Source organism: Panicum virgatum, chromosome 6N (genome assembly GCF_016808335.1).
Source record: "Panicum virgatum strain AP13 chromosome 6N, P.virgatum_v5, whole genome shotgun sequence".
Lineage (NCBI taxonomy): Eukaryota > Viridiplantae > Streptophyta > Magnoliopsida > Poales > Poaceae > Panicum > Panicum virgatum.
The window spans coordinates 33256841-33398519 of record NC_053150.1 but is presented as its reverse complement, the minus strand read 5'-3'; the positions used below and the strand labels follow the sequence as shown (position 1 = coordinate 33398519).

At 48.7% G+C, this 141679-nt stretch overlaps 8 protein-coding genes and 1 pseudogene across 18 annotated transcripts in view; 5 read left to right on the top strand and 4 right to left on the bottom strand.

Moving 5' to 3' along the window:
• LOC120679244 (cytochrome B5-like protein) overlaps positions 1-2216 on the top strand; it is a 2859-nt gene extending 643 nt beyond the window's left edge. The window contains exons 2-6 of one of the 2 annotated variants that reach the window (XM_039960794.1): positions 196-329; positions 406-440; positions 577-654; positions 768-859; positions 1818-2216. In XM_039960794.1, coding sequence (XP_039816728.1) covers positions 248-329; positions 406-440; positions 577-654; positions 768-859; positions 1818-1887 — 357 coding nt within the window. In that variant the 5' untranslated portion in view covers positions 196-247 and the 3' untranslated portion in view covers positions 1888-2216. The remainder of the gene's footprint in view (positions 1-195; positions 330-405; positions 441-576; positions 655-767; positions 860-1817) is intronic. The other variant, XM_039960795.1, reaches the window with a different exon arrangement.
• Positions 2217-2379: 163 nt separating this feature from the next.
• On the bottom strand, positions 2380-3800 carry LOC120679243 (transcription factor WRKY19-like). The gene has a single exon (XM_039960793.1). It carries the CDS (start codon positions 3652-3654, stop codon positions 2650-2652), a length of 1005 nt encoding a protein of 334 aa, XP_039816727.1. The 5' UTR covers positions 3655-3800; the 3' UTR covers positions 2380-2649.
• Positions 3801-27060: 23260 nt separating this feature from the next.
• LOC120677416 (serine/arginine-rich splicing factor SR45a-like) lies at positions 27061-32450 on the bottom strand. 8 transcript variants are annotated; one of them, XR_005676322.1, is made up of 9 exons: positions 32266-32450; positions 31428-31491; positions 30473-30495; positions 30160-30375; positions 29913-30015; positions 29644-29793; positions 28543-29103; positions 28253-28307; positions 27061-27631 (listed from the first exon to the last, which is right to left on the bottom strand). XR_005676322.1 is itself a non-coding variant. In XM_039958574.1 (8 exons), exons 1-8 carry the CDS (start codon positions 32433-32435, stop codon positions 27321-27323), a joined length of 1092 nt encoding a protein of 363 aa, XP_039814508.1. In that variant the 5' UTR covers positions 32436-32450; the 3' UTR covers positions 27078-27320. The 8 variants fall into 8 exon arrangements, 3 of the variants coding, with proteins under 3 accessions (XP_039814508.1, XP_039814509.1, XP_039814510.1); XR_005676320.1 differs by having other exon boundaries at positions 28543-29057; XR_005676321.1 differs by having other exon boundaries at positions 28253-29103.
• Positions 32451-47798: 15348 nt separating this feature from the next.
• LOC120678083 lies at positions 47799-49855 on the top strand. Its single transcript, XM_039959241.1, has 3 exons — positions 47799-48134; positions 48222-49007; positions 49670-49855. The coding sequence occupies exons 1-3, from the start codon at positions 47799-47801 to the stop codon at positions 49853-49855; spliced, it is 1308 nt and encodes a 435-aa protein (XP_039815175.1).
• Positions 49856-62740: 12885 nt separating this feature from the next.
• On the top strand, positions 62741-63250 carry LOC120678879. The gene has a single exon (XM_039960307.1). The coding sequence runs from the start codon at positions 62816-62818 to the stop codon at positions 63080-63082; it is 267 nt and encodes an 88-aa protein (XP_039816241.1). The 5' UTR covers positions 62741-62815; the 3' UTR covers positions 63083-63250.
• On the bottom strand, positions 63228-67772 carry LOC120678878 (probable E3 ubiquitin ligase SUD1). 3 transcript variants are annotated; one of them, XM_039960304.1, is made up of 8 exons: positions 67529-67772; positions 66586-66823; positions 65715-65800; positions 65207-65341; positions 64842-64988; positions 64294-64417; positions 63857-64146; positions 63228-63700 (listed from the first exon to the last, which is right to left on the bottom strand). In XM_039960304.1, exons 2-8 carry the CDS (start codon positions 66791-66793, stop codon positions 63608-63610), a joined length of 1083 nt encoding a protein of 360 aa, XP_039816238.1. In that variant the 5' UTR covers positions 66794-66823; positions 67529-67772; the 3' UTR covers positions 63228-63607. The 3 variants fall into 3 exon arrangements, with proteins under 3 accessions (XP_039816238.1, XP_039816239.1, XP_039816240.1); XM_039960305.1 differs by lacking the exon at positions 65207-65341 and having other exon boundaries at positions 67529-67771; XM_039960306.1 differs by lacking the exons at positions 66586-66823; positions 67529-67772 and adding an exon at positions 66080-66568.
• A 31153-nt stretch (positions 67773-98925) lies between these two features.
• Positions 98926-110072, top strand: LOC120680190 (double-stranded RNA-binding protein 4-like). Its single transcript, XM_039961800.1, has 6 exons — positions 98926-99115; positions 101336-101598; positions 107362-107572; positions 107663-107797; positions 107904-108103; positions 109775-110072. Exons 1-5 carry the CDS (start codon positions 99025-99027, stop codon positions 108080-108082), a joined length of 879 nt encoding a protein of 292 aa, XP_039817734.1. The 5' UTR covers positions 98926-99024; the 3' UTR covers positions 108083-108103; positions 109775-110072.
• A 2220-nt stretch (positions 110073-112292) lies between these two features.
• Positions 112293-115012, bottom strand: LOC120679638 (probable transmembrane ascorbate ferrireductase 2). Its single transcript, XM_039961275.1, has 4 exons — positions 114726-115012; positions 113940-113988; positions 113075-113274; positions 112293-112944 (listed from the first exon to the last, which is right to left on the bottom strand). The coding sequence occupies exons 1-4, from the start codon at positions 114876-114878 to the stop codon at positions 112639-112641; spliced, it is 708 nt and encodes a 235-aa protein (XP_039817209.1). The 5' UTR covers positions 114879-115012; the 3' UTR covers positions 112293-112638.
• Positions 115013-116989: 1977 nt separating this feature from the next.
• LOC120678082 lies at positions 116990-117421 on the top strand (annotated as a pseudogene).
• The last annotated feature ends 24258 nt before the right edge of the window (positions 117422-141679 follow it).

The following is a 141679-nucleotide window of genomic DNA, read 5'->3' as shown; positions in this document are numbered from 1 at the left end:
TCAATGCAATTTATGGAATTGCCGGTTCATTGTGCTGCTTGCTGGCATTGGCATCTTGCGTTATTCTTTTGCTGTTTTTCAACAAGGATGTTACATTAGCTATCATCATTACTAACTGATGAAAGTCCAGACCTAATTTTTCGTCAATCTGCATTAGTCCTTTTGGCCCTGATTTCAGTTGAATTTTTTTTTCAGTATAGCACATTACTTTTGTGGCTGTAAAGTTCCGTAATTCCGGAGGACCAAGATGGAGGTTATTATCATCATCTCACTTGTCATTCTTTTGGCACTAGGAGCTCTCTTTGTGATCCCGAAGTCCCAAAACAAAGGTACAGGATGCAGCGTTAATTGCTTGTGATTGTAGCAGGTTGACTTTGTTAGATCTGATTAACTTTTGGATTGCAGGTAAATCAAAGGGAACTGATTCAGGAGATGGAACGGTAAGCTGTTCATATTTCATTTTTTTGTTGGCTAGTTTTTTAGCCTACAGATACATGTTACAATGCATCCCCCCCCCTCCAGATCTGCAGTATAATACTCATAATATTTTTCAAAGTTTGAAGATATGCATTTCAGGCATCTAAGAGTTATACAAAGGAAGAGATCTCTAAACATAACACAAGGAAGGATTGTTGGATCATCGTCAAAGACAAGGTTGTATAAACGCAGTGTCCACCTCAGTTTGTCCCTATTCAATGCCCTATACTTGAAAATAAGAAGGTTCACATATTTCACTCTTCTAAATTTGTGTTTGGTCATTGAACCAGGTCTATGATGTCACTCCTTATGTGGAGGAACATCCAGGTGGAGATGCCATTCTAAATAATGCTGGTGGTGATTCCACAGAAGGCTTTTTTGGGTTTGTAACTTCTTAATTCCTTGCTATACTTCATACGATGTTTTTCAGTGGTTCAGTGCCTTCCATGGGTTTTTCTTCGATAATTAGAAATAGTTATTTTTATAGTGCATCCAGATTTTTACATGGTGTGCCTTTTACTAACGAGATTGTTCATGTAGGATTTTTACTAGCTTGAGCTATGGCCTCAAAATATTTGCCATCTTAAAATTGTGTTAATATAATGGACCAAAGTAATGAGGACCTAAGATTTTTAATTTTAGTTCTGTCTTACTACGGGTGTGTTTGGTTGGGCTTTTGGCTGTGGCTTTTGCCTCCAAAAGCCAAACATTCTAAAGGAAAAATGAAGAATATACAATGAAAGTACTGCTGTCCTACTAGGCACACATGGCCAGGAATTTTATTTCCTATGTTGCCTATCCAGTAATTGTTACTGCTAGTATCTTCTAAAGTAATGCTATTTCGCAATGAACTCCATGTTTTGCCTGATGCACATGTACTCTTCGAGCCACAAAATTCTCAGATGCTCTGTTATGTGCTCCCCTAGGAAATTAGCAAGCTTTCTCATGTTTTGGTTTCTATGTACTCTAGAGTAGAATTCAGGTTAAATTAGACCAGACCAACGAATCGGCTCAAATATGTTTGTGTTTTGAAAACTCCCGCTGAGGTGTCCAGATTATATTGTGCTGTATTTGCTTCTGCAAATCAGCAAATGAGGTACTTTGGTTTTTCGCAAACCTACCATGGTCCACCACTAACTGCAAAATAAATCTGGAACTGAAATGATGATATTGATGATGCATGTCTTTCTTATCTTGTCTTTTTTTTTCATGAACTGGAATACACCATAAATATGCCTTCCCCGATGTCACTTTCATGCTTCTTCTTGAATGAAATCAATATCTGGTTCTTTGCTGCTTTCGTCCTCGGTTCCATGACATTCTTCTATCTTGACTTGCAGACCCCAGCACGGCACTAGAGTCTTCGATATTATTGAGGATTTCTGTATCGGACAGTTGAAGGCTTCATGATATTAAGGGTAGATTGTATTGATTTCATGGAATTTTCCTGGAATCAGTTTATGAGAAGCTATATATATGGTAGCCATGTTTTCAGCCTTGTCAAGGTCAGGTGTGATATGTCGGAGTCAAACTGTTCTGCACTTGTGATCAGGGCTACCCTCAGCTTTGCGATGTAACCTCATTCTTGTGCTGGAACCATGTCAGCGTCACCCTAGAATTGCTTGTTGTGTTTGTACGTTTAAGTTCTTAAACAGGGATTCTGAAACGATTGCAATTGTTTAGGTTAATCAGAAACCAATTCGTAAGTGTTTTGGTTAATCAGATCCCATTTCTCGTAACTGTTTTGGTTAATCGGAACCTATTTCCTGTGATCGTATCTGGAATCAGAAGGGATGATAAGTTGGGAACGTTGCAAGTTTGATTTCACTTGGTCGCAGTTGAACAAGTTTTCAGATTTGACGTGCTCAGAGGATTTTGTGTTTGTACAAGCTACAGAGTGAGTTCATATCAAGAGATGGTAATTTTGGGGATTGAGAAGAACATTCTGATTCCTTTTCTCTTGCTGGCTGAAATCAACAAAATCCAACCCAACAAGTGGCGGATAGTAAAAACAAAACAGAAGGGAATGAAACCAAAAAGAAAAAGATTTGCTATTCAGATACTCTAAAGCTCTGCTGCTTTTCTGCTACTGCACAGTTGTCAGGAGGAGGAGGCTCCTCTGTTCTTCCCTCCTGTCATGGAGACATGGACAGGGCTCTAGTCTTGTTCTCCTCATGGATAGAAGAGGCTCGGCATTGCGCCGCCCATGTCGAAGCTCTGATCGAACACGAAGCACTCGAGCGGCATGAGGTCGCTGTCCAGCGCCGGCAGGCCCTGTAGGTCGGACACGGCGGCGCACGCCGAGACCACCTCCTGGAGGTCGCCGTGGGAGCCCCAGTCCGCGTACCCGGGCATGGGGCACGGCGACACGCCCTGCGCGCAGCCGTTGGAGTCGGAGCCGACGGGCGAGGCCAGCGACCACGGCGACGACGCGCCCCGCGCCGGGCAGGTGTCGGGTGTCATCGGCGGGAGCGCCGCGGCGGCGGCGATCGCGGCGGCGGCGATCGCGGCGTCCGTGGTCACCGTGAGGCGGGCGGCGAGGCCCTGCAGCGCGGCCTGCGCGTGCGGGTTGTGCGGCGCCCTCCTGGTGGTGGGCGCGGCGGAGGGCCGGCAGGTGTGATCGCCGTGGTAGACGACGTCGAAGAGGTTGGGGTCGTCGTCGGTGCGCTGCACCTGCTTGGTGGCCGGGCAGTTCTGCGAGTTGCGGTGGGTGCAGCGGTAGTAGGCCCGCGGGTGCTTGGCGCCGAGGATGTCCTTCTGGCCGTACTTGCGCCAGCTGTGTCCGTCGTCGGCGGGGCCCTCGGCGCCGGCGCCGGCCGCGCTGACGCGCACCTGCTGGCTGGTCCAGCGCGCCGTGGCCTTGCGCTTCTTGTTGCTGGCCCGGAGGAACGGCTGGTGCTGGTCGGACCCGGAGTCGCTCAGGGGGCTGGGCGCGCCGGACAGCGGTTGCTGCTGCAGCTGCTGGGCGGCGGCGGCGAGGTCCGGGGAGCAGCGGGCCATCCCGATGGAGCGGTCGGTGAGCGCGACGATCTGGTGGATGAGTTGGCGGCAGAGGTCGACGGACGCGGCGTCCGCGGGCGCGCGCAGCTGCAGCTCCAGCCGGTGCACCAGGTCCTGCACGCGGACCAGCTCCGAGACCAGGCGCGCCCGCCCGCCGCTCTCCCCGCCCTCCGCCATTGCTTCTGCCGCTGCAAGAGCAAGAACCGAGGCTCGGTCGGTCGTCGGCGCCGGAGGGCAAACCGTTGCCGCTGGAACCGCGGAGTGTGAGCTTGCTGGCGATCGGGTCGGGGATCGGGAATCGCTTGACGATGAGGAACCGGTGGTGAGAGGAGTGGAGGGAAGCGGGGCTTCTTATAGTGAGGTGAGGGAGGGGGGAAGCGCGTCGCAGTGCAGAGAAAGGGAGGAATGGAATTTCAAGTGAAGTGAGGCGAGGCGAGGCGACGAGGAGAAGGCGATGATTTCTTTGACCGGCCCGGATCGGGGAGACCGCCCCGTGATTGGCTGCCGCCGTGCCGGGTCGGGTCCTGCTTCGCGCCATCCCCATCCATCCGGTCTAGAGAGGGTTCTTTCTTCTAGTATCATGGTTTTGCTGTTTTCTCTGTTGTATGCTCTGTTCCTTCTCTCTTGACAAGGAACATCACACTCTCGTGTTTGAATTTGAATTGTTTCGCACATTTGATTTTCAAGTTTGAACACGGGGCGGGACGGCGGGCCACTCTCACGTGCATCCATGTTCTATACTTCTTTAGTGAACACTAAACACTACCTTGTCACTGTCCTTTTCAAGCCCATCATATAAAAACTGAGTCGCCAACAACAAGTGGATCATGTTAAGAGAACAAGTGCTACTTGTGATTGCCAAGCAAGTGGAGGACTCAGAGCAAAAGAGAACAATGAGAGGAAACTTTAACATGGGGTTGCAGAAGTTTTGCCTGCTGCCTATGTTGATGCTTCGAAGTCCTACTTCTTCGCCCACTTTCAAGAGGAAAAAAGCTCATCATGTTAATTCAAGGGTGTTTAAACCGTGTTTCCTAGGTGCCATTAGTCACTTCCTTTAGATTAAGGGGTGCATATGGAATATAAAAACTTGTAAACAATAGCAATTCAACTATCCTTTTTCGCTCCATGATTTGTTCTAAATGAATGTCATTGACTGAATGTCATAAACATCTCCTTTTGACTTATTTGTTCTTCTCTATCAGGTGAAGTTACATCCAAATTAATCTTTTCGCTATTCAACCTTAGTACCTAGTGCATTACTGAAGAACCTAAGTACATTCACCGGATACCTTTAATTGTGGATCGCTGGATGATCTGGACTGACGAACAGCTCGCATTGTCATGCAAACACCTAAAATGACTCCTGTTAAGCTTACTCTCCCCATCTTTGTTAATGCACTGTATGTATCTTGAATAAAAACGCCAAACTCTGAAACATGACTGAGTGTACACAATACAATCAACTATCTAATCCATTATCGTAGGCCGTAAAAGTAGACACCGGCTAAACCTCGAAACCTGGAGTTGAACAACCACTAATGACTAATAACTTAGAAATCATTCTAATCTATAGGTTGTTGGAGTGTCTTCCTTCGTTAAGCAGCTGCAGCAGCTTCTTGCTTCTAGGATGCAACTCATTGGCCCGTATTCCGTACTCTTCCACTTGTTTTCTCTTTTTTTTAAACAATTCGTGGCCGCTGAAACTCCTCCTTAATGTAAACCCTAAAAGTAGACACAGGAGCTACAGCTGCTTCTTGCTTCTAGAATGTATTTGGCCCGTACTCTTCCTCATCCTCTTCCTCTTCTTTTCTTTTTCTACAATTCCTAACTGCTGCAAGTCCTCCTTAATCAGGAAAGCGACATGTCTTGCTGAAGCATCCTCTCCGTTTGGGAAACAGCCAGGCGATGTTTAGACGATAATCCTCAGTCCAACCCTTCACTTTGGCGGTTTGACTCGAGTTTGCTAGTGTTGTTTGACCGTTGAACCAACCGGCCCCGTCCCGGGTCGGGTTCAACAATGTTGGATCCGCTACCGCTACCAGGCGGACACGCCGCGCCACCACCACAACACAACCAGCAGAATCTTGGACCCGTTCCACGGTCTTTGCTAATCCCTCCCTCTCTCTCTCTCTCACTCATCCGGGCAGGCAGACAATGCAAGGCTGCAGCTGCAAGCCAAGTGAGGGTTCAAAGTCAAAATCCTGACCGGTTCAAACCTCCCCAACTTGCCCTAAATGCCCTCTTCTTTTCCTGCCTCCCTCTATCAGAAAGTACACTCGTATTACTATAAATTTCCTTTTGGATTTCTTTCTTTATTTGGCTTTTTTTGTTTTGTTTTTTTTTTCTGTTGTGCTGCTGCTGGGGGTTCACTATAGGACGTCAGGGTGCCATCTTTGGCTGCAGCTGCAGGCAGTGTTTGGTTGGTTGGTGAGAGTGAGAGCAGCAGGTACCACAGCGGTCTAATTCTGGTCCAATTTGTTGTGACTTGAGTTGTTATGGTGGAGATTAAATTTCACTTTGGTGCACTTTGGGTCTTAGTTTGACCACTTTTTGTTTTGCCACAAGACACAAGTGGTTCTCTACCATGCATGATTCCTAGTACTAGCTGTCGGTAGGTTTGTGTTCTCTCACTCTACACTTCTTTGGTATACATTTGTTGCGAAATTCAGAGGTCCACAACCTTAGGTTTATGAATTCGCCAACTCAAGCGTAAGGTTCTGCGAAATGTGGCCAAATTTACACAGTGCTCGTGTTTTCAAGAGTTTAATACATTAAAATTTAAATGATCCAGTGCAATAAAATTGTTTGACACGTCTATGAGACTACGCAACTTCACCTTTTTTGCGGGGAACTTTTTTTCTGGTGTTTTTGGCAGCCATGTATGTGTGTGGATTCTACCCTGTCAAAAAGAAGCACATAGAAAAAAGCCTAATAAAGTGATTCTATATATCAAGAGAGTAGGGCCTGGGATTGACAGTGAGAGTGAGATGATTGTTGCTAAATATTATAGTGAAGTGCTGACTGCTGAGGGATGGTCAGAGTTTGGGAGTGGAGAAATCAGACAAGAAATACGTGGAAGCTTGACCGGCGACCGGCCGACGTGTACACGAGGAATCTTCAAGCCTCTTTGCGCGTCGTTGGAATAAACAAAAACACAAGGGCACAAGCGTGCCCATGTGACGTCACTAGGACAGAGCCTAACGACGTCACTGAGAGAGGGGGCTCCGCGTTGGTAGTTAAGCACCGCTTTGTTTGTTCAAAGGTCAATCATCGCTAACTTAATTAGAAAAGGCCTTCACAACGATTATCACTTTTGTTTTTATCTTAAAAATGTTTGTCATTAACCTACTGTTCCGAGGTGAAGGGCAAACCTATACAACCACAAATTGCAATTGTCGTGGTGCTGCAAACCACAGCCGGGTGGCGGAAGGCACCCGCCCTAGCCCAGAGGGTGTGTACTCAGGGGGTAGCTAGTCTTAGATCGATCTCACTCAAGAACACGAGGAACACAGCAGGATTTAGAGTGGTTCGGGCCGCCGGAGCGTAATACCCTACGTCCACTGTGTGTTGTATTGCCTTCCCACGAGAGTGAGAAGGTTGCGAGAGCTTGAGTTAGTCTGGATTGTCCTGTGCATAGCGAGCGCCTCCCTTTTATATCTCAAGGGGGCGCGTACACAGCCGTTGGATCCCCGACAGGTGGGTCCAACGATGCAGTATAAAATAACGTACTGTTCATACATTATGGCGTTGCAGGCAAAGGAGATCTCTCTCTTGGATTCCCTCGCCTGCTCCCGGAGCCCTCCGTCCATCATGTCTTGGCGCTGTCTTGTCGAGACGGAGCCTGACGTAGCTAGTAGCATCGCCTGCCACGTAGCTGAACGGCTGTGTAGGGAGCGGCGTAGGTGGCATGATGGAAAAGTGCCGTGCCGTCGTATCCATTTAACGCGGCAGACGGGCTCTGCGCGGGCGCGGCTCAGGCGGCTGCACTGTGCTCCTTGGTAATACGCGGCGCACAGCGGGGCCTGACAAAAGGCTGTCTCGCGTACCGCGGCGGCAGAGCACGCCTTGTCCATCGCATTAAATGCGGTAGGTGGGCGAGTCTTCCTGCGGAAGACTCGCGCACGATCCCACGTCTCCGGGACACGTGGCGGCTCCGGACCCCTGCACGGTGAGGGGAGTCCGGACGGGCGCAGGAGGTCCCGGACCCCTCTGGGGGTCCGAGGCCTTGGCGGTCAGCTCGGAGCTTCCCTTCCTTAGAGACACGTGGCGTCACCGGACCCATCCTCAGGCGGGGAACGGTCCGGGGCCGTTGGCCTGGTGAGGGAAAAGCCTGGCCTGTGGGGCCTGGCTACTCCGTCTTTCCCGCGCAGCTACGGATAACTACGCGGGTCCTGCCTTGCTGCAGTAAGAGTGGGTATCCCTGTTACAGGGTACCGACAGTGGCCCCCGGGCCCACCTTGGGGGAGGTACGAACCCACAGGTGGGGCCACTTCTGCGATTTGGCTCTATATAGCTTGAAGCTCCTTTCCGCAGGGGTCTTGACCGGCTTTGACCACCCATTGGGTTGGTTGCTGCCTCATCACATCGCAACGGCTTACTGACTCACGATCCCCACACATAATAGTGGTTCACCTAGTCATGCGCGCAACGCTCGGCATTGTTGCGGCCGGAGTAAACGGAATATTTACCACCGGCGCAGTTCCCGAAAAGCTCGGCCACGCCTGCGATTAATGCGCGCACGTCAGCTCAGCTTCCGCCTCGCTTCACGCACGCGAGCGGCGGTTCGGATCCCGCCTTTTCACACCTCTGTTGGTTACCCGCTCTCCCTGACAGGTGGGCCTGGGCCCCCTTGCCATGGAATGGGCGGTTAACACTAGGTGCGGACGTCGCTTGGGTTTCAGCGACGGTTCCGGGGCGCGCTGGTTGAGTCAGGCTTTATAATGGGGTGTACCGCATTCCGCGGTTACTTTCCCGCATTCGTCTTCTCCCTTCCAACCTTTGCGCCCCTTTGCCTTCGAGCTCCCTTTTCCCTTTGTTCCCTCGCGCCGGCTGCCTCTCATCTCCACTGAGCAATGGCATCCCTTGTTCACCCTCGCCGATACCAGACCGAGGGAGAGTTGAACACAGTGCACCGTCTGCTGGGATGGAGCGCTCAGGAGACCGGCTGGGGGGTGCGAGCAGGCTCGGTTCCCCTTGGCAACCTCCGCACCGGGGAGTTTGTGCTATTCATCTCGCACATCTCCACTGGCGTGGGACTGCCGATTTCTTCGTTCCTGCTGCTGCTGCTGGAAGACTTCGGCCTCCAACTTCAGCATCTGACGCCGCACTCCCTCCTCCTGACGTCCATCTTCGTGCACCTATGCGAGATGTTCGTGGGAGTTCGGCCCTGCGTCATCCTCTTCCGCTACTTCTTCATTCTGGTGAGATCCGGAAGGAGCAAGGACGAGGTGGGAGGGTACTACTTCCAGGTGAGGAGTGACTTGGCGACTCCTTACATTCCCGGCCTGGCTGGCGGGAAGTGGGAGGAGTGGCGCAGGGATTGGGTGATCGCCACCACCGAAGCCAACGAGCGCCTCACCCTGCCGACCGAGGGGCCCGCCTCCGACAAGGCATCCTGGAGGGCCAAGCCGTCGCTGCAGCCGGAGTTCGACTCCGTGCTAGACAAGATCAGGTCGCTGGCAGAGAGCGGCCTCACCTCGTGGCACGTGCTCGGAGACTTCGTGAAGCGCCGGATCGCTCCCCTGAAGCAGCGGCCACGTGCAGCGTGGAACTTCACCGGTCTCAACGACTGCAGCAGGACCCAACGCGGAGAGGGGAGCGACCTAACACAGGAGGCCTTGGAGGTTCTGGTGCGGAACGTGACGGGGGACGCCTTCATCCCGGAGAACCTGATCCTCCCGCAGGGCATAGTCCCCCTCTGCGAGGACTCCGCGAGGGTGGCGGTGCTGGCAACCCTGCCGATTCTGGACGACGGGGGACTGGCCCCACGCCAGACCGGAGGCGACGCAAACCGCGGGCTCCGGATCCCTGGTGCATCCGGGGATCAGGCCACGCTGAGCGCTGCGGGATCTGGCGCCACCACGAAGGGGAAGCAGGCCGCGGCTAGCAGCGCGGCCACAGCCGGCTCCAGCCGGGCACAAGGCAGCTCCGGTGCATCGTCGGTCGACGGAGGCCGGCGCAGGCTACTCCGGGGCGACGAGACCCTGGTCTCGGAGCCCGCCGCGAAGCGCCAGAGGTCTTCTGAGGGCGCGGGCCAGGGTAGCTCCCGGGCTGCCGGCCCCCACGCATCCTCTGGGGCGACTGCACCACCACCATCGCCGCCGCGGAATTCCTCCCGCCGGCAGCAACAGCAGCCGCAGCAGCAGCAGCAGCCGCAAGAGCAGCGGCAGCAGACGCGCGGGCGGCAGCAGCAGCAACAGGTGCGACCCCAGGTTGCGCCCGTGCCGCAGCCACGGGGACAGCAGCAGCAAGAGCAAGCCCAGGTTGCGCCTGCATTGCAGCTGCAGGGGCAGCAGCAGCAACAGCAGCAATCGCAAGAGAAGAGGCCGGTGCTCCGGGGACGCTGGGTACCCGGTACTTCTGGGTTAGTGTCATCCTGCTCTCTTCCCTTGCGCCGGTGCTCTGTTTGTTTTTTCTTTTAAAAGGCTTCCCTACTTTGTTGCCAGGACTCCCCGCCCCAGCGGTTCTTCTACCATCGCTGGCACATCGGCAGGTGCCCAGGCGGCGGCGGCCTTGGCGTCGACAGCGACGGCGACAGCAGGTACGGGACCCTCAGGTACGGCGACCTGTGCTAGCCCCATGGAGCATGACGTGATGCTAACTGGCGTGTCATTTTTAGACTCTGCTGCGCTCAACGCGGCGGCGGTGACGGTGGCGCCGGTGCTGGGTGCAGCCGCGCCCGACACGGCGTCGGTGGAAACGCCGACACTGAACGCAGCCGCACCCGACACAACGGCGGTGGAAACGCCGGCGCTGGGTGCTGCCACGCCCGATGTCGCGGCGGCTGAAATGCCGGCTCAGGGCGCAGCCGCACCTGACACGGCAGCAGCAGGAGCGCCGGAGCTGGGCACGGCCGCGTCCACCACGGTGGCAGCGGGGGCGCCGGAGCTGGGCCCGGCCGCGCCCGACACGGCAGCTGCAGGGGCACCGGAGCTGGGCACGGCCGCGTCCACCACGGCGGCAGCGGGGGCGCCGGAGTTCGGCCCGGCCGTGCCCGACACGGCAGCTGCAGGGGCGCCGGAGCTGGGCACGGCCGCGTCCACCACGGCGGCAGCGGGGGCGCCGGAGACAGTTGCCGCAGCGGAAGCCCCCACCTCCAGCTCCGGTCCTGTTGCAGAGGAGGAGTTGGAGGTGGTCTTTGGCAGGCGGCTCCTGCAGCTCCAACCCCCGGAGGAGGATGCGGCTCCCCTTCCTCAGGTGCTGTTGCAGGTTCGGCGGTCGATCGAGGAGGCAACCTCCTCCGCCGAGGCGGCCTTCCGGCGGGAGTGGTCTGCACTGGAGAGCGAGCGCCAGCGTCTCTCTGACTGGCACACCCGCCTGGAAGCGCACACGAAGGCAGAAGCCTCCCGTGCTGCGGAAGCTCGGTCGAAGCTCAAGTCGGACCAAGAGGCCTACCGAGCCAGCCTTAAGAAGGTGTTTGACCGAGAGCTCGCAGTGTCGAACCGGGAGAAATCCTTGGCGCAGCGGGAGCAGGACTTCACCCTGGAGGTTGTTGGATTCGCTGCTCAGCGGTCCGACCTCGAGGCTCACCTCGCAGTTCAACAGTCCGAGCTGGAGACTCGCAGTGAGGACCTCGAGTTCCGGAGGCAGGAGCTCGACGTCTTCTCTGCGACTCTGCAGGGATGGCGCGAGCAACTGCAGGAGAGAGCCAGCCAGCTGGCTGCCGACAAGGCGGATCTGGAGGAGGGCCGGAAGTCCCTCGCCAAGCGGGAGGCCCACGCCACCGGCATAGAGAAGGAACTCGGACGCCAGCGAGACTCGCTCAAGAAGCAGAAGGCATTGGTGGAGCAGAGGGAGGCCAAGCTCGAGGAGAGGTCCCGCGAGCTCGAGGAGAGGTCCCGCGAGGTGGAGGTGGCCAAAGCGACCCTGGACACCCGGGTGCAAGAGGCGGTCCAGAAGCACCAGGAAGACCAGCGCGCTGGAGCCCAGCGGATCGCTGACTGGGCGGCCGAAGCGAGCCTCGCACTGGTGCCATTTGGAATGAGCCCAATCCAGGTGGCGGAGCCGCCAGCTTCGATAGCTGACGCCCTCCCAGTGTTGAGCTCTGCTTCGGATAGGCTCCAGCGCCTGGGGCCGGTCCTTACTGGACAGCTCGAAACCGAGGGCCGCGAGCTGATCCGGATGGTGGCGGAGCACATCCTGACCTGCCTCCGGAGCCACGACCCGGCCATCTCGCTGGCGCCCGTGGTCGATGGCCCTGTAGCGGAGACGGAGGCCGCCGCTCCGGACAGCGTGCGGGAGGTCGTTGACTTCGTCGCCGCCTACTTCAAGCGAGAGCCTGCGGACCTTTAGGCTGGGGATTGTATCTTTTTTCCTTTTGCATTATGTAACAAACATTGTATTAGTTGAAAGTTTTTGAAATAGAAGAAACTTCAACTTAGCTGTTTGTCGGTTGTTGATTTGCGGTATGCGGCACCCCGGCGCCCTGGCCCCCTGGCGGATAGGTTCAGTTGTTTGGACCTGTCTGCCACGTGAGCCGTAGAAGATACTCCGGACCTCCTTGGGCATAGGTGTCACATAGTTTGTAAGACGAGCAAGCGTCTTGTTCCCTGCGTAGCATACAGAACTACAGAGAGAAGAATCAAATTTGCTTATATGGTAGCAATGATACTGCAACTTAGCTGTTTGGCGCATGCAGAATCCATTCATGGTGTCTGGGACAAAGTGGATGCTCGGGCCCCCTGGGAGATAGACTCAGTTGTTTTGAGTCTGTCTACCATTGAAACTGGACCTTGGTCTGCATGAAGGCTTTGAAGCGGATGCTAGGACCCCCTGGTAGGTAGGCTCAATGGTTTGAGGCTGGCTACCACCCTGGAGGAGGCTTAACCTGTATACCACTTCAAATTCACAGCTTAGTAGCAGGCCCGCGGGACTCATCCCTGACCAGTGCCAGGCTGGTACAGGGTCCGGGGCTCAAGATGCGCAGGTCCAGGTTGGTCAGTGCTTGTTACAGAGTGGTGGAGTGCGTAGGCTTAGGGTCGGAACCAGGCTAAGGCGCTACGCAGGGCTCCGGACCATTCCAGGAAACAGCACGATCTTTCCGGACCCGGCTTCACCGTCCCAGACCCTTCGCAGCAGTGGGTGAGGTCACTTTGCTGTGCTCGATCCTTTGAGATATAGTGCTGGACATGCCGTGTTGGATTTAGGAAGCCAGCTCTTGAGCTGGGACGAGGTCCGGGCCCCTAATTACCCGGCTCCAGGTACTAGAGCACTTGTTACAGGGTGGTGGAGTGTGCAGGCTTTTGGGTACGGAACTAGCTAAGCGGCTACACTGGGCTCCGGACCACCCCAGGAAACAAGTACCCGCTCCCCAGAGTAGGTCCCTAGGGATCCGGACCCCACTCCAGCAGCAAGAGGGTCCGGATCTGTACGGCAGTCCAGCAGCTCAATGCAGATCTTAGTTGCAGCAACAAGAGTAGAGGTCCCCGCGGGGTTAGATAAAAACTTGAGAATCGGCATGCGAATTTAAATTTTGACACAAAGACAGAACTGGGAGAAATTATTTCCTTTGCAATCTTTGATGTACATGGCTTGCACGATGGATGTCAGAGGCCGGGTTTATGAGGTCGGACCTCTACCGCTCTGAGCCGCGCGTTAGCCGACGGTGCGATGGATGCCAGAGGTCGGGTTTACGAGGGTGGCCCTCAACCGCTCTGGGCCGCACGCTGACTCTATCTTATTACAAAGGAAAAGTTTATTTCCCTGCTCTGCCTAGGTGTAAAACTTACGCAGATGCTCTATGTTCCATGGGTTGGGCAGCGGCACCCCATCTTCACGGGAATTTGGTCCGGATCGGACGGTTGGACCTTAGGAGCCTTTGCAGGCGCCTTGGGTTGCGAGGTGGACGGATCTTCCTCGGAGCGTGCAGCCTCTATCGCCAGAGTATGCAGTCTCTCAACTGCAGCGACGGCAGCGGTGCGGTCGCCCTGCACGGTGAGGACTCCGGCAGGGGAAGGCATCTTCAAGACCAAATACCCATAGTGGGCAATGGCCATGAAGCGGTAGAGTGCCGGTCGGCCAATGATGGCGTTGAACGGGAGGTTTACCTCCGCAACATCGAACATGACGCTCTCTGTGCGGAAGTTCTCCTCGGTCCCGAACGTGACCGGCAATGTGATGCTCCCCAGAGGGAACACCGGGTGTGGGCCCACTCCGGAGAATGGGCGAGAGGGAGTCAGCTTGGACTCTGGGATCTGCAGCTGCTTAAACGCTGCATAACTGATGACGTTGAGGCCAGCCCCACCGTCAATCAGCACGTGGTAGAGCCTCACGTTGGATATGACAGGAGCGGTGACTAAAGGTAGCACACCAGCTCCGGCCATATTCTCCGGGCAGTCGGATGGCCCGAAAGAGATGGTGGTGTTCATCCACCTCTGGTGCGGCGCCGCCCTCGGGACCCCCGGCTTCACCGAAAGGACCTCCCGGCGAAGGGTCTTCACGTCCCGCCGGGAGATGAGCTCCCAGCTCCCGCCATACATTACGTACAGCTTCTTGCGGCGGTCGCCATTGTCGGAATCGGAGTCGTCGTCGTGATAGACGCCCTTCAGCTCTCGAGCGGGGGATTGGTACCCCAGCTCCTTCTCCCCGGCCGCGGCCCTGCTGTCAGAGGCCTTCTCCTTGCCGGCCCGCTGGCGAGGAGGGGGTGGGCCATCCTTAGAGGACTGCTCACGCCGCCCACTGACCCGCTTCGCGAGTTTTTGGATCTCGCGGCAGTCAGCGGCGCTGTGGCGAGCGGTGGGATGCACTGGTCATGAACCTCCGCTTCCACCTTGCGGGCGAGGGCATTTGCCGTGTGCATTCTGGCCCCCAGCCGCTGCCGCCGCAGCTGGCGCCGCTGCTGGCGCTGCCGCTGCAACGACTGGTCCGCCAGAATGCGGCTCCCCGCGACCCCGGTTCTTCTTCTTCTTCTTCTTCTTCTTGCCACCGCCCGGAGCGGTAGCACTGGAGCCACCATCCTTGGTGTCCCCGTCTTGGGGGGCTGAGTGCCATGCACAGCCCTCAGCAGCCCTGGCACACTTGTCTGCCAGGGAGAAAAGCGTAGTGACGCTTTTCACCTCGTGCGTCGCCAGCTTCTCAAGCATCTTCTCATCACGTACCCCCTGGCGGAAAGCAGTAATAATAGATGCATCTGAGATACGAGGAATGGTCCCCCGTACCTTGGTGAAGCGCGAGATGAAGGCCCGAAGCGTTTCCCTGGGTTTTTGCCTCACGGCGTGAAGGTGTGCCTCCACACCATGCTGCTGGTAGGCGCTGGCGAAGTTCGCTGTGAACCTCGCACAGAGCTCTTCCCAGGACTGGATCGTCCCAGGTGTGAGATTCATGAGCCAGGTCCGGGCTGGCCCAGACAAGGCTACATGAAAGTAGCTTGCCATTACCGCGCCGTTACCACCAGCCGCTGTGATGGCGGTAACATACACCTGCAGGAATTCTGACGGGTTAGTAGTACCGTCGTACTTTTCCGGCAGGTGGGGGCGGAACTTGGGTGGCCACGCCACGGCGCGGAGGTGCTCCGCAAGTGCAGCACAGCCCACCCCGGCCACCGGTGCGCCTAACTGAATTCGGGCGTTCACCGGAGGCCTGGGTGCCGCCGCGTTCAGATCAACATTGAGGTTGCGTCCCTCAATGTTGAGACGGCGCTCTCGCGCCCTCTCGACAGCGATGCGGGCATCCTCCCCCGCGCGCCGGCGGTTGAGCTCCGCCCGCAAGTCTTCTGTTCGTGCACCCCTCAAGGTAGGGGAGCGCACAGATGCCGACGCACCGCCCTGACGCTGGTGGTAAGGTACCACCGCGTTGCCAGGCGGAGGTCGTTGCCCAGTCTTTGCAGAACTGGGGGAGGCCTGAACCAGGTGGAGGAGACGGTCGACGTCGTCCCGCCACTGCTTCAGGGCGTCTGGCGCGGCTGCCTCAGCCGGGGGGTTGCGAAGCAACTCCCTAGCCGCTGCCAGCGCTCCGCCGCTCGCAGCCTGTGAGGGGGCCCTTGATGGGCGTCCTGACTCTTGCCGGCGAGCGGCGCGCGCCGCCGCCAGTAGTGGCTGCTCCATAGGCACAGTTGCCCCTGGAGCAGGTACGCGAGAGGCATGGGGCGTGGAGGATGCCACACCCTCTGTCATCTCCACGTCGTCCACGCGAACCATGGGGACGAAGAAAAGATGAACTGCGACCAGCTGCTCCCCCTACCTGGCGCGCCAAATGTCGTGGTGCTGCAAACCACAGCCGGGTGGCGGAAGGCACCCGCCCTAGCCCAGAGGGTGTGTACTCAGGGGGTAGCTAGTCTTAGATCGATCTCACTCAAGAACACGAGGAACACAGCAGGATTTAGAGTGGTTCGGGCCGCCGGAGCGTAATACCCTACGTCCACTGTGTGTTGTATTGCCTTCCCACGAGAGTGAGAAGGTTGCGAGAGCTTGAGTTAGTCTGGATTGTCCTGTGCATAGCGAGCGCCTCCCTTTTATATCTCAAGGGGGCGCGTACACAGCCGTTGGATCCCCGACAGGTGGGTCCAACGATGCAGTATAAAATAACGTACTGTTCATACATTATGGCGTTGCAGGCAAAGGAGATCTCTCTCTTGGATTCCCTCGCCTGCTCCCGGAGCCCTCCGTCCATCATGTCTTGGCGCTGTCTTGTCGAGACGGAGCCTGACGTAGCTAGTAGCATCGCCTGCCACGTAGCTGAACGGCTGTGTAGGGAGCGGCGTAGGTGGCATGATGGAAAAGTGCCGTGCCGTCGTATCCATTTAACGCGGCAGACGGGCTCTGCGCGGGCGCGGCTCAGGCGGCTGCACTGTGCTCCTTGGTAATACGCGGCGCACAGCGGGGCCTGACAAAAGGCTGTCTCGCGTACCGCGGCGGCAGAGCACGCCTTGTCCATCGCATTAAATGCGGTAGGTGGGCGAGTCTTCCTGCGGAAGACTCGCGCACGATCCCACGTCTCCGGGACACGTGGCGGCTCCGGACCCCTGCACGGTGAGGGGAGTCCGGACGGGCGCAGGAGGTCCCGGACCCCTCTGGGGGTCCGAGGCCTTGGCGGTCAGCTCGGAGCTTCCCTTCCTTAGAGACACGTGGCGTCACCGGACCCATCCTCAGGCTGGGAACGGTCCGGGGCCGTTGGCCTGGTGAGGGAAAAGCCTGGCCTGTGGGGCCTGGCTACTCCGTCTTTCCCGCGCAGCTACGGATAACTACGCGGGTCCTGCCTTGCTGCAGTAAGAGTGGGTATCCCTGTTACAGGGTACCGACAGCAATAAAAGTATTTTTTTTGCGGGTAGTAAAAGTATTTTTCAGAGGAAGGTATTATTGTGGGTAGTAAAAAATACAACCACAAGAAATGTGTGTGTGTTTCCCTTTTCCTCTGTCTTGCGCACAATGGCTTTCTTGCTTTTGAAATAAAGCTAGCTACATTGGGATAATTGGAAGAAAAGGAGTCAAAAGTGGCTCACCTTCACCATGGAACTATTATTGTCACTGCTTTCCCTGGCTCACGCTAGCGGGCAGAGACAAAGATTTCCTTGCCAACTAATTTCGAAAAGTGCCTTTTGTTATCTTATTAATAAGCATCGCATTATGTTTCCCCTCGTGCAACGGATTGGCTCTTTCGCAGCTTTTTCTATATTTTTTCTATATATGGTTTAGTTAGTTTGCACACAATTCCGAAGCACACGTGACATTATATTCTTTTTTTTTTCTTCGAGCTACCTCTATTGTTTGAGCTGCTGCTGTTGCAACGTCAGTGTAGTGGCAAGCTACTACAGCCCACAGATGCTGAAATGCATCAGTTCGACCGTGCAAAACCTCTTTATTTAGCTCTGACTATTTGTACATATATAAACAGTAATCTACTGCATATGGTTCAAAACTAGCTATTATATACACGTACTCAACTTGTTCATCGCGTGCTGAGTATTGATTCGATCTCTGGATCAGGATCTCAGTGGCTGTGACTTTCAAGTTGCAAAAACCAAGTGGCCAAAAGACTGCTCCTCGTATTTGATGTAGACTAGGCCCGATCTTCCAAGAGGTAGGGTAGATTCGATTGGTGGAATACGTGACGTTGGCGATCCGGCTTCTAATCAGACATGAATTCGAAGCCTGCAACCGTTACACCACCGCTCCGTTGGTTATCAACCAAGCACAACTTGATTGACCTCGCCAAGAAGGTTTTTCCTGCAAGCGAATCGAAGAACACAAGCAAGAAATGATAAACACGCAATCTGAAATTGCAGATGTGTATGAAGCGAAAATCAAAGTAGGGGTTCAAGAACTCGATTCCAAAGGACTAATCGACACAGTGGAGTAGATCAAGAACGGGGCCCTGGATCACTGTAAAAGGACTTGTCACCACAGTTACAACGAATCAATCTTAGTTTCACAAGGAAAACTAGAACTAAACAAAACCCAAGTCTAAGCGGCGGCTACCGAGTTTATGGAAGAACCAGGGCGACCTAGGGTTGGGGGCAACGGGGGGGGGGGGGGGCAACCACAACATGGGCTGAAGGCCCAACACGATACACGGGCCATTGGCCCAAAAGAGGTGGTGCAGTAACTTTCCAGATTCTGGACGTCAACTTGTTTTGTGAATTACCATTGACTCCGAATAGCTATGGACCTGAATTTGGTGGCGTTGGAAAGGTTATGAAATTATCTTTCCAACCATATAAATATCTCCTCAAACGAACTCCATAAATGACAGTGGCGTCTTTTTTGGTGCAGACTGCTTCTGGAATCTGAGAAGAAAACGAAGTCCAAGTTGTAGACGAGTCGGACTTCAACGTGTACGTATCCGATGCAGCGATGTCCTCATCATCCTCCCCTTCTTGAATTGGAGTCGTCCTCGACTCCATCCCATTATCAATCTCCTGCAAAAGATTAGTGACAGCAGGATGCATGGTGCAAGACATAGGAGCATTTGAAAAAGATTTATATCGACAAAGCATAATATAGCAAGGTGCATCATGATTATCACAAAGCTCAGCAGCAGCAGATGTAGTAGCAATATAAACTCCTTCTTTCAATTTAATTCCATTTGTTTTAGCATCAGAAGATTCATTATTAATAATTTCAGCAAGCTCTTTAAAATATATCCTAATATCAGCCGGCGATAAAGGAAGCAAAGTAATTTTTTTGTCCTTATGCATGAGAGTATAAGTATTAGTTCTACCATGGTGTGCAGCATCAGTATCAAATTTCCATGATCATCCTAACAATAATGATTATGATTGCATAGGTTCAACATCAAAATCAGCATAGTCACGATAAAAATCAACAGAAAAATGTATGCGTGCTGATTTAGTTACCTTAGTCTTACCACAATTATTGAACCATTCTAGGTAGTAGGGGTGAGGGATAGAACGAGTGGTCAAGCCAAACTTCTTGACCAAATCTGAACTCACCAAGTTGCTGCAACTTCCGCTATCAATTATGGTGAGAACACGACAATCCTGAACAATGAGAAACATGTGGAACAAATTCTTGCATTGGAGGTTCTCCTCATCCTCATGTTCGGCTTTAGAAGTCAACACACGCTGCACAAGAAGACTAGAAAAATCCGCCGTTGCAGCTATGGAATCAATTGCCTCACCCTCATCTTCCTCCGAATCTGCAACAATGTTAGCTGCAAAAATCAAATCATCCTCAACATCACTAGCACTTACATATCCATTACCATCAGGTGCAGCGATGAAAGCACAAGCACTTGGACAATCCTTCATGACATGTCTCATTCCCTTGCAGCGGTGGCACACGATGTTTGCAGATCTACTCGAAGAACCCTTTTCCAAAATAGTATGCTTCTTGTGTTATTGGGTCTGCACAGTAGACACGTTACTTACCTCAGAAGCGGGCGCAGAAGCTGGTGGTGTTGCTGGTGGCTTAGCAACTGGCACCTTGGGCTTCTCAACGTCGGAATGCTGCTGAAACGATCTCCCAGTGTTGGACCTGAAAGAAAGTTAGTCTTGGCGGCGTCCCTGTACTTCTCGTTCTGCCTCAAGAGCAAGATGATACAATTGGGCAAAACGAGTCCATTCTTTATAATCGAGAATATTTTGGATAGCACAATTTAAACTACCAAATAATCTAGCACTAGTTTCCTCATCATCCTCACGAATACCACAACGTGCTAGACCAATAAGCAATTCCTGATAATATTCCTCTACTCCCTTATCACTTTGTTTTAAAGTTTGCAATTTTAAACGTAAATCACGTTGGTAATAAGGAGGAACAAAACGAGACTTCATGCGCTGTTTTAAAAAAGACCAAGTTTGAGGCACGGCAGCAGCATTACCAGTATTGCAAAGATCATTCCATCAAAACAGAGCAAAGCTAGTAAATTTACTAGTAGCAAGTCTAACTCTGCGCTCAGAAAGAACTAAATGAGAATTAAATTTTTATTCAACAGCAAGTTCCCAATCTAAATAAGCCTCAGGATCAGCAGTGCCAGCAAAAGGAATCATGGTAAATTTGGCTTTAGCAAAAGGATCATTATTACCACGATTTTGATTAACTCCCATACCTTGACGATTACGCCGAAGACGGTCCGCATCATGAGCATCAGCATCAAGGTCGGCATCCTCATCCTCGTCGTCAGCATCCTCATAAGGTTGGCGTCGGTGTCGCCGTGGATGGGGACGTTGTTCAACATGTTCAACCCGGGTGACCAGGCCGTTGATAGTGTGCATCAGCTCATCAAACTTCCCGTCGATGTAGGTGCGCTGGTCATCAACAAGTTTATGCAGTTCATTCTTTGACACACACTCGTTGAAGTCCGTAGGTGACTCTCCTCTTGTCCCTAACATGGTTAGCAGATAGCAAAAGACAACACCAAAATATTATCCCTATCAACTAAAAGGTATAGGGTGGTGGTGACAGTGGAGTGCAAAATCTCAAACGGCTTACCACCGTCTTGCAAGTGTTCTTACCAAAACCAAACAGGATGGTACAATCTGTTGTCGAGCTGGGTGTAACAATTGCAAGATGAACATGTGCTGATCAGAAGACTGTGTATCTTGGACAGGCACAATATGGTAGCAAGGGATTAGCAATAAATGCAACAGAATAGCAAAGTTCAATAAGTATCCAAGGCACAAGTCACAATTGTTGGCTAAGATATGTCCCTAGCCGTAGCACAACAAGTTAGAACAAAGAACGATGGATAAAGCTCAAAGAACAAACAAAACAGCACTTGCGCGATTGTTTTTATTCTTTTTGCCAATTTCCCTCCAGCACTAGTAGGAATCAAGATTTCTTATTTTCTCAACTATTTTTTATATTTTTCTCTGAACAAGGATCACATGAGATGGAACCACAAAATTTTCACCTTAAACAGAGGTGGGATGTGGCATACACAAAATTAGGAAGGTTTCCTGAAAATCTGAAAACAACTTCGGAGGCTCAAAACTCTATGTTTGTGAATTTTTTTTGGAATTTCTGAGATCGGCCCCAAATGGCAAAGCGATTTTATCGTGTGTGCAGAATTTCGTCACCTTCCTACTATAAAAAATTGAGCCAAAACGGAGCACCGAGCGAAAAGTTATGCCCGTTTTACCGAAGGTAACTCAAGTTATGGTTTTTATTCTTCACAACTTAGCAGTTTGGGTGACGGCAACTAGGGCAAAGCTTCCCTATTCTCCGTCACAGAACCACGGCTGAGCAAAGCTTCTCAGCAAGCGAACAACCTAGGGCAAAGCGTCCTTGGTGTATGCAGCAAGGGTATTGCCAGATGAAATCAAGAAGGGTTGCGATGTAAGGCGAAAACACAAGGCGGCTTGCAACCTATCTAGGGCATACGCGGTGAGAGTTCACACAAGGCGCCGCGAGGGCAAGTCAAGTAGCGTGAGGGCTCGACTTGTTGGTTGGGTAAAGGTGGATGGGACGGCGGCGGAAACAAAAACAGCGACGGGCGGAGGGCGGTTGACTACGACTAAGAACACACTAAACCAACAACAAGACTCGACCACGGACACGAACTCAACTAAGCGAAACTGAAACAAAAATTGTAGAGGCTAAAATAGGTTATAAGACAGCGGAAAGTGTAAATTTTTTTGGGTTTTTTGTGAACTCTAGGTAAAGGAACAAGATGAATCTAAAGGGGAACGCGAAATTATACCTCACAGTAAATCTGAATCCTGATACCACTTGATGTAGACTAGGCCCGATCTTCCGAGAGGTAGGGTAGATTCGACTGGTGGAGTACGTGACGTTGGCGATCCGGCTTCTAATCAGATACTAATTCGAAGCCTGCAACCATTACACCACCGCTCCGTTGGTTATCAACCAAGCACAACTTGATTGATCTCGCTGAAAGCTTCTAGGCCCCTAATTCGAGTTTTGGTAATTAATGACAATGGCTTGTGGATTAACGACTTCATTTGAGATAATGAGTATAGGTTGATCCACGGATGAAAGGGATTTGATTGTGAATGTATGGAGTTTTGGAGATGATGTGCAAAGCTCGGGCTCAAGGCAAAGGTATCAAATATGACTTTTTCAATTTTACCGGTCACAAGGCGTTTAGTGGATGAAAAGTGACCGAATTTATTGGATAGATAGCTGTACTATCAAGAGGGATCGTGTACTCGTGCTTGACGGGTCTTTAGTGCCATTTTTCTCAAAATGTCTAGATGCATGCATGAGGGCTAACGACGTTTTGAAAAAGTTTGAAAAAGATCAAGTTTGGGAGCTTACTGACTAAGTGCGGACGGTCCGCTCAAGGGGCGCGGACAGTCCGCAGTACATTTGAAAATTTTACCAGAGACGATGTTATCTCTGGTGTGGGCCGAAAGATGAAGGGCGGACGGTCTGCCCATGGGGAGCGGACGGTCCGCCCCTCTAACTCAATTTGTACCAGAGAGGGTGTTTCTCTGGTTGGGCTGTTGATCTAGGTGGCGGACGGTCCGCCCCTGGGGCGCGGACGGTCCGCCGGATATTTGACAAATTGTACCAAAGACATTGTGGTCTCTGGTGGATTTCAAGGATGAACGACGGACGGTCCGCCCCTGGGGCGCGGACGGTCCGCCGGCTAATTTCAAAGTTGTACCAGAGACGATGTTCGTCTCTGGTGGTGTGGAACATATAACCACGAACGGTCCGCCCCTGGGGCGCGGACGGTCCGCCAGGGCTGTAACGGCTAGTTCTGACACACAATGATTGCAATCTGACTTACTGGTTTATAACGGCGGACAGTCCGGTTTTTGAACCGCAGACGGTCCGCGATTTCGCAGAAAAGAGTGTAACGGCTAGTTTTTGAGGGGATGGCTATATATACCCAATGCCCGGCCATTGGGAGTCTCGCTTGGCCATTTGGACTGCATACTTGACTCTTTAGATCTAAGCCACCTCTCTCTCACACACACTTGCTTAGAGATTGTATTCTTGAGAGTGTGAGAGCATCCTAGTGCATTGCATCAAGAGTTTGAGATTTGTGGCACTAGAGAAACTTCAGGCAAGCATCATCGACTTGTTACTCTTGGGAGTTGCCACTCCCTAGACGGCTTGGAGAAGAGGATTTTGTGGAGCTCCTCCAAGGAGATTGTTGAGGAGCCCCGATTTCGGTTGTGAGAGGTCTTGTGCTCACCTCACCGGAGCGGTGAAGAGCAACTCTAGTGGAATCGAGGTGTGGAGTGGTTCCTTGATTCAAGCCGGCTCAAGATCAAGAGGTTCTTGATAGAGGAGTGGTTGATTCTTGGAATCCACCTCAACGTGGATTAGGGGTGACCGGCAAGTCATCGACACCACGGGATAAAATCTTGTGTCAAACTCGGTTATTCCTTTGCTAATTTTATTTCTTGTATTTACTTTTGAGCATCTTACTTTGCTAGAGTTTGAATTGTATCTTGTCACCCTTGGTTGCAAACCCAAACTAGAGTTAGTAGTAGCATGACATAGGGCTCTCGTTTGTTACTAATTAAATTTCTCTAGTGTTTGTGGTTTTAGTTTTTAAACCGCCTATTCACCCCACCTCTAGTCAATGTTCTTGATCCTACCCTCGCCAAGAAGGCTTTTTCCTGCAAGCGAATCGAAGAACACAAGCAAGAAAGGATAAACACGCAATCTGAAATTGCAGATGTTTATGAAGCGAAAATCAAAGTAGGGGTTCAAGAACTCGATTCTAAAGGGCTAATCGACACAGTGGAGGAGATCAAGAACGGGGGCCTGGATCACTGTAAAAGGACTTGTCGTCACAGTTACAACGAATCAATCTCAGTTTCACAAGGAAAACTAGAGCTAAACAAAACCCAAGTCTAAGCGGCGGCGGCTACTGAGTTTATGAAAGAACCAGGGCGACCTAGAGTTGGGGGCGAATAGGGGGGCCCACAACATGGGCTGAAGGCCCAACACGATACACGGGCAATTGGCCCAAAAGAGGTAGCGCAGCACCTTTCCAGATTCTGGATGTCGACTTGTTTCATGAATTGCCGTTGACTCCGAATAGTTATGGACCTGAATCTGGTGGCGTTGGAAAGGTTATGAAATTATCTTTCCAACCATATAAAGATCTCCTCAAACGGGCTCCATATGTGTCCGTGGCATCGTTTTTGGTGCAGACTGTTTCTGAAATCCGAGAAGGAAACGAAGTCCAAGTTGTAGACGAGTCGAACTTCAACGTGTACGTATCCGATGCAGCGATGTCCTGATCAGTATTAGAACAGAATTTTCACTAATCGCTGCTTATCCTTGTAGTATGACCTCCAATCTTTGTAACAAATTACATGAGCTAGCCTTGCTCAGTCACTCAATATGACGATTTTCTTCTGGAGTTTCATAAACTTCAAAAATTATTATGTCTATTTATCTACCCTCTGGTTGATCTATGTATAAGGCTATATATCGCCTTAAAATCATATTCATCATTTTCCACACAGGATCTACCAGGACTATTTTCCCATCCCATGCCCTAGTCCATTTTTGTTTCCTATTGCTTTTTTACTAACCTCTTTTATTTTTTCACCTTTCGATCAAACATTACTGACTTCATACGAATTCCTGCCGCAGCACGTGGGATCTTATCTTGGCTGTACCTCTGCAAGTGAAGAAGGGACACCGCAAACACGCACCAAACTTGCCCTTTCCCCTATAGCAGGGACACCAGCAACTTGGCAATCCAGTCATCCTGTGGGTGCTTGCAAGCAATGCAGGTGGCCGAGCACACGTGCGTAAGCTTGTTGCTGAGTGCTGACCGATTTGATTATTTCCTCTGGTTGCTCTAAAATTCTCGCAAGATAAGAAGCTTCTCCTCAACAATCCGCAAGGTTTTGGTCCTGGTTTCTGCGACGACAACTGGTTTTGGTTTCGTATACTACTATTTGGATGAGTGGCTTTCAAATTTTAAACAATAAAATATTCAAAGTATTTGGATCCCCTCTAGCATAGCATCTAGCTAGCAAGTGTTTTTTTTGAACTAACTGCACAGCCTGTGCACTGTTTCTATTAATATAGAAGGAGACAAAAGACCATTTTTAAGCTCTGGAGGCTTCAAAATGGGTAAAAAAAAAACTGGAAAAGGAGAAAACTTTACAAAACTCAATTCTCACAAAAGGCTAGAAGAGCTGCTAAGTGTTTAGCCTCTGCTAATCCCCACGAGCGTGCTTGTTCTTTGATCTACCTTGCAAACGTTCTTCCATTTCGCTCCTTCCAAACTTCCCAGTTGACCAACAAAGTAGCAAGTGTTATATGCTAAAACAAAAATAAAAGCAACCCCAATAAATGGGAATTTCTTATGAACATTGTTTATGACAAGGGAGAAGCAAAACCCTTTCAGGATTGCACCACCACACCAGTCGGTTAGCAGGCGCCGCAATCTGCGCCTTCCCCTTCCTCCCAACCCGGCGAAAGAAAGGAGCCGAGGGGCGACGCCGCCGCCGCCACCGTTTGCGGCCCCCGTTCCCTCGCCTCCGGCCTCGCTGCCGGTGGTGACGAGGAGTGGGGGTCCGTCTCTTCAACAGGTCGCCTGTCTTCATAGGGTCTTAGTTGAGTCCACCTAGGTCTAGGGTTTGCTCGCCGTCGATGTTCGGCGGCGGAGTTAGGTTTTGCCGGAGGAGTGTGGCTCCTCTGCGGCTTGTTTTCCCTGGCGACGCCGGCGATGTGGAAGCGACGGTGGCGCAGCGGAATAATTTCTCCCAGCCTCTTCCGTTCTCCGATGGCGATCTACTCCGACGTCAACGGAGAGGCTGGGGAGACCTGTCCAGGAGTCGAGGGCCAGCGCATCGTCGTCTTCATCAGGTGATGATGTTGTTGACCCTGTTAATCTCGAGGAAAATGATCTTTGGTGAAAATCTGAGCTTTGCTCGGGTTGCCGGCGGTGGAATCGAAGGATGCGTCGTGGGTACGGGAGTTTGCTGATGCGCCTGAGAGGCAGTGTACTCGGCTGATTCGCTTAGAAGTAAGCCCTCCTCTGCAGCCTCCACCTTGTGGAGATTGGCTCTGGTGCCCGACGACGATTGGGAAGCGGCTTCGGCGGCAGTGACGAACGGATCTCTGAAGGCTTCGAGGAAGATGAACAGGAGCTTTGGACTTCTTTGTAATTTTCCTTTTCTTTGGGATTCTGTTTGTGAAAAGGCCGGTGTAATGCGCTAAGATCAATACTTTTTCCTTCTAAAAAAACCTTTCAGGATTTGACCTGATTATGCGTTGTTTATTCCCCAATCTAACCTCTAGTTTGTCCTGTTGCTGGCGATGTGATCTCAGTTGACCCGGTTTCAGAAAGAAAAAAAAAATGAAACTGGACAGCAGGTACGCGCGAAGTAGCCGGAAAGATAAGGCTGGAGATGCGTGTTAGCAACATTTAACTTCAACGAAACCAAAAGTCAGAGCGCTGCATGCATGCGAAATGGCGACCTCAGTACGTACGGACGTGTCAAGTTGTCAAGGGAGTTTGACATTGCTTTGGTGGTTTCTGTTCCGTGGTTTTCAAAGGCACCACGGCTGGAAGTGGCATTGTATTATGGAGGAGCTTGAGTACAATTCAGGGTACAACCATGCCCATTTGACTCCGGAGAAATTCGCCGAATTGGACCGGAAATTCAATGGTAACTCAGGCACCAGCTCGGCAGTTTTTGTTCCAGATTAGGACACGGTATAGTGCTGCATGTCCATCTTCGCTTGCCTATTAGAGGAGACTAAGAACAAATAGCTATCATCACAGAAAAAGCATAATGATTTGGAGTGCGTGCAACATACAGCTTGTGCACTGGACAAAAGGACCTGAAATTAACATATTACCATCTCCATTTCGAAGTGTAACACAATGGACATCCAATGGAAGTAGTTAAGCAGCAACGCAAGTAGCTTGTGAGCCGCACGGTGAAACACCGACTTTTGGGCCAGGGCCAGGGCCTAAGCGCCAGCCACCAGGCAGCGCGTGAATCTTTGCGCTCAGTACACAACATGACGATCTTAAGCAAACTTTGAAGAATATCTTAGGAATTCTGGAGTGTTCGCACCCGCACCCCGACCATATAACAGTATTATCTGATCCAAAAGATACCATGGTAACAGGAAAAAACAAACAAACCAACACAGAAACACTGCTACAACAAACCAACAGTCTGACACTGACCACCTTAAAGATCACAAGTTCAATTGTTCACGCAGTCACGGCTAGCCTGAAGAGAAGTTTCATCACAAGGTAAGTGCTTTCTAGTCTGCCTTATGGTTCCCATTGCCAACCGGTGACCTGGATCGATCTCCACGCCTTCTTGAGTCCCTTGAGCGTGAGCGCTCCCTCCTGCGATCCCTTGAGCGAGACCGGTCCCTTCGGCGGTCCCTTGAGCGAGACCGGTCCCTTCGGTCCCTTGAGCGAGACCTATCCCTTCGGCGATCCCTTGAGCGAGACCGCTCCCTCCGATCCCTTGAGCGAGACCGCTCCCTTTTACGGTCCCTCGAACGGGATCGCTCCCGTCTGCGAGAACGGTATGGTGATGGGCTCCTAGAGCGCCTTTGAGAACCTCCTGCAATGTAAAAATATTATTAAAGATACAGCTACAATGCAAGAATTAGTTGCAATCTATTACGTTTTTCATTGCTAATATTTGAGCACATTAATGTCTGGAATTCTGGATCACACTAATTCGTTGACACAAGCCTGTGAAAGATCTACACAACCAGATTGGAAAATGACTACATTCATGGAGAAGTTTTCCATGGCTAGGTATAGGATTTGACTCAAGGAGAATAACCTAGAGCCTAGAGATCAACTCTGAAGCTTTGGTCTTGTGGAGTTATGGCAGCTAAAAACTAGTGAGATAAAAAATAGCCCCAATTATAATAACAGGTCATAGGAAATACCATGCTCCAATGAGATCTGTGATTTACTTCAAAGCATCACTGAAATAAAAATATATGAATAAACAAGCAGATAGCCTATGTGGGACAAAATATTTAGGAAGATGAATTTTTCTTTACAATTAATGAATAAAGCATTGCATATTTAACAACTGCAAAATAAATATATGCGAGTCCATTCAACTCACTCTATGCAAGCTGGACAAGCAAGTCAAACGATGATCAATACAGAAAGCATCAGAGTCACATCATGCACAGGCACAAAAGTAACCAATTTCTGTTCATACCTCTTCGACCACAGTATTTTCCAGGAGTAGGGGTCCTTTCTCGAGTCCTTTTAGCCTGAATGGACATCACGAACATGTGTTACCTTCCATAATGAAACAAGCAGTGAACTTCAAGTACGCCAAACAATTTGTGAAGTGAAATACTCAATATATTAACATAAAATAGACTGGTTAAAGGAATAGATAAAGAAACTAAGAGTTATGGCCCTTTGCTGAAAAACAGATAGTGATGGATCATTAAGCTTGTCATGTCTCGGTCAGAATTCTTTTTATGCAAGTAGATGAATTACTTTACGTAGCTCAACCAAAGATGACACTTTTTTGCACTTTCCCGTGGTGGGTGTAGTCTTTCTCCAAGGAAGAGCCAGATTATGCCTCTTGTGACCTCCATTAAATCAGGATCATGTTGTGGACGAAGATAGCATCGATGCAGGCTAGCTCGGCAGTTGGTGTCATGACATGGCAGCAGCATGCATCATGTAATCTCAGTTGATGTAGACAAACCATGGAGCCTGTTGGATCATGCGGCGACGTTGATGATGGCAGTTGTGGTCGTGGTGGCGGATGCAGTGGCGGTGGCGATCGTGGAGGTGGCAATCGTGCTGGCGGTGATGCTGGCACAATGCACAACAAAACTCCAAGGTAGCTCTATGGTGGCAGCCCTCGCGTTGATGTAGTGGGTATGCAATGTCGGTGAGGAAGGTGTAGACGACAAGCGGTGAAGATGAGCTCTGGGGTTGGTGATAAGCACCACCACATCAGCTGCACATCCCTTGGCGACAACCCTGGTCGAAGACAGCACAGCCTGAACCAACCAGGTTGACGTCGAGGCAGCCCAGCACCATGTTAAACTGGAAGGTCATGAAGTCAGCACGAGAGGAGTTAAGACCCCAGTTGAGGATCCAGACATGAGGTTTTCCCCATTCACCACACTAGGACTGCAGATCACATCACAAATGACTCCCTTTCAATTTACTCTGGCACATTTCACCTGAGCAGAATTTCACAGCTCGACTGTCCCAGAATATACTCTCCCATCACAGGGAAAGAGCATATTTGCAGTCCTCTACCCATAAACATACCTCATCTCAAGAACCCTTCACCAAAGTTCTTAAATTAAATCATAGTATGCATTGAATTAAATTAATCGAGCATACTTTTAAATGCATACATTGTGTATTCAATTATTTATGTTACTAAGACAGCCATGATTTCAGGACCAAAGGGGAAAGGGGGAAGGAGAGAATACAAGACCACACAAAAACCTTGTTTGACTTAACAGCTAGCTTTATCTTATTTTAACTGTACTAATGATTTCAGAATAACATGATAAAACTAGCACTATTCAACAGAAATAAATATTGTATTAATAATTTCGGTTGATATCTAACCTTCTCTACAGTGACCAGACGACCTTCAAGTACAGTGCGGTGCAGGTACTTGATGCAGCGTCTTGCATCTTCAACAGTATCCATGGTCACAAAGGCAAAGCCACGGGATTCTTTTGTGCGAGGATCAAGAACAACATGACAGTTTTTAACCTGCATTCAAAGATCAAACTAATTATTTAGATACCAAAGTGGTTGCCACAAGATTAACCAATAATCAGATATAGATAAGAACCATAATAAAAACACAACTAATAAATTTGAGAACATACCTTTCCTTCTTTACTAAAAAACTTCTCAAGATCATCTTCAGTTACACGAGCAGACAATCCAGTCACATAAAGGTTATTCCCTGGATTTCTATCATCTTCGCTCCTGTGCGCGATAAAGAACCAAACATCAGTACCGCACCATTGCCCATAGATTCGTGTAGAGTGACAAATCAAAACTAAAAACAAGCCACTAGAACCAATATGAAATAATATTTGATAAACTGTCATGAACAAGTGATATGCTTGCCTGGATCGACTCCTATCCCTTGACCTGGACCTCGATCTACCACGTCTCCTAGGAGGAGGTGACCTTGAGGTGCTCCGTCGCTTAGGACTTCTTGGACGTGGAGACCTTGAGTTACTCTTTGGAGGAGGCGACCTTGAAGGGCTGCGTCTCTTTGGAGGAGGCGAGCTTGAAGTTCCATTTCTATCTGCAGGAGGTGTAATAGACCGTGCAGTGTATCTAAAAGCGAAATTTCAAAAAACAGGACACAAGATGATAAGAAGTATATCTTAAAAAAATAAGATTATAAGAACTCTACCGTTTAGGGAATACTAACCTCACTTCCTTCGTTTGTGACATCTAATAAGAAAACACAAGAGAGGGTAAAGTGTCAGATAAAAAGCCAACAACTTATAGACTGATGAAATATATAAACACTTATGTAGGAAGAAAAATGAAAATTTCATAATTAAGCATAAGATAAGTAACACTGGAACTGAAGTAAATACACATGTGACAACATCTGGGCATATGGCAAGGAAGTAAATGGAACCTTACACCTTTTAACTGCTATACATTTAAGCAATGCAACATGAAAAGATGCACGATCTTAATAATAACAAAAGTTGGAAGGTAAAAAAAAAAGTTGAAATGATGGCAAAAGCATGATAAAAATGCATCTTCACCTAGTAATTATGCACATAAACGATAGATAACCTACCTGAACCATAGTATAGTTGTCCAATAGGTACACTTTTGAACTTACATTGCCAAATACTTATATTTCATACTTTAGTTTTTACCAAGCAACAATTCATAGTTTTATAGAAAAATCAGTGGGTGGTTCGAGGAAACTTCAATCACAGATGAGGAACCACATTGTGCAATGAGGTCATGAATTATCAAGCTGCCAGAATGTAACTGTAAGAAGTCACAGGAATGCACATAAAAGTATCATATAGATCTCATCTAAGTCCATTCTAATTACTTGCAGAACATGAAACCATTATTAACATCTTAATAAAATTAATTCATTCACCACCTTGCTGAAGCACTCACTAATTTGTCTAGAAAAGGCAAAATAAAATCAAGGAACGATGACAACGATGCCAGAACATACATGACAGCATAGTAGCATAATTCAGTCACCCTAGCTCAAGTGATTAACAAAGTTAAGCAAAAAAGTGCTCTAAAGTAAATGTTCTGAAATTCAAGAAGAACCTAGCTTTCAAAGCCTAAATCATAAACATAGTGTTTTGTAAGCACGATATAAGGTGGTAAGTACTAAGTACCTTGACAAATGAAACTGTGAACCGGAGTGCAGGGCGAAGAATGGGGGAACCAACAAATGGTGGTCTGCCTGAAAGAAACAGTATAAATGAGCATAATAATAAGGGTCCTAATAATAAATAATAAAGTAGTAAACAAACCATCAGGAATCAAAAAGTTCAAAGTACTATATGTAAGGCTTCCATCCCTTTTAGTTCAGCAGTTTATGTCGATCAGCTGTTTCACAGTGCCAATTTTGCGTTCTTTAGTTGCTTTACAGTGGCTCGCAAGGGTAGATTTGCTGATGCACAAGTTAAATTAGAAGAATCGGGAAAAAATAGTACTCCAAAACTGCAAGCAAATAAATGAATTTCCAATTCTGATGCCAATTCCCTGTTCACATGCCGCATGGCCTTCAGACTTATCTTAACTAACTAACAAACAAACAACGATCAGAATCGAGCAACCCGTCAACCACGGTAGCAGCCCTACCAGATCTGGCTCGAGGTAGGGACCAGGAGTCAGCCACGACTCCCCTTTCCGGAACTCCACTAAACAACGGAAAAAAATCGAAATTGCGCAGCGAGAAGCACCCCTAAAAAAAATCGAATCGGACATAATTCTAAACTCGTTCTAGGGGGGCTGCGCTTGCTTCCCCAAGCCAGCCGCGTCCCAGATCTGGCGCCGCAAGCCGCGGCAGCCGGCGCGCATGCGCGGACTAGCTCGAAATCTAGCTCAACGCAACGACACCGAGCAGATCTACTACGAAGTGGGTTCGCGAGGAAAATGGTAGATCCGTGCGGACGCGAAGCCCTAGGAGGACGAGGAGGGGAGGGGAATGGCAAGGGGAGAAGGCAGCACCTGGGGGCTTGGAGAGGCAGCCGCCGTCGCCGCCCCTGGCGAGAGGGAGGCGGAGCGAGCGCTGTCGCCGTCTGCGAGGAGGAGCACGGGAGATGGATGAGCCGCCGGTCGGAACGAAAAATCGCCTGGGCGAGGCAGCCGCTTGTTTGCGGCGTTGAACGGGCCGCCATGGGCCGGGAATCTGCCTAGCCCGGGCTCATCGAAGCGCACGCAATTGGGCCGAGATGGGTTCCAAGCCCGTGATGTTGGGCCCGAATTCAGTCCATTCATAACTTCATACCGCCCATCTGTTTTGAAGTTGGAAAAAAAAATCTAATTTACTCCCTTCAAGTATAGCCAAAGTCTAAATGACCTCCTAAATTATAATTTGGTTCAATTTACTCCCTAAATTATGCGATTTAGTCCATTTTACCTCTATAAAAAATTTATCTTTTTTGTTTCCCCATACACAAGTTGAATTTTAATTTCAAATTTTGCAGAGCAACAGTGGACATCACAATACATATTAAAAATTTTTATTATAATTTTTCAGTATTATTTTTCATATAATTTTGTACTTCAATGGTTAATTTATTATTAAATACCCTAACCTACCAAAATAATGATACAAAATTATGATGTATTTCTAAAATGTGTTATGATGTGTACTATCGTCTTGTAAAATTTCAACTTAAAATTCCACATATGCATGAAGAAATAAAAAATACAAATTGTATTAGAACCAAAGGACATAGTTTGAGGTGTAAAATTAACAAACAATAGTTTATGGGGTTATCCAAACTTTTGCTATAGTTCAGAAGAGTAACTTAGACTTTTTCCTTTTACGTTTAAACCTCATGCAGGTAAATGTCGTCATAATGATGCTTGAAAAAATTCTAAAATATGTTGGATGTGTCATACATGCCACTAAAAAGTTGGATGGGTCATATATGCCATCGCGTGATTTTTTTGTGACATACATGCCAATTTGGACGGGAAGAGGTCTAACAGACACTAATGGAGAGAGAGAAAGACTGGTTTGCCCTTCTGGTTCCTGGTTGGAGAGGATTCGATGTCTCCCCCCTCGTGTCTCTTTCCCCGTGTCATTTCTTTTTTTACTCCCACATCGTCTTCGGCCAGTCCTTCGCGCGGGGCGGCGCGCGGGGCTGGCCGGCCGCGGCTGGCATGGACGGCGGCGGGTGCGGACGGCAGCGGCCGCGGCGGGCATGGCCTTCCCCGGCGGCAAGCATGGCGTTCGCGTTGGGCATGGACGGTGGCAGGCATGGCCTTCCACGATGGCGGCCACGCGCGGGGCCATGGCGTAGGCGGCGAAGCGCGGCGCAGCCCTCCTCTGCTCCGCCGGCGCGGGGGGCGTGGCGGGCACGGCGAGCAAGCGAGCCAGCGAGCGGCGGCGCGGAGGGCAGAGTGGCACGGCGAGCAGGTTGAAACAGAGGAAACAGAGGTCCCTGGACAGAGGAAATAGAGGAGGGCGGCGCTTGCCGGCCGGATTCCAGCGAGGGGGCTTGCCGGCGGCGTGGGCTAGGGTGGGGGAAAGGCGGAGGAGGCCGAGGTGCACCCATTGGTATACTTGGTACGCGGGGAGATGGTCCGAGGCGGTGGCTCCACGAGCTCCGGCGGCCGGCGGTGGTGGCTAGGCGGCGGCGGCGCTCCGGCGGTCATTTGCGGCGGGGAAGGGGTCGGTGAGCTTCCTGGAGGCGAGGTGAAGCCGGCTGCGGGGTTGATTTGGTTCGGGGTGGGGCAGAGGAAGGGGCTCGACCAGAGCAGGGGCAGCGCCATGCAGGCGGCGGCGACGGCTTCTGTTCCGGCGAAATTGGCAGGGCGGGCGGTCGGGGTGCTTCACCGGGATGAGGCGAAGCTAGTGGCATGGCTTGCTCGGGCGGAGGAGGGTCGGGGAAAGGTGCTCTGCGGCGAGCTCGGCGTGGAGGTGCGGCGGCGCAGCGCGCGTGGCTTACAGGCGGCCGGCGGCGCAGGCGTGCGGCGACGGCATTCTCGCGCGAGTAGGGAAGGCACGGTGTGGTCTGGGCGGCAGCGGTGCGGCTCGTGGCCACGACGACCATGGCGGCGCACGCGCAAGCGAGATGCGTGAGAGAGGGCCTCCTCTGCTCCTCTGTTGAGGAGAGGCTCTCCTCAGCTCTTGTTTCCAAAAAAAACTCATGTGAACTATACACCCAGGGGCACAATGGTCATTTGAATTGGTGGGTCCCACCTGTAAGTCCTCTAACTCAGTTAAGATCTAACGGAATATGGATGGAATGGCACACATGTCAAAATAAGTTCGCGCGATGCCATAGATGACCCATCCAACTTTTTAGTGGCATGTATGTGGCGGAACCGCCCAATTTATCCCGGTTTAAGAGCGCCTGATTACCCTATCGAGGATAATCTAGCTAACGCTCTTAAAACGGAACAAATCTGGTAGTCCATCGGGTTTCACCCGATTCAACCACCAACAACCATGTCTCAGATACACGTACAGAATCATTTTGCTTTGGAGCATCAGATATTACACACAGACGTTAATGGTATATCAGAAAATCAGATGAGATTTATTATACAATAAGCACAACCCTTAATGCAAACCAGTACTACATAGTTTCAAAATGTAGATTCTACCGTCGTAGGGTTGGATAACATGCAGGCCTAATCTCACAAGAGTTTATAAAACATCCGGAGCTATATGGACTCAACATACACTCCGGGTCTTGGTGCTTCCCTCCTCTTTGGTTCTTCCGGCGGCACTGTTAAAACAATTAAAGCACAAACACTGAGTACGAAGGTACTCAGCAAGACTGACCCAACTATACCAGTATAACTATATAAAGAATTAAGGAGCATGCAAGGTTGTATTTGGTGGACTGGCTCATTTTTCGAACATTTGGACTCCCAAACAGTGACCATACCTAATTAAGGACTTACATAAAGACACTAGTTCAATAATAACTCTAATATACAGGCACCAAGATACTTCTAGGTTCACAAGAAACAACTTTTATACTGGTTGCATCGTAATTAGTTACGATGTTTAAGCGAGATCAAGCGGCATTCATGTCCGAGAATTGCGGCGATTCGAATCGATTTTACACCCTGCAGGGGATACCGAATCACACGTCACGTACAAGTTTCGCGTAAACCGCACGTGGCAACCTTTCACGAGGAAGATACTAAACCCTGAACCAAGCATACCAACACCCGGGTTCGCACCCCCGTGAAGGACCCCCCGTCTGGCCTGATCTCAACACGGGTTTCAAGCTATGACCCCGCCACCAATTCCACATCGAGTGGGGTACAACTGGGTTCAAGTATTTAGGCCAACCAAGCTACCGGGCTTACTGGTTCCATATGCCAGCATATGACCGGTAGGTTCCGCTCTCTCTATGGTCAAACATACCATAGTTATTTATTCTTTCTTTGGAAGTGAGTACCGAGTCAGAACTCCTTTTTTGCTCTGTACTCAACGACCACCATATCCGACATTAACCACTGCCTTGTTGTACCAAGTGAACCTTTGTGTAATATTTGAACCCTTTAGTTGCTTTTAGTGTAGGTTTCTTTTAGACACTTGGTTCAACTAAAATAGTTGGGAAGGTGGCAAAGATGTCCTTAAGTCAAGGATGTTGAACATGCATCAATTGGGTTTCAAGCATCTCCTAGACTTAAGCATTTAAATGCAGTACATAAATAATAATATAAATTAATTGAAATTAGTATGCGTAGATGCTCCGGTGCTTGCCTTGCTCCGATTCGGAAGGTGAAGGTTCAACTTTGAAGTTCTTGTATGAGCTTTATTCTGATTAACTTCCTTTCTCCTCTTCTGAAGCCTCAGGCAACGAGTTGACGAACTCGGCTCGGACGACCTCGATCGAATTCTGATCGCGATGATATGCAGTGTTAGCGCATGAATGCTAGGCATTTGGAAGAATTGAACTACAACTTTATACCCTTATAAAGTTGTAATCCAACACCTAACACATACTTATAAACCAGTGGCGGACCTAGGACGGGAACTTAGGGTATGCCGCGTCAAAAGTTCAACATTCAATTCGGTATTCGATACAATCTAAAAAAACAGTACACAACAAAAAAAATTCACGAGCAATTCGGTATATAAGCAATTAGATTCGGTACTTAAAATTGCATACACTTGATTACAATATAAATAGTAGGAGCACATTAAATCTTAAAATTGCATAAAATAAGTTTACACACCTACAATAGCTCAAAGAGATTACCTTATTTCTTTTTATTAGGCCTACGCTTTCTAAAGCTCATGAAAGTATTAATTATATCATTTTTATCTACTTGAAAGAAGATATCTCGCTCGATGAATGTGTGTAGACAATCATTCCAAAGACTATCTCCCATCTTATTTCTCAGCTTAGTTTTCACAAAAGTCAATGCAGAGAAAACCCTTTCAACACTTGCCGTTACCACCGGTAGAAACAACACCAATTTGAAAAGATTATAGACCATGTCATAAAATAGAATACATCAATAATCTACTTTCTGGCCGCGAGGATGGTCGCCGGCCGGCACTGGCCGGTGCCGGTGGCAGGCCAGCAGCTCACAGCTGACGGCATGGCGAACTGATCGAGTTGGGGTCTTTGGGCCTCGGGGCCTCGGGGGTGACTGGCGACTGGCACGGCGAGCCGGCGTCTAGCCCTCCAGCGACCTGCGTGGCTGTGCTGCTGGGCGACGCCGAGCGGAGGAGAGCCATGGGCGAACGGGCGGTCGCGGAGGCGGCGCGTGATGGCGTGAGGGAGTCGGAGTCCGCGTCTCTCTTTTTTTTCTTTTCCGCTGCGTGCCTCTGCTTGCTGGGGCTGGGAAGGAGCAGGCCGATTGCATGCTCTTGTGTGGGCCGGGTGGGCCACTTAGGGTATGCCACGGCATACCCTGGCCACCCTTTGGGTCTGCCAGTGTTAAAAACTCTTACCACAATTTAATCCTAATTAATCAAGCCTAAACAAATTTTTAACAATCATTTAAGATTAACTTGAATTATTCTATATTAAGAAAATCCTAATTTCCTATTTATTATTATTCCTATTATTTTCTAACCATGGGTTAAGTGTTATTCATATTTTATTATTACATGGAATAAGAAATTAATTATTTATTTAAATCCCTTATGAATAAGGAAAATAAATAAATATTAATCCATAATATTAACCTATGGATTTTATATTTTTAATGCGTAAAGAAAAATCATACAAACCTAATAAAATTGGTTTCACTAATTTAGGATTCATCTACAATTTATAGCATATAAAACAAGTTAATACAAATAATTAAAATCTAAACTAGGTTTATTTGCACAAAACCCCCTAGACTTCTCTCTCCTTCCCACCTAAGCCCCTCTCTTCTTCTTTTCTTTCACTTAGCCCCTTACTCTTTCTTTTCTTTCTCTCTTAGGTCCTCTCCTCTGCTCTGCTTCTAAGCGCGCACGGCAGGGGGAGCGGCCGCCCCGGCGGCCGGAGGCCAGTCCGGGCGCGCGCCCCAGAAACTCCTATGCCCTGCGCCCCTGGACCCCCAAGAACCCCTCTCTCTCCTAGCCTGTAGCCGCGCCGCCATGGCCGGCACCGAGCCAGAGCTCGGGCGGCGGTGGCCGGCCACACCCGGCCTGCACCGGCCAGATTCCGGGGCCAAGGAGCATCGCCTCTACCCCCTAAAGCTCTCCCCGTCGCCAAACAGGCCCTGGAGGCGCCGGAGAACAGGGCCCCGCGGAGTCCCCGGAGGCCGCGCCATGGCCGCGGCGGCGAGCTCGCGTTCCGGCGAGAACACGCCCGGAATCGGCCAACAAACGATTGCTACACCATCTAAGACCTTTAGACCACCTCCTAGACAAACCAAGCACCACTCAGAACCCCGGGACTTAGGGCTCACCGGCGACCTAGCTCCTCTGCTCTATGGCGACCAGAACGGGGAAGATGATGGCGGGCCGGCGGCGGTGGTCGACGGCAAGGACTAGGAACTGTCAGAATCGATCAAGGGGAAGCTGATGATACTGCGTATGCGAGGAATCGAACTGGGAGCGAGCGAGGACGACGGATTTTGGCAAGAACAGGGAGGGAGCGTGAGGGGAGCTGAACTGCCTGTGGATGACGATGAAACACTATTAATGCAGTCTTATTCAAATTCTTACCGCCTCCCTTGAGTGCCACCTCATGTTTGATTGATTGCTGCTGGCACGAGCTCGAATCGACGCGTGGCCGGTTCAATTTCTTGCTGCCAGATTCATTGAACTGGGTGAACCCGAGCTCTGTTCTGTCTCTGCTCCTCCCTTGCTCTTCTGAACCCAAATGAAAACCCCATGTTCAGGTCCCTAATTCTCCAAATTTTCGTGTTGTGCACCTTCCTTGATTCGAGCTCTAACTTGCTCAGAAAGCGCTCTGAACATTGCTGTTCCCATTTGCTAAAATCTGAATATATCTGAAACAACTTCCTTTCAGCATGAACCCTGAATTTCGAGCCTCTTTTTCTCCTAATTACATTAGTAAACTTCGAAATATCCCAATATAAAACTTGTATAGGGTACATTCCTCAACATTTCTCTCCATATGCACTTCTCCTGATTCGGCCTTAATCATACTCAAAATCGACCCTGAACATCACTGTAAACATCAAATTCAGCCTTAACTTTGCTGAACCTGATTCTTGTAGTGCACTTTTCTCCAAATTTTCCCACTTAACATTGAAATATCCCAAAACAAAAGTTGTATTCCTAACATTAGGATACATTTTTCCTTTCAGTCATCTCCTCAAATTTTGCCTCTATGGTAGTCAAAAATAGCCCTGCAAATGGCTGGTTTAAACGAGTTTCAGAATTTTCAGCAAAAACATTCCACTTAGCTCTTTTTGCATTCAAATTTAAATTGCTTCTTGCCATTTTACATATATCCAAATAGTATAAATGTGAATCCTATACATCTAAGTTTCCACTTTGGTACTTGTCGCACAAAATTATTGCATGCGATGTCGTTTTATTCACCTCTAAACTTGGCCACTCACCACTATTTTCAGACTTGCAGAATCTCTGTTTTTGCTGAATTGTTGTTTCCTTCAAACTTGGAAGCTTTCAAACATGATCAAAACACCATTTAAACTTCCCAAACTTAGCACCATTGCAAAGTTGATACTTTGCACTATCTTTTTCATGCCAAACCAAGGTTGACTTAGTCAGCAAATGTCAAGTTATTGACTAGTAAACATGGTTACTTGGCCATTTTCGTCATTTCCTGCAATTAAGTCAATCCTCACTCTTTTTCTTTGAATTTGAATTTCAAACCTATAGTTTGACTTCTTGTCGACATAATCTGCTGTTTGACACTCTTCAGAGAGTTTGACCTGCCAACTTTTCAAACATGGATGAATTTTGACCAAATTTGATTAAGTTTCACTTTCCTTCATTCTTTTCCTTTGTTTCTCTTGTCTCTTCTCCTTTTTATTCTTTTAACCCTATTCACTTAGGGTTAATCTATGCTCTTAAAAATGTGGGCTGTTACAATGTATGGCACACCCAACTTTCTTAATGGTATGTATGTCAAAGACTCTTGTTTGCGGCGTTGAACGGGCCGCCATGGGCCGGGAATCTGCCTAGCCCGAGCTCATCGAAGCGCACGCAATTGGGCCGCGATGGGTTCCAAGCCCGTGATGTTGGGCCCGAATTCAGTCCATTCATAACTTCATACCGCCCATCTATTTTGAAGTTGGAAAAAAAATCTAATTTACTCCCTTCAAGTATAGCCAAAGTCTAAATGACCTCTTAAATTATAATTTGGTTCAATTTACTCCCTAAATTATGCGATTTAATCCATTTTACCTCTATAAAAAATTTATCTTTTTTGTTTCTCCATACACAAGTTGAATTTTAATTTCAAATTTTGCAGAGCAATAGTGGACATCACAATACATATTAAAAATTTTTATTATAATTTTTAGTATTATTTTTCATATAATTTTGTACTTCAATGGTTAATTTATTATTAAATACCCTAACCTACCAAAATAATGATACAAAATTATGATGTATTTCTAAAATGTGTTATGATGTGTACTATCGTCTTGTAAAAGTTCAACTTAAAATTCCACATATGCATGAAGAAATAAAAAAGACAAATTGTATTAGAACCAAAGGGCAAAGTTTGAGGTGTAAAATTAACCAAACGATAGTTTATGAGGTTATCCAAACTTTCGCTATAGTTCAGAAGAGTAACTTAGACTTTTTCCTTTTAAGTTTAAACCTCATGCAGGTAAATGCCGTCATAATGATGCTTGAAAAAATTCTAAAAAATGTTTAGTGACTAACTTTTGAATTTCATGCATTTTCATGTCTAGAATCTCGTCAGATGTTTCGGACATATATAAAAACAGCCTTGAAAAGAATCTAATATGTTTTCCCACATATGTATAATCATTGTTCACCTAAACAGTAGACGCTAAACGGTCGGTGTGGGTCTGTGTAGTGTAAATTGTGCACACGACATGTATACGATATTACACGGATTTCACGTTTTTTACCATATTGATAAAAAGTAGTTATAATAACTTGTATATATGTATAAAATTAGCTAGAAATAATTTAAATAACAAGATGAAAATAGGCAATTTCAACTGAGAGTGACTATTGAGATGTTTTGTATGCACCTTGCACGAATTAAAATTGAATCCTTAAACAAGGCCTACAAAAGACATGCTCTATCTCCTAAATAGCAGCCTACTCACCCTAAACGCTATGTTGCTCACCCATTAGAATGTTTTTCCCGTTTCGTGTAGCCTGTTTCGACCATATACACACCATGCAGCCCGTGTAACGTGTAATGTACCGTTTAGGGCCTAAACTACACAAGTACACAATGTGTACTATTTACACGGCATGTACACGGCCATGTAGCCTGTGTAGGCGAACACTGGCTATAATGTCATACATCAACCAACAAATTTAATTTTACAATGTAGATTGTACGAGGAGAAACAAAAAAAGCTTTATCAGGGGTGAGTAGACATATTTGAATAGTTTGGGAGTTAATAAATGGATCAGAATATTGTAAAGGGTTAAGTAGATAGACCAGAATAGAATAGCTTTTTTTTACTCCAAAAGTATGAACTTAAACCAGTGCAATGCTAAATAAAAGCACATCTTTTCCATGGCTAAATATAAACGGTTTTGATAGTCCGATGGTCAAGAATGCCCAGTATTAGAGTTGGATGGTCAAAATTGAACTCGGGTGATAGTTGGATAGTAAAAAAAAGAACTTTTTCCTTTAATTTATACATGTGTGTCTTTATGAAAAATGAGTTCATGCACATATGTTTATCAATAAAAAAAACTTTCATGAATTTTGGAAGTGATTTGAAGGTCACTTTGGTTGACAAAAAGGGCAAAATCCATGGGTGAGTTAAAGCTAAGTAACAAAATCCACAAAAGTGTCAAATAAGGAATAAAAGTTCAACCGTGTTGAATAGTATCAGATAAAGAAGCCTCCGCTTAACTAGTGACAAATAGAGAATTTTTTCTTTTATCTTTATGCAGTAGTAATCAATGTTGATTATTTTTGCCTACTTATGACAATTTGCATAACAAAGTTATTTTCATGTGTTTTGATTAAAAAACATAAAATGGTACCCAAAAGCCAAGTTTCAGCTTGCCAACTTGAAGGGCTACTCCAAGCCATGCATGTGGAGCAATGGGGCATGGTCAAGGGTCTAGATGGCTTTGGTATGATTAGACTTGCCCCGTTTGAAGTCTATTTGAGCCCATCATGACTTAAGTATTACCCATGGTCAAGAAAGTAGGATTTACAGATATCACACAGCGATTCATTGAATTAATGTCAGTTTAGGAAACATGGAGGCTACTAATGTATTGATTTGAGCTCAAAGTTAATTCATGGATGTGTTATAGACGGGCCATCTAGAAGTCATGGAATACATTTTAGAAGGATTCTGAACCAAATTTGGAGAAGAATTAAAGCAATAGACGTGGAAATTTGTGCAAGGCCTAGCGGCAAAAGGAAGAACACAATCTGTCTTGTCCTCCCTTGTTTGCTCTGGCATTGGAAAACTGATAAGGAACCATCATATCCACCATATCCAATTCTGACTAGTTTCTGATACAAAGTCTCCATCACGAATTTAGGTTTACACGAAACTAGATATTATATGAATGTAATAAAAACCACATCACTGTCTGATAGAGGTTGAATTAGATAGCAGAAAAAACTAATGCCATAAACATGACTACACATGGTGAAATGTAAATAACGACAACTAGAGAACTAGAAACATGGAACCCTACATAGGAGTTCATGTAGTCCTTTATTTGTTACCCACATCATCTCATCAAATGTAACTCAGAATACGGGGCACGTCAACAGCACTGAGATGCTTAATGATATACTCCTTCGCCCCTGCATCCAAGCACCTACATACAAAAGGTGTGCACAATATAAAGTGAATACATATAGTAATAATTGTCTATCTGATGCAATGACTCGATAGTTCTAATCTTCACTCACTTTTTCATCCTTTCAGGGATGTTGTCAGAGGACATGATCACCACAGGAATGTGCTTCAGCTTAGGTGATTCCTTGAGTGAATTAAACAAATTTTGTTAATAAATAATGTTTTCCAATATTTAGAGATGTTAGGTACAAAATTCAACATAACATATGTCAATGAAACTATATGTGGCACAATGAAAACAAAAAGTTTTTTTTAATTTATGAAAGAACTCTACCTTAACCTCCATTAGAAGATCATACCCAATCATATCAGGCATACAATAATCAGTCAGAATCAACTTCACATCATGTTCCTACATAGAATGATTATGTCGAACATGTCAAAAAGTTCATAACCAAATAAACTAATTAAGTAAGTGCATCTGTGTCAATATCATTCACAAAAACTATATAAAACTATTGATATACCATATTTAGAAACTCCAAGGCTTGCTTTGGGCCCTCCTTAATAGTCACTGCAATATAATAATATTTGTAGCGATAATAAGAATTATTGAACATTGAAACACTTATTTTGTGAACATAAAGAAGACTAGAGACACTGAAATAGCTTGACATTATACCTATTATAAATTTTAAAATTTCCTATTTATTCTATATTTAAAGCCAAATCATGTTACAGTAAGAAAATATCAACCACAACATTACAGAAGTACATCAATGCTAGTATAGAATCGTAAATCCCTACTATGTACTACTTTTATCCAATTTCAAGAAGTGTGAAAAAATAAACAATAAAACCTGATAAGCAATATAACTAAAAGACTAATTGTAGAATGGAGTAGAAAGATTCATAATAGTCATATTGCACCTTGAATGTTACTACCCTTAAGGACCCGGGATGCCACAAGACGATCAAGAAATGTATCGTCAACTACAAGAACATGAGGGGCATCGGTGGCCATGGTACTCTCTACACAACTTCAGCTTTCCTCCTTTGGGCGAAGAGATTGCAAACCTTTGATATAAGACTGTTTATACTGCAATGTTGTTGACGGAACAAACCGAGAATGGGGCTGTTTATATAGTCATTCGCGGCTGTACTAGCTCTATCTCTAAGATAGATATAGTTACTTGCAGCTTTACCGTCTATATCCTTAAGATATATAATCGAGCTTGAGGCTATATTGGTGCTATCTTTTAAGATAGAGATGAGTTTGTAGCTATGATGATGATATGATTAAGATATATAATCAATTTGCAGGTAAACTTATATCCTCACAGTAGAGAAAAGACATAAATATTAGTGAGAATTTAATGATCAATACATATCTTGCTACACGACAAGTTAGCATATCCTTAAGATGTATAATGTATCTCGAATGGACCCTAGCCATATTTTGCCAGCGCATAGAAGTAATTTGTTGTTACTATGTTAAGCAATAGTAATTTTTTCATCTTAAGGTAGGCGTGGTAAGTAAATCTTGGACCTAGAATTTGAAGGGTTGTAATGGTCTTATGATCCCCTTGACAAAGTTGAGGCCCCATGATTTGAGCCTCTAGATTCCTATTTTGATAATATTAGGGTGTGTTTAGATTCAAAAAATTTACACCCAAAAACGTCACATCGAATATTTGGGCAAATGCATGGAGTATTAAATAAAATCTATTTACAAAACATTTTGTACGGATGGATGGTCAATCGCGAGATGAATCTAATGAGCCTACTTAATCCATGATTTGCATCAGTGATTCTATGGATTAATTGGGCTCGTTAGATTCATCTCGCAATTTACAACTCATCCGTGCAAAAAGTTTTGCAAATAGATTTTATTTAAAACTCCTAAATAGCAAGATTCCCTTCCAAAAGATTTTTGCCAAAAGATCTAAACACACTCTTAACACTTGAATTTTTCATGGAAAACAATGAATGCATTAAGCTAACAAAACTGTTACATGGTCCATTGTGAAGTTGTGCTAAATCATTGGCAACTATGGTAATAGTTCATTCCCATTTTTATAAGCATGGCCACACAACTAAACGAATGCTAGTGCACACACAAATGAGAATCCTAAAAACTATCATTCATAGCACATCATGTCGGGCTTGGAGTTTTTATCTAGTCAAAACATACTATGTATAAAAACTGTGTGAAAATCAATTGTGTATTAGTTTTCAAACTGTGAATGAATTATGAAAGATGATCAGTGCCATAAAAAATTCAAAGTGACATGGACTTGATTGAATCTGTGTTTTGGGGCATCTTATATATAAGTGTCTCTACTCTTAAGAACTTGTCAAAGTGTGAACATGTCCTCTATTTTTATAGTTTTTTATTTAAATTTTCCAGCAATCTTTCATATAAGCTTTTTCCTAAATTGAAATGGTAGTAAATAAAAGGAGATCATTTTGATGAGTTCGCACGGATGTATTGTATGACTAACTAATTCCACAAAAATCAAGAGTGCTAATTATGTGTAGCTGAACTAGAAAGAGGGGAAAGATGCTCCAACATCACCCGACTAGGCATATAGAATGGGCAAAAAAATAATGACATTCAAAAACATTTCAACAAAACATACAACTCGGGCTTGTATTTGAGCTATTACATGATTTGGTTTCAAATATGTGAATCTTATGATTTTGTATTAAGGTTCATAACTAGGGTCGTAGTTAAGCGACGATTTGAGAATAAGGTGTACCATTGGGTCACCCAAATTAGGAAATATAAATTAAATTGTAGCATGTACAGGGACAAGATTAGTAGGAAGATTGGCTATAGTTGGGGAATTGTGTTTGTGAAAGTGTATGTTGGCCGCTTGTGTTTTGGTGGTTGAATAGCATAAAGAACTAAAGGACTAATGAGTTTCTTGAGTTTTGGATTGTATGTTATTGTAAATTACAAAGTCAAGATCATGTCATCTAAAGCTTGTAGAAGCAAAGAGATGAGAAGCAAACATTGATGATGTCAGACACGGGGCAGCGGGACTGCTTATAGGCTAAACACCGATAGGGTGAGCAAAAAAAAAACAAGGATGAATTGTAAGTGTATGGTATCATTGGTTGTTTCCTTGAATAATCAAAGAAAAGTGAAAATTGCAAGAAGATTGAACAAGTTTATTACAACATCGAGAGAAATATTGTTGTGGGTTTTCTGTCTACGCAGCCGAAGAACTAGCATTAGGGGTTCCCGTACAATAATCACGAGCTAGTTCTTTCCCATTGTCATCACCAAGTCGCATACTCACATGGATAAGTAAACCTTGTTGTAAGTCTTTGCGACTCCTCAAACCTACTACAAAACGCATCTACAAACTGCTTAGGAGAGTCGTCTGCAAAACTTACATTGCTCGGGCCAGAAGTAGATGTAGTAGTAGTAGATGGGTTCGGCGGCGTGAACGAAGGCATGACGAACTTCTCTTTCTCGATGACGCCTTGCCGAGTCTTCCCATAATAGGCAAGCAATCTTCTTGTGGCCTCCTGCTCCTTCTTGAACTGGGCCTCGAATTGCTTGCGGCTCTCCTCAGTTATGTCCTCATATTTGACTTCAATGGGAGTTGACTCTACCTTGGAGGGGATCCCCTTGTCATCGGCCATAGCTGTCGATGGATGGTTATCTGTACCCAGCGGAGTCACCAAAAAGTATGTTGACGCAGAATTAGTCAACAAACAAGCGCTAGAACGCGTGGATCGCAAACGATCTGATCACCAGCGAAGAACCCCAGCGACCAGTCAGACCGGTAGCGCCAACCGGTCAGACCGTTCGGACGCAGAGAACGCCGCGAAACCTAAAACCGCGAGCTCGGGAGGGACCCCATCGGAGATTGCAGATCTAGTGTTGTCTTGAAGTCGGCAGGCCATCCAAGACGCCCTTGAACGCCGTAGAGACGAGCAAAGAACAACACGATGTTGGAAAAGCTAGGGTTTGAGGAAAATAATTGATTGATTGATTCAATTGGGTAGAAGAACCTCAATCGGCCGTGGCCTTTATATTTATATGCCGGGGAGACGTACCCCTTCCAAATCGGGTTACAAAAGGACTTTAAATTACAGACATAATTCCACTCGGATTATACAGACCCAGACCGGTCGGCCTCGGCAATTGCCAACTTTGGCTGCCAACACCAGTGAAATCGGGTCCACCTAAGAGCATGGACAAAAGATCATTTTGACATGTTTGTTAGCTAAAACTACCAGAATATGGTTAGCAATGGCACGAAAGAAATTAAAATTTATGAACAATGGCATTTACAAGATATGAGTTTTTTAGATGGTAGGTCAGGGAAAAGTTTTAGTGAATGGCATACAGCAAATTTGTCCTATCATTTTTAACTGTTTAGTAAACAAAAACATGTATTTTGTATCAACTACTAGATATGGCCCCTTGGACAAGGATAAATGGATGATTCATCACTTTTGACAGTTTAGTTCGGCATCCTACAACTTTATGATATTATCTCGGTGCGGGCTATACATGCTGCTCATGATGCAGGCCTAGATAAGTTTTGCACGATTGTAAATTTGCCCCGCTTTGAACCATTTAGAAATTTGCAACTAAAAAATTACAGAAATACCATCATAATTTTATTGAAGTGGAATTCTAGCAAAATATCTGTGGCGATTTTGCAAATGCCCTATGATTTTATTTCATTATAATAGCCTTAAGAGAGAGAGAGAGAGTCAAGAGAGATTGTAACGGGCTAAGCGAAAGTGTAATGGCAACAACGTTTCAAATAGAGGCTTACGGCTCCAATGTGATAGGGGAGGCGATGCCGTTGCTAACCGCCTCCGCACGGCATGCGACGCCACGCGCCCCGCGCACGACGCGGCCACCGCATGAGCGCATGCAGCATAGGACTCGTCCGCCGCTAGCTGCACGCGCGCATCGCTCGCGCATGACCGGGAACGCCGGCATGCCTGTGCTCAGTGTACACTCACGATGTATTTAAAGTCCAAGAGAGATCAATGAAAGTTTTGCGGTTGTTCTCTCCATCTCTATCCCTTCTTTCATGGTATCAGCTTACGAACAATCCTCCCTGGAAATTCCGTTCGTGCCCACCTCATCTCCCGCAGCCATGGCCTCCCCTCGCCACTCCTCTTCCTCCTCGGACGACGCCGGCGATGTCGCCCTCCCACCGGCTCCAGCGGCCGTCGTCCAGCAGATCAACATCCGCTCCCACATCCCCATCACCCTCGGCCTCAAGGAGTCCAATTACAGCCAATGGCGCTGCTACTTCGACTCCGTTCTCGGGAAGTTCGGCCTCGCACCCCACGTCTTCTCGCCGCCGCCCCTCGACGAGCACGACGCCGAATGGATCCTCAATGACCACAGCGTGGTCAATTGGCTCCAGACCACGGTGCACACCGAGGTGTTCAACCTCATCTACCAGCCGCGCGCATCTGCGTTCACCGTCTGGAACTCCATCGAGGGCTTGTTCCGCGACAATGAGATGCACCGCGCCGTCCTCGTCGAAGCCGAACTCCGTTCCCTGTAGCAGGGCGACCTGAGCATCGACGACTACTGTGGCCAACTCAAGCACCTCGCCGACATCCTCCGCGACCTTGGTCACCCCGTCTCCGAGCCGAGCCAAGTGCTCAATCTTCTGCGCGGGCTGAATCCGCGCTATCGCCATCTCAAGCCCATCGTCACGTCCAAGTCGCCGCCGCACACCTTCGCTTCCGCCCGTTCCTTCCTCCTCCTAGAGGAGCTCTGCGACAAGCACGACGACAAGGTCGCGTCGGGCCAGGCGTACGCTGCCGGCCACGGGACATCCTCCAACAACTCCACCAACACCGGGAATGGCGGCAACTCTCGCAACCGATCCCAGCGGGACAAGCATCGCGGCGCCAACAACTCCGGCTCCAACTCCGGCGGCGCCCAGGGCACGCGCAATGCCGGCGCGTCCGGTGGCCAACCCCAGAGCGGCTCTCCACAGCCCTTGCCTTGGGCCGCTGGCTACAACCCCTGGACTGGGCTGGTCCAGGCATGGCCCATGCCATTTCGCACACCCGGTGCTGGCGTCCTCGGGCTGCGCCCGCCGTTCCAGCCCCAACAGGCAATGACGGCGCAACACCAGCTCCAGCTGCCCGCCCCGACTGTGCCGCCTTCCTCAGCCTGGGATCAGCAGGCCGTGCTCTCTGCGCTCTCATCGGTCGGGGGTCCTCAGCAGCAGCCTCCAAGCTCCGGCGATTGGTTCCTCGACACCGGCTCCACCACACACATGTCCAAAAATCCCAGTATCCTCTCTTCCTCCTCCCCCGTTTCATCCTCCTCTTACATCACGGTTGGAAACGGTGCTAGGCTGCCGGTCACCCACTCAGCCTGCACCTCCATTCCTACCTCCAGTACCCCCTTACTTCTCAACAATGTTCTTGTCTCTCCTCATCTAGTAAAGAACTTGATCTCCGTTCGTCAACTTACACGTGATAACAATGTTTCAATTGAATTTGATCCTAACGGTTTTTCAGTCAAGGATCTTCCCACCTGAACGGTGACCCTCTGATGTGAAAGCTCCGGCAACCTCTACCCGCTCCGACTGCCGCCACAGATCGCTCTCAGTTCGTCCTGCACTCGTGATCTCTGGCATCAGCGCCTCGGACATCCCGGCCGGCAAACCCTATCTACTTTGCTTCAGTCTTTTGATTTCCAGTGTAATAAAGACACCTCCCACACTTGCTCTTCTTGTCAGATGGGCAAACATGTTAGGTTACCATTTGCTACCAGTGAATCTATAACATATTTTCCTTTCCAAATTGTTCATGCGGATGTTTGGACCTCTCCTGTGTTCAGCTTCTTGGGCTATAAGTACTATCTTGCTCTCCTTGACGATTTCACCCACTACATTTGGATCTTCCCATGCGCCACAAATCAGAAACCCTGCCAATCCTGCGAAATTTTCATGCTTATGTGGGTACCCAGTTTGGTTTGCGAATGCTTGCTTTGCAGACTGATAATGGCAGGGAGTTCGACACCATCGCGCTGCGAACGCTGCTTGCCGACCATGGCGTGCTGTTTAGGCTCTCCTGCCCGTACACATCTCAGCAGAACGGGAAGGCCGAGCGGATCCTCTGCACTCTGAACGACTGCGCTCGTACGCTCCTCGTTCACAGCGGTGCCGACTACACGTTCTAGGCCGAGGTGCTCTCCACGACCACGCACCTCATCAACCGCCGGCCGTGTCGTGCCACCGGCTCCACGATGCCGTTCGACCTCCTCTTCGGCATTCCTCCCAGCTACGACGAGCTTCGGGTGTTCGGTGCGTTGTGCTTCCCCAACACTACCGCGACGACGTCCCACAAGCTCCAGCCTAGATCCACGCCGTGCGTCTTCATCGGCTACCCGCCAGATCACCGCGGCTACCGGTGCTTCGATCTCACGACGCGCCGCGTGCTCACCTCACGACACGTTGTCTTCGACGAGAGTCAGTTCCCCTTCCGGCAGCGCCAACCGCATCCCACGCACATGCCCATGCATACGCCTCCAGTCGACGACACCGTTCCTGTCCTCCCTCAGCCATTTAGCTCGCCGCCACCACCGCAAGCCTCACCCACAGCATCTCCTGCCTCGCCCACGAGTCCACCCATGTCAACAACATCCCCCTCACCTGACCCTGTACCGCGCACGTCTGCTACACCCACTGGCCATCGCATGCTCACACTCGCCAAAGCCGGCATACACAAACCCAACCCCAAATATGCCCTCTCAGCTACAACCCAAACTGTCTCACCCGTGCCGTCGTCAGTTCGTGTCGTTCTTGAGGACCCCAACTGGCATGGTGCAATGCAAGCCGAGTTCGACGCCCTACTGCGCAATGGCACCTGGTCCCTCGTCGACCAACCTCCGGGAGCACGCGTCATCACCGGCAAATGGATGTTCAAGCACAAGCTGCGCTCCGACGGCACGCTGGAGCGCTACAAGGCGAGGTGGGTTGTTCGCGGGTTCAACCAACGGCCCAGCATAGACTTCTGGGAAACGTTCACGCCGGTCGTCAAGCCCGCCACCATCCGCTCAGTGCTTGCCGTCGTTGCTTCCAAGCAATGGCCCGCGCACCAACTTGACGTCTCCAATGAGTTTCTCCAAGGCGACCTCAAGGAACGCGTGTACTGCCAACAGCCCACGGGATTCGCTGATTCCGCATGCCCAACCGCTGTGTGTGAACTTCAACGATCCCTCTACGGCCTCCGGCAAGCTCCTCGCGTGTGGTTCACGCGCTTCACGGAGTTTGTCCAGACGATCGGCTTTCATCAGGCCCGCTCGGACTCGTCGTTGTTCATCATCTCCTCTCCTACAGGGATGGCGTATCTCCTACTGTACGTCGACGACATGATCCTCTCGGCATCGTCCACGAGTCTTCTCCAGCAAATCATCACCCACCTCAAGTCCGAGTTCGCCGTCAAGGACATGGGCGCCCTTTCCTACTTCCTGGGCATCGACGTCCATCGCTCCTCCGACGGCTTCTTCCTCTCGCAGGCCAGCTACGGCCATGACCTCCTCAAGCGAGCTGGCATGGCCAACTGTAAACCAGTGGCTATGCCCTGCGACACCAAGGCGAAGGCATCGACACAGGACGGCACGCCAGTCACCGATCCCAGCTTCTACCGCAGCATGGCCGGCGCCCTACAATATCTCACACTCACAAGGCCCGACATCGCCCTCGCCGTGCAACAAGTGTGGCTCCACATGCACGCTCCTACTGAGGTACACGCCGACATGCTGAAGAGGATCCTGCGCTACATCAAGGGCACACCATCGCTCGGTGTCCATCTCCGCGCCTCGCCATCGACAACGCTCACCGCGTACTCAGACGTAGACCGGGACGGCTGCCCAGACACGCGGCGTTCTACGTTCGGCTTCTGCGTGTTCCTTGGGGACTCACTGGTGTCCTGGTTGGCGAAACGGCAGACGACGGTATCCCGATCAAGCGCAGAGACTGAATACCGTGGCGTCGCTAATGCAGTCGCCAAGTGCACATGGATTCGTTACTTGCTCGGTGAGCTTCACCACGGCGTCGCCAAGGCCACGCTTGTGTTCTGCGACAATGTTTCTACCACATACATGTCGCGCAACCCAGTTCATCACAAGTGGACGAAGCACATTGAGCTCGACATCCACTTCGTGCGAGAGAAGGTCAGCGTCGGCGACGTCCGCGTTCTACACATCCCCAGTACGCGCCGTACCAACTGCCTCCGCACGGCGCGCAACGCCACGCGCCCCGCGCACGACGCGGCCATGCCGCGCGCCTGTAACACCCAGGTGTTAGTCCTCGGTAATTGAGATAATTAAGGTCATTAGTTTCAAACTCACACGGCAAAGTACAAAAACAAAACTCCTCCTTTCAGCCTGGGCCGGACCAGTCTGACTGGTAGTGGCGACCGGTCTGACCGGTCTAACTGGACCGAACCGGGTTGAGGGGCCCCACGTCATTTAAACCTCACTCTCTCCCTCACCAAATCCCTCAGTGTTACCCCGTCGCCCAGCACCCTATCCCTCATTCTCCCGTGCTCCCCCCTCCCTCCCAAACCCTCCCTCTCAAATCCCTCACCCCAATTCAAATCCAACGTGTGGGAAGCTTCCAATCGGAGTCAAGGATTGTCCCTGGCATGAACTCTTCCATGGGGTGACGCGGGATCGCAAGTTCTTCGTGGGGAGGAGCCATTCAAGGTAAATTAGGGGTTTGGGTCGATCTCCTCTTCTAGATGGTTTTAGGCGGTTCTCTCTGGTTGTATATGTCCTAGTGAATCCCAGGAACTAGTGCCTAGAAGGGTGTTGGCGTTGGTGGGCGATTGTCGCCACGCCTAGGATCCTAGCTTCTGGCTGGGTAGGACCGGTCTGACTGGTCGAAAGGACCGGTCTGACCGGTAGCTTGTTGCGTCGAGTAGGACCGGTCTGACCGGTGTTAGAGACCGGTCTGACCGGTATAGCTGGGCTGAGCAGGGGTAAATAGGTGGTTGTTGATACAATTAGTTGGAAATTTAATTGGGTATCGATTACTTGTAATTTTTATAAATCATGCATGCATTCTCATGTCACATGCATATGCACACGTGTAGCAGCCGCGGCGGAGGAGGTCGTATACGAGGTGGTTGCGGAGCCACAGGAGCCGCAGGGGCAAGCCCCGCCAGAGGAGGTTCTCGGGGAGTCGGCCCAAGGCCCGGCTAACCCCAGTGTGGTGCAGCAGACGCAAGTCAAGCCCCGGTGCATGTCCTATTATTTTAAATTATGACTCACTATGTATATGTTTTATCTATTACTTGTGCATTACGTATTAGGGATTGATTGGAACCCTAGCTGCATAATCCCTAGGTTTCCTTGAGTTTACTAGTAAGTCTAGGTCGATAGCGGTGCTAGGCTAAATAAGTCCGGTAGAAGTCAGGTGGCTTCGTGTCACTCGCGAGACACAGGAAACTTTAGAAGCCGAGTAATTGCCGGTTACTCGCGAGATACATTATTATCTTTGTTGAACTGGTTTGAAATGGTTATGGAGATGTGAGACCGGACGGGGATGATGGTATTAGGTTTGGCAGCAGGACAGGGTTCCTGGGTGTGTTAGCCCCGTCTGTGTCGATTAAGGACCGGTTGTTGTGGCAGTGCTGATCGGGGATTGAATTGTACTAACCGCATGCCGGGAGTAGGAGGTAGTCGAAACCGGTAAGCCGAGTACTGCCTTGCTTCGAAAGTACAGGAACCCGCACCCAACTCCTGGGGCGAGTCGAGTAGTCGCGGAGAATTGGGATGCATATGTTTACTTTTGGTGGTCTCACGTTGAGCTCGGCTGACCATATGTCGTTGGGCTGGTTCCTGTAGTTTGAGGCGGGGAGGGGAATGGGTGGCATGTATAGTCCGACGGGGCAAATACGTGCCGTGTTGGTTAGGTCCACCTTGCAAGGTTAAATCGAATCGATTCGCCGTGTCTCGCGGATATGAGGGCCTTGATCTCTTTGTCACATCGTAGCGAATGAGTTAGGGTATTAGAGATATAAAAATGGATATAAATTCTGAATCTTAATTGGATGCTCCACATGGGTGTGTAGACAGGCAAACATTAGTGAGAGTCTAGCTATATAAAATATGCGGCTAAAACATTAAAAATAAGGATACACATCTAGTTGCTATTTCTGCAAAACAAACCTCCAGCCCAAAAGCCTTGCATGTCTAGATATGTGGGCTAAGTTATACCCACTAGTCAGGTAACCCTTGCTGAGTATTAGAATACTCAGGGTTTGTTGCCACCTTTATTATTACAGGACACCCGGACATCGATTTCTGCCCCTGTTGTGTCAAGTTCATCCGCCGGGACGCAGAGGGGTGGCAGGTCGAGGAGCGGGACCCTTAGGTTAGGGCGCTATCGGGTTGTGCACTTGTGGGCCGAGTGTGCATCCTTTCTGATTTGCGTAGACCGGTCTGACCGGTCCGTTGGACCGGTCTGACCGGGGGAGTCGGCAGGCAGTGCCGACCGGTCCGACCGGTTGGTAGAACCGGTCTGACCGGTCTTGAAGAAGCAGAACTGGTGAAAGATAGAGTAGTTGTAGGATTTTTTATATTTGAACTTCAGTCGTGTCTATTGTAAAGTTAGGTTTGTAAATTATTTATGTATTTGAACTCGGTTTGTAAAACTTAATGTTTCATCTCGTGTTCGCTCTTGTATTTTTAAGTAATGTGTAATGCTTGTACCATCTGCGCCCACCTTCGCCTGGGACTACCGGTGTTGTTTCGATCGGGCCGTGGGTTGAGAAAGGATCGCCAAATTAAGCCGTTAAGCTAATGCGCCCGATGTGTTCAAATGACGGCCATTACGCTTAATTAGAGTTTTAATTTGGCAGTTCCGTCACAGCTGGTATCAGAGCCGAAACGCACTGGGGGTGGTACGAGCATGACTAATTTTCAGAGATTACAAATTTAAAAATGGAGTCCTGACTTAGGATCGGGTGGTATACTAATATGGGGGGAATGTCGATCGTACTAAGCCCTATGTATATATAGTCGGTGTTCGAGTAGTAGATAAATGTTTAGTTTTGGTTGAGAGATTTACGTAAGACGCTCATGCATCATGCATCGTGGCATATAAGTTTCTAGTTGCATGTGAAAGTTTGCTACGGGAGTTTATGTATTATATCATGCATCATGGCATCGTGATTTCCAAAATTTGCAGTAAATGGTTTGAATTATGGGGTTGGTGCACAGCTAGGACTTAGAAGTTCATCTCTGCTTGGGACCGGTCTGACCGGTCTTGGACACCGGTCTGACCGGTTGATCTACGTAGACCCCATGCAGATCCATGCAGACCGATCTGACCGGTCTGTTGCACCGGTCTGACCGGTTGAGAATGAACAGAGACCCCTAAGTTGTGTTCAAATAATTGATTTTCGACGATTTCTTCCATGATTGGGATGTTAATTGTAGTCAAGATTTTTCTTAAGTAATCAGAAAAAATGTAACTAACCCAATCATGGTTGAATGCAGAATGGGAGAGCCACCAAACCCTCCTGAGTTGGCCCAGGCCATCGCGGCTATGCTCACTGGGCGCGATGAGCAGACGGCACTCCTCCGTGAGCTTGTGGCGCAGGGCAGAGCGCCGCAGCCTAAGCATCAGCACCAGCCACATATCCCTGGTTATGAGCAATTTCTGAGTACTCAACCACCGCTTTTTCATAAAGCGGATGAGCCATTGGAGGCGGATAGTTGGCTCCGGACCATAGAGTCCAAGTTCACCCTGCACCCGTACCAGGATGGGGACAAGGCGGGATTTGCAGCCCAGCAACTCAGGGGTCCTGCACGCACGTGGTGGGACAATCACGTGGCCATGTTCCCTGCGGGCACTCGGTTCACCTGGGCGGAGTTCAAGAATGCCTTCCGAGCACATCATATTCCTGCAGGGGTCATTCGCAGGAAGCTCATTGAGTTCTTGGCCCTGAAACAGGGTAACAACAGTGTTCTACAGTACTCCCAGGCCTTCAATAATTTATCGCAGTACGCAGGATATCACGTAGACACTGATGAGAAGAAGCAGGCTTGCTTCAGGCAGGGGCTCAGTAGTAAGCTCCAGGATCGCTTGGCAATGGTCAAGTTTGATAGTTTCAGTGAGATGGTCAATGGGGCTATCATACAGGAGGACGCCCACCTAGCTCACAAGGCAGAAAAGAAAAGGAAGGCGCCGGCAGTGGGATCTTCTAGCAGCGCCCCTCAGAGGTTTCGCTTGCTGCAGTTGGGACCACATCGAGCCCCCTTTCAGCACCAGCCACAGCAGCAGTGGGGATACAGGCCCCCTCAGTACACTCAGCCACAGGGGATAGTCAGGCCTCCTGCTCCTCAGCAGAATGAGCAGAAGGGCTGGGTGCAGCAGCCGGGGGTACGCCCCAATTTGTTTCCATGCTACAACTGCGGACAGCTTGGTCACTTTGCACGGAACTGTCCCATGCCACCCAAGCAAGGCCAGCAATCGAGCCAGCAGGGTCAGAAGTAGCAAGTGGCTCACTTCAAGCCAGGACAGGTGCACTACACCACCCTCGAGGGTATTCCTGAGGGAGCTCCAGTGATGGCGGGTACGTTCTCAGTAAATGAACAACCCGTTACAGTGTTATTTGATTCAGGGGCATCTCATACTTTTATTAGCAAGGGGTGTGTTGATAGACTGGTATTAAAAATAGAAAGCATGCCCAAGCCATACCATATTCATTCGCCTGGGGGAAAGTTAATCACCAATCAGTTTGTTAAGCAAGTACCCCTACAGTTGCAAGGAAAATTTTTTCCTACGGCCCTGATAATGTTACCGACCCAAAGGATAGATATTATATTGGGTATGAACTGGATGGAGGGCCAGGGAGTTAGTCTGGACACGACCTCACAATCTATGCACATCAAATCTTCCATTCGTGGGTGTATGACTTTACATTTGAAAGATCATATGTCCTTGACACCTACGGTGCATCAGGTTGAGGGTAAAAAGCTAGAAGATATACCAGTGGTGTGTGAATATCCGGACGTCTTTTTGGATGATTTGCCTGGAATGCCGCCTGATCGTGACGTGGAGTTTACCATTGAATTGCAACCGGGTACGGCACCGATTTCTAGGAGGCCTTACCGGATGCCACCCAATGAGTTGGCGGAGTTAAAGAAACAATTGTAGGAATTGCTTGAAAAAGGCTACATCCGTCCTAGCACGTCACCATGGGGCTGTCCTGCACTCTTTGTGAAAAAGAAAGATGAAAGCCTCAGGTTGTGTGTGGACTATAGACTTTTGAATGCCGTCACCATCAAGAATAAGTACCCACTTCCCCGGATTGACATCCTGTTTGATCAGCTATTCGGGGACAAAGTGTTTTCCAAGATTGATCTCCGCTCTGGCTATTATCAGATAAAGATTAGAGCTGAGGATATTCCCAAGACGGCTTTTTCCACCAGATACGGACTTTTTGAATATCTGGTCATGTCTTTCGGGCTAACGAATACCCCTACTCATTTCATGTATCTCATGAACTCGGTGTTCATACCCGAGCTAGATAAATTCGTCATGATTTTCATTGACGACATCCTGGTATTTTCCAAGAATGAAGAAGAACATGCAGAGCATCTCCGCATTGTGCTTCAGCGCCTGCGGGAGCACAAGTTGTATGCCAAATTTAGCAAATGTGATTTCTGGCTAAAGGAAGTCCAGTTCTTGGGTCACATCATCTCAGACAAGGGGATTTCTGTTGATCCTAGCAAGATTCAGGATGTCCTGAATTGGAAGACTCCAGAGTCTGTTTCAGAGATCCGGAGTTTCCTTGAGCTAGCAGGGTATTACCGGCGGTTTGTGCCAGAGTTTTCAAAAATTGCTAGACCCATGACTGAACTACTCAAGAAAGAGGTGAGATTTAATTGGGACGACAAATGTGAGCAGGCTTTTCAGACTTTGAGAAAGCTTCTGACGTCTGCCCCTGTCCTCGCTCAGCCAGATATTACCCGGCCTTTTGATGTGTACTGTGATGCATCAGGTACGGGTCCCGACTATGTTCTCATCCATGTTTATTTTCGCCGGATATTGTTCGGCCATTAATACTTGTTGTAATGCATCAGGTACGGGCCTAGGCTGCGTCCTTATGCAGGATCAGTGGGTGGTTTCCTATGCCTCCAGAGCCCTCAGACGGCACGAAGAAAATTATGCTACTCATGATCTGGAGCTGGCAGCAGTCGTGCATGCATTAAAGATCTGGCGCCATTATATTCTTTGCAATCCTGTTCATATATACTCAGACCACAAGAGTCTTAAGTATATTTTCACCCAGGATGAGTTGAATTTGTGCCAGAGACGGTGGTTGGAGCTGATTAAAGATTATGATATGGAGATTCATTATCACCCGGGCAAGGCTAATGTTGTAGCCGATGCGTTGAGTCGTAAAGCCTGTTGCAGTTGCATCTCAGCCACAGCGGTGCATGACACTTTGTGCCAAGAAATGGAGAAGATGAACTTGACTATGGTGTCTGAGGGTACTCTTGCTAATCTTACTCTCACTCCGACACTGCGAGATCATATTATTGCGGCTCAGAAAAATGATATTGGCATGGAGAAAATTAGTCAGAGGCTTATGGAAAATGATCCTAAGGCTGCATGTTTTCGCCAGGATGGTGAGGGTGTGTTATGGTTTGATAGTCGCCTGGTGGTACCTAAGGACTTGGAGTTACGGAAGCAGATTCTTGATGAAGCCCATCTCTCTAGGTATTCCATCCATCCAGGTAGTAACAAAATGTATCAAGATTTGAAGCAGCGATTTTGGTGGACACGGATGAAGCGGGAAATTGCTAAATACGTATCCGAGTGTGACACCTATCGAAGGGTTAAGGCAAGCCACTTGAGACCAGCCGGCCCATTGCAGCCCCTGAGTATTCCCTCCTGGAAGTGGGAGGACATCGGTATGGATTTTATTGTCGGCTTACCCAGAACTTCTAAGGGGTTTGACTCGATATGGGTTATTGTGGATCGTCTCACCAAGACCGCGCATTTTCTACCGGTAAAGACCACACATACGGTGAAGCAATACGCTCAACTTTATATGGACCGTATTGTGAGTCTTCATGGAATTCCAAAGACAATCATTTCAGACCGGGGTGCTCAGTTCATTGCCCGGTTTTGGGAGCACTTTCACGCCGCCCTTGGCACTCAGCTCCTCCGCAGTTTGTCTCATCATCCCCAGACTAACGGCCAGACAGAAAGGATAAATCAAATCTTAGAAGACATGCTTCGAGCATGTGTGCTCACCTATAGTCAAAAATGGGGTGAGTGCTTGCCATTGGCTGAGTTTGCATATAATAATAGCTATCAAGAGAGCATTAGAATGGCTCCCTTTGAGGCCTTATATGGACGGAAGTGCAGAACGCCGTTGAATTGGTCGGAAGCTGGGGAGAGAACGTTCTTTGGACCCGATATGGTAGATGAAGCAGAAGAGCAGGTTCGGGCTATTCAAGAAAATTTGAAAATTGCCCAATCCCGACAAAAGAGTTACGCGGACAAAAAGCGTCAATCTATCCTGTTTCAAGTGGGGGATGATGTCTATCTGCGGGTATCTCCAATGAAAGGGGTTCAACGATTCGGTATGAAGGGAAAGCTCGCACCTCGCTATGTTGGGCCTTTTCTCATTGTTGAGCAATGTGGGCCTATGGCATACCGCCTGGAACTTCCTGCTCAATTATCCGTGGTTCATAACATTTTCCATGTCTCCCAGCTCCGGAAGTGCCTCCGTGTTCCAGAAAAGGTGATTGACATCGAGGAATTGCAACTGGAGCCCGATCTTGTTTATCCGGATCAACCAATCAAAATTGTTGATTTCAAGACTCGGGTTACTCGGAATCAAACCAGCAAGTTTTATAAAGTTCAGTGGAGCAATCACTCCGAGCGAGAAGCCACATGGGAAACCGAAGAGTTTCTTAAATCCAAATGTCCGGAGTTGTTACAAACTTACCAAGGTACCTACCCTTCTATATTTCTTGCAATTTAACACCTCCATTAAATCTCGGGACGAGATTTCTTTTAGGGGGTAGGATTGTAACACCCAGGTGTTAGTCCTCGATAATTGAGATAATTAAGGTCATTAGTTTCAAACTCACACGGCAAAGCACAAAACCAAAACTCCTCCTTTCAGCCTGGGCCGGACTGGTCTGACTGGTAGTGGCGACCAGTCTGACCGGTCTAACTGGACCGAACCAGGTTGAGGGGCCCCACGTCATTTAAACCTCACTCTCTCCCTCACCAACTCCCTCAGTGTTACCCCGTCGCCCAGCTCCCTCTCCCTCATTCTCCCGTGCTCCCCCCTCCCTCCCAAACCCTCCCTCTCAAATCCCTCACCCCAATTCAAATCCAAGGCGTGGGAAGCTTCCAATCGGAGTCAAGGATTGTCCCTGGCATGAACTCTTCCATGGGGTGACGCGGGATTGCAAGTTCTTCGTGGGGAGGAGCCATTCAAGGTAAATTAGGGGTTTGGGTCGATCTCCTCTTCTAGATGGTTTTAGGCGGTTCTCTCTGGTTGTATATGTCCTAGTGAATCCCAGGAACTAGTGCCTAGAAGGGTGTTGGCGTTGGTGGGCGATTGTCGCCACGCCTAGGATCCTAGCTTCTGGCTGGGTAGGACCGGTCTGACCGGTCGAAAGGACCGGTCTGACCGGTAGCTTGTTGCGTTGAGTAGGACCGGTCTGACCGGTGTTAGAGACCGGTCTGACCGGTATATCTGGGCTGAGCAGGGGTAAATAGGTGGTCGTTGATACAATTAGTTGGAAATTTAATTGGGTATCGATTACTTGTAATTTTTATAAATCATGCATGCATTCTCATGTCACATGCATATGCACACGTGTAGCAGCCGCGGCGGAGGAGGTCGTATACGAGGTGGTTGCGGAGCCACAGGAGCCGCAGGGGCAAGCCCCGCCGGAGGAGGTTCTCGGGGAGTCGGCCCAAGGCCCGGCTAACCCCAGTGTGGTGCAGCAGACGCAAGGCAAGCCCCGGTGCATGTCCTATTATTTTAAATTATGACTCACTATGTATATGTTTTATCTATTACTTGTGCATTACGTATTAGGGATTGATTGGAACCCTAGCTGCATAATCCCTAGGTTTCCTTGAGTTTACTAGTAAGTCTAGGTCGATAGCGGTGCTAGGCTAAATAAGTCCGGTAGAAGTCGGGTGGCTTCGTGTCACTCGCAAGACACAGGAAACTTTAGAAGCCGAGTAATTGCCGGTTACTCGCGAGATACATTATTATATTTGTACATCAGTATTGTTGAAGTGGTTTGAAATGGTTATGGAAATGTGAGACCGGGCGGGGATGATGGTATTAGGTTTGGCAGCAGGACAGGGTTCCTGGGTGTCTTAGCCCCGTCTGTGTCGATTAAGGACCGGTTGTTGTGGCAGTGCTGATCGGGGATTGAATTGTACTAACCGCATGCCGGGAGTAGGAGGTAGTCGAAACCGGTAAGCCGAGTACTGCCTTGCTTCGAAAGTACAGGAACCCGCACCCAACTCCTGGGGCGAGTCGAGTAGTCGCGGAGAATTGTGATGCATATGTTTACTTTTGGTGGTCTCACGTTGAGCTCGGCTGACCATATGTCGTTGGGCTGGTTCCTGTAGTTCGAGGCGAGGAGGGGAATGGCTGGCATGTATAGTCCGACGGGGCAAATACGTGCCGTGTTGGTTAGGTCCACCTTGCAAGATTAAATCGAATCGATTCGCCGTGTCTCGCGGATATGAGGGCCTTAATCTCTTTGTCACACCGTAGCGAATGAGTTAGGGTATTAGAGATATAAAAATGGATATAAATTCTGAATCTTAATTGGATGCTCCACATGGGTGTGTAGACAGGCAAACATTAGTGAGAGTCTAGCTATATAAAATATGCGGCTAAAACATTGAAAATAAGGATACACATCTAGTTGCTATTTCTGCAAAACAAATCTCCAGCCCAAAAGCATTGCATGTCTAGATATGTGGGCTAAGTTATACCCACTGGTCGGGTAAGCCTTGCTGAGTATTAGAATACTCAGGGTTTGTTGCCACCTTTATTATTACAGGACACCCGGACGTCGATTTCTGCCCCTGTTGTGTCAAGTTCATCCGCCGGGACGCAGAGGGGTGGCAGGTCGAGATGCGGGACCCTTAGGTTAGGGCGCTGTCGAGTTGTGCACTTGTGGGCTGAGTGTGCAGCCTTTCTGATTTGCGTAGACCGGTCTAACCGGTCCGTGGGACCGGTCTGACCGGGGGAGTCGGCAGGCAGTGCTGACCGGTCCGACCGGTTGTAGAATCGGTCTGACCGGTCTTGAAGGAGCAGAACTGGTGAAAGATAGAGTAGTTGTAGGATCTTTTATATTTGAACTTCAGTCGTGTCTATTGTAAAGTTAGGTTTGTAAATTATTTATGTATTTGAACTCGGTTTGTAAAACTTAATGTTTCATATCGTGTTCGCTCTTGTATTTTTAAGTAATGTGTCGTGCTTGTACCATCTGCGCCCACCTTCGCGTGGGACTACCGGTGTTGTTTCGATCGGGCCGTGGGTTTAGAAAGGATCGCCAAATTAAGCTGTTAAGCTAATGCGCCCGATGTGTTTAAATGACGGCCATTACGCTTAATTAGAGTTTTAATTTGGCAGTTCCGTCACAGCGCCCCGCGCATGACGCGGCCACCGCATGAGCGCATGCAGCGTAGGACTCGTCCGCCGCTAGCTGCATGCGCGCATCGCTCGCGCATGACCGGGAACGCCGGCATGCCTGTGCTCAGTGTACACTCGCGATGTATTTAAACTCCAAGAGAGATCAATGAAAGTTTTGCCGTTGTTCTCTCCATCTCTATCCCTTCTTTCACAATGTGCTATAGCATTTTGTAAATTTCTCCATTTTGTGTGCTTGGGACAGCTCTCGCGCAGACGTGTACGGCTTCTGGAGCAACTCGGCTCCACGTGGCAGCCGCTCAGTAGACATTCGCGCGACACGTCACCACAAGGAACGTTCTTAAGCAAAGGCAGAGCAGCTCACTGCACACCCACCTACAGCACCAGTGCCCCACACCATTCAGGCTTCAGCCACACCTTTGACGGCGCACGGAGCGAACAGCGGCACAGGAGCAGGAGCGTCGTGCTCATGTCCGGCGCGCAAGGAGCTCAGCCGAAGGAGGCCTTCACGGCGACCACCTACACGTCGGCGCCGCCTGCCACCGGCGGCAGCGCCCAGGAGCAGCGGCAGGCTCCGAGGACGGAGCTCCGTTCCGGCGAGGACGAGCGCGGGCTGCCCGTCAGGAAGCTGGAGGACACGGTCGAGGACGCTGCAGGCAAAGGCGGGCCGGTGTTTGGCGCCGGCAAGGAGGACGGCAAGCCCGACCTTGGCGTTACCGGCACCGGCGGGGAGTAGCCGTTGATGCGCTCTGTTAACTTACTACCGTGTGAGCCAGTGAAAGTATGTGCCATGTAAAAACAGTGATGGTGTACTTGATCATGTAATAGTAACAGCAATCGAGGGAATAATAAGATGAAAGGCAGTTGACATTAGCACGCAGTTGCTGAACATCAGATGCATCGAGAGCAGATCTTATTCAGATGCCAAAACGCAAAGAGATCACAGGGGATCAATTCAGACAACAGAATCTTCAATCGTACAGGCGTTCACATCCAGGAACAATGCACATCAAACATTACAGGCACTACACGTAGTCGATGGAATTAGCCCGAGGGCAAAACGTGAAGCCCAGCAGAATCTCTGGATTGTTTCAGCTGATGGTGTTCGGTACAGGTTGAAGCAGGATTTTCATCTGTACAGTAGCCTAGAACTCAAGGTGCCTTTTTCTTTCTATGATCTGGAACGAAAGAGGATGGGCCATGTTGTCATGTTGATGAGGTTGCCATGAAGCATCTTCAGAATTCAGGCAGGCACCTCTCCCTAGAGGAGCTTGAGCATCTTCAGCCGCTCCTCGTGTTCCGGATCAAGCTTTGGAGCCGTGTAGTTGCCGTGAAGGTCTTCCACCACGTATTCCTGCATATTAGAAATACAAGATTAAGCTGATCCGAAATTTGCTGCGCAACTATAAAGACTGACAGGACTAAGATACTTGGATACTTAGGATTTGAATGGATTGCACGTTTTATTTTCTTGATTCAATATGAACACATCTGGGAGCGAGTTTCTTGCCTTCGTTAGCTCCCTTTTTGTCAGAATGTGATAGTGCCTCTGCCAGATCCTCTGGACAGCCATGGTGGTGGCCAGGAAGCCGTAGGCGATGCCGAGGATAGCGAACACAACAATGAACACCAACACCAGGGCAAAACAAGCCTCCAAGGAAGCAGGCAGGCAGTCAAGGATGCCCCAACCATAGCAGCAGTTCCGGCACCCAGCTAGGCATGGATCCTGGTGGTCGTTGAAGGATGAGCAGTGCACTATCAACCCAAAGAATCCAAGCAGCACAAAGAAAACAACAACACCTGCAGTTCCAACATTCAGTCATAACAGACTTCAAACTTTGACCGAGGAATAATAAGTTCCTGTATAAGAACTAAAAATTCAAATGCAAATATCAAAAATACAGAGGCATCATGATTATGGACAAGGAAAACAGATGATTTGTGTACCTATGCAATAGTAGAATGGTATTGGGTGCTTTGACAAGAAGCGATCCCAACCATCACTGAAACTGTTCCGGAAACTTCCATCCCTGTCTAGAAAGTATGCAATTGCACCAATAATAGCAATAGTCTGCAACAATGGAAAACAATGCATATAAGTGGTTCTCTTCCTTGAACTTGGATATCAGAACAAATTGACCTAACATTGGAATTGTATTTTCATGTACAAGTTTCTTTTTATTACATGTTACATATCAGCTATAAGACTTGTATCCAAGAATTGAGTGAAACAGCACTGAAACAAAACAATTTTCTTCATCTAAATGCCCTAATTTCTGTAAAAACTATGTGAATAATGCAGCAAAAAAATGCAGGTTTGGGTGTATTTTCATTGTTTAACAGAACTTGAAAAACTCAACAGATGATGCCTAAGGGGCATAATTGCTTTCAAATGTAGTAACTTTATATAAGTTGCAGATGAAGAATTACAAGGAAAAGATTTCTAGAGATGAAGATGATGAACTTTATTTTGCAAATGGAAATTTAGTGCTTACAAGCTGTACGGCAAGAAATACGAGGAGCACATCTCTTGCAACAAATATCCGGAACTTCATTTTACGCCATGAGTTGTCCTCCCAAGTCTCCACCCTAAGATGAAATTGAGCTTTGCACGTTGTGCAGTGGGAAAATGCAAATCCTTCCTACATAGCATAACGAGACACAAGCAAATAACTTTGTTTTTCCTTCCATTATATCTGAACAGGATACAACATAATGAGATAATAGTAAAAGACTTGCATCCATAGTCTACAGCACCTAGTTAGCAATGATCACCAAAAGGTTGGTAAAACCGCAAAAATACTCCTAAAAGTAAACAATCAACCTAGACTTAAAATGGAACAGATTGTAATCAACACACTTGTTTTACAGTGTACCCTCTGAACCAAGCTGAAATATGATAGCCTGGAGAGATGCAGCTCGACTTAAAATTGGCAGCATATTTGCTGCTACATGTCAAAATTTTATTCTGGTAGCATCTTTGCAATATCAGAATCTGCCAATTAAAAAAAAATTGTTAATGAAGGAAACTGCAGGTCTCTTGTGCATTTGAGGAGCATAAACACCTAGGCCGCATTGTTGTTTCCTACTCTTGTACAGTACACAGGATCTGACTAAGATTTTTTTTTTAAAAAAAAAAACAGGCCTGACTAAGAATAACTGCATGATCATTACTTCAACCAGTAATGTGCATTTTTGCACGTTTCCTGTGTGATACATTTCCTCTATTTAGTGTGGATGTCTTCATGTTGCAACTATACGAACCTAAAGGTATGCAGCATTGACAAGACAAAGGGGAAGCAAAAAACATATATCATGTGTTTTGAGTTCAAATTGGTATGCAAAGTATAAGGAAGATTTCAACATACCTTAACAGAACGCCAGTGATCAAGGCATGAACGGTGAACAAACTGCTGAGTTCCTTTGCACATGCAAGGTGATATCAGTTCATCACCTGCAGCAAAAAAACGAAACATGCACAGGAGTGCAGAAGATTACATCAGTTCAATCAGTTGTTGATGGGTAGCAAAAGGAAAACTGAAGCAACTAATAATTCAATGAGTCTTGTATAAAAGCAATATTTAGCCCCCAGATGCGAAAGTTCTGACGTATGAAAACAAATTTGTTTGCTTCATACAAGAATGGCAAAAAAAAACAAAACAAAATGGCAGCTGTCCATCATGATAAAAAAGGGACTTGTTCATTGTCTTTGGCTGACAGAACTAGAACTTACAGTTGGCTTTAGTCCTCAGATATCACAACAGCATTGCTGAGCTTCTCCAGGACAATCATTAAATTAGTTGCACCCTTGTAAGATGTTGACAACATAACAAGCCAGATTTCAATTTGTATAGCAGCAGCATAGGAAAAGCGATAACGATTTGTAAGCTAGTCAGCTGTGCATCTTGCATGTTGTCGTAGGTACTGCTGCAACCTTAACTCGGCGTTTGAGCTATCTGGTAATGGTTCAGGTCAGAGATCATTCATAAATCCCATTTGCTAGTGTGTATCCTAAATCATAGCATATTCAACTAGACACACAAGAAAATGCAGTATATAGAACTGTTTTTGGACTACAATACAAAGTGAGCAAGAACCCAAGAGGTGTGATCATAATTCTTTTTTTCTTATTGCTACCAATGGGCAGGAAATTAGCAACAGATAAACCATTCCCAAATTGAAACGAGTAATTTAACCGACATAAGAAAACTGAACTGAGGCAGCATACAAGACCATCACCTATCTCAGACTCTGCCTCAAGGCAAATGCGGCAGCATGCAGCAGAAGAACCATCGGTCTCCTCATCTTCGATCTCCAGCGGGGTCACGGTTGCTGGTTGTGGCGCAGACAGCTCCACTGATGATGACTCTGCCTCCTTGCCCTCCCTTCCGAGAAGAGGGTCTGAGTCATTTGGGACCACCTCTTCCAGCTCCTGGTTCGTATCCATTGCTGTTCTTTTTCCTTCCTCTAGCCCTCACTGCAACAAGTTCAACCAACACAGGGGATGAAGAAACAGAACTGTGAATTAATTACAGTTTCAGCAGGGGGCACAGCAAAGCATTTGCCATATGGAGCCAGAGAATTCGAGCTAAAGGCCAAGGCTCTGAAGTCATAGGTCCAACCAAGTTGAACATTGACTAAGTAATTAGGTACAGGGAAATTGAATTGCACTTGTTGCATTAGACTTGGTCTGACGGACTACTCGCAGATCAAAATTACCCATGAGAAACGGTCGAGTTCTACCCAAACTTAATGGAAGCAAACGATTCTAGTTTACACATAATTCGCACACACCTGAATCGGGGCGTGAAGTAATACCATCTAGAAATTAACCACTCAAAACGTGATGCTTGAACGCTTGAAAACTAGTGCTATGATCGCAGAAGAGTAGTGCTATGTGATTGGGAACAACCGAATGAACTAAGAGAGAATTCCAGGCCGCGAAAGCGGAGGAAATGGGGTTGAACACAACACTGAAAATAAACGATAATAGCAACTCGTCCGTGAGGAAAGCAAAGCTGGATCCGCACATCGCAGCAAAACCACCCGGAAATTCCGCCTCAAGAGCACTCGCACACCACAGGAACCGATTCTCTAGAAGCCCACGCGCCCCCCGCACCAGAACGCCACCGATCTCCCCACCCCCAAACGAGAAGCCCGCAGAAACGACCACGAAACTCACCAGGAGGAACCGCGCTCCGGACGCGAGAAGCCAGCGAACGGGGTGGCGAACCGGCGGCGGGCGGCGATCGTACGGACGGGACTCTAGCCCCTCACGCCTCCTCTGCCGCCCTTGGGGTTGGGGGCTCACGGAGGATTCGAGGATTTTCGGGGGCAGCAGCGAGGGCCAAGGGAGGGACCGGAGCGAGCGGGCGGGCGGAAGGAATAATACCAAACTTGGAGGTGGTGACCGAGAAAGCGCAAAGCGGTCGAATTTTCTGCGAAGAACCCTCGACGGAAAAAAACTGTGTGCTACCGTTGTTCCGCTAACAAAGCCCATGGGCTATGCTTCGGCCCCGCGGGTTTTTTTATTTTTTTATTTTTTATTTTCGTTTTTTACAAAAATATATTTTCGATTTGGAAATTTAGAATATACTCCGGCCGCCCCGCTGCCGGGCGGCCAGATCCCTGGGGCCGCAGGGGCATTTCTGAAAAAAATTTCGTGGAGAAAATTGCGCGCAGGTCTCTTGGGGCCGGCCGCCCCGCTAGCCGCCCGGCAGCGGGGCGGCCGGCCCTGGCCGCCCGGCTGCAGGGCGACCGGCTCTCCCACCCTTATATAAGGGTTGTCTTGTCCCCCACCCCTCATTTGCATCACTAAAATTCCAAAAACCAAGGAAAAAGAGGGAGGGAGGTAGAGAGGCGAAGCCCTGCCGGATTTTCAAGCCGGCGACTGTAGGCAACCAAAATTCTTCTACGCTTTACAAATAGATTATGTTGTAATTATTTTTGTTGAAACAGTAGATTATCATTCAATTTAATTATTGTTAGGAGTGATTAGTGGTACATTTAGGTGCAGTTACTTGTAATGATTAGCGTTGATACAATACATTTAGTGTTAAATTAAGTATTAGAAAGTACTAGAAAATTGTTAGAGAAGTATTAGAAAGTCTTAAAAATTAGAAGATAATATTAAAAAAATTTAGAAAATGTAAGAAAATTGTAGAAAGTATTTTGTTGAAAACAGTATTTTAGGAATCAATTTAATTATTATTATGATGTGATTAGTGGTACATTTAGGTGTAGTTACTGATAATGATTAGCATTGATATAGTATATTAGCAATCTGATTGCTCACTTGTGATTGCCAGGGCTCAACACCATGGCATCCTCAAGATCCACCTACATTCCATGGAGTAAGGTGACGGAAACAGTCCCCCAAGGAGTCCAAGTGACTATGTGTTTTTGCGGATCCTTATGCAAACTAATGAAATCAAGGGTTTTGGGGGACGACTTTGGCAAGAGGTTCTTCATATGCGAGAATTACGAGTACGACCCGTCCAAGCATTACGGCAAGGACCGAGCAAATGTACTACAAAACACTATCAGAGTTTGTCACTTTCAGATCTAGTAATGACTTCTAACATGACTTGGGGAAAGACTACACTACCTCTATGTGATTTCGTGCAGTGGTTAGACACCGAGCAATCTCAGCAGGATAAGGACCACGTGGAGCGTCAAGCAAGGTGGACTGCACAAAGGTGGCAACGAATGCTGCATGAAGAACAGATGGAGTAGAAGCGCAAGAAAAACCAGAAAGAGATTCAGAAGTGGAACATCAGAAGGCAGAGGAATGTGAAGCTGATAGGGAGAGGAAGCGAGAGAGGGCCCGCCGTGCTAAGGAATCTGGATCTGAAGCTATTAGGAAGGGAAAATATCTCCGGTTGTGACATCCCAAAAATATGTTAAAATTAAATCATGCACTAATTTATTTATTTCCAAAATAATTTCATCGTTGAGCTCATTTAGGGCTCGTTTAGTAGGGCTCCGGCTCTTCCAAAAACAGCTCCGGCTCCGGCTCCTCAGATAGAGCGGCTTTTCTGGTGGAGTTGGAGCCGTTTTAGAAAATGTTTGGCAAAACAGCTTCACTTGTTAGATTGATGTGTAAGCCGCGTGAAGCCATGATTTCATGGCTTCACCTTGCCTGTGTAAGCCGCCGATGGCTTCAGAACCGGCTTCACACGTGAAGCCGGTTACAAAACAAACGTTTGGGAGGGCTTCACCTGGAGCCGCTCGTGAAGCCGCTCCAGAAGCCCTCCCAAACGGGGCCTTAGTCTTAAACCCTGATTCCCCTCCCAGTTTTTCCGCCGACCTGTCATCCATTTTCAAACGCCGACCGAGCCCTGTCTTTTTCCTCACCACCGTCGCGATCGTCGCCGCGAATCTCTCTTCTCTTTCTCTCTCTCTCTCTCCCTCCCCCCTCCCTGCGACGTGCACCCGGGCGCCGCTTGGCCGCTAGCACCGCGCGTGGCCGACCGCGGCCGCGGTCGCCGCCGGAGTGCGCTCGCCCCCTCCTTTCTTTCCCTTTCCTTCTTTTTCCATTTTCTCTCCTCTTTTCTCCATTTCTTTTTCCCTTTTTCCTTTTCTTTTCTACCTTTTCTTTTTCTCTCTTTCTCTCTTTCTCTCCCTCCATTCCCTCCTCCCCGAGCACGCTCAGCCCGACCCCCCCTTGCCTACCTCTGCTCCCTGCCCCGCACGCCGGCCGCTCCCCGCAGCAGCTCGGCGCACCGCCCTCCTTCGCGCGCTCTGCACGCCGCCCCGCGTGCCTGCGCTCCCACGCGTGCGAGCACACGAGCGCTCGCCGCACCACGGCACGCACTGGCCCGCCCGCGCGCGCGCCACACCAACCGCCCACGCTCACACTCGCTCCGGCCTGCTCCTACCCGCCGCGCTCACGCACACCGCGGCGCCCACTCACATGCGTGCACGCGCACCGCCCCGGCCAGCCCGTGCGCCCGCGCGCGCCCACGCACACGGTGCTCGGCGCGTCGACGTGCCCGCATGCGTGCCTGGCCACGACGCGCGCCGCGCGTCGCTGCGCCTCCTCGCTGCAGTGCCAGCGCACGCGCTCGCCGCGGCCTCGCCGCCCGCGCCGCCCCGCTCAACGCCGGACCCCCCCCCCACATGCTGGCACGCCTGCTCGAGGGGTCGTATCAACCGGACGTCCCCGCTACGCACCACCACCCCTCACTGCTCACCTCGACGACCGAGCGGCAACGCAGAGCCGGCCCCGAACGCCATTAATGGTGCCCGCGAGGCTCGCCGGCCGCCTCCACCGCTCCCACCGCTCCACCGCCTTTCCGCGGTTATAAAAGGGCCCCTGCCTCACCTCCGCTCCCTCACAAACCTGCCCAACCCCGCACGCCCCTCTCCACGACCTTGCAGTGCCGCCGCCGCCGCCACATCCGACCACCGCCGCCGGCCCTCGTTGCCCCACCTCATCGAGGCGTCCCAGCCTGAGGTAGGACCGGGAATCAAATCCCAGTAGCCCCTTCCTCCTTTCGCCCATGATCTCGGCCGCCGCCGTGGCCCGAAGCGGCCGGATTGGCCGCCGCCGACGACCCTGGCCGCCTCCCCTATTCTGCGTCGGGAGGAAGGGGATGAGTGGCCCTTTTGCCTTTAGGCCCTCCCTCTCCTCCCATTTTATTAAAGAAACCCCAACCTTTTAAGCCCCTTTTACATTTTAAACCTCCCTTTTTGTTATATTCCCAAACAAACCCCCACCATATAAACTTAATTATAAATAAACCCCTACACCTTTTCAGTATATCCCGTTTATTTCTAGGATTTACGATCAAGCCCTTCCACTCTTAGAATGATTTACAAACAAGTCCCTGGACTTTTATTTAACTCTTAAACCTGTATATAACCTATCATTTCATGCGCCAAACGACCTCGGAGCTACCTAAAACTTTACCACGCCTCTCATGACATAGTTTTGTCCATGCCATTAGGGAACCGCCCGAAAATATTACTCCGAACTCCATCTCTTAATTATTTCCGATTCGAGCTCAACGATAAAACTTTTATTTCTTTTTCTTGATTGTGTGTTTATTTGTACGTGTCGTAGACCACGGTGTGAACGAAGGAGAGCCCGTTGACGAGCAGTACTGCGAGCCTGTGAACGAGGACCAGACCCGCGACCCCGAGCCCGAAGGACAGTGCTTCGACCAAGATCTCCCCGAAGGCTTCGAAGACGGCAAATTCAATCCCGCCCTTTGATGCATGTTTTGTCCTAGTTTTTATAAACATAAACTATTGGCCTGTTTTACAAAATTGCATATATTTTGCTTGCTGAAAACACGGTTGGATAGCCACCCCTTGATTTGTTATAACCATTCCTTGATCACCTAGATTAATGTCTGATTTTGCCTGGACGTTAATCGATACTAAAACGCTTAGGACCCGCTACTTTATACAACTTGTTTTATAAAGAAAAGGTGTGTGTGTGTGTGGGAAGGGATAAAAGTGGATTTTTGAAAGATGAGTCTAGACGGGATGGATGGCATTTCTGCATGACTTGCCGATTGGTGTGCTCGTGCCAATGTGGCAGGGCAAGGAAGGGAGATATCCATCTTGTTACAACTAAGGACCGAGTTGGTGTTACATCTCACCTAACTCCACTTTCGTGCAAACCACTCGACCGTTGAATGGGCAACGGCTTAGCATAAATCCCACTAGTTGATTTGATAGCCATCAGGAGAGCTGAGAGCAACGGGTGACTAAGGAGAAGGGATAAGCCCTGAGTGACTTATGCCCGGTTATGCCTAAGTGAACGGTCGATGACCCCTTTGGTGCATCCCGTGATGGCTAGTCAGGTTTAGCTAAGGTGGGTAATGGCTTTGTTGGGATCTGCACCGACACTAAGGTGATCGAGTTGCGGTACCCCACTTGTGGATAAAGTTGCACATCTCTGCAGAGTTGAAACCTATTCGAATAGTCCGTTCCCACAGTACTGGGCAAGTTATGGTGTGGTCTCACAACTAGTGTTTACTTTGGAATGGGATGGCGTGAGTTGTTTTGGAGATGTGTCCGGCAGTTGTGCCGTGTGTTACGGCGGATGAGGAGTCCGGTAGCAGTCTTAAAACTTGGATCCTGTGAGGATCAACCCTTGGTGTTACTCGGTACAAGAAAAACTGGTTTTAGAAATATTGCTTCCAAACGAACCCTGCATAAAATGTTGCTTTCCGCAAATCAAACCCTAACCATACCCTTGATTTACCATGTGCATGATATTCTGTTTATACCCCCCCTCCGTGGGTGTTGTTGGACTTGCTGAGTACGTTTGTACTCACCCCATTCTTTATTTTTACAGAGGAAGATCCAGACTTTGTACCCGACGACGTTGAGTAGGGGTACCGTCCTGCACCCAGCCTTGCCTGTGGATTAGGGTCACCCGCAGGAGTTACCGCATGGCGCAAGACTCTGAAGATTTTCTTTTTGTTTTTAATATCGTTGCGTGTGTGTGGATTGTAATCCTCGCGATAGTGGCGTTTCTCTACTCACTACCGCGTAAAGTTGTACGGTAATGAACCATCTGATGTAATAAATGTGTCATCAGCCTCCTGGGACTGATGTTCGGAGCAAATTTAAGTTTTCTCTTATGAGGGGACGCTTCAGGTGGTATCAGAGCTGTAGGTTGGCCGTAGGACGTGACCCTAGGAGCGAAACCCTGTTTCTGGCCCTTTTTCACTAGGACTTTTCCTTCCTTAATCTTTCTTTCACACAAACACTCACCACTGGTTCTTGCCCTGTTCCAGATGGCTGACAATGGATGGATTGGCGGAATCTGCCACGCAGAGCCCGGCCTTCCCAAGTTACTGATCCTCAGCCTGGAATGCATCGGAGTTGTGGACCCACCAGAGTTTCTCTATCGGGAGTACGACTCCAAGGGCACTCTTCGGTGTGATCTGATGATCTTCATAAGAAGAAGGGAGCGCTACCCTAATGTGGACCCTTGGTTCATCTCCACCACTGGGTTCTGTTTCCCGGACACCTACCGGAAAGCCACCCGTAAAGCCCTCCGACGTCTATGCGTGATCTACAGGCACCACCTTCAGCGGACTCCTATGGGATTTTCCCCGCCGACTGAAGGAAGAGGACGCACATGGATTGCCCCGGATGAGAGGACTCGGAAGAGAAGAAGAAGACCTAGAAGACACGGTCTCTCACCTATCCATCTATCTCACCGGCCTGGATGATATCTACCGTGAATAAGCAGCACAACTGAACCAACAAGTCCACAGAGCAGAGAAGGCAACCCAAGAGCTGGATGAACAACGGACAAGAGCCGTACACACCGAATATTCTCTAGCCGCTCTCCAAGTCCAAATGCAAGAAAAAGAGGCACCACTGGAAGAACAACAGGCAAGAGCCACACGCGCCGAGAATTCCCTAGCCGCCCTCCAAGCTCGAATGCGAGAGTACGAGGCTCGCAGAGGAATAGGTGGATGGATAGAGGAAGAAGAAGAAGAGGAACCCATGGAAACCCATTGGGATGTTGGTACTCAGACCGAAGAAGAAGAACCCGAAGAAACCCACTGGGATAAAGGTACTCAGACCGAAGATGACGTGATGGATCAGTACCATCCACTGAAGAAGCGCCCTCTTAGGATCGAGGAAGAGTCCCCATGATAGGAGTAGCACCCCAAGCTAGAACCTTTGCCCTAATAATCGTGTAACCATGAAGTTTGTACCCCACCATGTTGCAATAATAAATATCATCTACTCCCTTTGTGTACCTCCAATAATTGTGCAAGTTTTTCACACTATCCTTGTTTTTAGATGGCTGAGGAAGGATGGACCCAGGGCGACTGCCAAGCTGCACCTGGCTTCCCCAGCCTGTTGATCAACGCCCTAGAAAGCCTTGGCGTCACGGAACACCCAAGGTACTACAACAGAGAGTACGAGCACCATGGTACCCTCCGCTGCAGGGTGATCATAGTCATCGCCAGAAGTGATCGCTACCCCGACATCCACTCATGGCGTGTGACCGCTACGGGACTTAGGCACCAAGACACCTATCCCTTGGCTATCAGAAAGGCACTCCGCTACCTGTGCCGGATTTTCGAAGAACACCTAACCCCCACGCCAATGAGGTTCTTTCCGCCGGCCATCAAAACCCCAGTTTGGGAAGCTCGAATGAGGAGTCTGGAACGCCGCCGCCATGAAGTGGACCCTCTGTACCAAGTGGCTACCTACCTAGCTGCCTTGGATCAGCTCTTTGACGAGCAAGCCAACATTCTGAGGGAGCAAACCCATCGAGCCGAGCAAGCAGAGCTCGCAGTGAGGCTGCAACAGATACGAGCAGCCCAAGCCGAGGCAAGAGCCGCAGCCGCGGTCAGCAGTGAAGCAGTTGCTCAGGAAAGCCTCAGGCAAGCCCGAGACCGGCGTATGCAAGAATGGACCAGAAGTGGGACCCCGGTCCCGGCAATTGGGGAAGACCAAGTTCTACTCGGGACACCCGTCATAGGATGGGGACCACTCGTGATAACCCCACAAGCACCACCCGAGAACCCCGAAGGGTCTACTGCTGTTGGTGAAGGAGAGGCTGCTGCGCAACCCCAGGAGAATGGGAACTTAGAGGACGGCGAGCAAGGACTACTCACACACTCCGCCCCAGAAGAAGGCTCGCTCCGCGAGTAAAATACCCGACGTCACCCTGGTGTTGTACCTCCCAACCCTACTGGCTTATGTTGTACCCGTAGTATGAATCTGTACCCGGACGTGTAGTACGTGTTTAGTCTTGCCCCGTGTTGTACCCCCCCCCCCCCGTGCAGCAATGAAGTTGTTTGTGCTTGTTTGTGTACTTGTTGATTGTATGTTTTTCAGCAGAATGTAGATTCTGCCCTTTTCAAAAATACGATTTAAACAACTTAAACATCACTTAATCCCAATTCTCACAAAAACTCTACCCAATTTACAGATGGCTTCCCGAAGTGTTACGAGGGCCTCACGCATTCGGAACCCTCCGGTCGCTGATGTGGGAGTGCAGCCGAATGGACAGAACCCTCCTCAGGATGAACAAGAAGTGAGCCAGAACCGAGGAGAAAATCAAGAAGTGCCACTGCCACCACCTCCACCCCTCGGAGACCTGGCACAAGTAATCCACAATCAGACCCTCATTCTAGAAACACTGGCCAATGCCCTTGTCAACAGGCAGCCACGAGGACAAACCATGAATGACAAGCTGACAGCTTTCCTAAGGACCAAGCCGCCCACCTTTGCTGGGTCCAGCAACCCCTTGGATGCAGACAACTGGCTCCGTGTGATTCAGAGGAAGCTCGAGCCATTCGAGTGCCAGGATCGGGACAAGGTTCTTCTAGCAGCCCACCAACTCACCGGGTCTGCCTTAGCCTGGTGGGAGAATTACTGCGCTGCTGCCAGAGATGCCTCCACCATCACTTGGAATGAATTCGTGAAGGAGTTCCGCCGCTACCATATCCCCTCGGCCACCATGAAGCGCAAGGCGGATGAATTCCGCGCACTTCAGCAAGGGAGTATGTCGGTGGAAGAGTATACACACCAGTTTATGGAGCTGGCTCGCTATGCACCAGAAGAAGTGGACGACGACGAGAAGAAGTAGGATATGTTCAAGAAGGGACTAAACCCAGAACTCAGGACCCTGCTCACCCCTCAGATCTGTCCTGATTTCAACACTCTGATGAACAAGGCAATACTCACAGAGAAGGCCAAGGCTGACGAAAGAAAGGATAACAAGCGCAAGTTCCTGGAGAGCAAGTCTCGCCAGCAGGATCGTTTCTAGAGGCCCAGAAGCTTCAGCTACAACGCACCAAGGTCCCAAGCCCCAATGCAGTACAGAACTCAGTCTCAAGTGACAGGACCACGGGCCCCTAACACCCAGCTCAGAAGCCAGAACACCATGAGGGCCCCGCAAAGTAATGCAAGCCAGGTCACCACCAACAACAGCAATGTGAGGGCCTGCTTCAACTGCCGAGAGACGGGACATTTCATCGCCGACTGTCCCTATGCCAAGAACAAGCCCGCTACGTCAGCCTTCTCCAACACGGTCAACGGGCCAAAGACAGTCCTGACTGGTGCCAACCAAGTGCCCATCCGCAACAATAGCAACGCCAACAACAACAGTCAACAGATGAGGCAGCCTCAGCAGTCGTTTGGACGAGCCCGCGTCAACCGCATCGATGCACAGGAAGCTCAAGGAGCTCAGGGCGTAGTACTCAGTGAGTACCTGGTCAGCTCAACCCTCGCAACAGTAGTGTTTGATTCTGGAGCATCACACTCATTCATATCCTCAAGTTTTGTGGAGAAACATAAAATACCTACAGTACTACTAAAAACGCCCCTATTAACCCGAACACCCGGAGGTGACATCAGGTGTCAACTGGGTTGTCTACGGGTAAGGATCAATTTAAGTGGGGTAGAATTTCTAGCGGACCTAGTAGTACTTAAGTCAGAAGTGATAGACATGATCCTTGGAATGGATTGGTTAAGCCGACATAATGGTCTCATAGGCTGTACTGACAAAGTGGTACACCTAACAAACCCAGAAGGGGTACGAGTGACCTGTCATACCCGGGAAAGTGGATCAAACCCAATGGTATTTAGCATGGAAGCCAAGTCTTTGGAAAGAGTCCTAGTAGTGAATGAGTACCCAGATGTTTTCCCCGAAGAACTTCCCGGTATGCCACCAGATAGGGATGTAGAGTTTGTTATTGACCTTGTCCCTGGAACTGCCCCTATAGCCAAGAGACCCTATAGAATGGCAGCCTCTGAATTGGCAGAACTGAAGAAACAACTAGAAGAACTACAACGAATCGGCTTTATCAGGCCAAGTTCGTCGCCTTGGGGAGCCCCGGTTCTATATGTCAAGAAGAAAGACGGAAGTATAAGGTTATGTGTAGATTACCGGGCGCTAAATGAAGTCACTATCAAGAACAAGTACCCCCTTCCCAGGATCGATGATCTTTTTGATCAGTTAAAAGGAGCCAAGTACTTCTCCAAGATCGATCTGAGGTCCGGATATTTTCAGCTCAAGATCAGGGAGAGCGATATCCCGAAGATAGCCTTTGTCACCCGATACGGGCAGTTTGAGTTCACAGTGATGTCTTTTGGACTGACAAATACACCTGCCTATTTCATGAATCTCATGAACAAGGTGTTTATGGACGAGTTAGATAAGTTTGTCGTAGTCTTCATCGACGACATACTTATTTACTCAAAGAGTATCCAAGAGCACGAGCAGCACCTAAGGGTAGTTTTGGAAAAGCTGAGAGTGCATAGGCTATACGCCAAATTCAGCAAGTGTAAGTTCTGGCTGGAGAAAGTAGCCTTCCTTGGTCATATTCTGACCATGGAAGGAGTAGCAGTAGACCCCGAAAAGGTCGAAGCAGTTTCCAACTGGCAGCTACCGACCAACGTCAGTGAGATCAGAAGTTTTCTTGGGTTAGCTGGGTATTATCGAAGATTCATTGAAGGATTTACCAAGATAGCCCGGCCCATGACAGAGTTACTCAAGAAGGAGAAGAGATTCACCTGGACGGAGTCTTGTGAAAGGAGTTTCCAGGAATTGAAGCAAAGACTGACGACTGCTCCAGTACTAACCCTACCGGATATTCATCGGGATTTTGTCATCTATTGTGATGCATCCCGACAAGGATTGGGTTGTGTGCTGATGCAAGATAGGAAAGTAGTTGCATATGCTTCCCGCCAGCTCAGGTCTCATGAGTAGAACTACCCGACCCATGATTTGGAACTTGCAGCCATAGTGCACGCACTTAAAATTTGGAGGCATTATTTGATTGGAAATAAGTGCGAAATCTATACCGACCACAAGAGCCTGAAGTACATTTTCACCCAGCCGGATTTGAACTTAAGGCAGAGAAGATGGCTGGAATTGGTCAAAGATTATAATTTGGAAATCCATTATCACCCTGGTGAAACAAATGTAGTAGCTGATGCCATAAGTCGGAAATCCTACGGGCCCAAAGACGAGCATTTACGAGAGGAAATGGCACGATTAAATGTGCACATTGCCCCTCGAGGCTCCAGCCAAGTACTGAACGATCAATCCACTCTAGAAGAAAGAATCAGGAAAGCCCAAAGATCGGACAAGGGACTGATGGAAATCCGGAGGCAGACCGGAGAAAATAAGGCCCCAGACTTTAGAGTGGATAATAGGGGAACGTTATGGTATAAAGATAGAATTTATGTGCCCCAGAAAGGAGACTTCAGGCAAATAATCATGGATGAAGCCCACAACTCGGCATATTCTATTCACCCAGGATCCACCAAAATATATATGGACTTAAGACAGAAATATTGGTGGAATGGGATGAAGGCAGATATTGCACGATTTGTCGCCCGTTGTGATACTTGCTAGAGAATCAAAGCTGAACACCAGAAGCCAGCAGGGTTGTTACAACCCCTACCCATCCCGGTTTGGAAATGGGACGAGATAGGAATGGATTTTGTAGTAGGTTTACCCAGGACCCAGAAGGGACATGACTCCATATGGGTTATAGTGGACCGACTCACTAAAGCGGCTCACTTCATACCCGTACGGACCAACTACGGCGGAGAGAAGCTAGCCAAGCTCTATGTGGAAAATATAGTGAAGTTGCATGGTGTGCCCAGTCGTATTGTTTCAGACAGAGGGACCCAGTTCACCTCTAGATTTTGGAAGAGTTTGCATAAAGCCGTGGGCACCAAGCTAGACTTTAGCTCCGCTTATCACCCACAGACAGATGGTCAGACAGAAAGGGTAAATCAGATTATGGAAGATATGTTGAGAGCATGTGTCCTCACTTACGGCAAAGATTGGGAACAGAGTTTACCCTATGCCGAGTTCTCATACAACAACGAGTATCAAGCGAGCTTGGGCATGTCGCCGTTCGAAGCTCTCTACGGAAGGAAATGTAGAACCCCTCTGATGTGGTCAGAAGTTGGGGAACGTGCCCTAGTCGGGCCCGCCCTCATAAAGGAAGCAGAAGAAAGAGTTGCCGAGATTAGAGAAAAGCTGAAAGCAGCCCAGTCCCGACAGAAGAGCTACGCCGACAAGAAAAGACGGGAAATAAGTTTCAGCCCAGGAGATTTCGTGTATCTCAAGGTGTCACCCATTCGAAGGACCCGAAGATTTCAGGTACAAGGGAAGATGGCCCCTCGGTACATTGGACCATACCAAGTCCTGAAGAAAGTCGGAGCAGTAGCATACCGTCTGGAGCTACCAGAAGAGATGTCGGATATACACCCAGTATTCCATGTCTCGCAATTGAGAAGGCGTTTGAGGGTACCCGAGGCAGAGCATGTGCCAGTAGAAACGATAGATCTACAGCCAGACCTACGATACCAGGAGGTACCGGTTAAAATTCTAGACACTGTCACCAGGAGGACCAGAAACTCCGAAGTACGGATATGCAGAGTTCAGTGGAGCAGACACGGAGTAGAAGAAGCTACGTGGGAATGCGAAGACGCTCTGAAGAAGGAGTTTCCCCACCTCTTTAGAAACCAGCCGAATCTCGAGGACGAGATTCATTTTAAGTGGGGTAGGTTTGTGACATCCCAAAAATCTATTAAAATTAAATCATGCACTAATTTATTTATTTCCAAAATAATTTCATCATTGAGCTCATTTAGTCTTAAACCCTGATTCCCCTCCCAGTTTTTCCGCCGACCTGTCATCCATTTTCAAACGCCGACCGAGCCCTCTCTTTTTCCTCACCACCCATCGCGATCGTCGCCGCGAATCTCTCTTCTCTCTCTCTCTCTCTCTCCCCCTCCCCCCTCCCTGCCGTGTGCACCCGGGCGCTGCTTGGCCGCTAGCGCCGCGCGTCGCCGACCGCGGCCGCGGTCGCCGCCGGAGTGTGCTCGCCCCCTCCTTTCTTTCCCTTTCCTTCTTTTTCCATTTTCTCTCCTCTTTTCTCCATTTCTTTTTCCCTTTTTCCTTTTCTTTTCTCCCTTTTCTTTTTCTCTCTTTCTCTTTTCTCTCCCTCCCTTACCTCCTCCCTGAGCACGCTCAGCCTGACCCCCCCTCGCCTACCTCTGCTCCCTGCCCCGCACACCGGTCACTCCCCGCAGCAGCTCGGCGCACCGCCCTCCTTCGCGCGCTCTGCACGCCGCCCCGCGTGCCTACGCTCCCACGCGTGCGAGCACACGAGCGCTCGCCGCACCACGGCACCCACTGGCCCGCCCGCGCACGCGCCACACCAACCGCCCATGCTCCCCCTCGCTCCGGCCTGCTCCTACCCACCGCGCTCGCGCACACCGCGGCGCCCACTCACCCGCGTGCACGCGCACCGCCCCGGCCAGCCCGTGCGCCCCCGCGCGCACACGCACACGGCGCTCGGCGCGTCGAGCTGCGACACGCGCACGCGCACCGCGTGTACCGCACCATGCGTCGAGCTGCGACATGCGCACCGCGTGCACCGCACCGCGCGTTGAACCGTACCCGCGCCGCTCACCGTGCCCACGTGCGTGCCTGGCCACGACGCGCGCCGCGCGTCGTTGCGCCTCCCCACTGCAGTGCCAGCGCACGCGCTCGCCGCAGCCTCGCCGCCCGCGCCGCCCCGCTCAACGCCGGACCCCCCACGTGCTGGCATGACTGCTCGAGGGGTCGCTTCAACCGGACGTCCCCGCTACGCGCCACCACGCCTCACTGCTCGCCTCGACGACCGAGCGGCAATGCTGAGCCGGCCCCGAACACCATTAATGGCATCCGCGAGGCTCGCCGGCCGCCTCCACCACTCCCACCGCTCCACTGCCTTTCCGTGGTTATAAAAGGGCCCCTGCCTCACCTCCGCTCCCTCACAAACCTGCCCAACCCCGCACGCCCCTCTCCACGACCTTGCAGCGCCGCCGCCGCCGCCACATCCGCCCACCGCCGCCGGCCCTCGTTGCCCCACCTCATCGAGCCGTCCCAGCCTGAGGTAGGACCGCAAATCAAATCCCAGTAGCCCCTTCCTCCTTTCCCCCATGATCTCGGCCGCCGCCGTGGCCCGGAGCGGTCGGATTGGCCGCCGCCGCCGACCCTGGCCGCCTCCCCTATTCTGCGTCGGGAGGAAGGGGATGAGTGGCCCTTTTGCCTTTAGGCCCTCCCTCTCCTCCCATTTTATTAAAGAAACCCCACCCTTTTAAGCCCCTTTTACATTTTGAACCTCCCTTTTTGTTATATTCCCAAACAAACCCCCACCATATAAACTTAATTATAAATAAACCCCTACACCTTTTCAGTATATCCCGGTTATTTCTAGGATTAACGATCGAGCCCTTCCACTCTTAGAATGATTTACAAACAAGTCCCTGGACTTTTATTTAACTCTTAAACCTGTATATAACCTATCATTTTATGCGCCAAACGACCTCGGAGCTACCTAAAACTTACCACACCTCTCATGACATAGTTTTGTCCATGCCATTAGGGAACCGCCCGAAAATATTACTCTGAACTCCATCTCTTAATTATTTCCGATTCGAGCTCAACGATAAAACTTTTATTTCTTTTTCTTGATTCTGTGTTTATTTGTATATGTCGTAGACCACGGTGTGAACGAAGGAGAGCCCGTTGACGAGCAGTACTGCGAGCCCGTGAACGAGGACCAGACCCGCGACCCCGAGCCCGAAGGACAGTGGTTCGACCAGGATCTCCCCGAAGGCTTCGAAGACAGCAAGTTCAATCCCGCCCTTTGATGCATGTTTTGTCCTAGTTTTTATAAACATAAACTATTGGCCTGTTTTACAAAATTGCATATATTTTGCTTACTGAAAACACGATTGGATAGCCACCCCTTGATTTGTTATAATCATTCCTTGACCACCTAGATTAATGTCTGATTTTGCCTGGACGTTAATCGATACTAAAATGCTTAGGACCCGCTACTTTATACAACTTGTTTTATAAAGAACAGGTGTGTGTGTGGGAAGGGATAAAAGTGGATTTTTGAAAGATGAGTCTAGACGGGATGGATGGCATTTCTGCATGACTTGCCAATTGGTGTGCTCATGCCAATGTGGCAGGGCAAGGAAGGGAGATATCCATCTTGTCACAACTAAGGACCGAGTTGGTGTTACATCTCACCTAACTCCACTTTCGTGCAAACCACTCGACCGTTGAATGGGCAATGGCTTAGCATAAATCCCACTAGTTGATTTGATAGCCATCAGGAGAGCTGAGAGCAACGGGTGACTAAGGAGAAGGGATAATCCCCGAGTGACTTATGCCCGGTTATACCTAAGTGATCGGTCGATGACCCCTTGGTGCATCCTGTGATGGCTAGTTAGGTTTAGCTAAGGTGGGTAATGGCTTTGTTGGGATCTGCACCGACACTAAGGTGATCGAGTTGCGGTACCCCACTTGTGGGTAAAGTTGCACATCTCTGCAGAGTTGAAACCTATTCGAATAGTCCGTACCCACGGTACTGGGCGAGTTACGGTGTGGTCTCACAACTAGTGTTTACTTTGGGATGGGATGGCGTGAGTTGTTTTGGAGATGTGTCCGGCAGTTGTGCCGTGTGCTACGGCGGATGAGGAGTCCGGTAGCAGTCTTACAACTTGGATCCTGTGAGGATCAACCCTTGGTGTTACTTGGTACAAGAAAAACTGGTTTTAGAAATATTGCTTCCAAACGAACCCTGCATAAAATGTTGCTTTCCGCAAATCAAACCCTAGCCTTACCCTTGATTTACCATGTGCATGATATTCTGTTTATACCCCCCTCCGTGGGTGTGGTTGGATTTGCTGAGTACGTTTGTACTTACCCCATTCTTTATTTTTACAGAGGAAGATCCAGACTTTGTACCCGACGACGTTGAGTAGGGGTACCGTCCTGTACCCAGCCTTGCCTGTGGATTAGGGTCACCCGCAGGAGTTACCGCATGTCACAAGACTCTGAAGATTTTCTTTTTGTTTTTAATATCGTTGCGTGTGTGTGGATTGTAATCCTCGCGATAGTGGCGCTTCTTTGCTCACTACCGCGTAAAGTTGTACGGTAATGAACCATCTGATGTAATAAATGTGTCATCAGCCTCCTGGGACTGATGTTCGGAACACATTTAAGTCTTCTCTTATGAGGGGACGCTTCACCGGTGCACTCAGTAAAGCACCACCATGTAATCCCGGTATTTTACATTTCCTAAGTCATGTTATGTTTACTCAGAACACGAGGTTATCATGTTGCACATGCCATGCTTTTCATTGTTCAAGTACGTAGTAGTACGAACGCCTTAGGCCTCTGCTTTGTAATCGTAGCATTGTTTACAAAACTGTATTGCAAACCGAAAATTTATGATTCGTAACTACCCTTGTATTTTCAGTACAATACATTCAGTGAGCAATCTAATTGAACCAACCTACACATTTAGAACTGCAACCAAGAAATCTTACTACACAGATATCTTCGTAATATTACATGCTACAATCTGGTGCAAATACATATCCATACATAACGAAATGTAATTATCACATACAGGCCGGAATACATATCCATACATCTGGTTCAAATACATATGCATACATAACGAAATCTAGACGCGACGAGCTCCAAAATCCGGAGGCAATCCATCGGTGGGATTTCCAGAAGGTCCAACTCAGCACCAGCATTATCTTCTTGCATTTTAGGGTACTTCTTATAAGTGTGACCATCTGTTCCACGCAGGTTACATCGTTTTTTCTTCTTTCCTGCCTCAGACTCATCCATTCCGTTACGGATACGAAGTGTCTGCCGTCGACCTACCCCTCTCCTAGCATCTGGATTGGGAATGTACATTGGATAGATATTTGGTGTAGTGAATGATCCCAGACTGCCTATGCCATATATCTCATGGCCCAAGTGTGCACATCGATTTCTTTTCTGTAATATTGTGAAACAAAAACCCCAGGATCTAACCCAGATTCTGAACATGCCGCAATGACATGGGAGCATGGTAAGTGAAGAAGCTGTGACTTCTTGCATCTGCAAAAAACCTTGCCTTCCGGCGTTATCAAGCAATCCTGAACGACCTTTTGTCTGCGGACACCCTGCCCTGTCCTGTCCTTGCATGAAACCTCAAACCTTTGATCCTTTGTGCCTATGGAGACCACTCTGTGATATTGAGTCTTTTCAATCTTTTCTTTCATTTAGTTAGTGACCCTATTACAAAAAATCACTCTTGTATCATTAAGTAAGACAGCAGCTGCCTGGTACCGCTCTCTGAATTACCTTGTGCATCCGTACATGATGAACTCAACTATGCCAACAAGAGGAAATCCACGAACATGACGCATTACCATATTGTAACACTCTGCGTGGTTAGTTGTCTCGATCCCATATCGACGACCACCAATGTCGTATAGAATTGACCACTTCTCCTTAGGTGCATCCTTAATCCACTGTGTGAAAGGTCCGCCGCCGGAACATCTCCGGCTGGAGGTTGAGGCCTGTTCCTTTAGCAGCTCAGCGCACATGTTATCTAGCACCTGCCACAATGCATCAAACTTTCGCTGCTGATTCTGAGTGCACAACCTCTTGAACAAATTCATAAGTTCCTTATTCTTGAAGCGCTCATAAAAGTTTGCACCCATATGCCTTATGCACCACCTACTCACAACATCTGGCCATAGAGGAGGTTGTCCTCGACTTCCTTCATGTAGTTGCCTTATTGCTGCTAGAAAACCTGCATGTCTGTCACTGATGAGGCAAACATCAGGCCTTCCAGCAACAACGTGAATCTTCACACATTCAAGCAACCAATACTAGCTCTCTGTGTTCTCATTCTCAACAAAAGCAAAGGCGATGGGAACCACCTGCTTGTTGCAATCAACTCCAATCACTGTCAGTATTGTCCCCTTATATCTTCCTGTCAAGAATGTGCCGTCAATACATAGAACAGGAAGACAATACATAAATGCCCTCACACATGCACCAAAGCAGAAGAAAGCACGAAGCAGAAACCCAGGTCCCCCATCTAAATTCGGTACAATGTAGGTATCAGTCGCGCTTTCAAGATTTCTCTGCACAATTGTTGACAGCATGTGAGGCAGGTTATCATATGATGCCTCATATGTGCCGAATCTCATCTCAAACACCTTTTGTTTTGCCCGCCAAGTCTTTGCATAGCTGATTTTGTATTGAAAACGGTCGTCGATGTCCCTAATTATCAATTTTGGCTCATAATCAATTTTGTCCAGAATCACCCCATACATCTTCTTGGCCACGAAAGTGGATGTAATGTTACGGTGAGTTTGCGCAACAACAGTTAATCTACATGTATGTGGTGTAACAATTGAACACTCCCAGTGTGTCTTGTACTTGCCCTTGTAGGCATATACTCGCCATGTACAATCGCCATTGACACACTTCACCTCATATTCTTTGCTGCTAGACTTCACAACTCTGAATTCCTTCCTCAACGATATAGCCCAAAGCTTCACAATATCTTTCACAGCTTCAATGCTATGATACTTTGCTCCATGCACAACCTCATTCTCTCTGTATTCGTACTCATTACTCCTAATATCCTGTATAACTGGATTTCCAAAACCCTTGTCTCGCCATTCACCTAGCAACGGGTAGTCCTCATCGTCTGATGAGTCCCCACATTCTTTCATCATTCGAGCCTCCTGGTCTTCAGTCTGTACAGCTTCCACTATTCCAGGTATCCGCTCCCCCTCATCAGCTAAACCTTGCGGTTCAGGTTGAATGACATGCACGTTATGATCTTCTTTTTCTCCTACTTGATCAGCTATACCTTGCGGCTCAGGTTCTGTGACATGCATGTTTTGATCTTTATTTTCTTTTTCCACTGCTTGGTTCATATGAGATGATGTACTTGTTGACCCTTCACCGAAATGGGCTGCCTTCTGGTGAATCTGAATTAGCATTGCAAGAGGCCACCCGCGGTCAAGAGCTGCTTGCATGTAAGTCCGCCATTCTTCGGTGTTTGCTATAAGCACCAACTCCCAGAAATCCCCTTCAGTTCCCCAATTCGTCACAGTCTGAACGGTTAGGAAATGAGTCTTTGTATTCACATTGAATATCTCGTGAAACCATTTGCGTATGGAACCAAAACTCCTCTCTAAGGGTTTATCTATTCCGCACTCTTCTCGTTCAAAAGCTGATAGATCTACTCCATACGCATCATGAGAAATATAGTAGTCACCATAATGAACTTGAAAACGAAGCTTGCTCGACATATCTGGACACACAATCATGATATTAAATTGATTGCTAATCTATTGTTTCAACAAAAATAATTACAACATAATCTATTTGTAAAGCGTAGAAGAATTTTGGTTATCTGTAGTCGCCGGCTCGAAAATCCGGCAGGGCTTCGCCTCTCTCCCTCCCTCCCTCTTTTTTCTTGGTTTCTGGAATTTTAGTGATGCAAATGAGGGGTGGGGGACCAACCAACCCTTATATAAGGGTGGGAGAGCCGGTCGCCCTGCAGCCGGGCGGCCAGGTCCGGCCGCCCCGCTGCCGGGCAGCCTGTGGGGCCGGCCGCCCCGCTGCCGGGCGACCGGCCCCCAGGGACCTGGGCGCAATTTTCTCCGCGAATTTTTTTTTCAGAAATGCCCCTGCCGCCCCGCTGCCGGGCGGCCAGGCCCCGGTCGCCCGGCAGCGGGGCGGCCGAGATATATTCCAGTAAATTTTCAAATCGAAAATATATTTTTGTAAAAAACGAAAATAAAAAATATAAAAATAAGAAAACCGCCTTCGGCCCTGATGGCTTCATCTGCAGGGCCCATTTAGAGGGCTTGACGTTTGCGTCTTGAAGTTTTGGACGTGTTTTGGTTTGAACACTGAGCATGTTTGCTTCTTCTGGTGGTAAAATTAACAGATTTCCCCATCAAAAAAAATTAACAGATTTCAGCCAGACTCTTCTGAACACTAGTTTTCAGCCAGACTCTGTGGTATGTGTATGTGTAAGAGAAGGGGCATCGGTGATGGAGACCGAAGCGGCGGGTATAAGATTTATGCCTCTGAAAGAAAACACAATGAGAAAAAAGGAAGGTGGTAAATCAAAGGAGCATGCACATTTCAACAAAATCGGATTGATTTTCCGCTGAGAGAGAGAGAGAGGAAATGGAAAAGAGCCAAAATCTTCAACACGGAAGAAATGTAGAAATCATAGTCTTCTTCTTCAATTAAATATCAGCTAATGCCGAACTGTAGCCAGCAACCCAGTGGAGAACCATTTGTGCATGGGGAATCTTTGTTATGGCATATGGTTATATGGAATACAAATCAATTATAAATATATAAACTAATTATTAGTCAACGTATGATGATAATAATAATAATAATAATAATAATAATAATAATAATAATAATAATAATAATAATAATAATAATAATACTACTACTACTACTATCCGGTTTAAAGTTGACGTTATCTTAAAACTAAACTTAAGAACACTAAAACTATCGAATTCATTTCATTTGTGTTTAGTAGCGCTAAAGTTTGCATATTAGCTAATGTATGCATAGTTTTCATGTGAAATGAAATGAGATATGCTCAGTGGTGAAACTAGAACAAATTGGAGGAAGAGGCGCATGACATGTGGATGCATAGAGTTGAATTACGGTAAAAATTTGAATATACCCACTGTTTTTCCATTTTAAGGGTGCATTAGCACCCCCTAATCATTGTATAGCTTCGCCCGTGGATATGCATTAAAAAAAACTTTGCATGCGAAATACTCGATTTTCTAGACCTTTGATTTTTATCTAACGGTGTTTGTAGCGCCTCCCATTCTTCACAAGGCACTACTTGCTTGCTTGTTAGCACACATAGCTATTGTATCAAATTCTTGTCCTATCTTGCTCTTATCTTTCTTATCCTCATGCGCGGGCATCACAAACCTACTAGTTAATCCTTTTGGTTGTTCCCTCTGCACTATCACCTACCGGCTATCCTCCGCCTCCATGGATCAATGTTGTATCCGCTTCTACATCTGATCCTAATCTATAAGTAGCTTGCTGGAGTGCTACCAAAACTTATTAGAGAATCCACCACCTCCACTTCCATGAAACATAGTGATGTTGAAAAGCAACAATCAAGTACAGAAGAAGGAAAAATGAGATCTATATATTATTAAAAGATCCTAAACTTAGATATATATACCATCGTGACCCATATGTTACTGACTCATGTGACCCATATGTTACTTACTCATGTGAGCTCCACATATCAGTAAGGCTACATTTGGATGTTGATATTGGGAGGCTTGGTATTGAATTGAGCCCAATACCAAATTAGGCCAAGTATTGAAATGGATTCGGACATGAAAGCAACCGTTTGGATGTATATGACATTACTGAATGGAATTGAACTGGACTCGCCCTTCTCTCCACTGCTCCTTCTCACACCGCAGATTTACTCCCTCATGCCGGACTCCACTGCTAGCAGTGCCACGCCCGCGTTGCCTGAGGCGAGGGCCTGGAACCACTTCCACAGCGAGGCCAGGGCGAGGTCGAGCACACGGAGCAGGATGCGGAGGGGGCGGCATGAGGCTGAGGAGCGCGACGAAGCGGCGCGACGAAGCGGCGTTGGTGCCGAGGAAGAAGAGGAAGAGGCCGGCGGCCGAGGAAGTGAAGGGGCCGTGTAACACCCGGTTTATAAAAGAGCATAAACCGAGCAATCATATACGTGCCAGGATCAAGTCACACGTATATACAACAGAATGAATAGTATATCATAGCACATATCACGTAAAAAGACATAATAAAGCGAATACGAATGTTATTTATTACAATAATGACAAAAATGTCTGATACAGCGGAAGCGAAGTACAAAATACGATAAAGCTCTCCGAAGCTGAAGTAGGGCGCCACAGGGACGGCGGGTTTGATTTCTGGAAAACTCAGGGGGGTCCGTGCAAAATTTTGGGCTTAACTGCAATTATTTTTCAAAGGCGGTGGACTGCGGGTTAATTCAGCAGAAGACTGAGGGCTCTTTAGCAAAAAGTCAAGGCCGAACCGGTATCTTTGATTCCAGACTGTTGGATCTCGATCCGATGGCTCAGGGCGGCTCAGTCCCAGATCTAATCTGGCCTGTCGGCTACGGATCTGACGGCTGAGGTGAAAAGGGGCACAGGAGGCGGCGGTGGGCTGCCGCCGGCGACGAATCCCGCGGCGGCGCTCGCCAGGGACTCGCCGGAGCTCGCTAATCCGGCGTTCTGGGGCTCGTTTCGGCCTACAGTTTGTCCTGGGAGGTAGTACGCTTCATGCGTAAACCACTGGTGGTGTTTTGGAGGTGGTTTGGGGCTCCGAGCGCGACTCTCGACGGAGATGGCGGCTCGGCGGCGGCAGGGAACGCCGGTGAGCTCGCGCTGGGCAGTTCTGAGGCTGGGATCGGGGTCTGTGGGTTCGGCATGCATGCGCAGGGCCAGCGCAGGTCATGGCAGGGCACGGCGGTTCTAGGCAGCGCTGCAGCGAGGTCCGCTGCGGCGGAGCAGGGCGTGTGCGGCGGCGGAAGCGCCGGCGTGCGGTGCCTGGGCACCGATGTGGGTCACGGGCTACAACAACTTCGTGCAAAAGTGAGAGGGGGCCGGGGTGTAGCTCACCGAGCACTGGATTGGGCGGAGGCGTGACGCAGCGGCGGGATTCCGGCGGCGCAGGCGCGGCTCGACGGAGCTTGTGCCCGGGATTCCTCGTGCGCGCGGGGCTGACGTCGTGGGAGAAGAGCTCGACGAAGATTCTAGACCCGAGGAGGAGCGGCGGCGTCGGTTCGCAGCGGCGGAGATGCTGCGGAACGGCCGGACAACGGTGGCGCAGAGGCTCCGCGCGGCGGAGCTATGCAGGCGAGGCGAGGTAGGGCTTGAGGCGGCGCTGAAGCTGGGTGATAGGCGCAGGGGCCGCGGGCGGTGTTTATAGGGCGGCGGAGCGCCCTGGCGTGCGCGCCCGGGATGGAACCTCGCCGAGATTTGCGGCCGGGGATCTCGGCCGGGCGTTGCGCAAGCGAGGAAGACGGACCTGGCCAGGCGGGCCCGGGCAGTCAGCGAAAGCGGGGTCGGGCGAGCGGGGCATGCGCTCTGCGGGCGTGCTTGAGCGGGCTGACCAGTGGGTCCGGGGGGTCAGCGGGGTGAGGCGGGGGAGCGTGCTCGCGGGCTGAGCGCCGCGCGGGTGTGCCGACGTGCGGGCCCAGAGCGTCGGTGGGAGAGGGGGGGCGTGTTCGGCTGGCAGCGGGCCTGTGCGGGGCGTCGCGCGCGGGCTGAGGCAGCGGGGCGAGCGGGGATTTGGGCCAAGCGCGGGAAGCGAGAGGGAGCCTGGGCCGGCCGGTGCACTGGGCCAGGGAGGGAAAAGGGGAAAAGGTAAGTGGGCCGGGCTGCTGGGATCCTTGGGCCGGTTTGGTTAGCTTGTTGGGTTTGGATCCTTTTCTAATTTCTTTTCCTATTTCTAATTCAAACAAAGTTTGAATTCAAATATGAATTTGAATTCAAACCACACTCAAATAAAAGTATGCACCAGCATGAATGCAACACAAAATTTTAAACTTAGTCAAATTTTAATTACTTGTGAAACAAAATTTAATTAAATGCCATACTAAACACAATAAACCTTAGAAAATTTAATAAAGCCAATTAAATTTATTAATAAAAGCTGAAATTTAAATCAGGGTGTTACAGACCCTACCCCCTTAAAGAAATCTCGTCCCCGAGATTTAGCTGGGCTGGCTAGCAAAGAGATCTGGATACGTCTTCTTCAACTCATCTTCTCGCTCCCAAGTAGCCTCAGCTTCACTGTGGTGACTCCACTGAACTCTGCACATCTTGATGCGCTTGTTCCGAGTAACCCTCTCTGATGTCTCCAGAATCTTTACCGGATGCTCAGTATAAGTCAGATCCTCCTGCACATCGACTCCATCCAGGGGTGCCTGCTCCTCGGGTACTCGCAAACACCTCTTCAGCTGAGATATATGGAAGACATCATGAACTCCTGAGAGGCTGAGAGGTAACTCCAGGCGATAAGCAACTTCGCCTTTCCGCTCTAGCACCTTGAATGGCCCCACATACCGAGGTGCTAACTTCCCTTTGACATTAAATCTGCGGATTCCTCTCATCGGAGACACCTTCAGATATACATAATCACCGACACTGAAAGTCAGGTCTCTCCGTTTGCCATCTGCATAGCTCTTCTGTCTGCTCTGTGCAATCCTCAGATTTTCTCGCACAGCCTGAACCATCTGCTCTGCATCATCTATGATCTCAGGACCGAAGAGCTGCTTCTCACCAATCTGATCCCAATAGAGAGGAGTCCTGCACTTTCTGCCATACAATGCCTCGAAGGGTGACTTCTTCAGACTGGCCTGATAGCTGTTGTTATATGAAAACTCAGCATAAGACAGGCACTTATCCCAACTAGTACCGTACTGAATAGCACAAGCTCTCAGCATATCCTCCAACACTTGGTTGGTTCTCTCTGTCTGCCCATCTGTCTGAGGGTGATAAGCCGTACTGAAACGCAGCTTCGTATCCAATGAATCATGAAGCTGCTCCCAGAACCGAGAAGTGAACTGAGACCCTCTGTCAGATATGATCTTCTTGGGCACACCATGCAAGCAGACAATCCGAGATATGTACAACTCTGCAAGTCTAGCACCGGAGTAAGTAGTGTTCACTGGAATGAAGTGAGCAACCTTCGTCAATCGATCCACTACTACCCAAATGGAGTTGTACCCTTTCTGAGTACGAGGCAATCCAACAATGAAGTCCATAGTGATTTCCTCCCATTTCCACTCTGGAATCTTCAAGGGCTGTAATAGACCTGCTGGCCTCTGATGCTCAGCCTTGACACGCTGACAGGTGTCACAAATAGCCACGTACTCTGCCACGGAACGCTTCATCCCATACCACCAGAAACGTTCCTTCAGATCATAGTACATCTTCGTGCTGCCCGGATGAATAGAGTAAGCTGTATCATGGGCCTCACTCAGTATCAACTTCCGGAGATCCTTCACATCTGGCACACAGATCCGGTTCTTGTACCACAAAGTACCATGATCATCCTCTCTGAAATGTGGTGCCTTGCCCTTCTTGAGCAACTCACGAATCTCCTGCAGCTTCTCATCATCTTTCTGATGCTGCCTGATCTCTGACTCTAGAGTCGGTACTGCCTCAAAAGCTGCACTAGAGGTATGATGCAAGAAGCCCAGACTCAACTGCTCGAACTCCTCGCATAACTCTGGAGGCATCTGGAAAGCCACGGCCATGTTGACATAACTTCTTCTGCTCAGAGCATCTGCTACAACATTGGCCTTGCCCGGATGATAGTGAATCTCCAGGTCATAGTCCTTGACTAACTCTAGCCATCTTCTCTGCCGCATGTTCAGCTCATTCTGCGTGAAAATGTACTTGAGGCTCTTGTGATCAGTGTAGATATCACACCGCTGCCCATACAAGTAATGCCTCCAAATCTTCAGAGCATGCACAACTGCGGCTAACTCAAGATCATGAGTAGGATAATTCAGCTCATGCCGACATAACTGCCGTGAAGCATAAGCTATCACTCTGCCCTCCTGCATCAGAACACACCCAAGACCATCCTTCGAAGCATCACAATATACCATGAACCTCTTCGTCTGGTCTGGCAGAGTCAGGACTGGCGCCGTAGTCAACCTTTTCTTCAGCTCATCAAAGGCCCTCTGACGCTCATCAGTCCACACGAAAGCCACATTTTTCTCCAGCAAAGAAGTCAAAGGCTTCGCGATCTTGGAGAAATTCTCAATGAACCTCCGATAATATCCTGCTAAGCCCAAGAAAGACCTGACTTCCTTTACTGTCTGCGGTGTCTCCCACTCTAGCACATCCTTCACCTTACTCGGATCAACAACAATGCCTCCCTGAGAGATAACATGACCGAGGAATTGAACCTCGTCAATCCAGAACTCGCACTTGCTGAACTTGGCATACAACTGATGCTCTCTTAATCTCTGCAATACGAGTCTCAGATGCTCCTCATGCTCTTCTTCTGTCTTGGAGAAGATCAGAATATCATCAATAAAGATCACCACGAAGACATCCAGATAATCCATGAAGACCATGTTCATCAGGTGCATGAAGAAAGCCGGGGCATTAGTCAAGCCGAAGGACATGACTGTATACTCATATAGCCCGTACTTGCAGGTGAATGCCGTCTTCGGAATATCCCCAGGACGGATCCTCAGCTGAAAATAACCCGAACGAAGATCAATCTTCGAGAATATACGAGCACCTCGAAGCAGATCGAAGAGATCCTCAATACGGGGCAGTGGATGCTTGTTCTTGATAGTGACTGCATTCAGCTCCCGATAATCCACACACATCCTTTTCGAGCCATCCTTCTTATCTACCAGCAATAATGGAAAAGCCCAAGGAGAGAAGCTGCGACGGATATAGCCCTTGGCTAGCAACTCATCAATAGTCTTCTTAACTTCTTCATGCTCTATAGGTGCCATACGGTAGGGACGCTTTGCAATAGGAGCTGTGCCAGGCAAGAGATCAATACAAAACTCAATGGCCCGTTCAGGCGGCATACCTGGCAGATCATCCGGAAAGACATCCGGGAATTCAGACACCACGCGAATACCGTCCGTGGGTCTAGCCTCCATCTGATGAAGAAATCCAGAAGGCTCTACTGCACTGATAACAACCTCTTGGCCACTGGAAGCTGATAGCAAGACTGTCCTCTGGGCATAATCTATCCGAACTCCCCACTTGGCCAGAGTCTCCATTCCCAGAATGACATCAATGCCCTTGGTGTCTAGCACCATCAGATTAGTACAGAACTCTACTCCCCTCAAAGAAACACTGACTCTCGGGCAGTAAGTGTGAGACCTCAACTGTCCTCCCGGTGAAGATACTAACAGGCACCTCTTTAATGTGCTAGTATGAATACCATGGTGCTCGACAAAAGACTGAGTAATGAAGGAATGCGTAGCACCAGTATCAAAAAGCACTGTAGCTGGATATGAATTAACCATGAACGTACCAATAACCACGTTGGGAGCCTCGGCCGCTGACTCGGCCGTCACGTGGTTCACCCTGCCCTGTGCTGGCGCCCTGGGCTGAGCTGGGCGCCCCTGCTGTCCCGCCTGCGCCTTCCGGGGGCAAGCGTTGGCGTAGTGCCCCGGCTGGCCGCAGTGAAAGCAGGTGCGAGGAGGTCCCTGAGCCTGCTGTCCGGTAGGAGCTGCCGGACGTGGAGCCTGCGGTGCCGGTGGAGCTGGTAGAGCAGTACGAGCCGGAGGTGCCGGTAACCTCTGGCCCTGACCTGCCTGCTGCTGTCGAGGCGGGTACTGCTGCGGTGGCCTCTGCTGGTACTGCTGAGGAGGCCGGTACTGCTGCTGGTACGGCTGAGGCTGCTGGAGTCGTGGACGAGTGTTGCTGCCGGAAGCAACGGGGACAACCTTCCTCTTCTTGTCCTCCATCTCCAAGTGCTTGCGCTCAGTGTTGAGCGCGCTGTCAACCAGATGGTTGAAGTCGTCGAAGCGGAGGTTGAGCAGCGCGTACTGGAGGTAGTCCTCAAGACCCTCCATGAAGTGCTCCTGCTTCTTGCGGTCATCCGCAACCTCGGCAGGGGCGTAGCGAGCAAGCTGCAGAAAGCGATCACGATACTCCGTGACCGACATAGTCCCCTGAATTCACAAAGACAGATAGATATCGGAAGATTAACTCAAGATTCATAAGGATAGAACAAGGGGCATTAGCTCAAAAGAAACCGCTGAATGATTATATTTAAGATTACCTGCTTCAGTGCAAGGAACTCCTTCTGTTTCATCTTCATAACGCCCGCGGGGACGTTGTGGCTGCGGAAACGCTCCCTGAACTGGAGCCAAGTGAGAGACTCACGGTCGTGAACTGGGTGGGACTCCCACCAGTCCAAAGCTGCCCCTCGCAACTATCCTGCTGCGTACAAGACGCGCTCACGGTCATCGCACTGGGCGATGTCCAGCTGACGCTCCACTGCACGGAGCCAGTCGTCGGCCTGAAGAGGGTCGGACGTGTGAGAGAACGTCGGCGGGTGACCCCTCAGGAACTCAGCACGCCTGTCGCGAGGCTGCGGCGGTGGAGGAGGCGGAGGCTGAGTGTGAGCCTGCTGAAGAGCCTGAACAGTGTTGTTCAGGGTGGCCATCATCTGCATCTGGAGCTGGAAGTACTGCTCCGGAGTCAAAGGCGGCGGCATCGGGATCCCGGTACCCTGGTTGTTCTGACCCTGCTGCTGGCCAGAACCGGAACCGGTGCTCCTGGTGTTCACCATCTGATTTGAACAAAAGATTTCACGAGTAAGGATATGGCAGGAGTAAATTCAGATGGATATGATAACTCTTTGCGGAAAAAGACTCAGCCATGATAAAGTAGACAGAATAGAGTGGACTGTTTTACCCCCAACGATCTAACTCATTTTATTAATTAGTTAACTTTAACATCAGAGTGATTTTCTTTTCACAAAATTAAGCTACTAAGCTATGCAATCATTCAAAAATCCAAATCAACCATGTAGCATAATAACAAGCAGACAATTTTCACGACTTAGCCGAGTTTAACAAAAGACTCGACTAACACAACGCGTCGCAGAACGTGCTATCGTATTATTATAAAAGGGTCACTTACCTAATACTCATGGTGGTCAGATGACTGATTTATGCCAAAATCTACGAAAACTATTTTCCAGAGAGAACTCAAGGCAAGGAGGGTAAAAAGTCATAGAAGTCAAGGGGTATAATAGTAAAATAGTTTCAGCAGGCAAGGATTGGAGAGAAGAAGTCCTAAAACTCGACCAGTACTATCTAGGCTTCATCCTACAGTCGATACGGCTCTGATACCACTCTGTAACACCCGGTTTATAAAAGAGCATAAACCGAGCAATCATATACGTGCCAGGATCAAGTCACACGTATATACAACAGAATGAACAGTATATCATAGCACATATCACGTAAAAAGACATAATAAAGCGAATACGAATGTTATTTATTACAATAATGACAAAAATGTCTGATACAGTGGAAGCGAAGTACAAAATACGATAAAGCTCTCCGAAGCTGAAGCAGGGCGCCACAGGGACGGCGGGTTTGATTTCTGGAAAACTCAGGGGGGGTCCGTGCAAAATTTTGGGCTTAACTGCAATTATTTTTCAAAGGCGGTGGACTGCGGGTTAATTCAGCAGAAGACTGAGGGCTCTTTAGCAAAAAGTCAAGGCCGAACCGGTATCTTTGATTCCAGACCGTTGGATCTCGATCCGATGGCTCAGGGCGGCTCAGTCCCAGATCTAATCTGGCCCGTCGGCTACGGATCTGACGGCTGAGGTGAAAAGGGGCACAGGAGGCGGCGGTGGGCTGCCGCCGGCGACGAATCCCGCGGCGGCGCTCGCCAGGGACTCGCCGGAGCTCGCTAATCCGGCGTTCTGGGGCTCGTTTCGGCCTACAGTTTGTCCTGGGAGGTAGTACGCTTCATGCGTAAACCACTGGTGGTGTTTTGGAGGTGGTTTGGGGCTCCGAGCGCGACTCTCGACGGAGATGGCGGCTCGGCGGCGGCAGGGAACGCCGGTGAGCTCGCGCTGGGCAGTTCTGAGGCTGGGATCGGGGTCTGTGGGTTCGGCATGCATGCGCAGGGCCAGCGTAGGTCATGGCAGGGCACGGCGGTTCTAGGCAGCGCTGCAGCGAGGTCCGCCGCGGCGGAGCAGGGCGTGTGCGGCGGCGGAAGCGCCGGCGTGCGGTGCCTGGGCACCGATGTGGGTCACGGGCTACAACAACTTCATGCAAAAGGGAGAGGGGGCCGGGGTGTAGCTCACCGAGCACTGGATTGGGCGGAGGCGTGACGCAGCGGCGGGATTCCGGCGGCGCAGGCGCGGCTCGACGGAGCTTGTGCCCGGGATTCCTCGTGTGCGCGGGGGCTGACGTCGTGGGAGAAGAGCTCGACGAAGATTCTAGACCCGAGGCAGAGCGGCGGCGTCGGTTCGCAGTGGCGGAGATGCTGCGGAACGGCCGGACAACGGTGGCGCAGAGGCTCCCCGCGGCGGAGCTGTGCAGGCGAGGCGAGGTAGGGCTTGAGGCGGCGCTGGAGCTGGGTGATAGGCGCAGGGGCCGCGGGCGGTGTTTATAGGGCGGCGGAGCGCCCTGGCGTGCGCGCCCGGGATGGAACCTCGCCGAGATTTGCGGCCGGGGATCTCGGCCGGGCGTTGCGCAAGCGAGGAAGACGGACCTGGCCAGGCGGGCCCGGGCGGTCAGCGAAAGCGGGGTCGGGCGAGCGGGGCGTGCGCTCTGCGGGCGTGCTTGAGCGGGCTGACCAGTGGGTCCGGGGGGTCAGCGGGGTGAGGCGGGGGAGCGTGCTCGCGGGCTGAGCGCCGCGCGGGTGTGCCGACGTGCGGGCCCAGAGCGTCGGTGGGAGAGGGGGGGCGTGTTCGGCTGGCAGCGGGCCTGTGCGGGGCGTCGCGCGCGGGCTGAGGCAGCGGGGCGAGCGGGGATTTGGGCCAAGCGCGGGAAGCGAGAGGGAGCCTGGGCCGGCCGGTGCACTGGGCCAGGGAGGGAAAAGGGGAAAAGGTAAGTGGGCCGGGCTGCTGGGATCCTTGGGCCGGTTTGGTTAGCTTGTTGGGTTTGGATCCTTTTCTAATTTCTTTTCCTATTTCTAATTCAAACAAAGTTTGAATTCAAATATGAATTTGAATTCAAACCACACTCAAATAAAAGTATGCACCAGCATGAATGCAACACAAAATTTTAAACTTAGTCAAATTTTAATTACTTGTGAAACAAAATTTAATTAAATGCCATACTAAACACAATAAACCTTAGAAAATTTAATAAAGCCAATTAAATTTATTAATAAAAGCTGAAATTTAAATCAGGGTGTTACAGGCCGTCGGTGCCGAGGAAGAAGAGGAAGAGGCCGGCGGCGAGGAAGAAGAGTAGGGGCCGCCGGTGCCGAGGAAGAAGAGGGAGGGGCCGGCAGCGAGGAAGAAGTGGAGGGGCCGTTGGTGCCGAGGAAGATGAGTGAGGGGCTGGCGCCGACGAAGAAGAGTAGGGGCCGCCGGTGCCAAGGAAGAAAAGGAAGGGCTGCCGGTGTATTGAGGGGAGGGGGCGCTGCGCCGTGAGGACGAGCCGACGCTGCCGCCGGCCAGCGAACTCCACATCTGCATCGGCGGGGAGGATGGTGCTGTGGGAGAGAGAGGCGGTCGGGGTGGTGGGCGACCATTCAGCCCAATACGGAGCCGGATGGCTCGGAATCGCGGAAGGCAGGGTGGTGGTAAGCTGAATACCGCTTGGTATTGAACTTAGTTTCCAATGCCAATTCCCTAGCCAACCAAACAACAGATATTAGAGACACTCAATGCCAATTCTAAATTCGGAGCTTGAATATCGACATCCAAACGGGCTGTAAGATAATTATGATATATATCTAACTTTGAGATTTTTTAGTGGAACGATGCACTTTTTCCAAAGAATGGTAGTTTAGGATTTCATATATTGGAAAAATATTGTATTAGTAGATCCTTTGCTTACCCTCTGGGTTTTTCAACCACTGCCGCCACGGCTCCCTCCCTACCCGACTATAGAAGGTTTTCTTCATCCGCGGAAAGGAGCTGTGGTAAAAAAGAATTTACCAGAGGAAAATAACAGTCGAGGCCAGAAGAAGCTTTTCTTCCCAATCCGCGGATCCCTGGTGCGGTGGACTGTGACTGCTGTCTGGGAGAGCTACTCATCCAAGGATCTAATCCAATCCCGATCCCCGCGTCGTCCCCACCGCCACCGACCCACCGTGATGGCGGCTACCGCGACCGCGACCGCGACCGCCACCGAGATGGAGGTCACCGCGACCGGCACCACCACCGAGGCCGCCGCCGTCCCGCCCGGTGAGCGCTCTCCCCCTCCCGTTGCCCGTTCTTCGTTCGCGATGGTTTGGGGGGAAGCGTGTTCGCCTCGCGAGGTAGGAGGCGTTTGGTCGAGAGCACCTTGCCCCGGGGTGTCCTCGCCCCTGAGCGTAGATCCCACTTCTCACGAGGCAGGAGGTTATGGGCCTGGGCGAGGAACTTGGGGGTACTGGATCGAGGCGTGGCGGGTATGCGGAAGGAAGAGAACGCGATGTGGAGCCGAGGGTGCGTTGGGGAATGGGGAGGGCAAAATTCGAGGTGTTGTGGGCTATGAAGGAATGCTTGGGATGTTTGCCAGCGTACTCGACGTCGATTGGTCTTGTGACACCTCTGGATTCAACGGATCATGTGAGCTTGGTGAGGAGCTCATGTTACGATTAGGATCAAGTGCCGGTTTAGATGAATTGCAGAGGTGTTTCTTTGCCGCTGAAACGTACTGATTTGATTCCTCGTGTTTCTCTTCCTTTGTTAGTTTTGTGACGGTCTGTGAGTCATCTAGTGAATTCAGCGCTGGTTTCTTTGCCGTTACCTATCGTTGTGGTAAATGTTTTATGGAGTTGTGTGATTTTCTTAAGTTTTGTTAGAGTTGGTTCATTTTGGATATTAGCAAGTTATTTTTGTTTTACTGGTAAATAGGTGTATGTTCTGAATTCTTAGTACTGTGAATCTTTTATGGAATGTTGATTTCTGTAACAGCAGGTTTGTATTGTATGTTAGCGTGCGTGCTGACATAATTTAACACTACTTGTGCTTCATCAAGTATTAGTCCTTAGACTGGTTTGGGGTAAGACTGGCAAGTGGTCATTGGCCTGGGTTCCCTGTAGTTGCGCAGAAGGTCGTTTCCCTTCACTCACATGCACTGCGCCACTCCTCATTATGTGATACTGTCTCATCATCGTTGTTTAACTGTATCCACCCCGACTGCAATTGTATTTTTAACCCCTATGGAGTCAAACTTGAGTTTGTTGAAGTCCTGCTTTGTGTAATTCCGCTTAAGTTTATGTCTATATGTTATTTTTCAAATACTTCTAACATTTTCAGTGCCATAGTTTTTACTGATGGCATGCATCAGATTTGATGTTCTTAGGCTGTTAGAAGTTGGTGTGCATGGTTGGGCCATGTCAAACAGCATGTCCTGAACGGGATTAAGGTGTTAGAAGGTGGATGGTCATTGGTTGAGATGAGGGAACTGAAGGGGCTGGGACATAAAGAAACAGTGTGAGAGATGTTTCTTTTGAATAAAATTTGCATACACTGCCCAATTTTAGAGTATAACAAGCCTCCTATGAGATGTTCTTCATCTCTTACACTTTCCTAAATTTATCTCAATTCTCAAACTTATCATTTATCAATTTTATTTTTACTGGACACGATCACTAACTCTATCTCAATCCGACTGAACACTTTTAAACTATTGCATAAGCTACTGTCCTTGTCCAACCCACCGACATCTTTATCGGCTACCATTGTTACCTATATTCCAGGCACTATGTAAGAATCTGACTCAGGCTCTGGTATCTGATTCAGCTCGCAAATATCATTTAGAATCCAAGTTAGCAAAAATTTCTTAGATCTCAGGTGTCTGGGTAACACTGACTGCCTGTTGATGCGGCTCACCCACTTAATAACCAATTAGACATCTGGCAGCATTTTGTTACTCCTACCAGCTCACTTGCTGCACCTACTGCTTCCATTGTACTGCTGCAAGGGGCTAGGGCCCAAGCCTACAACATGCAGTGCCAGAGTGTGATCCTTTTTTTGTTTGTGAATTCGAAAAATGGCAGAGAAGACTAGGTGGAATGGATGCATGCATGGTTTATGATTTTCTTGAGAACTGTTCTGTTACGCTTCATTGTCCTTCATTGTACAGTTTACATTTCGATTCCTCTGCAGTGTTGTGAAAAATGTAAAGAGGTTTTGGATCAAACACTTAACTACTACTAATTTACACAGATTTACTTAACTTACATGATTGCTTTTGCGTTTTTTGTATGGTTGACTGACCCAGTATCATTTTGCATAAATCTGTTGTTGTCTATGGCTGATCAAATAAATTATAAGAATTATCTTGCTTTTAGTTTATATACATTGATCTTAAATATCTCAATCTGCCTGTATAATTTCTGTTGGTTAACTGGTTCTGAAGAATGAAATTATCTAACTGTTCTTTTATTTTATGGATTGGTGGTTTGTGTTGCACAGAGAAATATATGCATAAAAACCGCTTGCAAGAGTTTTGTGTGCAAACACACAAGAAGCTGCCGATCTACAAGGTTGAGCTTGAGGGCGAGTATCATCAACCTAAGTACAAATGCACAGTGGAAGTGGATGGTAAGCAGTTTTCATCAACTGGTACTTTCAGTCGGAAGAAGGAAGCAGAGCAGGATGCTGCAAGACTGGCTTATGAGATCTTGGCAACAATTGGAGAGGGTGATATTAAAGAGGTGTTTGGGCTGCTTGATCAGGTATACCTTTTGAAGCTGCTCCCTGTGGTAATAGTTTATCATCTTTTCACCTCATGAACAATGATGTTTATGTATGTAATGTGAATTGTGTTATAGACAATCTTGAGCTAGTATTTTGCCTTCAAAAATAAAACATTATAAAACACGAAGCTGCCTTAAAAACAACAAATACACCTGGGTAATTACAATTCTGCTCTGTTACCTCCTTTCATTGCATTTTATTCATGGGGCTAATGTAATAGCTTTATGATTTGTGGGCATCAGAAATGACAGCATTAATGACTCTGGAGTTTCTGATTATCTATGTAAATGTGGATACCTAACTTATCCGAAGAAACAATTGACAAGTTTCCTCATTGCTTCCTTATGGCTTAACACCTATGTGCATACTTCTCTGCTTAACACCAATGGTTATCTCACACAGCACTACCCACATCGGTGGCTGTGCGTATCCAAATTCGCCGCCCCACTAAAATCTAGGAATTTGCTTATCCATACTGAACTGTATTATTGTAAGATAGTAACCTGAGGTTTTCAATTAAACTTGCTGCACTCCTTTTTTCCTGTTTGATTTTGGAACTCTCCTTTTTATTTTGTTGTTTATTAATATGCTCATGAACAGAATTTCTTGTAAGCTGGTGGCTGGCCTGTGGCCAGCTGTTAAGATTGCATATTTTGCACTCAGTCCACTGTGTTCAAGTCCTATAATAGGCACTGGCACCATATTTAAAAGTATGCATGCACCCAGGTCATTTTTCAGTGAGGAAGCACGTGCCCATGCTTTGTGGTTGCTTGGAGATGCCTCCAATAAGTTTCTAGGTTGTGTACTGGATGCACATGTGTGTTTTTGTGTGGCATGTGGTGCAGGCGCGGTGTTTGGAGCAACGGCGGAACCAGGGGGGTGCCAGCAGGGCGTCCCCCCCCTCCCCCAACTCCAGTAAATTTTTTAGAGCCCCCCTGTGCAGTAACAATTCCACAGTGCATATGTGCAATCCAAGGTGCAAAAAACACAAGTTCGGAGAGAAAGATAGCTAGCTGCCCCAAGTAGATCCCAAAGCCTTTAGAGTTACTAATTAATTTTGTCAATCTTCATGGGATTAAAGAGCAATTAATTGCACCGGAAAGATAAGAAGATTTGTAGGAGAGAATAATGGTTTGTATTTCTCCAAACCCTAGAAGGGTGGGATATATAGATCCTATACATGGGCCTCTAGGTCAGGGTTATTAAAACGATAAAACGACGAAACGAATAGAGGGTAGATTTTAACGAAATGATGGACGTTTTATTGTTTAAACGGACGTTTTAACGTTTAAACGTCGATTTCACAAGAACGTTTTCTCGTGAAAACGTCGTTTTCACGACGTTTAAACGTCGTTTTAATAACCATGCTCTAGGTGGGCCTCTATACATGGGCTCACATATACACCAACACCCCCCCCCCGCAATCTGAACTATCGGCGCAGCGGTGTTCAAGACTGGACAACAAAAAAGCCAACACCCCCCGTAGTCTGAACTACCGGTGCAGCGGTGTTCAAGACTGGACAAGAAGAGAGTACAAATGGAGTACAAAGGGTAAATACCTCCCCGCAGCCACAACTAGCCACCGGCTACGTTGAGGCTGGAGAGAAACTCCGAGAAGGTCGAGGAGGGCAATCCCTTGGTAAAGATGTCAGCAAACTGGGAGGTAGTCGGGATATGAAGTACCCGAACATCGCCGATGGCGACTCTGTCGCGCACGAAGTGTAGGTCGATCTCCACATGCTTCGTCCGTTGATGCTGGACGGGGTTGGTGGAGAGATACACGGCGCTGACGTTGTCGCAGTAGACGAGCGTGCTCTTGGCGAGCGGGCTATGGAGCTTCGCCAAGAGCTGTAGGATCAGCCACCGGATCACCCAGATCAGCAGACAGCTTTGCCTGAGTGTCGACAGGAGTGGAGCAGGACTTGCAATCAGTCATCCCAGCCCGCTCCAGAATATCGAGTGCGTACTGCCGCTGGTGAAGGAGAAGACCAGACGGGCGAGGCTCAACAGTGACGCCCAAGAAGTGGTGGAGCTGACCCAGATCCTTCATAGCAAACTCCTGCTGCAGAGAGGAGATGACACTCTGAAGTAACTGCTGGCTGGAGGCAGTGAGCACAATGTCATCGACATAGAGCAGCAGATATGCAGTCTCATCCCCACGGCGGTAGATGAAGAGAGACGTGTCAGACTTGGCCTTGGTGAACCCCAATGTCAATAAGAACGTGGCGAACCGAGAGTACCAAGCCCGAGGAGCCTGCTTCAGACCATAGAGAGACTTGTTGAGTCGGCAGACCATATCCGGACGACTCGAATCCACAAATCCCGCTGGCTGAGAGCAGTAGACAGTCTCTGACAGAGTGCCGTGAAGAAACGTATTCTTCACGTCCAGCTGGTGCACAGGCCAAGAGCGCGAGAGCGCAAGCGAGAGGACCGTGCGCACAGTAGCAGGCTTCACCACTGGGCCGAAGGTCTCATCATAGTGCTCACCAGGTTGCTGAGTGAACCCCCGGAGAACCCAGCGAGCCTTGTAGCGCTCCAGTGTGCCATCAGCTTGACGCTTATGCGTCCAGATCCACTTGCCAGTCACCACATTGCAACCAGACGGATGCGGCACAAGGTCCCACGTCTGGTTGGTAAGGAGAGCCGCGTACTGCTCTTCCATCGTGCGACGCTAGTAAGGATCCGCCAGGGCGTCGCGGACAGAGGAGGGTACCGGAGATACCCGCAGTTCGCCCTCTGTGGCGGAGAGAGTCGCGGCCTGAGACGCCATCCGCCGAGTCACCATGGGATGGATATGCCGAGGATCCCGATGGACGACTGGCGGGTGGTACACCTCCGGCTCGACTTGAGAGCGAGTCGGTGTAGATGGCGGCGGCGACGACTCCGGTGTAGGCGTCGGAGTAGCCTCCGGAGCCAGAGTCGGCACCGGACGACGCCGGTACACCTGCACCGGCTGAGCGTACCGTGGCGGCGCCGGACGACGCTGGTACACTTGCACCGGCTGAGCGTATCGCGCAGGTGCAGGGGGAGGCACCGGGGCCGCGCGTGGTGCAGCAAGAGACACCGGGCCTGCGCGCGGCACGACCGGAGGTCGGGAGGCCGCGCGTGGCGCGACCGCGGGCACCGGGGTCGCGCGTGGCGCAGCAGGGATCACCGGAAGCGGTGTCGGTGTGCCGGGAAAACCTGCAAGGAAAGGAAAGACAGGTAAAGGTGGCTGAACCCCCGGGTCAGTGGGAAACAGGGACTCCAGCTCGGGATCAGGAGAAGGTGTGGAGGAGGTGGAGTAGGGGAAATCCGACTCGTTAAAGACGACGTGTCGGGAGATCAAAACGCGACTAGAGGTGAGGTCAAAGCATCGGTACCCGTTGTGGTCAGGGGAGTAACCAAGGAACACACACCGAGTCGAGTGGGGCGCCAGCTTGTGAGGAGCAGTGGTAGGTGTCAGGGTAACACGCACACCCGAAAACCCGAAGATGGTCGTAGCGAGGAGGGGTGCCGAAGAGCGTGGTGTGGAGTGGGAGCAGGAGAAGCAGTGGACGGAAGACGGTTGAGCAAATAGGTGGTGGTGTGGAGGCTCTCAGCCCAGAAGCGCGGGGACAGAGAGGCCTGGATCAGAAGGGTGCGCACAACGTCATTCGTCGTGCGAATCATCCGCTCAGCCTTGTCGTTCTGAGGAGAGGTATACGGACAAGACATACGTAGCTGAACACCCCGAGAGAGGAAGAAGAAACGGGAGGTGGAGTTATCGAACTCCCGCCTGTTGTCACACTGGACGGCCTTAATGGTGAGGCCGAACGGAGTGGACACCCAGGCAAAGAAGTGGAGCAGGGTGGGGAAGGTCTCAGACTTAGCGCGCAAAGGAAAAGTCCAAGAGTAGTGTGAGAAGTCATCAACCACCACCAGATAGTATTTGTAGCCAAAGAGGCTGAGAACAGGAGAGGTCCACAGGTCACAGTGAACAAGATCAAAGGCATGCGTCGCATGCGAAGAAGAAGAAGAAAAAGGGAGCCGAACATGACGACCGAGCTGGCACGCATGGCAGAGGGGCTCAGCAGGAGCCCTAGTACCAGGAACATCGGTACTACGACTGAGCTGAGCCAGAACGTCGCGGCCAGGGTGACCAAGACGGCGGTGCCAAGTGGTGGAAGACGGCGTCGCGGCAAAAGCGGCAGACCAAGACGGCCAGGGCGAAGAAGAAGGCGAGAGTGGTGCAGCGGAAGAAGGAAGGCGAAGGGTGTAAAGGGGCCCCATGCTGTCACACCGGAGTAGCGGACGCCGGGAGGCTGAATCCTTTACAGTGAGGCCAAAAGAATCAAACTCGATGGAACAAGAATTGTTAGCTGTAAATTGACGAATGGAAAGAAGGTTATGAACCATCTGAGGAGCAACAAGGACATTGGGAAGACGAAAAGAGTCAGGAACAGAACCCACGGCGGTGACAGGAAGGCAAGACCCGCCACCAATCATGATGGAAGAAGGACAAGAGGGGTGTGGGGGTCGGACAGAAGAGAGGATGCCGGCATGTGGGGTGGTGTGGAAGGAGGCACCCGAGTCGGCGATCCACTCGGTGCTGACCGGCGGCGTCAGCCCCATGGCGCTGAGGGACTGTGCCAGTGCGGCCTGGTCCCACCCCCCAGGCCAGGTCGGTTGCTGGCTGGGTGGAGCGGGCGGGGTCCAGAACGGCGCGAACAGGGGAGCAGCAGCGGCGAGCATGGCCGCCGACTGGGGTTGAGGACGAGCCCCCCTGACCCTGAAACGGCCACATCGGGATGCGCCCTAGCCATGGGGCGCTGAAGGATGGCCAGGGCATACCTCCAGGGCCAGGAGTAGGAGTGGGAGCCGGAGTCGGGTCCGGAGTGCCCCGAGCAGCACCACCACATCCCCTCCGCCGACGGGTGGCTAATGATACCATGTAGGAGAGAATAATGGCTTGTATTCCTCCAAACCCTAGAAGGGTGGGATATATAGATCCTATACATGGGCCTTTAGGTGGGCCTCTATACATGGGCTCACATATACACCAACAAGATTAATTGTACCGGAAAGACAAGAAGGTCGATTTATATTGAGGAATCGAGTGTTAAGTGGCTATAACTTATTTGCATGTGGCATCTATCACTTGTAGGATGCCTACGCGCGAACGACCAACCCTGTGGTACGAGTGCACTAGCACAGCTATTTATTGATTGTTCTCTCATGTGAAATTTTCATCTCTATAGGTTTTACTCCCATTATAAGATTTTTATTATCTAAATCCTTAGTAAAACGTCAAAATGAGGGCTTCTCCCAAAGCCGATTCACCAGCGAAACCAAAGAATTTGGCTTCATTTTGCTTCAAGTTCATTTTCATCTCGATTTGTAAAACGATTTTCATTCTCCAGTGCTTTAGTTTGCGTAAAAGATATGAAGGCAGAGTCAATACCTCCCAAACAGGTTCTAAATGTATAAGTAACAAAAAAATTAGCTTAAAGACAATTAGCTTTATGTAGATTTTTTATAGTATATATTGTAAGACACCGATCACGCCCCCCCCCCCCCCCTCCCTTCATGAAAATTCCTGGTTCCACCACTGGTTTGGAGTGTGTCGCCTCGCACCTCTCCTCTCAGAAAATGAAAAGAAAATCTCTTTTGTATGATATATGCTCGAGATGCTAGTGGGGGTTGCAGTCTCTCATCTTTCCAAATATATATTTATAATGTTCAATCCTTTTGCATCTAATTATACATTTTTTTTTGTTTAGGATGCGGTGTTCTGCAAATCAATTCTTTATGAATTTGCTGTCAAGACAAAAACCACTTGGCCCTCTTACTCTGTGTTTCGCATCGAAAAGCCCTTCACCATGTTTGTTGCATCTGTGGTGTTTAATGGGAATACCTATACTGGTGAATCTGCATCCAACAAGAAGGACGCAGAGCAGAATGCAGCTCATGCTGCGATCAAGTCAATCTTAGGTGTCTTATGTTCCCTTTGTTATGATTAAAAATCAAGCGCCAATGAATCTTTTGCCTTGTCATCATCTAACTAATAGTTCAATGGTGCAGCTACAGGTAACTCTTGTATGATTGGAATTGTTAGGTCAAAGAAGCAACTCATCACTGCCATCAAATCTTCTGGAAGCACCCCAACTACTTTTACTCCTATAAAGTTTACACGCCCTGTTGCATATGCAGCATATGGTACATCTCCATTTGCATACACTGGATATGCCTTTTCTAATGTTACAGCATGACTACAACCTTCTCAAGCTCAAGTGTTAAATGTTGCTTTACCTCTCCTCTGCAGGCGGACCAGATCATGTAGCACCTGTGTCACAAGATGAATCTTCCTCATTAGGTGTTCAAGGACACAGCATTGTACCAGCAGTTGGCACATCTGCAAAAGCTGTAACTAGTTCAAAGAAGCGCAAGTGCAGAGTTGGAGGAGCAGAGGCCAATGAAACAATGGTTGCCAAGGAGCATTAACTTCTCACCCATCAACGCAAGGTATTTTCAGTTGACAATTTCTAGGTTATGCCATTACAGTGAAGCAAATCAAGGACGAAAATTGCAAGAACTTATTAGTATTACTGGAAGCAGTGTTATATTGCACCATGTACTATCTAGTGAATTATGCTAAGGCCCTGGATCCAAGTGCTAATGGGTGAAAGTGCTAGACTTTAGCACTAGCTCCAAACGGGAGTGCTAATAGGATGAGCTAAACTTTAGCCAAGACTAAAAAATTTTAGCATGTGCATGAATGCTAATATGTGCTAAAGTTTAGCACTCAACTTTAGCTCCTTCAAACAGGCCCTAAGCTTGCATTCGTCCACCACTTGTGCTAAATTTTGTAGGGTTCAGCTTTGCAGAAAATATACTAAGAGCGTGTGGTTTATAATTTGGGCTTCTTTATTTTGTCTAATTTTTCTTGATTTGGCTTGATGTTTGAAATTATCTCCTGATGCCAGACACTTGCACTTCCTTGGCAGTTTACTAAAATTGTTATTTCCAGTTGCATGACATTGTAATGTTTTGTGTTGATGGAAAGTAAAGGGGGAGGGGACTTCTTTCCTCTAATGTGCATTGTTATGCTAACATTTTAAGTACATAATGTGATCTGACTTTTTTCATTTTAGAAGTAGCATTACGTGGATCGAAGTTGTACACTTATTCAATCAAACAGTAGCAGTTTGAGAAAATATCCCCAATAGTTTTTGACATTATTATAGCGGCCCCTGAAAGCCGGAAGAAAACATATTATTAGGACATCGTTATGTTTACCTAGGTATGATAAATCAGTAATATTGCTATGCTAGTAATAGTTAAAAAAGACACTGTATCCTTCTGTTATGTCCTCTTCTGTACAGTTCAGAAAACGACTGTACAAGAATGGCAATTTGTTAATGATGCATGCTGTTATCTTGATAATTATGCACATGCTCCTATCAAATTCAATGAGGTTGACTTCACTGTTTTCAAAAGTTAACTTTTTATGAACTGAACCACACAAGAACCAAGCCTTCTTATGGTGGTCTTAATTTTTTGCCCTGCCCATAATTTGTGTTAAACTATGCACGAGAGGTCTGAAAGATGATATAGCTGTTTTGCCATGCCTTTCGATAAAGATGACAAGTGGGTTAGGGAATAGCTCTAACGGTGAGAAAATAGTCAGTGTATCCAATCTGCAGCAACCATGCAAGTCTTCAAAATAAGGAACAAACTTTAAATATTTCCTCAAGGTCTTTTATTGACAATTGATATAAGCATGCTCCCTGCCAACTACTGTGGATTTCCAAAGTTACCTTGCACTCTAGACAATAATCTTATTCAGTGTGTTGGAACTTGGAAAGAGTTAGATCTACTTGCTTGAAACATCCATGTATTCTATTACTTCATTTTTGTTACCTGACTTGTTTGTTTTTGCTAATAATGTTGTTCTGGTTGCTTGAGGCATATTTGCTATGTTTATTATTTGATTAACTAGATGAAATATATTTTTCTTATATGTGTAAAGGCGTAAAGAGGTACTGGTTGTGGTAAGAAATATTAGCAATTAATCCTCATGGCTGGCTCTGTTTAGTTTTTTTGGTTCTGTCAAGAATGCTGCTATCCTATCTCTTACAAAATGCACTGAGTTTCAATCGTTGAATCAATTGATAATCTTGTTTTCCCTGGCAGGTTTGTCAAGGCCCACCTCGTTAATGGTGTCGTTTCTTCAGTTGGATATTTCAACTGATTGGATTGTTGGGTTAGGGTTAATCATCTTTGCCATGGCCGAACAAAACTTCGGCCATGTACTTTTGTTCCTCCCACTTAGGACTTCTAGAAGTTAACCAGTTAATGTGGTATCTAACTAATGTATGCCTAGTTTATGTAAAGATATGTCCTGTATCTCGCCGAACGATTGTGCTTGGTCTGTACATGTTAACACAATGTGGTATTCTGGAAAGATGCAAACCTTGTGCTTTCATTCCTACTCATGTGAACAGGTTTTAACGATAAGTGATATGGGAAACCGTCGTTATGATCGCCTTGTGCCTTGTGCATAATGTGTTGATCGGAAAGCATAGCCTATCGCTGCAGTTTGATAAGAACTTTTCGACCTTGCCAAATCAACTTGGTAGTGTGTGTTTGTTTTTTAAAGGCAAAGTCTACTTTTCCTCACTTAGCTATCATAAAAATCTGATTTTCGTTCTTCAACTATAAAACTGGGTATCCACCCTCCAACTATCAAATCCATTTGTTTGGCCTCCCTTGGTGGTGTTACAAGCAATTTTTACACTTTTTCATAGATTTTTCTTCGTTCTTTCTTTTTCACTCAATTGAGGTGGCGAACATGGATAAAAAATCATAAAAATTGGTATAGTGGTACAAGAGAGTATAGAGAACCTAATTGTATAACTTTTTGAAGTTAAAAATCAAACAAAATTGAAATTTAAAATTTTGAATAAAGAACGAATTCAAACTTCATTGAATTTTTAAAGCATCAAGATAAGGAATTCAAACTTCATTGAATTTTTAAGGCATCAAGATAAACTCCATCTTTTACAAAATTTGAACTATATGATACATAGTAGAGATGCATCATTAGGAAAATTTTGTGCGTATAAATTCTATAGCAAAATTTTAAGTTTCTTAGAAAGGGTCATATTTGAGCGATTTTTTTCATTTATTTTCATAGAATCATTTTCATATTGATTTGTACATATGCAAATTATTTATTATATTTTAAATTATATGAAAATAAATAAAAAGTATAAAATTTAGCTCAAATTTGACCCTTCGTAATAAACTTCAAATTTTTCTACAAAATCTATACTCATAAAAATCCCTTAGTAATATACCTCTAACATGTGTTATACAGTTCAAATTTTGGCAAAAATGGAGCTCATCTTGATGCCTTAAAAATTCAATAAATTTTGAATTCTTTCTTATTTTTAAAAAATTTTAAGCTTCAAATTTTTTTTAGGTTTAAACTTTGCAAAATTGGATTCTTTGTACTCTCATCTACCACTATGCTAATTTTCCTAATTTTTAAACCATGTTTGCTACCTCAATTGAGTGAAAAAAAGATAAGGAGAAAAATCTATGAAAAAAATATAAAACTACTTGTAAAACTGCCGAGGGAGTTAAAGTAATCAGTTTTGATAGTTGAAGGAGGCTAAGATCTGATTTTGCAGTTCGAAGAGGAAAATCAATTTTTTACGATAGTTGAGGAGTAGACTTTTTCCTTTTGTAAATTATAATTGCAGAAGCAATCCATGTTTAGGTTTGCTGGTGTGCTTTGATCGTACAGCAGCATAGCAAATTGTGTTTGTATGTATTCTGTTAGGGCCGGCATGCAGGATCAGAACCCAAACAGCTAGAAGCTACATATTTTCGAGCAACTCCGAGTCGCCCTGCACATGGTCCGGTTTCAACCCGGGCAACCCGTCTAACCAGGCCAGGTTAAACCACTTCAAGATGTCATGCACGGGCTGGTTCGAGTCCGGTTTGAACCGCGTAGTCCGTTCAAGCTCAAGTAATATACTACCTCCGTTTCTAAATATATGTCCGTTGAAGGTTGTGGGTGCGGCTGCACCCACAAAAATTTCACAATCACTTATATTTTCTAGATTTTGATCATGTTTGCTTCAATTTCATTCATGTACTATGAAGTACCGCACCTCCTCTATTTATCTCTAGCTCCGCCCCTGCTTAGTACAACCTATTTAGTTCAAAAATGAACTAATTTACTTGTCCTAAACGTCATATATTTAATAACGGAGAGAGTACTGGTATTAGTAGCTTGCACACACTCCGTGCAGCGCCTCGTAAACACCAGCCACCTCATGCCCATCCACGCACGGACGCACCTGCGGCCGCGTCGTCGTCAAAGAATACGCACAACATCCAGTGCGACAGCTGGTGTCGCCGCCGCTGCCCCTAGCAGCTACTATTTGGCTCCTGTGAATTATGTTTTCTGCAATTAGCAGCGGGTTAAACTAGTAACCGTCCAACCCACGGTTTCGAAACCGCTGACTGCGCTCCCTCACGGTTTGGGTTGGTTTTTAACCATAAGCCGGTCAAACCGGACCATGTACAGGGCGAACTCCGAGTGCCTACATATGCCCTACTTATATATCTCATTTTTAACCAAATATTTGCTACGGATGGAACAAACAGTAAATATTCGAGCATAGTCTGGGTCAACATCTCAACTGTCAAGGGTGCAATCATGATCTTCTAATTTAAACTGAGGTAAATGTAATCTCTGCTCATCCAAAACAAAGCTCTACTTATTATATCCCATATTCCAATGTATAAAACCAAAGTATATGGGAGTCTTGGTCTACAGAAAAATCTGGGATGTAATTTCAGTCAGCTTGATCCACAAATATGCTACTGGAATGAAGTGAACCTTGTTACAGGAACGAGGTTATCCTCAGCACTGACTATCCATATCAGAGGACCGAAATCACAATTCTGGCTTCAACGACATGTACATACAATGCTCAGTGACTGGCTAAAATTGCAGGAAACTGAACTGTAACCACTTCGGCTTACTCTGAAGAGCCTCGGTATGTGTCAATCTTACCAGGTCCAGGACTAACAATTGCAAGAATAACAAGGGCGCCCAGTACCACTAGCAGCATCCCCAGCGAGTTCATAAACATGGCTTCTGTGGAGAAGCGCCCAATCATTTTGGCACTCTGCATAAATATTGACTTCTCTAGGAGTCCACTCACACTTGTGGCGATAGCAAGAGCATAGATGAATATACCAAAGAAGACATGCCAGGGAAGGAGAGATGCGCGGCCACTTCTTGATCCACCAGGATACCAAAAGGTCCAAAATCCAGTAGCCCACTGCAGACATTCAAAGAAAAGGACTAAAGCGGACGGCAATTTGACGTGAACCAACATTTTATTTTCTGTTCATTGAAATATCAAATACAAATGAAGAATTGGACATAAGAGTTCATATCACATAGTCTACCTGCAAGCTGAAGAAGATGATGCAAGTGAGTCCCAACCATGAGTGAAGTGTATATAAGTGATCGATTTTTCTTTCATCGTGGAACTTCCAGACAGCCCAGAGACCAATTAAACACAAAAACATGGCAAGGAACTGCAGGGCAAGGTGCACTAGCTTTTTCAATTTTTTGGTTCCTGGCACGGTTTTATAGGCCAAAAGAGCTGCATTCATAAAAAGTAACCAATCAATTAAATTGTGTCCAGAAATGTAAAAACTAGCAGTACTGAAGAGACTAATTCTAGTTCCCAAAAAAAAGAAGAAGAAGAGACTAATTCTACATTTACAACATAAATTCAAACAACTGAACTGAATTATAATCAACAAGGTTCTTGAATATAGTACCAGAATGCTATGCATGAGCAGCCGCAGTTTTGGTAGGGAAAATAGGGGGCTATCAAACAAACCTTAAAATGGCCAATCCTAATATTTGGATTTGGTGGAGATTATATGGAACCTTGATTTGATTTGTCACTTACTAGGTACTGGGGTAAACTGTAGATAATTTGTATTTTGCTTTTCTGTATGTTTACTTAATATTACTAGCTAATTATGTGTTCAGTTGGGCCAAACAAACATACTTAGAATCAAGTTGCAGAGACATCCTACTTCCCACATTAGCAAGTTGGTACAGTGGGCATCACAATTTTCACATGTATCAAGAAAACTGGAAATGGCTTACGCAAGATGTGATAATGCCAGCCTCTTCGATCAATTTTGGGAAATCTATTAGCTGATACTGTAGTGAATGACTTTACCATGAAACAATACACTGAAATATTAAAATGTCATGACATTGTTCACAGCTCAAGAGCGGGTGTGTTCTGACCTTCACCGTTCAAGGTTACCAAACCAATCAGCATCAGCACAGGGTGAACCTGGAAGAAAGGAAGAGATTTTATTATCCTGAAATACCTCCTTGGCAGATCACTAAAGAATTAGAAGCATGTCCCTAGTTTTATATTCATTTGTATACATATCTATTTTTTGCGAAGGCATGTATCAAGGTTCTAAAAAACGCTAGACGCTAGGCGAACGCTTGCCTATGGTTTAGAGTTTTTTGTGATTAAACGTAGATTGAACATGATTAAATGTGTGTTGTGATTAAACGACACTGTAATTAAACGCAATGCTTGGCCACCATTCAGCGTTTAATCAAGATTAAACGACGTTTAAAAACATTTTTTAGAACACTGGCGTGTATGCACACTAAATTAGTACCAAGGAAACGATTAGACTGCAGAAAAATCGTGTAAATAGGGAACTTTCTTATATGAATTAGCCAATATTATCAAGAACTCGCCACACCTTCCAGTGAGCCAGTTATAAATTCCTCCTATGCCGAAAACCCTACACCAATAACCAAACTGCCGACACAATGATTTCTTGTAAACCTTCAAGGTTTTCTATCACTACCCACGTCACATTGCATATTCGCCGTGAATAGACGAAAGAATCACCTAGCCAAGAACTCCACATGGAAACCGCATGATCCGGTTCTTGGAATAGTCAACTAAAGGCTCCCAGAACAGATACACCAAGATTTATTAACACTTAATCACGGTTGCATATGAGAAAGTGGCAGTGTAATCGAAAGGGGACGAAGGATCCTTACGTTGAAAATCGGGAGCTTGCTCTCCTCGTCGGTGGACAGAGCCATGCCGCCGCGGTAGTGGACGGCCCAGAAGAGGATGCCCGCCGCGGCGGCCAAGCCCAGCAGCCGCACGAGGCCGGAGACCGGAAACCTTACCGCCGGCGCCGCCGCCATCGCCTCCGGTGGCGGGATCGGGAGATCGAACGACAGGGGCTTGGGGAGAGGGCGTTTCAATCAAGCAGGTGAAAACGCCGAAGTCAGTTTGGATCGGATATGAACACGGCCTTACGAAAATGACGTTTTCCTTTCGAGGAGGCGGCTTGCTTTTCAACATGCACCCTCTACCTCCGTTTTACGCTTTTGCACACAACACACGGGCTATGGCTCTTTGCGGTAATTGGCTAAATGAGCAATATTTGACCGATCATATTATGAGCAATATTTGCACACACGCACTTGGCCTCAGCCACACCCCACCGCCGACCTCCACCACCGCCCACAAATCACAAGCATCACTAGGCCGCCGTCGCCGCCGGCCATCTCTTCTAAATTGGTTGGTTATGAAATTTTCATTGTTGAACATCGGATTAATGATGAGCATGATTTGAAAGTCGGTTATGTTACTTGCACGTCATGGAAGTTGTTTTGCCAATTTTGACTGCCAACACCACCAATTTTAGAAACCTCAAATCCCTAATCCTCGCAACAAAAAAAAACAGAAAGCTCATGACGGTAATTTGGACCGACAGTAGCCAATTGCCCTACCCTACTTGTGAGTCTCTTAGCCCAAGGGAACCGGCACGAACCATTCGCATCACCCGAACCCTAATCTTATCCGCTCGCACGCACCCACCCACTGTCGTCGTCGTGACCGCCTCCGCCTCCGCCTCCTTCCTCATCTCCAGCCCTCCAGGACCTCGCCCTCCACCGCAACTGTAGCCATCCACCTTCATCTTGCCCTTCATCTCTGACTGTTAGGAATGTTGCATTTTTTTGCAGTTCCTAATTCCTCCTCCACCCCACCTTGCCGGCCTCCACTGCCGCTTGCGGCCGTCAGCGAGTCCACTTCCTGCCAGGGCTGCCCTCCCCCTCCCCGAGACGGTGTTCGGTGCCAACGATTGCAGCGAACGTTCGCCAAATAAATGTTTTGCTACTACGTGGACAAGTGTGAACAACTTCTCTGTCGTCACATGCTATAAAAAATTATGAGTGTATCCTAAGTCTGTTCATGTAGGGATGCAAGTTATATATTTTGGATCATTGGATTAACCCAAAAAGTGGATAAAATAAATTAGAATGGCATTCTGCGCAAATAATTTAGGAGGAGAACTGAACTAAAGTGGCATGCCATCGTAATCAATTAGCTAACCCCAAAACTATCATTATGTACCTACTTGTGTCCTTATTAGTTTTATGTTAAACCAGGTTTACATTAAAAACGACGACATGTAAATTAACGTAACTTGGTTCATTATGATTTTTTTATAGTACAGTTTTTTGATGCAGGAGATACTAAGTCTTCGAACTTAATTAGTCAAACAACGACTATTTTGATTTAGGACCAGTATTCCAGTTGGCGTCTTTTTTTTTTGGAATGGGCCAGTTAGATCGGTCGCTGATTTCCAGCCAAATTTATTTGATTTTTAACAAAAAAAATTAAAAATCAACCAAATTTCATCTAAAAACAACTGCTATTATCGGTCACCACCTTTAGTATTGAATTCGCTGGTTTTCGATGAATTTTAGATGGAACTAGTCTAATGCCCGTGCGTTGCTACGGAAGGTGGATCTTTTTAATGCAGCTACACCTTCTTGAGAAAAATAATATAGATCATACTTCCAAGAGGTATATCAATCCAGTCCAGTGTAAATTCTCTTGGCAACAAATTGAATCCAACGTCCTCAGTATTGCTGACCTGTCAAAGCCTAAACACATGAGATAGATGCAGGCCTGCAGCCCCGAGTTGAGTGAAGCACGTCACAGGGCTGTTGGCAAAACAACAAATAGCTCAATTTCAATAGCTTAATTGCAAAAAAAATTACACTCTTAATTGCAAGCAGCTTACTTGCATGGCATCTAGGGTTCAGTTGAGCTGCAGCAGCCGGCGGTCCAGCGCGGCTGCCTGTTGGGGAATAGTAGTGGCTCCACTTTACCAATCTCATCCTCAGAAGGCACTCACTAATCCTGAATCTCTCAAACAAGATACCAAGTCAGCATGAGAATACTCATTGTTGCACATTAACCAAACTCAATAAAGAATGGATGATCGTGATTTTAAAAAAAAATGAAGAAAGATCATCGAAGCTTAATTGCAAAGCCAGGCCACCCGCAGCCGCTCATCCTGGTGCTGCATGTGCTGGACCTGCTCCGTCACGCCGTCCTGCTCTGCCTCTCCTCGTACGGGCTCGCGGCGGCGCCGGCCGCCGACCACCCGGGGCCGCCGAACCTCTGGGCGCTGCCACCGTCCTTGCAAGCGGCCGCGGCGCCGACCCCGCCCCGCCCACGCTGGCTGATCAAGAAGCCCCGCCTCCCCGCCGTCCGATACGCCGACCTCCTCCAGGCCCGCTGTGCCCCGACCCCGGCCCCGGCCCCCGCCACGTTGCGCCGTGGGCGCGCTCGAGGCGCGGCACCGTGTCCGGGAGCTCGGCAACTACGCGCACGCCTTCCACAAGGCGGCATCAACAAGTGGGTCGACAAGGGCCAGGCCACCTGCTGACCTGCAGATCAGGCAAATTGAATCAGCAGATCAGGCAGACTAACCAAAGGAAATGGGCGACGGACGAGCAGCCGCCGGGCGAAGGGAAGGCGCGTTGGAGGGTGAGGCGCTGGTGCGGCGTGGTGGAGAGTGCGGCAACGCCGGGCGAAGGGGAGGGAGGTATCCTGCCCTGGTCAACCGAGTAGAGGCAGCGGCGGCGGCGTTCAGGAGGTGGAGGCGCGGCGAGCGTGTGGCTGCAGGAGGTGGAGGCGACGGACGAGCAGCCGCCGAGCGAGGTCGAGGCACAGTGGAGTTTGGCACGCTGGGTAGGGTGAGGCGCTGGGGCGGCGGTGGGCGAAGGGGCGGGAGGCTTCCTGCCCCGGTCAACCGAGCAGCGGCAGCGGCGTCCAGGAGGTGGAGGCGGGGCAAGTGTGCGGCGCCGGTGGCAAAAGGTGGATGCATGTGGTCAGCGAGTGGAGCACCGAGGAAGAGTCTTTTACCTATATATACTATTAAGAAAGATGACAGTTAGCTATGTACCATTAAAAAGTTTTCTCGTATTTATATATCATCGCGCGAACTTTCTTTTACCTACGCACCATTCCGTCCGTCTTTCATACATCTTCGGTCCATCTGACATGTATGCCCCAGTGAAGATGTTCAAATACCCCCCTCCTCTCTCCCAAATTCCAATCACTGGTCCGCCTCTGCAGTCAAACGAGACAGCCTCCACTCAGCTCCGCGCTCCCCTTGATCCGCTGCTTCTCCGAGGCCGAGGGCGCTGCACAGCGCAGCAGGGCGAGGCGGGCGGCACGCTCTGCAGGGCAAGCTGGCGGCGGTGCGGCGCTGCAGGGCGAGGCGAACGGCGGGCTGTCCAACTGTGCATCGTGAAGAGATTGGCTAGTGCAATTACACGAGCAGGCATCTGAGGAGCTGGCCTCGGGAGTGAGCTCGGTGCACAGTTTAGGGCCGTTCGTATCCGAGGCCACTGCACAATCTGCAATTACACCAGTTTCCTTTGAGCTCGGTGCAATTATTGCACGGATGGTTTGGCTGGCCAAGCTGGTCGTGCGCGCGCCTGTCGGGGCGGCGATGGCGACGGCGAGAACGCGGTCGCGATGGTCTCCGCAGGCACGGACAGCAGCTCTGGGCACATCCCCGCCGCGCGCCGGAGGTCCGCGGGCGGCACGCCAGCCGCGAGCAGCACCGCTGCGGCGTCCGCAGCCACGGGCGGCGACGGCAGCACGGGGGCTCCCTGCCGGCGACGGCGACGTGGCACCGCGGGCGCGGGCGGGAGGCTCGGGACGGCTAGGCTGGTGGGCCTGGTCCGCAGCGCGACCACGACGACGCGTAGCCGGCGACGCGGCGACACCGGCCGCGGGAGGCCGACGTGGCGCAGCAGGAGCTCCTCCATGGCCGGGAGAGCTCGGGAGGTACCGTAAATCAAGCTGTAAACTTTGGCAGACATAGCGACACTTACAGCTTGGGCCCACATGACAGTTTGACGCTGTTAGATTGAAAGTGGACGGAATGGTGTGTAGGTAAAAGAAAGTTTACGCGATGATATGTAGGTGTGAAGAAACTTTTTAGTGATACACAGGTAACTACCATCTTTCATAATGGTATACAAGTAAAAGACTCACCGAGGAACCGATGGTTCTAGAATTTTACTACACGGAGAGAAGGCGAGGTGAAGGCGAAGATCCATTGACCGGCAGATACATGTAGCGGCAGACACATAAATACACTTAGTTCTTTTTAGAGCAAATTTAATAGAATACACTTTCAAAAAAAATTAATAGAATACGCCCACAGCGGGCTGGGAGGAGGCGCCGTGGTGACGAATCCCATTGCTAGTTAATGCGCATCAGGAACTAGTAGCCAATGATCGCAGCAGTTTGGCCTCTCCGCCCGCCCGAGCCGGCGTTTCAACTGCCCACAATTTTCTCTCTCCTGCTTTATCTCTCTTCTATGTAGGTTCTCAGCCAACTCTCAACCTCCTATATACTTGCTCTTATGCTGTAGAGATTCTGAACTCTGCTTGTGACAGAATCATGGTGGTTTTCTATTAAAGAATACCAACTATGGTGACGCATGGGACAAGCAGGTACCGCATGCATATTATAGGCTTAAGGAAGTTCATTACGTCTCCCTTTTTGAAGTGAAATGCACAGAGCTGGGGTTTGGACCAAATTGTGTTACAAGCTTTCATGAGGCTGACGACCAAAGCGCCTGGGAGTAGCAACTAGCTGTTGTGTTCACGCACAAATGGTCTATTGGTCTAGCTTTTAGTTGTGCTCGGTTGATGAACAGCACCGAATCAAGTTTGATCTGGAGCGTGTCACGTAGGGTACGGCGTCCCAGTGGCGAAGGAGTTGCTCGCGGAGCCGGCCGCCGGCGCACACGCACCCCTTTGTTTGTCTTCTGAATGTCAAGTGGCAGGAGAGGAAGCAAGTCACCAGCAGAAACAACAGCGAAGGATTGCGAAGTGAACGACAAACCAACACACGGACTCTGAATTTGAACCTTGAAACAGTTGTCGCAGGAATGCACGATGCCATCTGTCATTTCCTTACCCTGAACCAACAGAGGAGAGTGGCCGCATCACAACAAGTCGATCGTGTCCCAAATTTCGAATGGGGTGGCTCTGCTCCCCGTCCGCGGGCTACGATGAGACCATTTTCAACAGAGCATCCGGCCACCAACTTAGCTCGTCTCTCCCACTGCCACCACCTCGCCGCCAGCGCCCGACTGACTCCCCCACCCCTCCTATTCGCCGTCCTCCTTCGACACCTCGCCGCGTTCAGCGAGCGAGACGACCACCGCCATCCTCTGTCCCATCGCCACCACCTCTCGCTACGCCCCGCTCCGACCTCATCGTCATCGTGCGGCGACATGCCGACACCTCATCGCGTTCTGCCCTCGCTCCTCTCCCCCTTCGCCGCCGGACTCCCTCCCCACCTCGCCATCATTGTCCTCCGTCGAGTTTGGGCAAGATGAATGCCAGCACTGTGAAAATATGAATACTCCACTACTCTATCCCCGCTCTGCATCTCTCCCTCCCTCTCCCTCTTCCTCTCTCTCTCTCCCTCTCTCTCACGCGCGCGCTCATCGAGTTCGTTAGGCAGCGACTGACGAGTTTTCTTGGTTCTGTCAAGAATGTTGCTATCCTATCTCTCTTACAACATGCACCGAGTTTTAATTGTTGAATCAATTGATAATCTTGTTTTCCCCTGCAGGTTCGCAAAGGCCCACCTTGTTAATAGTGTACTTTGAGGTGATGGAAGTAACTGGCTTGCTCACATGGTGCAGCGTGGCATGCGTGTTTCTTCAGTAGGATATTTCAACTAATATTGGATTGTTGTTTCATTCTATCGCTCTATAGAGCTGCTGGGTTAGGGTTAATTATCTTTTCCATTGCCGAACAAAATGTGCGATGGACTTAGTTCCTCCCTTCTTGTTGGAACCGAGGTGGTCCGATTACCCACTATGCAGAGACGTACACCTAAGACACACTAACAAACTCTAGAGTCGGTTAGTCTTTTCATTTTCTAGCTACTTAGTGTATAAGATCCGTACAACAACAGAGCTGTCTTCTCGCTTCCGGGTGACAGAGCCTTCCTACGATAAAGCCCAGACCCTTTGTAATCTCAAGTGGCAGAGCCAGCATACGATAGATCACAATTTATACACTAAATACTTAGAGACTGGGAGACTAACAAGAACTCAAACCTTTATTCACAACTCAACTTGATACAATACGAGATAACACTTATACTCTTTAAGTGGTTATCCTACCATGACACCACTACAATATATGACAACCTTGTCATTTTCTACTTGAGATCTTTATGCCATGACATGGCAAGGAGGAGGGGGACACCCCTATTTATAGGACTTCATGGTTCATATGGTGTTTTTATGTGTCCACCTTCTACATATTTCTAGAGTTTTCTCCATCTTTATCCTATTGTACAAATAATTTTTTTCTAGATAATTCTACATTTTACCATGAATCTTCTTACCTTGGCATGATCTTATCCTCATGCATTGACAAAGTTAGTTTCATGTAATTTTCACAATCTTCTAGAATGTTCCAAGTATGCATTGTATATTTCAACACTAGTCTTAGCACCCTCTAGAAGTTTAACCAGTTAATGTGGTGCCCAACTGTTCTATGCATGTCAACAGGTTTTGGCTACTAGTGACATTGGAAATCGTTGTTATGTTTGCCTTGGTATCTTGTGCATGATGAGTTTGATAAGAACTTTTCAACCTTCCCAAATCAACTAGGTAGCGTCTGTTTGTTTGATTTTGTAAATTGTTATTGCAGAAGCAATGCGCAGTAGCATAGCAAATTGTATTTGTATGTTATGTTACACTACTACAAAAAGAGTCTGTAGGGGCGGGTAAAAATCTATTTCTAGAGACGGATATCGCACCTGTCCCTGTTTTCTGCAGCTAAAAATAGTTATTTACAGGAGCGGGTATTATACCCGCCCCTACAAACTTATTTCTAGAGGCGGGTCATGCCTTTACCCGTCCCTAGAAATTGATTTTCAGGAACGAGTCATGTCACGACCCGCCTCTACAAATCAATTAAAAAAATAAAAAAATATCGACCAGCAGCCAGGGTTCCCCTAACCGGTAGGAACCGGTCCGGTTTGAAAGGTCACCGGTCAAACCGGTCCGGTCCGGTTCCGGTTTGGGCCGGTACCAAACCGGCCCAAATTCAAAATTCAAATTTGAATTCAAAAAAATGAAAAATTCCTAAAAATACTTCGAGGTGCGACGAATCTAATGGTGTCAAATTTTCCTAAAAATTCGTTCGTTTAACATACTTTTCGGGCATTTAAAGTTAAAACAAAAAAGAAAAGGAAAAAAATGAGACATCCCATTAAGACCCACTTGGTAAACCGGTCAAACCGGCCGGTAAACCGGTCTAACCGGCCGGTATACTGGTCCAAACCGGTTACACATGAGATTTTAAATTTGAATTTGAATTCAAACCGGTCAAACCGGCCGGTATACCGGTCTAACCGGTCGGTATACCGGTACGAACCGGTTGAACTGAGTTTTTTGAATTCAAATTTGAATTTGACTGGTTTCTACCGGTAACCGGTCAAACCGGTCCGGTAAACCTGAACCGGTGGGCGCCGGTTCGGTCCAAACGGTCGGTTAGGAAAACCCTGCCGGCAGCAGGGGCTGCGAGCCGCCGCTCGGCTCCCCCGCGCCGCCGCCATGGGCCTTGCCGTGTGCCCCCGCTCCTGCGCGCCGAGCCGCGGCGGGCCTCACTGCGCCAGCCGCCGGTCCGCCGCTGTCGGCCATGCCGCCGTTGAGCCGCCGTTGCGCCACCGTCATGGGGCTCGCCGCTGCTGTCCGCCGCCTGGGGCTCGCCGTGGGCCTCGCCGCGCGCCCACGCTCCTGCGCGCCGAGCCGCCGCGGGCCTTGCTGCGTCGGCCAAGCCACTGCTGTCCCGCCGCAAAGATGCAATCATTAGCACAAATAGTACAATAATTTAGTAGGCAAGAAAAGCGCCAGATCTGGATCGGAGGGAGCAGAATAGAATTGAAGGGAAGAAAGAGGGCATGACGTACGATGGCTGGGGGGAGCTGCCAAGAAACCTGCCGCAGCTGCCAAGGAACTGTGCGTTTGTGCCCCGGCGCACCCTCAGCCAAGAAGCTGCTGCAGCTGCTCCGCGTCCCCTCTCCGCGCGCTCCGCTGGGCGCTGCTACTTCGCGACGCAGGACCCGTGCAGCCGCAGCCGCTCCGCCCCACGAGGACGTGTGTCTGTGCCCCGCCGAGCACCGCCGCTCCAGCTGGACGGTGCGACCAGGCCCCGCTGGCCATGGGAGGCCGAGCCCGCCGACTTCTGCTCCCGCCGCCCGCCAAGCCCAGCCGGTCGATTGCTCTGGAAGGAAAGAGCGAAGGAGAGAGAGGTGGCTTCCAGGAGAGACAAGGGAGAAGAATAAAGATAGAAGAGGATAAGGGAGAAGGACAGGTAGATAAGGTGTGGCCGACGTCAGGATGGCAATGGGTTGGGTTTGGATCGGGTGGAGTCTCCGTGTACCCAAAACCGAAACCCGAACCCGAATCCGAAACCGATTCGGGTGGAAATCCATCACCAAAATCAAACCCGCGGATACCCGAAACCCGCGGATAAATATACACATATTCACATGTATAAACAAGAGGCAACAAATAATAAATATTTTCAAGAGTTAACTTTCAATAAATTTAATAGTCTAAGTGAACAAGTTATCATTAACATATTATAAAGCATGAGTTTTAATTCCAAATGATTTATTTCGGATATCTATTGGATATTGAAACGAACATGGCACCATTTATGCCATTTCGAGTGATTTTGGTGATCGAATGACAACACAACACTTGGACTAATATGATTGTTAAGATGACCATTCTCAGGCATTTAGGTTCAAGTGATGACAAAGACAAGAGAAGATAGGCGTAGCTAGGCCCGAAGGGTCGAGGGGGAGCCGCCCCTCGCGGGACTCAGGGCAGCGTCCTGAAAGCTCTTCGGATCAGGAGCACCGGAAGAACCGATGCCTAAGCATCGGTGCATCCGACGCTTGTCGGAAGAACCGACGCTATGATGTTTGGTGCAGGAGGGAATCGAAGCCAAGTCAGCCTATAGTCACCGGTTGAACCGACGGGTCAAAAAGGGGCATCGGTGCATTGGGCGTCCTATCTTCTAGAGACGATGTCAAGAGCCTAGGAGAAGATTCTTCAGCACCGGTTGAACCGGTGAAGCATCGGTGCATACCATCGGTGTAATGACGTCTGTCGTGGTGCTGCAAACCACAGCCGGGTGGCGGAAGGCACCCGCCCTAGCCCAGAGGGTGTGTACTCGGGGGTTAGCTAGTCTTAGATCAATCTTCCTCAAGAACTCGATGAACACAACCGGATTTAGAGTGGTTCGGGCCGCCGGAGCGTAATACCCTACGTCCACTGTGTGTTGTATTGCCTTCCCACGAGAGTGAGAAGGTGCGAGAGTTTCAGCCTGTCTGGATTGTGGAGCTTGATGTGTGAACCTGCGTTCTAGCGGGCGTGCTCTCCCTTTTATATGTCCAAGGGGAGCACGTACACTGAGCGGGGCCCCGACATGTGGACCCGGCGATGTATTATAAACTACACTTTGGCCTTCAATGGCTCAGATCCGGAGATCTTGTCGTCGGCTTCCGTGCGTAGCTTCTGACCAGGGATGGTCTTGAGCTGTCCTGTCAGAGTAGAGTCCAGCCTCTGCAGCCGCGCGTCGAGGTCATGATGAAGCGCCGAACTACTGACTCAGTCCACTGTAGCAGCGTGCACTGTTGCTCCAGTCAGTAGCTGGTCATCATGACTCGTCGCCCATGGGCGCGGCGCTGCGTCTTTAGTGCTTGCCTTGGTAACTGTCGAGCCGCCTCGGTAACTAGCGATCCACAGTGTGGACTGACAAAAGCTGCCCCGTGCCCAGAGGCAGCAGATCCCGCCTCAACCACTCGCACTTAATGCGGGTGGGTGAGGGAGCTTCCAGCGGAAGGCTGGCGCCCGCGCCCGCGTCTGCGTGACACGTGGCGGCTCCGGACCCCACCCGAGCAGTTTGCTGAGCCGAGAGCTCACGGGGGTCCGGATAGGCACGTGGAGGTCCCGGACCCGCCTGCGGGAGTCCGGATGGCACGTGGAGGTCCCGGACCCGCCTGCGGGGGTCCGGGTCCGCGGCCACAGGTGCTGAGCATTTCCACCTCTGGGACACGTGGTGACACCGGACCCGTCCCCAAACGGGAAGCGGGTCCGGGACCGTTGGTCCGGTGAGATGGAGTCGGAACCCAGGAGTCCGGCTGCTCAGCTCCTTAGGGCGTAGTTACGGATAACTACGCGAGTCTTGGCACAGTAGGAGTGGGTACCCCAGTTGTAGGGTACCGACAACGTCAGCTGTCAGGAGAAGATCCTTAAGCACCGGATGAACCGGTGATGCATCGGAACAAAGCATCGGTTCAACCGATGATCACTGTGTCAGCTGTCAGGAGTTCAACGGCTACTTCGGTTTATGAGTGACCGGATGAACCGACGCTACCCCTGCCAGAGGCATCGGTTCATCCGATGGTACGCATAATTTTGCTGACCGTTGGAGCAACGGCTACAAGACTTGGTGGCCTATATATACGCCTCACCCCGGCCATTTGAAAATTGCTGGAGTTGCTGGACATCCCACACACACTCAAGAACATCTCCAAGCCATACAAAAGCATCAAGATCATATCCTTAGCCCTTAGCACACTTAGAGAGTGTTGTGTAAAGGATTAGCTCTTAGTGAGTGAGATTGCAAGGCCTTGAGCCTTTGTGCTGTGGTTCTCTATTGAACCAAAATAAGAGCTTGGTGCGCCGGCACCTTGGAGCGTGAAGCTCGCCGGCAACGTCATCGACCCTCCGACTTGGTTTGGAGTGGCGACGACATCTTTGTGCGGGGGACGTGGAGACCCCCATCCTTTGTGGAGAAGCTCCTTAGTGGAACCCGGGGCCAAGGTGACCGTGATTGTGTTCACGGAAGAGACTTGGTGGCCGAGTAGTAATACTCTTAGTGAGTGCTACAACAACGTGGATGTAGGTGTACCTTTGTGGCTAACCGAACCACGGGATAAACACCGGCGTCAAGAGTTTGCTATCTCCTATTCCGCTCTTTAAGCTTCCGCATTTCTTACTAGCAATTTGTGTGCCTTTACTTTCATAGAATAGTTTCTTGATAGGAAAGGCTATAGGTTGCTAAACTCTTTTGGGATAGGGGTTTCACACTAGAACAACCTAGTTGCACATCTAGATAGCATGTTTTAGTTTAAGTTTTGTGCAAACTAGTTGGAGCCATAGGTCTAAGTTTTTATTAGTGCCTAATTCACCCCCTCCCCCTCTTAGCCTAGAGCACCCGATCGCTTTCAGATATCCACGGGTGGAAACCAAAACCCGAAACCAAACCCAAACCCGAACCTGAAAACCGTGGGCAAAAAACCAACACCAAACCCGAAACCCGAAAAACCGAAACCCGCGGATACCTGTACCAAGCCCGATCCGCTGCCATCTCTAGGCCGACGGCGCACCCCACTATTGCAGACAACGATTTTTTAAGCTTTCGAACTTTGTAGGGGCGAGTGATGAGATGACCCGTTCCTACAAATATCATTTCTAGGGGTAGGTCATTTTATCACCCGCCTTTAAAAAAGATCGATTTTTAGGAATGAGTGATGATATCATCCATACCTACAAATGCATTTCTAGGTATGGGTTAGCTGCTACAATAGCATCGCTTCCTTTGTAGGAACATGCTATTTTTTGATCCGCCCCTAGAAAAAAAGAGAGGCGTCCATACAAATCATTTTTGTAGTAATGTCAGGGCCTTGCATTGTGGTCCAAAATGTCCACTGGAATTCAGCTCCGTCTAAAGAAAAAAAGAAGTAACATGCCCTATGGCGCTTGGAGCTGATAACTCCGAGATGCAGCTGTTCTCTCTTTTTTTTTTTGAAACTAAGATGCAGCTGTTCTCAATAACATGGTGACCGCGCTTGTAGCAGGATAATACGAGTAGGATACGGTTTCGAAACAGTTCAAGTCATAAATACTGCTGGCCGCAGGCGCCCAAGACGCAAGCGTGCAAAAGCCACCATAGCTCGATTATGCGTTCGAAACAAGCAGCTAACCCGCTGTCGCCCCTGACGCTTTGCCGCGCGCCGGAATCCTGCCGGTAGCCGATGGCCGGAGACGTGCCGGTCTACGAGGGGCGCCCTGACCGCATCTACGAGGTCGTCGACTTCGTGGGCGAGTTATTTCTGTTCGGCGCAGCGGGCGGCTCCGCCATCCACTTCGTCAAGGGCCTCCACGGCTCGCCCGGCGGCACGTGGGGCCTGCACGGCATGCGCCGGGGCGGCGCCCCCGCCGCCGCACGATGCGCGCTCCTCGATCGGCGCCACGGGGTTCTTTGCGGTTAAGATTATCGACCACGGCTGCATGGTGTGGCTAAGCCGCTGCGCCGACTCCGACTAGCTCGCTCCTCCGGCAAAAGCGGATGATGGATCGTGGTCAGCAAACGCCCGTGGCCATCGCCGCAAGCCGGACGGCGCCCGGGGTTCCCAACGCCGGTGACCACAGTTGGGACGGTTTCCAGAATTGTTGGTGCGCAGTTTCCCGTCCAATTTGTTCTACTCCTTCTAGTTATTTTCACTAGAAATCTGGCGTGGCTACGGCACCCTTCGGTGAGTTGAGCTACTGTTTTAAGGTGGAAGATCAAGCATTACAGTACCGTTTTCTACTTTCACTCTTTTGGGGTGTGTTTAGTTCGCGAAATTTTTTGAGTTTTGGTATTGTAACTCTTTCGTTGTTATTTGATAATTAATGTCCAATCATGAACTAATTAAGTTTAAAAAATTCGTCTAGTCGTTTACAGTTAAATTGTATAATTAATTATTTTTTCAACTATATTTAATGCTTTATGCATGTGTCCGAAGATTCGATATGATGGGTAATGTAGGAAAATTCCACTACCGTAAACGTGGTAAGGCTGGCCGCACTGGGTCCTCTAAGAGAAACGCTACAACCTCATGCAGTATCACTTTGGCGTAAAAAAGCCTGCAGTGGCACCCTGTATCCCGTACGCTAATTCCCCGCTCGGCTCTAGTTCCTCTACATTTGGGGCGATACCGGACTCCGGCTATCATGCGGCAGGGCGCGGGCCCCCTCCCTCCTCTCGACGCCCCTGGTCCTCTACTACCGGCCCGCTCCATCGCCACCGGCTGCCTCTGCTCGCCTCGCGCCACCTGGCCGCTCTGCCTCGCCTCGCTACTCTGCCGTCCCGCAGCTCCGCCTCTCCTTGCTCTGCAGTGCCGCCTCACCTCGCGGCTCGCGCCCGCCAAGGCAGGGAGGAGCAGGCACAGCGAGGGAGGAGGGCCGTCGCGCCCGAGGAGGGAGGATGGCTGCCTCCTTGACCCTGCCCAACTCCACCACCGCATGCTTGACTACGCCGCTGCTCGAGCCGGGCGGGGCCCCTTCTCCGAGCTCGACGCCTGCTGGCGCCCGAACTGCTCGAGCCCAGCTGGTTCCGGCGAGCGGGCCAGCTCTGCCACGGCCGGAGGCGGCCACCGCGCCCGAGGAGGGAGGATGGCGTCGCTCGAGCTCCGCGTTCGCCGCCGCTTGGAGGTCGCCGTCGAGCTCGGGAGGAAGGAGGCACCGCCGAGGGGAGCTCCGACTGCTGAGGGGAGGGAGCTCCAGCCGCCGAGGGGAGGGAGCTCCTGCCACCCGAGGAGCAGAGCCGAGGCGGAGTAGGTCGGAGAAGATGGCCCCAAGGAGCAGAGCCGAGGCGTCCCCTGAGCTGCGGCGCTCCGAATCGGAGAACGGGCGGCGGTGGCGGTAGTCCGTGACGGCACGCAACGGGGGGCATGGACGACGCGGAGGAGCGTTGGCGGGTGTGGATCTCTGGCCCGCCGCTGTGGTGGAGGAGGAGGAGGAGGAGGAGGAGGAGGAGGGTGAGGAGGTCATGGCGCGGCGGCGCCCCGCCGGCCGGATCCATGCACGGAGGTTATGGTGGAGCTCGTGCGCGGTGGCCATGGCCCCGCCGGCTCTTGCGCCTCCCGCAGGGAGCATGGTCGTGCTCGGTGGAGAGAAAATAGGAAGGGAGGGAGGGAGAAGGGGAGTAAAAAGAGAGAGAGGATGACGTGTGGGTCCTACGAATCGGTAGTTGGGGTAGAGGATGATGTAGAGTATCATGGGTGCAGCGAAATTAGATATAGAGAAAAGAATTTCGATGACTAGGATAGAATATTTCTTTTAGAGAATGAATGGGTAGTTGGGGTAGAGGATGATGTATAGAGTATCACGGCTTGCGCAGCACGGAGGAGTAGGGATGGCAACGGGTCGGATAAGGTGCGGGTAGAGCAAATACCCGTCCGCGACAATACCCGAAACTATAAGGCGTACCCGTACCCGCGAAGTCTAGCGGGTAAAATTTTATACCCGTACCCACACCCACCGGGTACAGGTCGGGTTTCGAGTACCCATCGAGTATTTTAATAATAGCATAAATAACATATCATTTGGTCGTATTGACTAGCATATTTTGAATTTATCATCCATATAAGCGAACACAAAGCATTAGTAGAAGTAAACGGATCATCTTGCACCATTTTTTTTTCTTATTTTCAACATCTTTTTTGTAGTTGTATGTGAGTACATGCGTTCAATTCTAGTTATGTATTTCATCTAAAAAAATATAACAATGATCATACGCTTCACTGCAAATAATAAGCAAAATATCAATATTATTTTCACATCTATTAGTTCACACAATCTCACTATCTATCTATTTAGTTCATACAATCACAACAAAATGAGACATAAAATTTGTGAATGATAAGAGTTTACTAGATTACTTTTTGTATTTCGGGTACCCGCGGGTAAAAGATTTTACCCGCGAGCGAAATTTTATACCCATACCCATACCCGTGGGTATACCCTCACCCGTCGAGTGGGGTACGGGTAGGGCTGGAAACGAGCCGAGCCGAGCCGGTCCCGGCTCGGTCATCCAGCGAGTCGAGCCTGGCTCGGCTCGGTAATTTCACGAGCCGTTGAAAGAGGTTCGGCTCGGCTCGTTATCGGCTCGGCTCATTATCGGCTCGCGAGCCGGCTCGCGAGCCACAGCTAGTTATTGTATATTTGCATCACAGTTCACAGATTCATAGATCACATATAAGAGTGCAACCACATCAAAATTTTAACAGTACCACATAAAGATTTTAATAATACCATATCAAGATTTTAACAGTAACATAACCACAACAAGGTAAAATAAAGAGAAAACATTTTAAATTACATAATAATTGACAAGTGATCCATAGGTGGCTCAGCTCGCGAGCCGGCTCGCGAGCCAGAGCGAGCTGGCTCGGCTCGTTCCAGGCTCGCGAGCCGCTCCGAGCCGAGCCGGCTCGGGAGCCGCGAGCTTTTTTTTCCAGCCCTAGGTACAGGTAAAATTGCCATCCCTACGGAGGAGGGGGGCCGCTGGGCGTGACCGGACTCCAGCTGTCTGTGCCGCTGGGGCCCATGTGAGCCGGTCCGTGAAATGGAAGGTTCCAAGGTGGCGCGGCGTGTACCGTGTTTTATCAGTTGATCTGATCATATCGGCCGTCGATCCTGTCGCAGAGATTCCTTGGGCATCTTGTACGTACCATCTGTCTGGTGCTGAACTAGTTGGATGTGCTGGTGGTGCAAGTGCTAACTAATTCTAGGATAACAACTGGGAGTCGAGCTCGCATCATCGCGAGCGGGTGCGACGTGAGCTCTGCTAGCGCGTGTGCAACGCGATGGACTTGGACACGTGTCATTGGGAGCCAAAAACCAAGGAGATGAAACGATCACACGTACACCGGAGTACCGGACTCGTGGCGCTCTGAGCCGTGTGCCCGAGGAGCGCCGGCTGGTAGCCGGAGCCCAGTGCGGCGCCGTTCCGGCCCTGCCGGCGTGCGTGAGCTACTCGAGAACGTGCCCAAGTAGCAGCGGTTAATTGGACGCCCAGGTTACTAGGGTCGAGTCACATCGCGATTCGATTTTTGCCAGCGCATTTAGATTATGTCATGTATACACTTGCAAACTCAAATAAGAAAGGAAACGCATGATTATAGGGCGAGCATACTCAAATTTTGATCAACCCTGTTCTCGTCGCGACTCTTCTATATGCTAGGAAATCAACCTTTGACTCTCGTATAGCGGCGCTGCTAGCGTCCAGATGTCCGAACTGGATACTAGCATCGGACGCTGCGACTACCATCATATGAAACCGCCACCTGCCGTTAGGATTGAAATGAGAAAAATTCCCGTCAAAACATCCACTGATTTGTCTTCAATTCCTCGGGTCTTCAACTCTTCATCGTCTGGGCGATCGAGCCCAAGCAAGATGTGCCTTTGTGAGCTCTCAAGATCGTGCGATCTCATGAAAAAAATAGCAAAAGGGGAACAAAAGATCCCAAATCGTTCAAAAAACCAAGTTTGACTCCCATAAAATCAAAAGCAGCATCTGAAACATCGAGAAAAGTACTATACCGTCATACCAAAACACAAATTACAACAACATGAAAAACATCTTATGCAGCATTAAAGCGCTAATCTAGCAAAATGACACTACCGGAAACGCGGCGTTTGCCGTGTGTGTCCTATTGGGCGCACGACAAAGGAGGCATTTGCCGTGTGCCACGGCATGGAGCACACGGCGAAAGTTTAGCACACGGCAAATGCTCCATTTGCCGTGTGTCATGACATGACACATAGCAAATGCTTGGCACACGGCAAACGGGCAATGTTTACCATGTGCCTAACGTCCGACACACGTCAAAAGGGACGTCTAGTAACAGCGCATGGCAGCCCTCACGTTTTGCCGTGTGCCTTTTTGTTTTGCCGAGTGCATAACTTTGTGCACACAACAAAGTTGTGGAAAAAAATTTGAATTTGCCATCCACACTTTTTCAGTGTGACATACTCCGTAATTAGTATGGTCTAATACATGCACAATTAGTGATTAGCATTAACACCGGGTGCCTAGATGCGTGTAGATGCCCCCACATCACATATACTTTCCCCGAATAGAACTATTATTCGGTGATATATATATTGACACATGAAAATAAAAAATAATTTCAGCGGTGAATGCTCAATAGAAAAGTTCCCTAGACAGTGGGAAAGCTAAGATAACTATAGAACTGTTGTAAGTTGTAATTAAACATGATGTAGGTAGTGAGCAGTGAGCATTCGTGCAAACTCCGGCAAGAAACATATCACCCAAGTAAAACCCTGTGTACTCCCTTCGTCCCAGAATATAAATATTTCTAGATTTAGTCAAAGTCAATTTTATTCAACTTTGACTATAAATAATAAATAATTTATAAAGATTCATATGATAAAAATAATATTATTAGATCTGCTATGAAAGCAATTATCATAATATATAAATATTTATATTTAAAATAACTCATTCATAAGAATATTGATGGTCAAAGTTGAATAAATTTGACTTTAATTAAACTTAGAAATGTTTATATTTTAGGACGGAGGTAGTACATCTTTGTGGGTGGAAGCGGTAGATTTTATTCCACATCTGGAGCAGGTGCACGCCACCGTTTCCACCCGGTAACCCGGCTACAGCTTATCACCCGCCACCCGGTCACCCGCTCGCCTTCCCGTCTCTTCCTGGTCACCCACCACCCCATGCTCCCTGCCGGACGCAGATTCAAACAAGTTATGTTGTAACTTGCCCACCCATATCCAGCGTTCATTTCTCATCCAATAGCTGTCCTTTATCTTGACCAAAAAGAAAGAGAAAACAATTGCTGAGCCCACCTGTCAGCCTTGGTATTTCATTCTTCCTCCACGACTCCTTGCACCTTAATTATAAATTTAGCCACTAGATAGAGTTATTGAGTTAACTCCGCCTGTGTTGACTGTAAGACTTTCTTGAGTCGTCCCAACACAGCCGGTCCTAAGCCCGGGTAAATGAGGAGGGTTGCGGTAGGTTTGACGAACCAGTGTAAAAATAGCCACTCTAATAGATATGAAACCCATAAAAAACTCGTTGGGGCGTAACCCTCTCAGCGACACGCTACATTGGAACCCGGGTGTGGTGATAAGTGGGCAAGGGCCGGGCCGCCACCCCACCAATGGCGTGTCGTATCGTGATCTGGGTACGATGATAAGTGAGCAAGGGTCGGGTGGTCACCTGAGTGGCGCGCTACATCTACGCCCGGGTGTAGTGATAAATGAGCAAGGGTCTTCGCACTTCCCTCGACGGGTGCGAAGGGTAAGGAAGCTAGCCGAGCCAACTAGGATAGGTAGCTGGAACGTAGGGTCCATAACGGGTAAGTTGCGAGAGCTAGTTGATGTAGCAATTAGGAGGCGTGTAAATATTCTATGCGTTCAGGAGACTAAATGGAAGGGTCAGAAGGCGAAGAAGGTTGAGGGTACTGGATTCAAGCTTTGGTACACGGGGGCAACATCGGGTAGGAATCGTGTCGGTATCTTGATCGATAGGAGCCTTAAGGATGGAGTCGTAGATGTTAGAAGGTGAGGCGACCGGATTATCCTGGTCCGGATAGTAGTTGGAGATTCGGATGTGAATGTGATCAGTGCCTATGCCCCTCAGATAGGCCTTAGTGAGAGCACCAAAAAGCAGTTCTGGGAAGATCTGGATAGTTTGGTCAGTACCGTACCTATCAGCGAGAAACTCCTTATAGGAGGAGATCTCAATGGCCATGTGGGTGCGACTAATGTAGGGTTCGAGCGGGTGCACGAGGGTTTTGGGTATGGTAGCAGGAGTCAAGAGGGGTTGGATGTTTTGAACTTTGCGTTGGCCTACGACTTTTTGATAGCGAATACCCTTTTTAGGAAGAGAGAATCCCATCTTGTGACCTTTCGTAGTGGACAACACTCGAGCCAGATCGACTTTATCCTTGTTAGGAGGGAGGATAGACGGGATTGCTTAGATAGTAGGGTGATACCTGGGGAGTGTGTTGTCCCTCAACACAAGCTTGTGGTGGCAGACTTTCGGTTTTGGGTACGTGTCCACCGGGACAAACGAGCCAAGATTATGAGAACGAAGTGGTGGAAGCTTAGAGGGGAAGCGGCGCAAATGTTTAAGGAAAGGATGCTAGGTGATGGGCCTTGGGAAGAAGGTGAAGATGCTGACGACATGTGGCTAAAGATGGCAACATGTGTCCGAAAGGTGGCCTCAGAGGTGCTTGGCGTGAGTAGGGGAGGCAAACAGGAAGGGAAAGACACCTGGTGGTGGAATGACGAGGTGCAAAGGGCTATTAAGAAGAAGAAGGAATGTTTCAAGTGCCTCCACCTTGACAAGAGTGCAGCAAACATCGAGGACTATAAATTAGCGAAAAGGGCTGCAAAGCGAGCTGTGAGTGTAACAAAGGGTAAGGCGTATGATGACATGTATCAATGACTAGGCACGAAGGAAGGGGAGAAGGACATTTATAGGATGGCTAGGATCCGTGAGCGGAAGACACATGACATCAACCAAATCAAATGCATAAGGATGGGATGGATCGACTTCTAATGAAGGATGACGAGATCAAGGGCAGATGGCGAGAGTACTTCGACAAGCTATTTAATGGGGAGAACGGGGGCACTACCTTTGAACTAGATGACTCTTTTGACGATACCAACAGACATTTTGTGAGGAGATTTCAGGAGGCAGAGATCGGGGAGGCTTTGAAAAGGATGAAGGGCGGTAAAGAGATGGGCCCTGATGGTATCCCCATTGAGGTGTGGAGATGGCTAGGTGATAGAGTGGTAGTATGGTTAACTAAGCTTTTTAATCTTATTTTTCGGTCAAACAAGATGCTTGAAGAATGGAGAAGTATATTAGTACCGATCTTCAAAAACAAGAGAGATGTTCGGAGTTGTACTAACTACCGTGGGATTAAGCTGATGAGCCATACGATGAAGCTCTAGGAGAGGATTATCGAGCACCACCTAAGAAGAGTGAAAAGTGTGACCCAAAACCAGTTTGGGTTCATGCCTGGAAGGTCGACCATGGAGGTGATTTTTCTAATACGACAATTGATGGAGAGATATAGGAAGAAGAAGAAGGACTTACACATGGTCTTTATTGATCTCGAGAATGCGTGTGACAAAGTACTGAGAAATGTCATGTGGTGGGTCTTGGAGAAGCACAAAGTCCCAAGTAAGTACATTACCCTCATCAAAGATATGTACAAGAATGAGATGACGTTTGTCCGGACATGTGGTGGCGACACCACTGACTTTCCTATTAACATAGGCCTACATCAGGGGTCGGCATTGAGCCCTTATTTATTTGCTTTGGTGATGGATGAGGTCACAAAAGACATACATGGTGATATCCCTTGGTGTATGCTCTTTGCTGATGATGTGGTGCTAGTGGACGAGAGTAGAGCAGGGATAAATAGGAAGTTAGAGCTGTGGAGACGCACATTAGAGTCAAAAGGGTTTAGATTTAGTAGGACCAAGACTGAGTACATGATGTGCGATTTCAGCGCATCTAGGTATGAGGGTGGTGGCGTTAGTCTCGATGGGCAAGTGGTGGCCCAAAAGGACACCTTTTGATATTTAGGTTCGATGTTACAAAAAGATGGCGACATTGATGAAGATGTTAGGCATAGAATCTCAGCAGGCTGGTTGAAATGGCGTCAAGTTTCTGGTGTCCTCTGTGACAGGAGGGTGCCACAAAAGCTAAAAGGTAAGTTCTATAGGACAACGATTCGCCCGACGATGTTATACGGTGCTGAATGTTGGCCTACAAAAAGATGACATGTCTAGCAACTGAGTGTAGCAGAGATGCGGATGTTGCGGTGGTTTTGCGGGCACACAAGGAGGAATAGAGTCCAGAACGAAGCTATTCGGGAAAGGGTAGGGGTGGCACCAATTGAGGAGAAACTTACCCAACATCGGTTGAGATGGTTTGGACATGTCCAACGGAGGCCTCCGGAGGCGCCGGTGCGTAGTAGGGTGCTAAAGCGTGTTGATAAGATAAAGAGGGGTAGTGGTAGACCTAAACTGACTTGGAACGAGTCGGTTAAGAGAGACCTTAAAGATTGGGATATCTCTGAGGAGTTAGATTTGGATAGGAGCGCTTGGAGACTAGCTATCAACGTACCTGAACTATGACCTTTGTGTCTTTTGGGTTTCATCTCTAGCCTACTCCAACTCGCTTGGGACAAAATGCTATGTTATTGTTGTTGTTGTTGTTGTTGTTGTTGTTGTTGTTACAGAGTTATTGAGTTAACATGTTTTAATTGTCTCTAAAAACTTCGTTGTCATCAATTTGTTGGCAACATTAGTATCAGTTTGTAGAGATCTCACAGCCGAATTTAGTTTCTCCTCCTCTTGCCTTCTCCCCCATCTCCGGTGAGATCCCCGGTGAGATTTAGGGTTCGGATTTGGGGGTTGGGGGTTAGGGTTTTGGCGAGCTTCTCCATTGCCGACCTTAGAGGAAGGCCGGGGTGGAAGGGTAGCCCGGCGGAGGTGGCTGGCGTGGGGCGGTGAGCCGGCTGCAGTGGCACCACTGGCAGGGTGGTGGAGGAGGATGGTTGGGCTAGGCCGGGGTGGTGGCGACGGCGGCGGGAGGGGCAAGTGGAGGAGCCACGCGCACGAGAGGGTCCCGCCAGAGATGGGTGGCGGCCGGCGCGGGGCTCCAACGAGACCCCTCCCGTGCGCTCGCGGCTAGGGAAGGTGGGGGGCTGCAGAGATCTTGATCCAGTGGTCCCAAATTCGGGTGTGAGGGAGGAAGAAAATACCTAGGTGCGCCCCATTCAATTCAATTTGTGTTATGTGATTCGCAACTCGTAGATACCAAGCAAGGAAAGGTTAGGCAAGGATGACACTTTCTACTTCCCTCAGTACATGATGTTGGTCTGATAACATATATACTATAAAAGTTGAAACAATTGAAACTCTTTCTCACCAAGATTAGACCCATCGTACCCCTCACAGAGGTCCCACTTGTCAGACCAAAGGTTTGATGAAAGAGGGTGTAAGCCCACGAAATTGATAGAAAAAAAATATTTCCACCAAAATCCTAATACTTTTTACACCAAACACTTTTACCTATCCACCTTTGTACCCACTTGTTACTTTCCATTGTATAGAGATGAGGCAACCATAATTTTTGGTAAGACATCCTAAAATCTCTCCTTTTATTTCCTTATTGTTGTGAGCTAATTAACCCACTTTTGTTTATCTTCCTTTTGTGTTGTGCGCTGGTTGATTGAGTGTCAAACCTTCCATTTGTGTTGTGCGCTAGTTGATCGAGGGCTTTTGTGCTCCGTCAGGTGCGCTGCTCCCACGCTCGACCGAGATTGGCTCGCGGGCAGACGTCACACTATCGCCGGGCCACCTTCGCGAGCGCCCACTGCAACATGCTGTCGTCGCGATGGCCGACTACCCCAGGCAAATGCCGACCTTGATCTTTAATCTTGGATTCATTAAATCAGCTGTGAGGATGCCACCCCCTCCTCCCGTTGCACCTTGGCCATGGTGCATGTTTTCTCCACAGCGTCCAGGGATTTGTCTAGCGATTTTTGTTTTTTGTTTTGCTAACTGCCGTCGAGATCGCTGACCTCCATCTTTGTGTGGCGGAACCACCCAAAACTACTGGGCCCGGGTGCACTGACCCAAATTGGCACTCACCGGTAGTTCCTCGAGTGAAGCCTCAATAGAAGCCACGCTATTCCAGGATCAGCAGACAACACTCACACGAAGATGAGCCTAGAGATTACAACACGAAACATTTCATACATCTCAGAGTGATTGCAGCGGAAAGGAAATTTATTACAAACTAGGTTCAGAATAGTAAAGTACTACAGAGTTCCATCTACTCAAATTATTCAAGTCTCATTGTTCAGCAGAAGCATTAAAAGATAACTAGCGAAAGGAAGTGACACATCGTTAAAGCCCGTACGAAAGCATCACTCAGCGGGAGGGTGGTCAGCACCAGCTGATGGGCCATCCCACTCAACAGACCAACCCGGAGGCAAGGTACACGGCCAAGTAAGACTCACGAACAGATCCTCGAAGTTAGTACCTGAAAAACATTGCCACAAGCAAGGCTGAGTATACTAATACTCAGCAAGACTGACCTGTCACTGGATATAACATAGTCCGATAACTGGACATGCAAGGCTTTTTGGTTGGTGGGGTTTGTTTTGCCAAAAACGCCGCTAAGTGTTGATCCTTACTTTCAGGTTTTACTTAGCCATGTTCTAGTTGGATTAACCGTTCTAAATTTACAACTAACTCTACACAAACATGGTAGAGCAACCATTTAATCAACCAATGATATTATCATCATCATGTTCCACTTGTTACTCTATGTGACCGAAAACATTAAGCAATCTCATGCCATGAGAGGCGGACGATTCCGAATCGAATTTAAACCTGGCCAGGGGAACCTAGAACACACGCATGGGGATCGACTTCGCTCCCGTCCACGCTACTTTTCCCCTTTCTTTCCAGTCCGTGGATCCGGGTCACCCTCCCCGACTACAGAGCCCGACGTCTCTGCACCCGTACGTCGCGACAAAAATAAAACCTACTTCTACCAGGAGGGTGAAGGGTCGTTCCACTCGCCGGTCCAATCAGGTACTTAAGCTTACCGATTACCATATTTCTCGGTATGTGGCTAGTACTTTCAAACGCTTAACGAAATGAGCCACACACCGCTACCTTAGCCATTTTTTACTACACCATCGGGGTATCACAACTACACAACCCCACCCGTTGTCCTTATATTTCAGCAGGAATTAAAGTCAGTCAAATTCCTATTTGCTCGCGAGAGGCAGGAAACCCCTCGACTTCTACCGTACCTAATTAGCATGGCAACTAATCGATAAAAAGATCCGGGATCAAACATAGGTACTTAGGGATCATGCATCTAAGGTTTTCGATCAACGCCTAGAAAACTTAAATGCAGAAACAAAAATATTACAATACATTAATAGATAGCTGAATAATAATTCGGAAAAAAATAGTGGGATTATGCTCCGGGGCTTACCTTCCTGGGCACTGTCAGGCAGAAAAACCTCTGGGGCTTGGCCCAGGTCTTGAGACAAGTTAGCACAGTTCAAATTGACCTCCTGATCAACACGAGAGTCCGCGGGCACCAATTCGTAGTCACCGTCCGCGAGATTAACCGTTTCTATATGCAATGCAAGATTACGAGTTATCCATGGATAACAATTTCTTTCCTTCACGATAAAGTTGTAGTTCAACAAAAGTTAATTTAGTGATGATTTCAACATTTCATTTCATGGGCAGTCATTTATAGAGTAGTAAACACAACTATGCTTCTTCTTGAATGAGTGGGTGTTTGGTTTTCATTTCCAATATTAAAACATAGCATGCTTTCAATATTCCATAACAGCAAAACTACTCATGAACTAGTGATGAAAAACTAAAGTAACACAGATCCAAACTTTGGCATCTATGGCATATATTTCAGCATCTAACCATAAAGCAATTTAACTTAACTATTCATGTAAGTAGATTACTCTAGTTGCTTCACCTTTTTGCACAGAATGTTTGACATGGTTTCTGGTGCTACAAATTTTACAGGGGCATCTACAAAGCATCTACTCAGTACTGTAATTTTTCTAGATTTTATCTACTTATACATTAGAGGTGACAAAAAGAACGAAAACAGCAAGCCATTAACTAAGATTAATTCTACAGAGAGTTGTACCAGGGATATGATTCTCAAATTTTTAACAGAGCCTAATCATGAGCTAAAAATACTCCAAAAAAATTATCAAGCTTTATATTCGCCAGATAAATTAGTTATGCTTTTAACTTAACATGAGTTAGCATAAATTTCTCAAAGTTCATTTTACCAGTAATGCATGTGAAAATTTTATTATAGGCAGAACATACTCTAAAAAAGAACATGTCCAAAAATCATGATCAGATTCGGCCTAGTTTACTCAGCACAAAAATGGTAAAACTAACCATGAGATACTAAGTATGATTATTAACTAAAGAAAAACTCAACAAATGCAGCTCAAAATTTTTAGGCAGGATTACAGAACCAAAAAGGGACTTCATAAATAAATATAGATTTTTCTGAGCATAAAAATGATATATGATGAATTAAGTTGATTAAACAAGCATAAATCTTGGTATATAGTATTTGAACTCTAATAAATCTGAAATTTATGGATTAACAAGGATCAAGTCAGACATGTACGCAGTAAAAATTACAAAGCAAGTTCATGTATATATTTTCTAGTATTAAATCGAGAAAGCCAACAATAGATTAGAGAATCTTGATTGTTCCAACATGATAAATGTTTTGGTTGGGTTCCATCTTTTTACTATGAGCTTAATATTCTATAAGTGATAACATATTCAAAAATCAAGGTCATTTGTTGAGTAGAACTTCCTAAACATGCATAGGTCAATTTTCTTATTCTTTTTCCTAGATTAAATTTGGTAGAGTTTCTACAGATTTGACTGTTACAAAACTTGTAGATCTTGTTACAAGGATTCCAGATCAGTTGAGCTTACATTTTTACAATTTTTCTGTGATTTGTTTTGCATTTTAGAAGTTCACTGCCATACACTGGAATTCTTGCAAACACACCCTTGAACGAAAAAAAAGAAATTACAACTGGGCCCTTCGCCGGCCTTCTCCGCCGTGGCATCTTGCTGGTGGTGTTCTGCTAGGCAGGGCTTACCGGGGCTGCCACGGGGGGAGGCGCGTGGGAGAGTAGAGATCGAGGAACACCTACCCTTGCAGCCGTTCGGGTGGAGGAAGGTTGGAACGAGCTCGCCGGCGCTAATGGCGGAGAGGATGTTCGGGTCGCCGGCGTTGTAGGTGAAGCAGGGCTTGGGGTGGAGGAATGTGGCGCGCACGAGCACCGCGAGAGCTTGAGGATGTGCTTGGGGTAGCTGTCGTGCATGGTCTCCCTCTGGGTTGGCCGGTCCACGGTGAGCCCGAGCTCGCCGGCGGCGGCGCAGAAGGGGATCGGCGTCGGGAAAAGGATTGGGTTCGATTCCGCGCGCGTGGAGCTCAATTGGAAGGTGGAGAAGCTTCTGGGGTGGTCGGATGGAGCAATGCAGGGCTGTGGTGGCTGGTCCGCGCGAGCTAGATCTCGCCGGCCATGGCGGACGGCGGGAGGAGGAAGAAGGAAGGGAAGCCGCGCGACGATGGAGCTCTGGGGGTACTTATAGGCCAAAGAGCACCTGGGCGAGGGGAGTGGCGTCTGGGGGCAGTCAATTTGGCCCAGGGCGACTCGACGGCGAGCGGGCGGAGCGGGCAGGGGCGCTACGCATGGCGGGGGTGGCGTGGCGGCTCGGGAGAGCGTCTGGGACGCGTGTGAGCGTGGGGAGGTGCCAAGGGGCGGGCCAGGTGGCGCTAGAGGGATTCCCCGGGTCCATTTGGCCGCGGGCGCGCCGTGGATGAGGTCCACCGGCGGCGTACGGTGGGCGGCGGCGAAACAGAGCACCAGGAGGAGAGAGAGATGGAGGTGAGGGCCTTTTTGTGATTTCTGAAAATCCAGGGACCTCTCGGTAAACTAAAAATATCTCCTACTTAGAGGGCTCAAATAAAAAAGTGTTGAATACCAATTTTGCATAACTTTTCAAGATCTACAACTTTTGTGTTATGCAAATTTTCATTTGAAACTCACATTTTGAACTATTTGTAAATTTTCAAACTTGCATAAAAGGGCTTTGGTTTTATTCTGTTTTTGATTGATTTTTGGCTGAAGTTCA

Coding starts and splice junctions, on each gene's coding strand:
- LOC120680190 (XM_039961800.1), top strand. CDS start 99,025: ATGGCGGCTACCGCGACCGCGACCGCGACCGCCACCGAGATGGAGGTC. Junction 101,599..107,361: donor TGTTTGGGCTGCTTGATCAG/GTATACCTTTTG, acceptor TTTTTTGTTTAG/GATGCGGTGTTCTGCAAATC. Junction 107,573..107,662: donor TGCGATCAAGTCAATCTTAG/GTGTCTTATGTT, acceptor TCAATGGTGCAG/CTACAGGTAACTCTTGTATG.
- LOC120679243 (XM_039960793.1), bottom strand. CDS start 3,654: ATGGCGGAGGGCGGGGAGAGCGGCGGGCGGGCGCGCCTGGTCTCGGAG.
- LOC120678083 (XM_039959241.1), top strand. CDS start 47,799: ATGGCCTCCCCTCGCCACTCCTCTTCCTCCTCGGACGACGCCGGCGAT. Junction 48,135..48,221: donor CGCGCGCATCTGCGTTCACC/GTCTGGAACTCC, acceptor TCCCTGTAGCAG/GGCGACCTGAGCATCGACGA. Junction 49,008..49,669: donor CATCCTCCTCTTACATCACG/GTTGGAAACGGT, acceptor CTTGCTTTGCAG/ACTGATAATGGCAGGGAGTT.
- LOC120678879 (XM_039960307.1), top strand. CDS start 62,816: ATGTCCGGCGCGCAAGGAGCTCAGCCGAAGGAGGCCTTCACGGCGACC.
- LOC120678878 (XM_039960304.1), bottom strand. CDS start 66,793: ATGGATACGAACCAGGAGCTGGAAGAGGTGGTCCCAAATGACTCAGAC. Junction 65,342..65,714: donor ATCACTGGCGTTCTGTTAAG/GTATGTTGAAAT, acceptor TTTAATTGGCAG/ATTCTGATATTGCAAAGATG. Junction 64,418..64,841: donor TATTTCTTGCCGTACAGCTT/GTAAGCACTAAA, acceptor CCATTGTTGCAG/ACTATTGCTATTATTGGTGC.
- LOC120679638 (XM_039961275.1), bottom strand. CDS start 114,878: ATGGCGGCGGCGCCGGCGGTAAGGTTTCCGGTCTCCGGCCTCGTGCGG. Junction 113,275..113,939: donor GGTAACCTTGAACGGTGAAG/GTCAGAACACAC, acceptor TTATGAATGCAG/CTCTTTTGGCCTATAAAACC. Junction 112,945..113,074: donor TCATCTTCTTCAGCTTGCAG/GTAGACTATGTG, acceptor GAATGTCTGCAG/TGGGCTACTGGATTTTGGAC.
- LOC120677416 (XM_039958574.1), bottom strand. CDS start 32,435: ATGGCGGCCCGTTCAACGCCGCAAACAAGCGGCTGCCTCGCCCAGGCG. Junction 30,016..30,159: donor AGGGATAGGAGTCGATCCAG/GCAAGCATATCA, acceptor TATCGCGCACAG/GAGCGAAGATGATAGAAATC. Junction 27,632..28,252: donor AAAATACTGTGGTCGAAGAG/GTATGAACAGAA, acceptor TTTACATTGCAG/GAGGTTCTCAAAGGCGCTCT.